The sequence below is a fragment of the Trachypithecus francoisi genome, unplaced genomic scaffold, assembly GCF_009764315.1.
Source record: "Trachypithecus francoisi isolate TF-2019V2 unplaced genomic scaffold, Tfra_2.0 Lachesis_group15, whole genome shotgun sequence".
Lineage (NCBI taxonomy): Eukaryota > Metazoa > Chordata > Mammalia > Primates > Cercopithecidae > Trachypithecus > Trachypithecus francoisi.
Window position 1 is genome coordinate 26,749,468 of NW_022681460.1, and position 144,179 is coordinate 26,893,646.

Here is a 144,179-nt window from a genome sequence, read left to right on the forward strand (position 1 = left end):
CTCTGTGGGCTTTTGGAGACATAAGACCATTTAAGGAAGAGAAACAATTTAATTAGGCTTGAATAATAAATAGAAAGCTTAATGAGGTCTCAGGAAATATTCTAAGAAGTGTTCTGCTGTGGTAAATACAGTTTTTTCAAAATCACAAGACGCTGGGTGCATTGAGAGTCATATGAATTTTTTTTGTTTTTTTGTTTTGTTTTTGCAAGCCTGTTAACCTTTCTGGACTTTCTCCTGCGACTAATAGGGAAAAATTATCCTGACTATCTGTTATGATTACAAGGAGGATCAAATAAAATAATACCTGCAGAAATGCTTTGGGAACTGCAAAGCACCATGAATATGCTCCAGCTGCTTTTAGTGGGAGAAATGATATGAATCAAGACCAAGAGGCTCCCATGAGCCTAGTATACGGAAGGGGATTAGATGGACAGTAAGAAAGCTAACTGGGTTGGAATAGAAGACTTACTGGGAGTGATGCAAAATCCAGTTAGATAGATTTAATTAGGGTCAAATTATTTTGTTTTCAACCTTAAAAAGATGTTCAAAGTAACTTTGGTAAGCAACATAAAAGCACTCTCAAACTCTTGCAGTTGGGGAGAAGGGGTCAAATCAAATCAAATATTGTTCTGGCAAAGCCATGCAGATGAATTGAAAGAGGAAGAACAGATCTAATAATAAATACCTATGACATTTCAGAAGTTATTTGATAACAATCTGTGCTAGAATTTGTCTAAAGAATCGGTCTGAAATGCTCTGTGAAGACTGAATAAAGTTGGCAAGTAGCTGACTTGCTAAAGTCTGATATTCCCTCAGTTCCATCCATGTTGCTGCAAATGACAAGATTTCCTTTTCTGTGGTCGAATAGTATGTATTTCATTGTGTATATGCAATATTTATTATCCACTCATCCACTGATGGACCCTTAGATTGATTCTATATCTTGGTTGTTGTGAATGGTGCTGCAATAAACATGGGAGTGCAGCTATCTCTTCAATATACTGATTTTCTTTCTTTTGAATCTACCCAGCATTGTAATTGCTGAATTTTCAGATTTTTGAGGATGAAGAGGGATTGGTAAATGCCAATACAACTATATAGATGGAGTAAGTTCCAATGTTAGATACCACAATAGGGTGAGTATAGTTAAAAATAATTTATTGTATTTTTCAAAATTGCTAGAAGAGAAGATTTGAAATGTTTTCAACACAAGGAAATAATTAATGTTTGAGAAGATGGATATCCTAATAGATTGTTTCACACTGTATACTTGTATCAAAATATCACATGTACCCCATAAATGTATACAACTATTATGTATCAATACATAAATAAATTCAGATGTTCCAAAAAGATACTTAAGATTACAATTGTTTTTATGCAGATGAACGGAAATTGAATATAGGAAAATAAAATTATTTGAAATGCTAAGGAAATCAGAGTCCAAGAGACAGGGAACAAGGAGAACTGGCAAAATAGTAAGATTTATTTCATCAATTGAGATACTTGGAAAATAAATGTAAAGTTTAGGTAAAGTAGAAATATTGACTTCATGAGTATAGAGTTGAAAATGGAAATGTCAAGAAATTTTGACTCATTTGTAAGAGACAGCAAGACATAAGATACACCTATCTATGTTTTACAGAGTTTCTTAATACTTAAGAAATAAATGAAAGGTGAGAAAGAGAGGACAGTAACTAAAATTACTACCGCTACTTTTTCAGTTATTTTAATAAGTTTAAATATTTTAAGGTATTAAAACAGATTAAATATTTTAAGGTATTAAAATTTAATACCTTAAAATATTTAATAATAATTACTAATTAAATAAAGGCTTTGAATGATTCTTCAGAGATATGAAACAAATTGTAATACCATTGTTTAGTGTGATATTACAAGTTGTAATATCATTGCATTACATTTAATATCACTGTTTAGTGTGTATGTAGGCAAAGAGAAGGAATCTGAGAAAACAGGAAATTGAAGAAAAAAGTTTCCAAGAGGAACTGACTGAAAGAAAAAGAACAAATAATTTTTTTTAGGATACAATTTTTTAGGTTAAAAGTTTCCTATTCTTTCTCTTTTTCCTACTAAATAATGCCTTTTTTTCACAATGGCAGTTTGAGGTGGAAGGATGCAATAGAGGAAGAAAAGCAAGCATTGCAATTCTTAGCAGTGCTGACTGTGGAAGTTAGAGGACCTTACGGACCTTGGTGAGGTCAAATTTGTGACTCTTTTACAAAGGATAAGATATTTAAGTGGGAGGAGGACTAATCTGTATTGAATGCTTATTAGACACCCAGAATTATCCTAGCTGCTTTACATATATTTGAGTGAGATAGACAGCACTATTATTGTTTGAAGAGCCTCACAGAAGTTAATAATTGGCCAAAGGTAGAATAGCAATTACCAATACAGGGATTTAAATGTGGATATGGGTAAATCCAAAGCTTGTGATCTTTCCCTGCTATACTCTTTCCCTATCTGTAAAATGAATATGTGAGACTAGATGTTCTCTAAGATTCGTTCCAACTCTAACATTCTTTCTACCTCTGTTGTGTTAGTACTCTATTGGGCAAGTTATCCTACTCTTTCATTGCCAATGAAGCAAAGTTCCAAAATGAGCTCTTTGACTAGTACTAACAATGCCTGCTCTTCTCCAACTTTCTCTTCTTCTTGAACTCCTAAGTGCCCCCATTCTCATACTTCTCTAATTTAAAAAAGCATCCTTAACTTAGTAAATATGTCATATTTAGTTTTGAAAAAAAAAATTCCATGTCTGAATCTTTGCCTACTCTCTGAAAAGCATTAGGAGAGTTTAGATGTTAAATAAGAAATAAACCAAATAGCAGTAAATATGTGTTGGGAAATTCAGGTGGTACTATTTCCTCTTCTACTTTAGAGGTATAGAATGCCTGAAGTGCAGCTTTAGAAATTCTGTATTTCTCAACCAAGTTTTTTAAATGATTCATACCTACAAAATGATAGCATGTTTGAAGAGCCCTATATGAGAATCTGTGCTCACTTTTGCATTTTACAGATGAAATAACCAAGGCACAGAAACATTAAGGTGATAGAGTATTCAGTAAATGCTTGAGTTTGGAAATGAGACTGTCGGGACTAAGTCTTGGCTCTTAGTAGCAATGATTTCTAGGTCTACTTCTCAATCACCTCATCTGTAACATGGGGATAATTATGGCACAGAGTTGTTGAGAGGATTCAATAATTTAATGTCTATAAAGCATTTGGCCTAGTGCCTGGCCCAAAGTAATTACTCAATAAAAGTTACTGTTATTACTGCTATCTTCATCATCATCAACATTACCCACATCATTTGCCTCCTTGTGATTCAGTGCTAGTCAAAGGCAACACTGGAACCCAGGCCTCACGAGTCCTATCTCATCATTCTTTCACTCTAGTTTCAAGGTATGCTGCAGAATTTCAAGTTAATGATTCTGAACAGGACCACAGTTTGAAAAACGCTTTCTTCTTGCATACCTCTTTCAACACCAGAATTCTATTTCAGCAAACACCACCATGTATGTACTTTCCACAACCTCACCATAGCACAGTCGATTAGGATAAATGCCCTGATAAAAATGAGTTATAACCCTTCATCACAGATAGCAATATTATAGAGCTGAAACAATTAAATACACAATCTTTTGGAGACAAATTGAAGTTGATATTTTTCATCAGTCTTGCTGTTTGTGACGTAACTATTCTTTAATCTTTTCACATTCCTCAGATAGTAATAATGATAACCTCCATTTGCACAGCACTCTATGGTTTATAGAAAAGCCTTCACTTGCATTTGTCCATCTGATTCCCACACATTGCTATGCAGTAGACAGAGTAGGTATTATTATCCTCATTTTGTAGGTGAGGACAGTGAAGCTAAGATGTGATTTTCACAGAGCCACTAGGCTAGTAAGTAGCGGGGCCTGCTCTCAAACCACTAAATCCTGATTCTCAGTATGTATGTGCTCTTCTTACTACAGAAAGCACATTCCCTTGAGCTTGGTTTCTTACACACATAAACAATTGTTTACAAGATAGTCAAAAAGTGATTCTTATTTTATCAAGTCCATGAAGGAGAGTTGCTAAGTGAATTTTAAGGTGATTGAAATGCACCAACATCTTGTGAAATAAGTTAATAGACCTACAGAAATAATCAGTCTGGCCTTCCGGAGGGTCAGTAGTTGCTCTCTTGCCACGGAGAATTTGATACCTGTGAAGATAGAGCTAAAATATCTTTCTTTCAATTTTGGAAATACATATTATAAACTTTCTAGTAAAAAAAAAAAAAAAAAAAGACGAAGGAAAGAAAACTTGACAGAACAAGCAAGCAAGGAACGATCCTTTTTCTAAGTTGTTATCACGACTTCTGTGCAACATCTGATTCTGCAATCTGTCATTTCCCAAAGCCAAGAAATGAAGAGACAGTGGGACTCAAGTCCCTTGAAGAAAGCAACGGAGTTGTTGGGGGCTTTGTTCCCTTCTTTGTGCCAAAAGGGATGGGACTCTGGCAGCAACACTTTGAATAAATTGTGAAAACAGTTCTAAGGGCCAAGAAATTACTTCATCTAAGGGAGAGGGAGGGAGAAAGAGAAGGAGGCGTTGGATCCCCGGGGCAATCAATTTCTGTGCTGTGGTATGAGATTTGATTATCTTTATCTGATTTATATAACTTCAAATGCTATTGTTCACAAAATACTCCGAGTTTTTAAAATCTGAGACTCACTTTTTAACTTGGGGACCTGTCTCTACATACTGGTTGTGAGTTCAGTTTCCTCAAGTAATTCTCTATGAATTAGCTCCACATTCCCCAAGAGTATTATCTTGTCTTTTAAGTAGCATTCATTTTCATTTTTGAATTGTGCAATTCTAATTCATTTTTCAATATCAAGCTAAAATAATAACTCATGTTATAGCAAATAAAATGATGAATTTGATATAGTGAGATTTGCATTGAGATCCTGGTTTTGCCATTAACTAATTGTATGACATTGATCATGTTATTTTCCCCCCCAAGGAGCTCAGTTTTTTCCTTTGTTCAGAAAGAAAAAAAATCATTTTTAATTTCTAAGGCTTTAATACATTATAAAATTTTATGAATTTCTGACTTCCAAACAATCCACAGGAATTCCCATGATGCCAAACACTGAGGTAGTATTTCTAAGTAGAGCACATTCTCCTTATACTCTGATAGGACATGAAAAAGTCTAGAATATACAGGAAATTTAGCTAAAACCATGTTTTATTTTAAGCTTTTTCAAGAATTAAACAGAAACAAAACCAGTGAAGATCTTACATACTTGTTCATACCCTGCTTTAATTCACAACATGTAAGAATATATAAAATATTAAAAAAATCAAAAAAGTAAAATAAGGGAATGTTGAGTAGAAAAGAACATTAAGCATAAAGGAAGACAGAACAAAGACTTGCCTAGGTTGAAAGGTCTTACGCAGTTGCTAATATCATTCTTCATATGAGTACTCAGACTCTGTTTTCTACATGCTTAAGTATCACAAACTGTTATATGGGGTAGTAAAGTTATTTTCAAGATCATCTGTTTTCAAATATTTATGACCTTTTCCTGCAAAATATCTATTTCATCCAGAAAAAGTCCTATTTGTCACACACCTTCAAATTCCCTAGGACTCAGATAATATTTGATGGACTCAGATAATATTTGAAATATTGAAATTGGGCAATTCTACATGCCTTATGAAAAGAATATATCCCGTATACTTTTTAATGCATATGTCTGATTCATACTGAAGTCGATTCCAAATCCAAGGTCTGAATCTTTATTGAAATAGTTTTCAAAATATACCTCCCAAGTGTATATTACTTTTTGATTCCTGTGATTCTACTGCCAACTCAGAAGATACAAATCAGGTAAAAATTTGATGGTCATCTGGTGGGGATTTTAAAGGGGACATTGATGCTTTGGGTAGACTCTTGCCTCTTTTGTAAAAGCTGGGGAAAACTGGGTGGGACTTCAACCCTGTGGACAGCTCTCAGACATGAGATAGAATCCAGCAGCCTGGATGGATCAGATTTGTTTTGCAGAGCACTGGACAGCAAATGTAACCCAAAGAGCCAGCATTATTATAATCACAGGGATTACCAGTGACCATCAGAGGAATATTATTGAATAGAAGATGCCAGAAACAAATGTTAAGACATAGACAGGAAATGAGACAAAAGGTCAGGCGCTAAAGAGATTATGACACAACTGGGTCTGAAATCAGAGTGAGAGGTGGCATGCAGTGAAATGTTTATGATAGTGCTACATTGGCTGTGAATGAATGAAGCAAGGCTTCCAGAATCTTTATCTTTTTGAATGGTGGGTAGACTGGTCAGATGAAAGGAATATTAGGCTGGATATTTCCCCCCACAGCTATCCAGTAAAGAAGGCATGTAGGTAGAATTTTGCACCTAGAGAAAAATGCCAAACCCTCTTGAAATGTCCCAGACCCTTTTGAACCCATCTTAGCACCACTGCTCTGGCAGAATATGTAATAACCTTCTGAGATCACTCAATAAATCAAGGGTAAGATATCTAAAGGAGAAGAATTTTTGTAGATGTTATTTTACTGTTTTTCTCATATTAAACTCATAGACTCAGTGGTGTGCTAGAGCCAGGTCACACTGGCTCATGGTACTCCATTGTGTACACCTCTTCCCAACTTCTTGGTCAATGATATCACATTAGTTGCTTGATATTGACTGTGTTGGGAGTATTAGCATAAAAAATACCAAATGCCAAAAATCAAGGCTTTTTATTTTTAGACTCAGAGGGTTTTTGTTTTTCTTTTTTAATGTTTCGGTTTTTGGTGAAACAGTTTAAAAATATTTCTTAGTAAAACACTACTGAAAGGTAAAGTCACTTCTTTATGGCCTTTTATTGGTCTTTGAGGCCATTAATATGGTCTAAAAATGGAAGGCATGTGGCTTCCAACTATATATGGTGGATGGAATACATGAATTTATCTTTCCTCCTTTTGAAATCACACACACACATACATAAATTTTCTAAAATCACACAGCAAATAGATGGTAGTAACTTCCCTAGCAAAGTAGAGATGGAAAACCCAACCATAGTCAACCTACAGATTGGCTGCATTCTGCTACCTGGAGTCCTGTAGATAGTACATTTAATAAAATGCTTTCTGAGTCAAATTGAACAGATTTGATCCTAGATTCTGTTGGTCATATTAATCAGAGTGGCTGGTCAAATTCCCCACTCATGGGAAAATTCTACAGAAATCAAAATGGTGCAGAAAAGGAGGTGGATATTACTGGGAGACAATTTTCCATGGGTCTCTTCCATTTTTCCATTATCTGTGAGCAGAGTCACTTTCTGTCACTCTTCCAGACTATCTTTTGAAGGATGCTTGTAAAACAAAAAGCCTTGGAAAGTGGAGATGGTGTTTCCCACCAAAGGAAAGGGAAGTTTTGCTTACTGTCTTGTATGATAGAAAATAGGTCTATCTTCAGAGTAAAGACACGAATGGTTATTGCCCATGATAAAAGATTCAGTTTCTCTATTTCAGGACCCATTGCCTTTAATAAGCATGTGCAGGCATTACCTAAATCTTCTTTATGCTGCTTTTGGAAACTGAGGCATGAGAAACCAGCACAATAAAATGCAGATAATTTGCCTTTTGCTATTGCCAATAATAAGGTCTTTTGCTCTGAAACAAGAGCCTTACGCTTTTCACTAGCATCCATGAAACTTGGCAGACTAACTTGTTAGCTTGCAAGCAGTGTAAAATATCAAATGAGATTTTAAAAATAATTAAGAATAGTTTGCTTGTAAAAACTGTCTTAATAGACTTATTTCTGCTGGTTGTCTTCAAGTGATAAGTGATACATTTATCGTAGGCTTGGGAAAATTAAAAGGGTGGACTAACCAATATATGTGCTTCATGTGTTAGTTTTCTATTATATTTTAGATACAAAAATATTAGCTTCATATAACTTCATTTTAAAAAGCCTATGCATACTTACTAAAGGTAAATTCATTCATACCTAAAGATACAGAGACTGCAGTATCTCTCTCCTAAACCAGATATCCTCTTAGTTGGTAAAATTTGGGTTTAGAAATCCTATGAATTTAACTCTAAGTTTCAGTTAAGTTATCCTTGATTTCTGCTTCAATTTATACTTAATTTTTATTTATGTCCTCAAGATGTTGCAAACCTCAAATGCTACTAAAAATTTAAAATTAAATTACATTGGTGTATTGGTTTTTAGTTATCTCATCTACAACATTAAATTTATTTGTCCAGGTCAGTACTGCACGTCTTTTATTAAAAGTGCTAGGGAACATGAATTATGTCTATATGATATTCTTCATAGAAGTTCCTTGGGATTTTTAGAGAAATTCTCTTTTAAAATGCTATCAGAATTGTATCTAAATTGGGGCAGTCATGCTGGAATATAGCTTTGGAAAGGTGCAAACAGGCAATGAAGGATCAAAATATGTAGGTATTAGAGAAGAAACAAAACATAGAAACTCAAATATCAGGCAAAGAGGAAAAGTGGTCAATAAATTCCAAAGAAGTCCATGATAGGAAGAGACAAAAGTGGCAAAGGTAGAGGTGACACTGCAGGTGAGGGCCTGAGGTAGACATGCCTATACACACCAGGCTTGGAGTCTTGTCTTTTATCACTTTAACATTCTGAACAGCCCAATCAATGCAAATGCAGCATCCTAGTCCCTTCAGCAAATCTTTGCAAATGCTCAGTAAGTATCCATTTAAATACATCACATAGATGTTTACATTCAGTAGAGAAATTTGAGAATTTTCATCAGGATATACAAAAATCGAGTTTGGTAGTTTGTAGTCTAACAAGTCCTCCTACTCAAAAGCAAAGGCTTTATCATGAAAAAGGCTGTTCGAGAGGGGACAAGGAGACAGAGGTTTCAGAGACAATGGGAAATAGTGCACCCACCCAAACTTATCTATGCTAGCCTTCTGGCCACACCTAATTGGACAAGACCAGATTTATGTGCTTATTCAACTTGGTGTCACACAAAAGAGGAATTGTTTATTTCAATAACCACACATTGGAATTCATGGTTTTGGTATTTTTCAGGACTTCGAGATAGGCCCCTGGGTAAGCAGACTTCTTATTTCTGTCAATGGAGTTGACGACGTTTTAAACTATAATTTTCCTTTTAGTTTATAATTTTTCACTCTCTGCTATTTATGCAATAAAAGTCATTGATCATATACTATATTTAAAGCACTGTGCTCAGCATGGGTGGAAAGAGATGAATAAAACAAAATCCCTACCCTAAAGGAACTTAAAATGGGCAGTTATCTTTGGAAACAGACCATCACAGAGGCAAACACATATTGCCACTCCAACAAAAATATTTAGGTTGTTAGTTGGTTCAACTTGCCACATTTATTAAGTGATTTGACCTATCAGAATAAATTTAAAAAGACATTTTATAAATATTATATAGAGACATACATGTGCACAGTATATACAAGTGTTACTATACTTTTACAAAGTTAAAAGTGAAGCAAAATTACAAGTGGCTAGGCTCATTCTTGTCATTCATTTTTATTAAATTGTAAGGCACTAGAAATATAAAAATCAGCCTGAAATTGAAAATTAACAATGATAGTAACTTGTGGTTTCTCTATAACCACTATAATCTCCATTCTCCAGTCATGCATCAACAAGGAGCTAAGTCAATGCAATTTCCTTGTGAAATTCACTACCATCATGAGGTTTGTATTTTTCTTTTTTTTTACTTTAAGTTCTGGGATACATGTGATGAAAGTTCAGGTTCGTTACATAGGTATAGATGTGCCGTGGTGGTTTGTTGCACCTATCAACCCGTCATCTAAGTTTTAAGCCCCGCATGCATTAGATATTTGTCCTAATGCTCTCCCTCACCTTTCCCCACAATCCCAGACAGGCCCCAATATGTGATGTTCCTCTCCCTGTGTCCATATATTCTCATTATTCAACTCCCACTTATGAGTGAGAACATGCGGTGTTTGGTTTGCATTTTTTTTTTAAGTGAATCTAAATAAAGCGTCAGACAGCATGGCCAGGATAAAAAAATACAATAGATATGGAAGACTCATCCTGCTACCTTCAGACAATAACCGACAGTCATCGTATTGATGTATTTTTGGGGTCCCTCCTAATGACACCCACTTCCATTGTCACACACAGGGTGTTTATTATATTGAAGTATCAGGCCATAGACAAATGGCAACTAGCATATGTGCATCAGATCTATGCAGATGATCTTAGAACATATGGACAAAAAAGGAAAGCTCATGTTCTAGAGTATATTGTCCTCGACTTCAGGCTGTAAAGCCACTTTGTGTTCATTCGTATATGATCTGTGCTTAATATCTGGAGCAGCCTGAACTCGGAAGAGGATTTGTAAATGAAATTTTCCCTACTTACTGCAACTCATACCTCATCCAAACTTATTTTACAAAAGCTAAGATACCCAATCTTCAATCAAATTAAGATCTCTGGTCCCTTTACCCAGGTTTTCTCTCCCAGAATACTAACTATACCACCTCACATGCTTGTTTTAGTTGCTCCTGTGCACAGCCTATACCCCGATAACACTTCCATTATGTTTTTACCAGTTCACAGTCCACGGTCCTTTTACAGCGCCCATTTGAAAAAGCCTCCCAATTTGTTTCAATGTAAGAAATCTAGCTTTTTGCTTTGTACACTCAGGAAACAAGGAGAAAACTATTCATTGTGAAAATTGTTGCCCCTACAATTTTATGGTTTCTGGCCTCAGCTGGACCTATGATGTTTTGCTTAACCCTTGTGTCTGCCCCATCACTCTTGTTTGCTCGTGTTAGCCCCTCCAAATTTTTACAACTTTTCTTAGGCTCCATATTCTATCCCACTTGCCGCAGCCCAGTAGATGATTTCCTCCTACCTCCCTATCTTGTTCTTGACTGCGCATTTACAGTAAGCTTCCTGAAATATGATCGATCCTTCCCTTCATTTGCTTTGTTACTGTTTTGGTAAAGTCAGTTATCATTTCTTTCCTGGATTATTGCAATTCTCTAACTGATCTCCCTGCCTACAGTTTTGCCTTTTCCTGGCATCTGTTCCTTCCTGTGCAGTATATTCATTCCCTCTAATCCTACTTCCATATGCTGGTAACTCTCAAAACCATACCTCCTGCCCTGACTGATCTCCTGAAATACAGATCCATAGTTAGAAATACCCCTGAATATCTCCAAATGGACATTCTGCAGGATTCAAATGTCTAATATGTCAAAAACTAAATTGTTTAAATTCCTGCCCTGCAGCCTACTCCCTCTTTGCACTAAGCTATTGAATTAATAGTGCATGTTAGAATCTGTTAGTCATCGTGAGCTCTTTCCTTTTACTCAATAGTCTCCTCCAGACATCAAGTATAATTACTAAGCATTGCTATTGCACTTTCCAAATCTCTTTTGAAGATCATATCCTTTTCTCTATAATCTTCTCTTACCAATGCTCAAACCTTCATCATGTTTGGTTAGGATCATGAATATAGCCACTAACAATTTTTGCTTCCTCAAAGTCACTCCCCATTGGTGCATCTTCCCTAGGGACATCCAAACAAAACTTTAAAAAATAAATAAATAATTCATTATAAAAAGGCTGGAAGTCTCTGACAAATCTTCTCACTACCATCTATAAAAACATGAAAAGATGATAAATAAAACTGTTAATTAAGACGGACAATGAACTACACTAGAATTCAGAAAACATTTAGAAATAAGTCAAGGGCACTGCCAGAGTCTAAGCATGGCTGCCCACCAGAAAGGAGAAAGCAATATACGTTTATTGAGCACCTACTGTATGTCAAGCAATCTAGTAGATACTTTCGATAGGAAATTAATTAATCACAACTCAATGGATCAAAAATATACTATGCAGAGGGGAGTACATGATATCCCTTGCAGTAGGCACAGGTTTCAGAAGCCGATAGAGGCTCCTTCCCACCTCCACCACCTAACCTCACCACGATGACCTCCCTGTTCAACTCTAGTCTAAGCCTCCAAGCTTAGAACTGTGCAGACAATATAGTGTAGGCATAGTATTAATGGCACATTTAATTCTAGAAGGTGTACTTATTTAATTCTAGAAGGTATACAAGTAAGTCATTACAGGTATAGGTATAGACAAGATTTGTGGGAGAAGGATATATTGCAGATTGTAGTTTTTAATGTACATGTGTACACTACAGGCAGTGGAATGTAAAAGTAAATTACATCTTAGATAGTGGCACTAGATAAACACTGCAGATAGTAAAAACTGGGAAAGAACTCCATACACCAACCAGTTATTATAGCCATAGAGAAGTAGAATTAACCATCACTAAAGTAGACAGACTCTGAAGCCAAAGGGAGAGGCACATATCCAGTGTGTTGACAAACACCAAAAGTGAGTGAATAGAAAAATAAAACTAATAAGAAAGATTAAAAACTGGACTTCTGGGAAAAAAATAAAGAATGACAGCTTGGAGAAGGTTACATTACTTTTAAGTTTCAGTAAAGAAATAGAACTTTAAAAAATAAATTTAAACTGTATATATTTATATACATAATTTTTTTTTCTTGATGAAGTCTGGCTCTGTCGCCTAGGTTAGAGTGCAGTAATGCGATATCAGCTTACTGAAGCCTCCACCTACTTGGTTCAAGCGATTCTCCTGTCTCAACCTCCCCAGTAGCTGGGACTACTGGCACATGCCACCATGCCTGGCTAATTTTTGTATTTTTAGTGGAGATGGGGTTTCACCATGTTGACCAAACTGGTCTCAAACTCCTGACCTCAAGTGATCCACCCACCTCAGTCTACCAAAGTGCAGGGATTACAGGCATGGGCCGGCCTTAAACTATATATATTTGTTATCTTAATTAGAACACAAGAAGTCAGAACATTTATAAAATAGAAAAGAAAGCCATAAGGGTGAGATTAAAAACCAGCAGAATCACAGGAAAGAAAGAAAGATGAAATGAGGAATGACTGCTTTCTTAAGCTAAAACACAATAAAAGAGATAAAATCCACATTGGAAGGCATAAATGGCACTATAAGCACTGCAGGGTCTCAAACTGGTGAGGCAGTAAACATGTTAAAATAGTCTTCCGAAATATTGTAGAAAAACAAGAAAACTAACAGGTAGATATGTAGGAGAGGTAATGAATGTCTAAATAAGCAACAACAGTTAACATCTTTCATAGCATCAGAACATCTTTCAAAGCATTTTACAAAAAAAATACATACATGCTACACATTTAATTTGCTCAACAACTCATTCCTGTATGTATAGATTTAAAAACCGACTTAGAAAAGGTTAAAATGACTAGCCCAAGGTCACAAAGTTCGTACGGGGAGAACAATTATAATCAAGGTCATTTGACCCCAAAGTCTGTTGTTAGTTACTATGATATAATGATCCTCAATAAGATCATCTGGGGGGAAAAAAGCCAAAGGAAAAAAGAGAATTTAGCTTATAAACAACTTGAAAAGTTACATTGAACATCAGAATAAGTCCATAAAAATAAATACAAACTACACAAAAATTTTACATTATGAAAATAAAGAAACAGAACAGCTTACATAGCTTTTTTTCTGCAATAAAAATTGGCAAAAGCAGTTGGGAGAAACTTTTTGAGCCAATAATTTAATACTCAGCCAAGTTATTATTCATCTGTGAAGCCAACTGAAGCACATTCTTAGATACTCAAAGGTTTAGAAATATACCACCCTTATAACATCTATTTAAAAAAAGACATACTCAAAAAATGTTTGCATTACACGTTTAAGTAGAAACAGAGGTTGTAAAACAATAGCTGTTAAAATATCATATTATGCCCCATAAATACATACAATCATTGTCAATTAGGAATTTTACAAAAAATAAAATACTACATACAATTTAAACCTTTTAAAATATATTTACATATCTTTACAAATATGTAATATGTGTAAAAAAATCTTCAAAGTTATATATCCAAATGTAAATATATTTTTAAAGTTTTGGTTTTTGTTTATTTGTTTTGGGTCATTTTTGTTTTCTTGTTTTTTTATTGGGTTTTTTGGCAACCAAGGAATTAACTAAAATTAGGAACTTAGGAACGAACAATGATAATATTGAAAAATGATGGTAAGTGCTGAGTTGTATTAAACATAGAATCAAGTTGAAATGTCCACTTGATAGTAAAACTAGGAAAACACAAGAAAAATAATCATGTGCTAATAATAATCAATTATAAAATCAATGTTTTTTTAAAAATAGTACCTCAGTAGCAAAGGGCCAAAGAGAGTAAAATAATCCCATATATTTCATCATATGTGTGGCACATATGTTACCAAAAGAAAATAATAAAAACGAGATCTTTTAGAAGAAGACATTTTAGTGGCCAGTAAAAAAACAAAAAGCTATTTGTCCTCCTGAATTAAGAAAACACAAATTTAAAAAACAGTAAAATGTTATTTTTCACATGTGAACTTGGCATAAAGTATAAATTTACAACATCCAGTGCTGTTGGAAGTATAGGTAAAATGAGTCACAGTAAAACTCTGTACATAATGACAGATGCAGGGCTTAGGAATATCTAATAAAATTTGCAATGTGTGCAACATTCACCCCCAGCAAGCTCACTCATAGTACTTCATTATCCCAAAGAAATATTTGAACATGAGCATAGAGAAGCATTTGTAAAAATATTTTGGGGGGGACATTATTTGTAACAGCAAAAAAGGTAAAACTTGGCTCTTACTGCTTTGTTGGGGAGAATGGGCAGGCTCAGTGGAGGGTATGCAATCCCAGCGCAGCAAGAGTGAGAGAAATAGGAAACGGAGGCAGGGAAGCCAGAAAAGCAAAAACAAGGTGGGTCAGTGTGAAGCTGGCATAGCCTCACAGGAAGCATAGCAGGCCATATGGAGCACCTCCATTTTGGAACAGCTGGGAGCTGGATGGGAAGTGGACTAGAAAACCAGCCTTCACATCTCCTATTCTTCATTGGTCAACTCTTCCTCACAAGTCCCTGAGTTTCTGGCTTGTATTAGTCAGCCCCTTTGAATAGTCAGATGTCATGCCCAATACTCAGTGCTCCTGTGAATGCAAAACCAGCGGAGAGAGACAGAATTGTCAGGTATTTAGATAAGCTGAGCCCAGTTTAGATGCTGCTGCAGGTCCCACTTCTTCAGGGGCAACGAACAAATCTTGACTTCTTGCCAGGGTAACCTGAGATAGCAAGTGATATTTGGGGTGAAGTGACTCCTCAGTGACATAGCCAAAGATCTCTACTGAGAAGGTGGCTAAGACCCTGGGAAGCAGGTGGGGTCAAGTGAATCTAGGAAGGTGCATAAATGTTTAATTCTATAATGTGTTTATTAAATTATGTAAATATGCTAAGTTCAGAATTAAAATTGAATAACTAAACAAATTTACTAATATATTTTTACCTTCACTAATAAGGAAAACAATAAAACTAAAATTTTTTAAATGAAAGTTTATCACTAGTAGAATTAAAAATGGAATACTTACTTTCCAAATTTCTAAATAAGTAAAAACTAAAATATAGTTCATAACAGAAATAAAAGAGACTGCAAGGAAGCACAAAATTATGAGGCATTAAACAAATACCAAAAAGAAAGATCATACATTTCAATTATGCTAAATCATTAATACCCCATCAGGAGGCAAGGAGACATAGATAATATTAAAGCAAATAAATAAACCAACATCCAAGTATTTGTCAGCAAAACACTCATCAGTTCTTAGACCTCTCAATGCACAAACTAAAACATTACTTTCATCTAGTAATACAAAATATTGCTAGCTGTCAATAGAAAGAGAGCCCAAATATGCATAGATTAAATATAAATGAATATTCTTAGAGTCTACGCAAAAAATTCTGCGTAGGGCTGAGCAATCTGAAAGTCTGACTCTAAATGTTTCATTAAATTATTTGTGGCTGGGCGTGGTGGCTCATGCCTGTAATCCCAGCACTTTGGGAGGCTGAGGATCATCTGAGGTCAGGAGTTTGAGATCAGCCTGACCAACATGATGAAATCCTATCTCTACCAAAAATACAAAAAAAAAAAAAAATTAGTCAGGCCTGGTAGAGGATGCCTGTAATCCCAGCTACTCGGGAGGCTGAGGCAGGAGAATTGCTTGAACCCAGGAGGCGGAGGGTGCAGTGAGCTGAGATTGTGCCACTGCACTCCAGCCTGGGCAACAAGAGTGAAACTCTGTCTCAAAAATTAAAAAATAAATAAATAAGTAAGTAAGTAATTTGTAACAACATCCAAGCTATCTATAGCAGTAAAAATTCTAGTCTACTTCCTTGGTTTTTAGTATTGGGGAGATGCAAAAAGTATCATTTTCAAAATCTCAGAAACCACGGTAACACTGGGATTCTTCAGTGGCGTGGAGAGAGGAAGAATAGAAGAAGAGTATGAATCCTTGTGCTGATGAAGAAGATCCACTGGGAGCTTTGCTTTTCTGTATTTTTCATTTTTAAAAATCTTGATACAGGACTCAACGTAAGTATAAAAACAACAAGACAAATTCACCAGTAATAATTCAAATAAGACTTTTAAGAGAATTTACTATGATTAAGTTCCTTATTTTTTTACTTTTTTTTATTTTTGTGGGTACATAGTAGGTGTAAATATAAGTTCCTTATTTCTCTGTCTCTGCATCTGCACCAACATAGCTTTTTTCCTTCAATTTTTTTATTTTTTCTAGATTACTATAAATAAAATTTATCTTATTCTTCTCTTATGTCAAGAATCTTTAGCAAATTTTCCAAAGTTACTATCTACATGTTTGAGATAATCATTGCAGTTTAGAAATATACATCTTCCTTCAAAGTCCATATCATTCATCCTTAGAAAAATGTTCAGTTACAATGAAAGATAGTTATTTAATATTTTTCTGTTCCTTTATTTCTCTCTTTGGTGTGAACTTCACCCAAAAACATAAAATATGAGGAACAAAAAACATACACCCAGGATAAAAACAGCAAAGACCACCAGAAACTTTTCCATGGCTATAAGTATCCCACAGATTACATGGAGAATATTCTTAATGGCATTAATTTTTTTCCCAAAGAATGATCTTGACACTGGCCTTATATGATAGATAAACATAATAGCTATGATATGTTCAGTTTTGGTTGTGAAAATAACTTTAGGCATGAATGTCTCTTTATTTCAAGATATTAGTCTTGAAATATCAACTCATCAGTTCCAGACTTTAAAAGAAAAAGAAAAAGAAGGAAGAAGGAAGGAAAAAAGGAAGGAAATGATGATGCACAAGGCCCTCCTTTCCAAAAGTTTCAACCCCACCACTTGACATTTATCATCAGAGATTTAAGCCTTTGCAATTACCAAGTGAGGGGATTCCACAGTGCAAGCTAACACTCAAAAGAAATGAAATGGCAGCTGCTTGAAGAAAGAAATACAGAAAAGCTAAAATAGAAGATGAAAATGATGAACTCCACATGTGACTCTTTTCCCTGGATAAAATTTCGTGTGTTGATTAAGGAAAAAGAGCAGAGAGAATTAAACCAAATAAATTATGCACTGTGCACCTACTGTACAAATGCCTTGTATGACTGTGGGCTGAAAGGAAGAAACAAAAAGTCGAAATGAAAGTAGAAAGATAAGGAGAAGGCATAATAGAAATAAAAGCTACACAATACCTAAGAGGCTATTGAAGAAAATCCTAACACAAACTTGCACTAAATGTGAGAATTTCTAATTGCACATCCAACTCTATTTGGAGATTTGGTCCTTTTGAGATATACAAAGAAATTGATACCTGATGAGAAAAATGCTGGCTGCTCCTCATCATCAAGGACTGTAGAAGATTAAGTGTGTAAAAATTGTATGCAAATCTTTAAAAAACCTTCACTCAAACTCTGTTTCGGGTAGAAATCAACCTACAAGTTGCCGAAGAAAAAAACCGAAGCTGTATGGTTCTTAAAATTAGTATGCATGTACAAGTCAGAAAGAAATAATGCCAAGCATTTTTCCTCCCTCCCTTCCTAAAAAGAGAATTTGCTGAAAGTGTCTGCTCACAAACGTAAAAGCTATAAAGTCTGAGGAACTGCAATCGATGGTCTCACTAAAATGAACTACATGTCTATTTAAATAATTTTTCAAAAACTAGGTCGTTATTTTAAACAGCATTCTTTTATTGATTTTGTCAGGAGATTTGTGTTGAATATTTACTACTAGCAAATCCCATTGCTTAAAATGGAGAACGTAAAGTTTAGATCCCTTGATCTCCACACCTCCTTAAGGAGTTTGAGTTTCATTGATGAGTAAGACATGTTCCAAAAACAACTATAAGGCAAGGCAGAAAGTGATAGTGCCAAAAGAAAAGTAACAGCAAAATCTGAGTGAAGTTCAGAGAAAGTAGAAATCATTCTTCTAGTGTTAAGAAGGGACAAGGAGTGTTTCATGGCGTTCATATCAGCTGAGTTGGGTCTAAAGAACATGTAAGAGTTCTATAACTGTAAATAGAAGCTGAATAAACTTCAAGTGAAAGAAATAGTGCAATAAAAGGAACAAATGTTTTAAAAAGCACAGGAGATATTTGGCAGAAGTACATATAATCCAGTTGTGCACGATATAAGAATATTTAGAACAAAAGTATATTAAAAACAAAACGCTACACTTCCAAGATTTTTTGTTTCTTTTTTCTTTTTTTGAGATGGAGTTTCGCTCTTGTTCCCCAGGCTAGAGTGCAATGGCGAGATCTCGGCTCACCCCAACCTCTGCCTCCCGGATTCAAGCAATTCTCCTTCCTCAGCTTCCCGAGTAGCTGGGATTACAGGCATGTATGGCCAGTTAATTTTGTATTTTTAGTAGAGACAGGGTTTCTCCATTTTGGTCAGGGTTGTCTCAAACTCCCAACCTCAGGTGATCTACCCGCCTAGGCCTCCTAAGGTGCTGAGAGTACAGGTGTGAGCCATCGCACCCAGCCCAGACTTCCAAGATTTTTCTAGGAGCTACTGGCTCATACCCAGATCTTCAAGATACACTTTTATACAAACCATAAACTTTATAGAAATAATATCATAAAACTTAGACCTGGGACCTTCTAGCTCAAACTTCCATTTTAGCACAATTAAAAAAACTGAATTTCAAAGAGGTTAAGAGGTGCTTCCAAGTTCACACAGCTAACTAATGGCATTATTGAGACCCATATTGTAGTTTATTATTCCAGTCGGGAAGGAGTAATTTTTCCTGGCCCATAAATACTCTTTTACTCCACTCCTACCTTTCACTCTCTCCCTGTTCATGCCTAACTAAGTATGCATTGGTTCACATGCTGACCCAAGCAGTCTGTGACCAAGGGAAGGGGTATTTTCTCTGTAAGTGGCTAAATGGTTCACACATGGAGTCAGTCTCTACCTCGGCCTCGTTAGATCCTAGTTCTAACCAATTCCTGGACTGCATCCTTATTAACTAAGAGGGCCAAAACAGATTGTCACCAAGAAGAGGAATTTATTTTTAAAAAACCAACAGCACTTGAAATGCATTAAACATAACTTTCTTAGATTTGACTCCCTCTAGAGTATGTTGAAGGGAAAGACTTGATCCAGTAAATTCTTTCTCAATACACATTTTAAAATATGGAATATTCATGCTACAAAACTATCTGTCCCAACCTCAAAAAAAAAAAAAAAAATCTACAAGTTTTCTTAAAAAGGAAAAAAAAGCAAAAACAGTATTCAATCTTTATTAATGGACACAGCTAAAATGTTTCTGTTAAGTAAACTACTGATTTGTAACTCCAACTCATTCATCCACTAGTGCCAGGACCAGAGATCTCTAAAGGAAAGTAATTAACTACTGGTTCTGTAATATAAAGTAAAAAAATTCAAAATTTGCAGTAATAGCTTTTTAGTATGAGTCAGATAATGTTTTAATGAATTAGCCTTTAATACATGCCATCAAATCAAATAAACCTGTCATGAAACATTTATGTCTACAATTTAAAGTTTACTAACCAAATTCAATGAAATTTGGTTTCTCATGTCTCTGATGAGCACATATTCACTTGTAAATATGCAAGTTACATGTTCTTTATGGCAAGACGTACATGTATTAATTTCATATTGCAAAAAAAGCACAAAATCAGAGAGATGCTTAATTCTTCTAAACTCTTAAAACTTGAATACATTTAAGAGTTGTTTTACATGTTTTGCATTTTCAACCTCAGGCAGACTTATTCAACGTAACAAAAATGTTCTCAATGTCACACTGAAGCATTCTGTACCATATATCAATTATAATAAAAGTGTTTATGAAATCCCTCATAAGAGTAATATTCTAGGATAATCAAGTTACATCAGATCTTTTTTCTTCTTTCCTATTCTTGCAGGGAACCTACATTTTAAAAAACATACACACATACACATACACACACACACACAATGTTTACCTATAGATCTATTTGTGAGCTCTGATGATCTTCCACTATCTTATGTTGATAGACCCTATTACAGTGTTTAGTACTTACTACTTCAAAATTTAAATAGTTACATAAAGAAACTTGGAAATAATATGGGAAAGAAATCACAAAATCTCAAGTTGAATAACACCTTAACACTTACCTGTATTTATGCAGGAATTCTTCTACTCCATAGGAAAAACACATTTCCTTTTAGGCAAAATGACCACTTATGTCATTTTCTCTCTGTAATGCTCCTCCCAGTCATGAAAGCTCTTGCTTGGCCCTGGGTCCCCAGCTATTAGTTGATTAGTAAAGTACTTTAGCTTGTCTACTAATATCAATAATTAACGTGATTGATTAATATACATTAAAGGGGTAGAGGAAAGTCATGCTGGTGGGAACCTGTGAAGGACTGGTTATTTATTTGAACGCTACGGTACATTAAGAGTTCATTTTGATTTCTGTGAATTCTGCAAGACAGATAATTGCTCACCTTCTACAGAACTGAGAAAAAAACTTCCAGTCATGCACAAGTTGCAAAATACAGTGACTAATCCTTATAATATTGTATTACACAGTTGCGTGGTGGCTCTTGATGTCAGTTGACCATTTCCCATTCCACAGACAGGACTCACTTGACTTTCTGTTTATTTAAGTGACACTTGTTTGAAATGCTGGGTGCTTCTTATCCCTTTGAGTCACACACTATGTCTCAGAGCCTCTGGTACTTTTAGCACCTAATTAATTACTAACTCTAGCAAAGTCCTGCTGTTTTGCAACTCCCTGTCTTTGTTGGGAAATCACAACCCCTTGCTAGAATGGGAAGGCAAGAAAATAGTTATCAACCAAATATCCAGTTTGGGTCCATATTACAAAAGCTAATTATCTTAGGGTCTTTTAATTCCCCTAGATATTCAAACTAGAAAGGATAACTTACTGTGTCTCTAAACTTCCTTTAAGTTAGCACCAAAGGAAATCCCAAAAATTTGTTTTTTAATTGCATTTGCATCCAGCTATTATTCAGAGAAGTTAAATAATCATTAAAGTTTTACAGTGAGAATTGGAAATGAAATAAAAAAATAGTCTCTTAGTTCACACTGGCAAGTTTTCTAGGGATAGCACAAAGCACAATGCCCACAGGCATAAAAGCACTCTCAACTCCTCTAACACTTACCATCCAAATCTCCCATTTGTCTGTCAACATATCCACTGCTCCATTGTTACTTATTTTTTTGTGCATAGAAGTTCTAACACCTCTGACTCCAAATAAATTTTAAGCACTTCAGAAGCGGAGGCTGTATCCTCTATTTTCTATCTGCAGCACCTAGCAGAGTACCCCACATATTTTCTAAATAGATGTTTAAAATACGTGGTATTTCTCCTACTGCAAAATATAAATAAAACTATAAATAATTCTATAAATCAATGCATGGTCTCAAAAAATTCTTGAAATACAACTTACATAATTTTATGAAAACTAATTTCTCAAACCAACCTGGTACTTTATATCAAGACAGCAGATACATTGAACAAATGCAATGAGTATGTATTATAATGCATTATAATGTATTATAATCAATACCAGTATTAGAAATGTGTTATTGACCTTTGAGTTACATTTACCAGTAGAGAGACTACACATTCTCGAAATTGGTATTCGTCAAACTGAGAATCACATAAGCAAAGAAAGAATCCAAAGGACAGTTTCCCACAGTGCTACAGAATACCAACTCATTCCCTTCGTAATGAATCAGAAGACCCTCAGTCAAGTTAACCATTCTGATTTGATCTCTCTCTTCCCCCAAACCATGGTTATCTTCTCTGAAATGTGCCCTTTCAACACTAGTCCTTTCTCAAACAAAGAGATTTAGAGTTGTTGAGAATCATTCACTGATCTAAGTGCAGCAGTGGCTCTTGATAGTGACAAAGGGATTCTGGCTGATTTGAGTCCCACATCCACCTCTGCCCTCACCCTATTGGATATTTTGGAATCTATTTCTCATCCCACATTCTTTCCTTTCCATGTTTGTCTCCCTACTTTGTGACTCCACTGTCTCTTGTCCTTTGGTGAAGGATGTAAGGACACAGGAATAAATGAGTTCCCACAAGGTCACCAGATGAAAGAAATAGAGCCTGAGTTGCTCGTTTAATATACAGATGAACAGCTTTCTTTTCTGGAAATTAGGATTTCTGATTTGTAGGTCCTGAATCTAGACTCTGAAATCTACTTTGTTTACAAGGAATTTGTGGAATTTTTATCTATCTATCATTTTGGGAAAGAGCAGAGCAGTGTGTCCCAACCTTGGGTGCACACTATAATCTCCTGGAGAGTGTTTAAACCGCACAGATACCCCAGTCACCAGACTTTCCGACTTAACTGTGCTGAAATTGAGCCTACTCAATAGTCCTGTTAAAAACTCTTTCAGATGATTATATCATGAAGGATTCTCAAACTTCAATGTGCATTCAGTCACCTGGATAAATGATGGAGTAGATTGTGATTAGCAGGTCCGAGGTGGGGCCTAATGTTCTACATTTCTTTCTTTCCTTTTTTTTTTTTTTTTTTCTTTTTGAGACAGAGTTTCACTCTTGTTGCCCAGGCTGGGGTGCCATGGCACAATCTCAGAATCTCAGCTCACTGCAACCTCTGCCTCCCAGTTTCAAGCGATTCTCCTGCCTCAGCCTCCCAACTAGCTGGGATTACAGGCATGCACCACCACGCCCGCCTAAGTTTTGTATTTTTTGGTAGAGACGGGGTTTCTCCATGTTGGTCAGGCTGGTCTTGAACTCCCAACCTCAGGTGATCCACTCACCTCAGCCTCGCAAAGTACTTGGATTACAGGTGTGAGCCACCGCACCCGGCCTGATGTTCTGCATTTCTAATGAGCCCCCAGATGATCTCTGTGCTTCTGCTCTCTGGACTGCCTATAAGTAGCAAGGCCTATTAAACTGAATATTTGGGGAATGGAGACAGAGCTAAAGCTACTGATCACTCATGCACCCTCTCTCCCCACCACACAAACACACATACACACACACACACACACACACACACATTATTTATATATTTTAGATTCCAGGGGTGAATAAGATGCACAGTATGGAAGAAAAGGTTGAGAATAACTGCCAACCTATCAAGAGGGAAGAACTACTAGTTAAACAAATGTGATGGCACATCATAGTGCCTTGCACAGGGCCTGGAACACGAGGTCTCAGGAAATGCTGCTAAATGTGAAGCTGAACCTTCTGAAGGAACTTAAGCAGAGAGTGGGTCATTCAATTGAGAGAGGTCACTCAAAAGAGAGAGGAAGACTTCTTACCCAAGCCTTCCCTTAAATAGTAAAGCCTCCCTATATTAATTGCTATTTCCCTATATCTCTATCAGATTTAGGCTTGCTTCAAAATCTGGCTTACCGGACTCAAGTCTTTAAAGACTGGTATTTTAACTAAACTGACTTAGTTCTTCTCTTTTCTTGGTAGTTTAAGAGTGATTCTTTTTTGGTAAAAAAGGCATAAATAGAATAGCATTTTTATTACTAATATATTTCTTTAGGTCTTCTTTTTTTTTTTTTTTTTTTTTTTTGAGACGGAGTCTGGCTCTGTCGCCCAGGCTGGAGTGCGGTGGCAGGATCTCAGCTCACTGCAAGCTCCGCCTTCCAGGTTCACGCCATTCTCCTGCCTCCGCCTCCCGAGTAGCTGGGACTACAGGCGCCCGCCTCGTAGCAAGGCTAGTTTTTTGTATTCTTTAGTAGAGACGGGGTTTCACCGTATTAGTCAGGATGGTCTCGATCTCCTGACCTTGTGATCCGCCCGTCTCGGCCTCCCAAAGTGCTGGGATTACAGGCTTGAGCCACCGCGCCCGGCCAGGTCTTCTTCATGACTTAGTTATGCACTCCTGGAGACCTGGGCCCTTCATTTTTTTGGTGTTATTCTCACTACATTTAACACATTTATGTTTATTGCCCACATAGTAGGTACTCAGCACGCTCACTGAGGGCAGTGTTAGAGTAGAATCCAAGGGATTTTTATACATTGCATCAATCTAGAAAGAAATGAATAAATTTCATCAGTGCCAATATAGGATAATATATAAATGTATTGCCTTACTACTTTAAGCAGGTTATTTTTTTCCTTAATTGTGACTGAAAAAAAAAACAACCTAGGGTCAGTTTGCATAACAAATCCATAAGGAGTTCTCTAGTTACAATAATAAATATTTTTTAATCAAAATAAATGCAGAAATATTAGGTCTTCTTTCTATTACATTCAGAACTTACTTAACCCTAAACTTTGCAATAAGAAGTATATGAAAGTCAATGAAGAATTATTAAAAGAAGCAGAATTAAAGTGTTTTACCCCCGGAAATGGATAAATTCACAATTGTTTTAAACTTTATTAAGTGTTCTTAGTCTGAAATGATAATGAGGATTAAGGACAATGTCCAAAGAAGGTAGGCACCAAGGGAATGTTCAATTAATGTGAGTGAATGAATGAATGAATGAATGAATTGGTGAATAAATGAGTTGTTCTCAGATTCAATTGATACAAAACAAGGATATGGATTTCTAAAGTAGAATGACTGATTAAACACTGAATGCTGAATGAAACAGCATTCAGAATGGTGGTGCAATAAAATATATCCTAGTAATGAGGAGGAGTGGCTTTTAATCTCAGCATTGCCAGTAGGGCCTTGGGCATGTCACTTAATCTTTCAGGTCTCAGTCAAAATAAAATAATGTATTCTAATGATCTCTGAGAGTACTTCCAGCTCTAGAATTCTATGAATTTCATAAGTCAAATTAAACTAGATTATTTTTCTTAAAAATCAAAAGTTTTTCCAGTTTCTAGACAAAGATTCCAATTTGCTTTTGAAACTTTACTCTGATACAGAAAACTTATGCTGCCATAACCTGCCATTAGAGGGAAATAAAATATTTTTTGAAACAAAATTTGTTCTACCTTTTTTAAAGCTTCTAAAGAAGAGGGAAAATTCTTTCCCTAAAAAGTCTTTACAAACAGTATACATCTTTGTCTCTCAAGGATGCTTTAAATGTTCTCCTAACTCAGGTTCAGGTTTCAAACAGGTTTCTCTACCGTATTCCAGCTCCCATCCATTAACAGTGACTGCATGCAGCCCTTTACATAAAGAATTCTGAAACTCCTTAGAGCCAGTGGTCCAGAGTGCCAAGATCATATCAATAAAGTGCACTTTGGAAGAAAGGAATTGTGGCCTCAGACTGAAATATTTGCCAAGTGTGAAAGATTAACTGATTTGTCAAGGACCCTTCAAGTTCTATATGTTTCTTGGTATTAAAGATAATCATTCTTCAACAATGGACATAAAATAATTCATTCTGTATTTAACTTTTAAATATCTATGAATTCAGCAACAGCAAATACATCTTATTCCAGCAGACTCAGCTGCTCCATTTTTCGTTCACTCTTGCCCACTATCAATAAGAATCTATTGAACTTACTCTGTAAATTATCCATTATTTCCTGCTTTGGTATTTCAGTGGAAATTGTTTATTTGTCTCTTCTTTATTCCCCTTCTGCACACATGTCCTGATTTATATAGACAAGGAACTATTCTGACTGAAATACATGGAAGCTGACTTAAGAGAAATCTCAGTGGCCTGATAACTACAAAATTGCGTTTCTCATTCATGCTGTGTCTAGCATAGGTCAGCAATGGGCAGGGAGCGAGGGGGCTGTTCATAGTCACTTAAGGACCTTGTCTGACAAAGACTTCATTCTGTCTTATGCTTCTATGATCACGACAGCACTAGAAAGAGAATGTGGTAAACTCAACCCTGGTTCTTCAAACTTTTATCTTCAAGTGACTAATGTCACTTCTGTCTCATTTCTTTCAATTTATACATCCCATGCCTAACTTTAAAAGTAACAGGCACTTTGAGAGGATGGGGCAGGTGGATCACCTGAGGTCAAGAGTTCAAGACCAGCCTGAGGAACGTGGTGAAACCCTGTCTCTACTAAAAATACAAAAATTAGCATACCTGTAACCCCAGCTACTCCGGTGGTTGAGGCAGGAGAATCACTGGAACCCGGGAGGCAGAGGTTGCAGTGAGCCGAGATTGCGCCATTGCACTCCAACCTGGTTAACAGAGCAAGACTCCATCTCAAAAAAAAAAAAAAAAAAGTGACAGGGAGAGGCATGGAAATGCAATCTCTGCATGTCTACAGAAAACAGATTGAGGAGAGACAGAACGATTTGCTGAGCAGCCCCATGTCTTCCACACAATGCCATGCCAGGGCCAACACTGCAGGGAAAAGTTTTTTGAGCACTTTTCACCCATGCTTGAGAGTTGTGCAAGATGTCTCTGGCCCCTGGCAGATCTGCCTTTGAACAATTATATTCTTTTCTACAAGTACAGGGGTGATTTTAGTTCATCTTCTACCTTTGATTATTAGTTCTCTATGAACACTTTACACAAGGCCCTAAAGGTGCATAATAATTCTACTCCTTTGATATAAAAAGAGATATGAATAATCAACTGTCAAGAGGAGACTAGAGTCTGATTTCTTTCTGACACTCCCACTCTTTCCTCCAGTTCCAGAAAGGTTCTTCACTTCCTCTTCCTTCTGACAAGGGCACTTTTTGCAGTCCTGATTCCTCACTACACTGTGGCTTTCCGTGAAACTGCATATTTGGAACCAAAGCTTTGCTAGTATATATAAAGGAAACTTGGAGTTTAGAAATCTCTTTCTCTCAACAAATCCGTGACAAGACTAACTACTAGGGATTCAAGGAAGGCAGCTCTGAGACTCAAAGCAAAATAGTGAAATTGTGGTCTAGGAGTTATTTCCCGTTACCACCAAACAATGAATGACCTTGGTTCGATAGGTAGAGAATAACTGTAAGGCAACACAATTTTCAGTGAATGAAAAATATGTCCACTTAACATTTTAAAAACTAATACCCGCAAATTAATCAATCTAGAATATTAAACTTCAGGGCTATATATTAAACAAAACATTTTTATTATGTGGACATTCTTTAAAAAAGAAGGTAACATAAGTACTAGTATCCAATCAAACATGTCTATGTTGTCACTGAAGTTTCTCTCAAAGAGGCATTTAGAAGTTGGTCATGCAGAGAAAATACTTTCATACAGTCCTCACTAGTAGGTATGAGTAATAGCAGCAATTTTGAAAACAGTTAAATTTTAAAAGAAAATGAGTAAAAAAAAACTATATGCATTTTGCCCCACGTCCTTGCATTCCATAATACATACTCACCCACTTTCCATCTTTAGTGCAGGTTCCGGTAATTTTTCTTCTTTACTATCTCATTTCAAACATCAGGTGAATTTATGTCATTGTTTTGAGAACAATTTATGTATAATATTTTATGCAGTCTCCTCCTATGTTTAGGAGGTTGCCATAATGTGTCAAATTTAGATTTTTCTTAATACTTCATAAAACTATCTCTAGAAAACTAAGTGTATCCTTTTACTAAGTTCATCCTTAGCACACTCACACCACTCCTTTTGCTGCTGCTTTTTCTTGCAACTTCTGCTTCCACGTTCACTTTTCCACCTCCCTTAGTTACTCGGTGTCCTTACAGACACAGGTCTCCCTCATAGCCACAGTTCATAATGCCCCTAAACAGGTCAGACCCTCTCTCCTTGTCACATTTCAGAGATGTGTTCAGAAGGAAACAATCTAACTAAAATAATTCACCCATTCTTAACTTTCTTGGGAATATTTGCATTTAAAATAAACTTCTAATTGTGATGATTTCAAGTAGTATACATAATGATGTGAATAATTTTAACAATGCTAAAAAACAAGTAGAGGAAAAATACAAATATACATGAACAGAGAGAAAGTAAGCTATACATACAAATATAATTATTCAGAGGAGAAATCCTCAAGGCATTAGTTGACTTTTGGAAACCAGGTTGTCCTTGAATATCTAGTATACTAGTTCATTTGGGCTGCCACAACAAAATACTTTAGATTGAGTAATTTATAAAACAACATAAGTTTATTAGTTAGAGTTCTGGACGCTGGGAAGTCCAAGATCAAGGTGTCAGCAGAGTCATTGTCTGCTGAGAGCTTGCTCTCTGCTTCAAAGATGGCACCTCCTTGCTGTGTCTTCACATGGAGCAAAGGGCAAAGGGAGCTTCCTGGAGCCACTTTTATAAGGACATGAATCCAGTTTATGAGAGTGGAGCCTTCATTACTTAATCACCTCACCAAAGGCCCTACCTCTGAATACAGTCACATTAGAGGTTAAGTTTCAATACATAAATTTGGCAGAGGGCACATTGAAACCATAGTACCGTGTATTTTTTTAAAAAGACAAAAGATGCCATATTTTATATAATTTACAATGCTACTTCAAAAAAGTATTGATTCTTATGATCATAATGGTGAAAATTCACCAAAAACTCATGAAAACCCAATATATCATTCCTAACTAAATCAGAGAATCAAGTCACAGTGAGGAAGTAAATCCATTAGTTAAATTGCCTCCTTTCCTAAACACTTAAGGTAAATCTATGTTGTAGGGCAAAATGATTGTACCTCATGTCGTTAAATCTTAGAATTATGGAATTTAATGAGATAGTGCTTCATGTTTCTATGCACGAAAATGATAAGTTCTGCTGCAAAATTTTAGTAGACAAAAGGAAGGCCTCCTGGCAAGGAGGCATTTTCACAGGGATTCTTTTCAATGAGAAGATAGCTATATTATATTCACAAACCTTAAGGAATACTATCCTAGCTCTTAAGACAAGAGAAAAGGGAAGGAAATAACAGGCTGAAGAAAAACACTTGTGACTTCCCCCAAGATGAGAACATTGTAAAAATTGTTCTCTATGAGTTCCAAACCATAATTGCTTCTTATTTATGTACCCAAAGCTGAAAATTTGTCCCAGCAATGGCCTGGACCTTTGTACTGCTTTGATATTGTGAGGCTTCAAGTCTAGAATTAAAACCCAATTCAGAGAAAGACCTGATCTAGAACCAGACACTCTGTATAGGTGTCAGATAGGGTATATGGTAAACCTCAGTTTTGCTTTCTTGCTTCCATTAGGTATCAACTTTCTGACTGACCAAAGAGCTCCACGCTTGACTTTATACAGAGGTTAATAACCTGCCCATTAACTCTGGGGTGGATTTAAAATAGCCTACAATTCTTTACAGCTCCTCCTATCAAAAGATAAAGTCTATTGGGTAAATTCTAGAATCTAGGTTGGTCTTTTGACTTGCTTTGATCAACAAAATGCAGTAGAAGTGACATTTGTAGGACTTCCAAGGGGCCTTGCAGCTTCCTCTCTCACATTTCTGGAACCCGGAGAGCTCCATGTTGTTGGGATGTAATACTACCTGGGAAGAGAGGCCTGCTATCTCTGTCATGTCAGCTGACCTGACAGCCCGATGTAGCATATGAGAGCGCCCAGGAGAGACCAGCAGGAGAGTCAGTTAACACATAAAATTGTGAGAAGCCATAAACAGTTGATAGTTTAAGCCACTAAGTTTAAAAGTGATTCGTTATACAGCAATACATAACTGATACAAGCTCCCTGGAAAGAAAGTTCTTTGTTCTCCTCTATCTTCCTGCAGAATACTTCTCAGTGAGACAATGTTATCTACAAATACAGAATACCACCTACGAAATTGGAAAAATATGACCACGAGCCACCCAAAGCTTTTTCATAATGACTTGAAACCCCCCACACCTGTGACATACCCTATAGGCCAAAGTGAAATCAAAATATGTTTTTGGGAAGAAAAGATTATATGGGGGAAGAGAAGGAGAGAGGGGCAGAGCTAAATCAGCCCTTTATCAGTAGTGAGCAAGGATTAGAGTTCAAAGTACGGAAATTCTAGGGTGGGGAGAGCTGGAAAGAAGAAGGGATGAGCCTCAGCAGGGGATTTTTGATAAGGATGGGTGCACAAAACACTGTGTAGGGAGAACATGTTCCAAAAGAATACCAGAATGTATGGAGAGTGCTTGGCATGGAGTTGGGACAAGAGAATGGGAACAGCCAGACACTTACAAAGGCCATCCCCCATTTCTTTGGTAGTTACCCTAAACATTCTCAAACACTTGTAGGAATAGGGGAAATGAAATGTCATCTTTCTCACATGAGAGGAATCTGCCCACATTCTCACTACAGTAAACCGGTCAAATCATTAACCCACACAAACCCCCACACAGGTATCAGCCATGAACTACACTCCCACAGGATCACCACTGAGCCACAGGAATTGCTGGAGAAGGAGGAAGCCTGATGCAGCTCTTGGAGTCTGGCTGCCTCCCTAGCAAACATGTAGCCAACCATGACCACTGACCTCCTCAAAGCAAGGCAGAAAAGGAGCTTGCCCCCCTACCTCTGAATCAGGGCCAGTCTAAAACAAAAGGTGGGATCCTTCCTTATCCCCCTTAAGATTCACCATTAGTTCTTTAAAAGCTGCATTATCTTAGATGCAGAATTTATCTCTTTCCTCACCACCGTCACTGCCCCTCAAGTATTGTTCCTCTTCCTTTCCCCACAACACATCGCAGAGCCCTTATGACACAGCAGTTACCATATGGTTTATGTGCCTGCTTCCTTCACTGAGGGTATTCACCTTGCTTCCTTCACTGAGGGTATTCACCTTGCTTCCTTCACTGAGGGTATTCACCTTGCTTCCTTCACTGAGGGTATTCACCTTGCTTCCTTCACTGAGGGTATTCACCTTGCTTCCTTCACTGAGGGTATTCACCTTGCTTCCTTCACTGAGGGTATTCACCTTGCTTCCTTCACTGAGGTATTCACCTTGCTTCCTTCACTGAGGGTATTCACCTTGCTTCCTTCACTGAGGGTATTCACCTTGCTTCCTTCACTGAGGGTATTCACGTTGCTTCCTTCACTGAGGGTATTCACCTTGCTTCCTTCACTGAGGGTATTCACCTTGCTTCCTTCACTGAGGGTATTCACGTTGAGGGCTGGGGCCTAGTGGCCCTAGTTTTGTATCTCTTGGACCTAGCATGGGGGTTGCCACATGTTCAGCGAGTGCTGAAATAAAAGTAGCCAGATGATCAAAAGTAGCTACCCAAAGTGGCACCAGCAGTAACAAACATAAACCATAAATGATAGTACAAATGCAGGTGGAGGAGGTTTTTATTCTGTTTTGTTTATGAATATGGCAGCTTTGAAGAGGTACTTCCTAAAGCTTGTTGCTGGGTGTGTCCAGTTCATTTCTGTCATAAACTATAGCATTGCTTTTCATCTGAGCACCAATACAACCCCTCATGTAATTCCTTCACTGTTCTTGCCTTAAAGGCCATGCATAAAACTCTGCTTCAGTGTGTAGCCTGGAGTTACCCATAGTAGGCACCATCAACAAATATTCATGGGATGAATGGATGGCACATTGAGGTTAGCTCCATCTTTCACTATGCTTTCCAATAAACTACCCTTACCGTGGATTGTGCAAGGCTCATTTTGGACCTACCAGGAAAAAATAAGTAAAAAGTGACTTAGTCAAACCATGCTTTAAAATCAATGCCAGCTTTTGTTGCTGCTGTTTCTTGACTCCCTTGCTCTTTCTTTTCCTGTGACTTCTTGTTTCTGATTGCCTGGCTATAAGTTTGAACATGAAGTTTGCTTTCCTCTCTGCCATTCTGATTCTAGTTATTCATGGCGATTTAGCCCATGACCTTGCTCTGATGTTTGTTGTGTGCCCACTTCCATATTTTATAAGCCTTCCTGGCTTGTAACATACCCTGACCCTCTCCCTTCATGCAACTTAGTTTTAATCAGAATGTATTCCTCTGGAAAGGCAGGACCAGATAGCAGGAAGGGCACTGGCATTAAATCAGATAACCTGGTCACAAGTCCAAGCACTAACACTTCTGTGTCACTTAGGGACCCAACAAGAATTTTTGAAAGATACTTTTATAAAATGGCCATTTTCTATAGTGCAGACAGGGTTGAAGAAACCAAGAGGAGATGTTGAGGCACCAAGGAACTAAGAAGAGGGGGAAGCCATTTCTATCCCTAAGCCCGAGGAGTCAGGGAAGGTAAATGGTGATTCTGAAACCTACTTGAGTGCTAGAGCCACAGAAAAAGGACTGCATGACAGGGCTGTAGCCTCCTGAAGGATGTGGCAAATGATGCCAAAGCAGGGAAGGAGTGGCATCACTTTTCCTTCCCGTGATCTGATCACCCGTAGGTACCCCCGCCTAGGCCTGAACTCAGCTGGAAAGCAGGGGAAAGGAGTTCTGGTGATTTAGTTTATGGAAGTCAATTTCTTGGGGGACAGGGAGGGCAGAGAAAACAGATTTGGGGGTAATATGAAGTAGCCAGAATCTTATAAGCTTAAGCAAGTAACTTTATCTTTCTGGATTCAGTTGTCTCATCTATGAGACCATGTTTTGAGGAAGTTTTGAGATAATACATGTAAAACAAGCTACAAAAAGTACTCATTGGTATTATCCCTCATCTGGCACTCTACATCTTATACATTTTTTTTTTTTTTTTTTTTTGGAGATGGAATCTCGCTCTGTTGCCCAGGCTGGAGTGCAGTGGTGCAATCTTGGCTCACTGCAACCTCTACCTCCCGGGTTCAAGCGATTCTCCTGCCTCAGCCTCCTAAGTAGGTGTGATGACAGGCACGTGCCACCACACCGGCAAATTTTTTGTATTTTTACTAGAGATGGTGCTTCACCGTGTTCGCCAGGATGGTCTCAATCTCCTGACCTCATGATCCGCCCACCTCAGCCTCCCAAAGTGCTAGAATTACAGGCGTGAGCTACCGTGCCCGGCCTACCTCTTATACTTTCATGTCTTTGATAGTAACCCTTCAACCTAAATCTATGACCACAACCACTCAAGCTTCACTGTTGACCTTCAGAAGAGGTTCCTGGGATGAAGGGTACATGGATATAAATCCTCATCCAAAATAAGAATAGGAAAAATAAAATGTGACTTTTATTTCCAACTTTTTATTCCAAAAAAGAAAGTAGTAACACAAACATAAAAAGAATGACTCTTAGTGAGATCCACATCCCCCCTCATCTGTGATCCCTACAAACAGGTCTAAATGAGTGCTCTCTTTATGAGATGCAGAAGTCCTTTTCCTTACTCTCTGTAGGACTCTGCCTAGAAACTCGAGTTTATAATTTGTTCTTTCTTGTTTTCCCAAAGTCTACAGACATCTAGACAGATTGAACTTGTCCTGAATTTATCTTTGCTGGGCCAGAGTCATCTAGGATTCTTGTAATGGGTTAGGCATTTCCAGAAAATCAACAAGTTTGAAAGCAGATTTCTAAATCTGGACCTATTCAATTAAACACAATTCTGTAAGTAAAAGCTGTGATGTCACACAACTAGAAATAGCTCTGACATTTGCAATTACAAGTCTGTCTTTCTTTCTTAGAAATAGTTCCATTATTGTCAGAGCTGAAGGGACTTTGGAAATAGTTTAGTTCAATTTCCTCATTTTTCAGGTAAAGAAATCTGATACACAACAATATAAGTACAAAACAAGGACTCATCTTGATCCCCAGATCCACAATTTAGTGCCCTCTTACTACAGCATACAGCCTCTTTCTATTAAACCTCCATGATCATGCAATGTTTTCTGAGCTGTTAAATTCTTCCTATTGAGTACTATTGGATATTCACATTTTAAGTGAGCCCAGCAATCAACTGATTTGTGAAAGAAGTTTTAAACATAGGCATACCAGATGGTGCTTGCCACAATTACATAAATGTCCCATAACTTCATCTGGGAGGAAGAACATTCTTTCTTGTTGACAGAAAGTAATCCATCATGGGTCTTGATTTTCTCATTTTCTTAATTCTATATAACCATATAATCACTTTCTAAATTGCTACAATAATTCTGTCTCCTTTCTTTCTCTCTCTAAAAATAGTAGTTTTCCTTCATCTACTAATTTCAATGGTGTTTAAATGCTGCTCCCCACTCTGTATTTCAGGGATGACTTCTAGCTGCATCAGTTACACACACACCCCCAGCAGTACCCTGTTTGACTTACTGACTCAGATGCCTCACGATCTGAGTAACTGGAGAGCTGCGCTTTTTCAGAATCTGCATATTCGCTCTATGGTATAATGACTGATGTCAGCCCCAACTTTGCCAAACATCTCTCATCACTACTAGTTATATCCCTTTCCAACCTATTGGGCTTGCTCTCTCTTTCTGGAGCACACCCCCTTTCACATATTCGCAGTATGGATTCAACAATATGACAATCATTTTCTTTCCTTAGAGTGCCACTGCTGCAATGGATAAAAATAACTTGTTACTGTTGTCACTGCCTGGTTGGAATAAGTGGAAGGAGAGATGAGAAGTTGCAGTAACTAGTGTGGATATGCTTAGCCTCCTACCTTTGTTCAAAGCTATTCTATTCTCCTGGCCCAAGTCTCCCAGTCTCCTGGTTATCCAAAACTCCCTGGAACTAATGTGTTTTGGAGAAAAATAAGCAAACGTTGACCTCTATGCTGAGCCTATGGTTTTTAACTTTCTTTAGACTTGAGTTCTGAAATCCACTGGCAGCGACAGGCTTCTGTGAGTGTTGCTTTCTTGTTTGAAGAAAAAAAAAAAAAAAAAGGTACTATATTGCAGAAAATATGCCATGGCATGCTTTCCATAAGCTTCTAAGACAGTTGAGGGAACGTAAAACTCAGCCAGGCAAGTAGACACACATTTAATACGACGGTAACACGGATCAGGAAAAAGTTATTCTAAAGCACAGCATCAAGAGAGAAAGAATACTCTCCTCTTTTATTTAATGTTTTCCTTATGTTTCCTCTGAGCAGAGCTTATTCCTTGACAAGTTTTTCCTTCCCACTGCATCTAGCGCTTCTTTTCTGGGATGGCTCAAGAACCGTAGCTTCTCATCGGGTTTGTTTATTTACTTACACTGCCATTCCTGTTCTCTTCCAAACTAACATATGTCTGCACAACCGCACAGTGAAAAGTAAATGTCTTTCTTCATGTTTATTTCCCTGAAGTTGTTCATCAAATTGCTTTTTCACATCCCTTTTGCAATCTCATCCCATCCGGCTCAAGTATCCCGGATTAGAAAGGCTGTCTCTGGAGTCCTTTTCAAAGGGAGCCTCCTATAGTCTTTAAATCCCCCATGTTTTATGGTGCAGATATTCAGGACTTGAGGTATTAAGCAAGAAGGAAAGCAAAGCAGATGGGGACAGGCATAGTAAAATAGAGTGGCTTCTTTTTTGGATAATCATTATTGGAATTGTCCTGTTATCTGTAACTTTGCTGGTTCAAAGTGATAAACTCAGTCATTTATAACTAGACATTTTGCAACAGATAAAGGGTGGAAAGGCTGCGTGTGGGGGTGTGCACACACATGTGCATACAATGTACAGAAAAAGTTCCACCACTGAAAGAGGGGTGTTATAAATGGGAACTCTTAAAAAGAAGGCAAAAATCATAATCTTGTTGGGATGTTGCCTTCCTCATAATATCAAACCTAAAGGAAGCTATGCCTACTTTCAAAATTCCAACACAAGCATGCAGCATAATAAGTGATATTTAATTAAAGAATTAACATCAAAAGACCATCTCTCAGATTCTAATTTTTAGCATCTTGAAAATAATGCATATTTCAAGTTCCCTTCCTTTTGCATCCAGGCCACTTTATCACCTCTTTCCTACTTTTGGGATGTATAACAAATATATCAGTAAAGGACTCCAGAGGCATACAATTCGTAGCATTGCAAACTTACAAAATGCTCTAATTCATGTAAATTTACCTAATTTACATAAATGGAAGGAAATCCAGTAATAGGGATTACGAGTGGAGGAAGGAGATAGAAGTACAAGTGTCACTTGTTTCTCTGCAAGGCTTTCTCAATTTACTTAGATTGAATTATTTGAGCTGAGCACAAAAATTAGCAAGGCACCTATGAATCAGGGACTCTTTCAAAGTGACCTCCCAGAAGTTTGCTGCTGTGTTAACCTGTAGTGCTAGTGCAGTCCTCCAGATATTCTGTTAAATATAATACATAAGTCAGGCTTATGTTAAAATCACTTGAGGCATGTGACTTTCGACTAAATACTTCTTCAGTAATTACTGAAAAGTTCACCGGCTAGTGCTACCGGAGAAAAGACGTGGAAAGCTCACCATTTACTACCGACAGCCAGGGTGTGCCCCATTCAGGGGTGCCAGCCCTCTGTTCTCCCATCCCTGGGTGGGCCAGGGCATCTTATTCTCTGCTGCCTTGGGCCGCCACTTGGGCTGGGAAGATAAGAAAGTAGTGGACCTTCCCCTCCTTCCTTCTCCAAGACTGGGAAAATCTTTCCAAATCTTATTCCCACTCTTCCAGATGAGATATCAAAATGTACAGCAGATCCTCTCAAGAACACTGGGAGACCGAGGGTGGGAGAGAAAGCTCCAAGGGGGGCGAGCTGACTATAGAGGGAATTGCTGAGAGGGAAAGGAATCTTCCAAAGCCACAGAAAAGGCTTGGTTTGTCACACACACACACACACAAAAAAAAGCCGCAGCACAACTACATTTCCAATGGGAAGATCTTGAGCACACACACTTCTGGGTCCTCCCGGCTCAGAGCAGGTAAATCTCAGAGTAGCTGACCGGCAGCACCCACAGAGTTTCCTCCCGACCACCCGCCTGGCGACCAACTGCAGCCACTTTTATTGAGAGAGAGAGAGAGAGAGAGAGAGAGAGAGAGAGAGAGAGAGAAAGGGAGAAAGAAAGAAAGGGAGAAAGGGAACAGAGGAGAAGATCAGGAAAGCCGGGAACAAGTCAGCAGCCAGAAACTCTCCAGCGATCTGCCAAAGGGGGTAGTTGCGCGCCGGCGCTGGGAGTGGGGTGGGGGCGCTGGGACACAGGGGCGCAGGGGCGCACGGCCACCGACAGCAGGGTGCGCCTAGCTTGAGGCCGCGGAGAGAAGCCGAACTTGAACGGGTGGGGGGGTCTTCAACCTCAACATTGCCTGCCAGCCCCAGTGCACCCAAGTCTCCCCACCGGAGTTGCCCTTCTGAGGGGCTCTTCGCACGCACTGCTTTTCCCATTCTCCTGGCTCGAGTTCTCCCGCCGTCACTGCAGTGTCCAGAGATGCTGCGCTGTAGACCCGGGACCCCTTAGGCGCCTCTTCCCGTCCCTCTGCCAAATCGCAACGCCTGTACTTTTCCAGCTCCCTCTTTCCCTCTTGAAATTGAAAGTTATTGAGGTCGCTCAGGGTTGTTGCTCCAGCAGTTTCCTTCCCCGCCCCCGAGCTCCCCCCGCCCCCCACAGCCATTCCCCCTCTTCTCCCCCTCCCTGCCCTCCTCTCCCTTCCCCCCTCCCTGCCCTCCTCCTCCTCCCCTATGTGGTGCTCCCGGGAGCCCAGCCCAACACTGGAGCGTCTCCTGCTCGCGCTCGCCAGAAGCAGCTCGGGGTCTCTCCGCCGCCCCTTGGCCATGGCCGCTGTGCCGACTGCGCCCGCTCCACTGCGCTCCCGGGGCCCCCGCCACTGCAGCCGCTGCCGCCGCAGCTTCTGAGCCCAAGGGGCCGCCGCTGCAGCCGCCGCCGCCGCTCGCCCGCCCGGATCCCGCCTGCGGCAGTTGCCGCACAACATGCTACCTGCGGCCGCCCCGGCGGCTCCTGGAACCCCGGTTCGCGGCGATGCCAGCCACACCAGCGAAGCCGCCGCAGTTCAGTGCTTGGATAATTTGAAAGTACAATAGTTGGTTTCCCTGTCCACCCGCCCCGCTTCGCTTGCCATCACAGCACGCCTATCGGATGTGAGAGGAGAAGTCCCGCTGCTCGGGCACTCTCTATATACGCCTAACACCTACATATATTTTAAAAACATTAAATATAATTAACAATCAAAAGAAAAAGGAGAAAAGGAAGGGAAGCATTACCGGGTTACTATGCACTTGCGACTGATTTCTTGGTTTTTTATCATTTTGAACTTTATGGAATACATCGGCAGCCAAAACGCCTCCCGGGGAAGGCGCCAGCGAAGAAGTAAGTGCAGGGTTTTTTTACGCGTTTGCTCCCTCCCGCCGCGTTCACCTGTCGGGTCGCTTTGCCTGTCCGGAGTCGGTTCCCAACGGCAGCGGTCCTCCCGCCCTGCGCCCTGCGCCTCCCAGAGGAGATGCGGGTTTGGGCTCTGGGGGTATGGACGGCGTCTTTCACCCCTGCCTCTCGGCGCCACTGCCTCCCGCAGCATCCTAGCCCGTGCGAGGGGCGGGCGGACGCGGCGCTAAGGTGGCTCCCGCCCCCTGGTAACTTCAGGTTCGCGGGAAAGTTCGGTCCTGGGTTAGACTCGCACCCGGGATTTGTGCTTTCCTTTTGAGGATCGGACAGGGGCACCCAGCCCTAGGCAATTGGGACGCCCAGACGCAGGATGCCCCTGACAGCTGAGTAAATGCCGAGGGAGGCGCAGCCGCGGCACTCGCTCACCTCCCGCAACCTCCTGGTTCAGGGAAACCTCGGCTGGGCCCTTAGGCTGGACTCCGGTAGCCGAGCGCCCGCTACCCGGCCAGGAAGCCAGGGAGCGAGCGCCTGAGCGGCCGCATCCCCAACACGCACCAGCGGAGCCAAAGGGCGCGCGAGGCGCTGGGGTTCGCGTGTCTGCGCGTTTGCAGAGCTGCCGGACGTCCCACGCCCGAGGGTTGAAGACAGCAGAAACCCAGCTGTGGGGAGCCGGAGGTGCGGAGTTGACTGTCACATGTGAGCATCTGCACCATCTCTGGCCCTTTCAAGTGTGTCCCCTGAGACACACACGTACAGAGAGTGGGGTCCCCCTAAAGATTCGCCTCCTCGCTGCCCTTAATGCTGTTATTTGGAAGGTTGGATTGTGGTGGTTTCTTAAGACAGTGCGGTAGCTGGAATTAAGCGGACACCACCAGGGCAGCCTCAGCTCGGGTTGGTCTGTCTGAAAGGTGGAATCTTCCCGACATGAAGGGACAGATGCGAAGGTGTCACCTCTCCTCGCTCCAGGGCATCCTGGCGCCCTCGCTGCTCTAGTGTCTGTGTTTCCGTGGGGAGTCCTTCCTCAGATCGCAAAGCAGGGGTGACCCAGGCTCTATGGCTGGGGGCGCTGGTGGGGAGAGGGAGGAGGAAACGTCTCCTGGAGCTCGCGAAGGGCAGGAAGCGATGCTGCTGCTCTGGCCCCTCGCACCTCCGCGGCGTGCAGCCCATGCCCAGCGGCCCCACCTGGTTCCCCAAGGAGATCCCTCTCCCAGCGTCCCGCCCGGGAAGTCTTTCTGGGCAGGCGTCGGGGCAGCGCGGAGGACACAACACGGGCTTGTGTGAGATGGAAATTTAGCAATCAGTTCTCGGCCGCTGTTTGTCCCTGCCCTGCCCCTGGGCATGAGGGTCCCCTGAAAGCTCCCTTTGTATTGCTGGCCTCAGCCAGACAAGGTTTGATTCACCTGAAAATTGCCTTTAAAAAAGGTGGCAGGGCCAGAGCTACAGGGACCCTGGCCAGGCCTCACCGCCTTTAGGATCGCCTAGCATGGGGCAGGAGAACCCAAACTAAATATGTCAGGGCATCTGATTTATTATTCTTGGCCTCCAAATGGTGTGTACTCTGGTAACTCCCCACCCACTCTTTCATTCCGGCCCGGACGCGGAAGGGGCTGCCTGGGGCTCAGCGGTGTCCACGCGCCTGGCGGTCCCCGCCTCCTCTCCTCCCAGGGTCTGACCTGGGGAATTGAGTCTCGGGGTCAGTGGGCGTAGAGAGCCCGAGCTGAAACGCAGCCCACTCTGTTTTCCATCCGCTCTTCCAGCCCGTGCCCATTGGGCGTTCCAGAGCACGCTCCCTCCTTTAGCTGCACCGAGGACCCCCGGGCTGGGAGCCACACACTTGCCAAGGAGGGACAGGGTACTGAGTGTCAGAGGCGTCTCGCTTTGCAGTTTTGGGGCCCCTGATTCCGAAGGAAGAAACAGGAAAGAAAGCTTGTAGTCCATTTGTGCCCACCTCCCCCAGCGAGGACCACGGCGCAGGCAGCTTTCCCGGGGCACTGTCTCAGGGACCTGTGGGATGATGCACCTCTAGGTTGGGCCGAGAGGAGTCAAAGGCAAACAGCTTTTCGACCTGCCTTAATCATCTCAAGGCCAAGTCAAAGGCGACCTCTGTTTGTGTTGCGGGAATGAAAGAGAGAATGGGTGGAACTGGGTTGCAATTCCAGTTATTCTGTGGGAGTGGGACTGGCAGACAGCTCCCGCAGCGATGCTCTTGCTCCTTCGCACTTGAGTCTGCGTTTGCGGCTTGGTTTGCTGGTGCAATCCTGGTAGAGGGGCGACCCCTTGCGTCCTCGGAGGAGACCGACTAGACTCTCGGCAGGTGCAGCATGACTTAAATGAGGAAGGAGTGGAGGGTAGAGACGTCCTCTTTAAATGCCCAGAAACTCAAGGTCAAACTGCATATGCACAAACTCAGATATATCGTTTGTTTTGAAATCTCTGGGGAAAAATAAACGAATAAAAAGACTCAATGCACAATTCCTGTTTCTCAGGTAAGGACTAGGAAACGTTTCTAAAACGAAAACATGTGGTCAAACGTGTTTTCAAAAGAGGCTGGCTATCCTAACTGTTTCTTCAAGAGACAATTAAGTGAATATTTAAGGAATCTCTTGGCTTGTAGTTAAATAGTTTCAATTTCCTAAGCTTAAAATCATCAGTAAAGATATGACAGGTAGAAAATTAAGGTGTTAAAAACTGTTTTAAAAAAATTTTTAGTGGTCTCTCTTGATTGTTTTAATAGGAAAGTTTTTTGTAAACAAGAACATTCATTTGAAGTGTTAAATATTGTCATGTCCAAAGAACCATGCATTATCCTCGGAAATAGCAAATAAAGCCGTATCAGTATTCTTCTGTTTCCCTAAAACAACTGTAATCCCATTTGTCTCTACTTTGATAGAAATACTGATCCTAGTTATTACAAACTATTGTTGCTTCTCATAAAAGAAACAATGTTTTAAAACAAGACTCTTGTACTTTGAAATGTCTATTTAGTTATGGGTGAATAAATACACAATAAATTTTTATCTATTTGAATTGGTATACAGCTCTTAAAAAGGACTCAACCTTTGAATTCTAGATTGTGTGCTAATAACATTAAGAAGCACTTGTTTTTGCCACAGTGATAGCCGCAATATCTTAGTGAGGCCTCACATTTTCACTTGGATTAGTTATTTGGGCCCTGAAAAAGACACTGAAGTGTAGAGGCAGGTACGATTTATCTTCCCATCTTACAAAGAAAAGGCCTGAGAACTAGAGGCTCAGCAACCTACATAATGCCATATATCTAACAAGTGGAATTTGTCTCCTACCATGAATCTCACAGTTATGTACACATGTATTCTATATTCTGGTCACAGAGAAGATATTAGGTTTATTAAGAAATAAATTAGATGGTCTCAAGGCCATGATTTATTCAATAGGTTTAGAAAATAAACTGCTCTCCTTGAGTGGAAATTTTTGAACTGATATTATTATTTATTATACAATGGTGATCAATGTCAAATAATTAAATACCTAATAGTAAAGCTTCCTAAATAGTATATATTATTTGATCATCTAGAAGATACTGTAGGATTATATTATGCCAGAAGGTTATTGTTAGAAACATCAGATGGCATTTAGCATCCTTTTTATTTGATGCCATCTAGTAGCTGGGTTTTAATTGTTCAGACTTTAGATAAATGCAAGTTTTGAAAAGCTATTATATGCATAATAACTTAAAAGCATTCATTGCACAATCTATAAAACTTCACAAGTCTTTCATAAAGAAGTCTGAAGAAAGAAAGAAAGAATACAAAGGAAATAATTTTCATGGTAATAAAATAAAAACAGACTATTGGAATGTACTGGTCATTGCCCATGACATTGTTTCAGATGTTGAGCCAGTCTTTGAAATTATGACACACTCCCTGTGATTATGTTGTGAATCCTGGAAAATAACAAGTTAACTGATAAAACAGAAAAAACCTTTAATTCTACTATACATTTTGTAATATTAATTTCAAATGAAAGTTTGGTTTGGATATTGACTACAATGTATTTTTCACACTTGTCTAAATTTGTCATCAGTCTACCTTATTTTTGAGAGTAACAGTGTTTTAAAGATAGAGATATGAGTAGAATTTGCTAAAGAAAGTGTATTCTTTGATACATCATGTAATAGCTGTATAAATCAAGACAAATGCAAACTCATGTGCAGTAATGGTAACATCTAAATGCAAGGAAAAACGTCTTTGTGAATTCAAATTTAATCATCATTACATTGTGAGGGCTGTTTCTCAAAATATCCCATGGTGACACTATTTTAATTCTCTGTTTATTACTTGAATAGAAGTATTTTAACAAGAATGTTAGAAATGATCATTTTAAAACATTATCTTTTTAGCCCCAAGTTATTCAAGTAATGAGAATACAAGAATGAGTATGAAATTGATTTAATGTTATTTCAATATTCCTTTAAACATGAAATGTGAAGAGTATTTGAACTTGTAAGTAGATAAGCTTTGCTAAGTCATTTCTCCATTAAATAATTCCCTGGCATTTAATATTGTACAAATTAGGTCCCCAGAAAGCAATGAATGGAAATTACAACGTGTAGTAAAATTTTATTTTCAAGTTATTTGGGGAAACCCTTGCTGCAAAATGAATTTATTAGACATCTGATTATTTTGGTTGATTTGAATCTGGACAGAAGTCTCCAGATTGCTACTAAATGTCTAAAATATTTTCTAGTTAAATGGTTAATCTTTTTTTAGTTGTAATACTTCTTTTGAATCCTATGTAAAGTTGGCAGAGTACTATGTAGAGTTGTCAGAGCCCTATGTAGAGCTAAGGCCAAAAAACACCTCCGCAACTCTAAGAATGAGATAGCAAACAATGAAACTATTCTCGATATACTGATTTACCAAATTATCTTTTCCCCTTTGTCTCCATCCAAATGTTTCATTTTGGACATGTCTTGATCTCTCTCTTCCTACTTCTTCACTATTCATTCACATATCCCATCCCCACCCCAAAAAATTCTTTTCCAAGTAGTGAATTCTTGAAATGCCATCAGAGTGGATAGTGTTTCATGAAATGTAAGAAAAAACTTTGGTAACCATTAGGAAAACATCATTCAGTTTTAAGAGCACGGTAAGGATCGTGCAAGACAGTGTGTTGAAATTATGTGTTTAACTTGGTTAGGACTATTTCTTCTAACAGTGCATTGTGTGCTGGCATTTTTTTTTTTTTAGAATAATAATTTGAAAAAATGTTGCATCATAAATTGCATAGGTTTTTTTTGTTTGTTTTTTTTGTTTTGTTTTGTTTTTTGCTTGGCCTTTGATTTTAAGGGAAAATGTAGATTGCTTTCTTAATTAGAGATTTTTCTCAGGGTTTCACATGGTTGAATTATCTTAAAATTTGATATCTGTTTGATAACCTAGTAAATTTGAAATGCTTTGCAACTATAACTAAACACATGAAGTATACCATATACATATGTAAAAGGTGTTAGCCATCTTTTCTCTTTCTCTAATTCTGCCCATCAGATCTTTCCATTTAGGAATATTACTGACATTCTGATTAAAGTAGTCATCCAGCAATACTGAAAAGAATGGGGTGTTCCAGTCTCAAAGACTGTGGGGGTGCTGGGAATGCTAAATATCTAAATGTCATCGATTGCTAAGAATCCCATTTTCTGCTCTAAAGTTTCAATAACATGGATCTTTTAAGCAACATACCTGAATTCTTTTCACATTTGAACTCTTTGAATAATTTTTAAATTTTATTTTTAAAAAACAAGATTGCAGGTGCCTCCGACAAGAGCATTTCTGCTTCATTTGCCATCTCAGCAAGGGACCTAAGTGCTATCTGCTGTCTCTAAAATTTTTCTTGAGTTTTTTAGAGAAAATTCATTGGTACTAAAGAATATGATTGTCCAATTAAATAAATATTTAATGGCTTTTAACTGTCCTTATGTTTTATGCAAACATCTAATCTACTCTTCAAAACACTGCCTTATTAACGTTTCATCTGACCTTTAGAATTTAATTAATTGCAAATATCATAAGTTTGTGGTAGAATCTGAGAAGGAAGGCTCCTTAGTGTACGTTGAGAAAAGGTAGACTGAGAAGTTGAAGACCTGGGTTCTAGATCCAGCATTACTGCTGATGCCTGAATAACTCAAGAAAGTCCTTTTACTATACCAAGCTGAAGCTTTTCATCTGCAAAATGAGGAGGTGGATCAAAAACTTAGATCTAGTGATCCCTATGGTCTTCGCAACATTTAGTCTTTTGGTAAGAGAATATAAGTCACAACTAGGGAGTTAAATAATAACTTATCTTAATCAACTAAATTTAACAGATAAAGATTGAGTACAAACAAAGATAAACATTCATTTCGTATAAGTAAATTCATCACATAAAGGTTAATGAGTAAGTGATCAATGTGGATAATGAATTAATTATAATATACCTCATCATTCACATTTTTTTTTTTTTTTTTTTTTTTTTTTGTTGAGACGGAGTCTCGCTCTGTCGCCCAGGCTGGAGTGCAGTGGTCAGATCTCAGCTCACTGCAAGCTCCGCCTCCCGAGTTTACGCCATTCTCTCGCCTCAGCCTCCCGAGTAGCTGGGACTACAGGCGCCCGCCATCTCGCCCGGCTAATTTTTTGTATTTTTTTAGTAGAGACGGGGTTTCACCGTGTTAGCCAGGATGGTCTCGATCTCCTGACCGCGTGATCCGCCCGTCTCGGCCTCCCAAAGTGCTGGGATTACAGGCTTGAGCCACCGCGCCCGGCCATCATTCACATTTTTTATTGTCTGAAAACCATAGTTACAGCAACAATCAGCATACTCAGTCTATAGCAGGTCCATCTTGTCCTTAGGCTCAGGATTAGGGAGCTGGAATGGAGTACTGACTCAAGGGTCACTTCAGAGCTTCCCTAGCATGGCAGGCTTTCAGAGGTGGCCTGTAATGATGAGGAAGAGATGATTACAATAGTCCAGGTTTAAGAAAATAAGGCCCTATGCTACAACAGTGAATGATTGCACAGGAGAGCATATATAGCAGATAATTTCTTTTAACCAAATCAGTAGTTCTTGGCAATTAATTGGATATGAAAGGGAAAGAGATGTAGGCTCATATTTGGCAATAAACTTTGGAGTGTAAGGACTCAGGTCTGGGTGAATGGAAAAATAATGACGATCAACAAAAAGAAAAATAGGAGAGGCTGGTCTTGTTGGAAATCTCTTTCTCTTCTGAGGAGCCAGGAGGACGTTTAGGAACTCAAAACTCAAAACACCTGAGATTAGAGTAGTAGGGCTGAACACAAGTACTTTAGAGTCTCTCACATAAAAATGATGTTTATTATTATCAAAAGTGTGTAAAAAATGTGTGCTGTGCTGATATTGAGACTCACTCTTCTTGGTAATGTCAAAATAAGATTAATTACATTTAGGTACCTTGTTTAAGTAGTTTAATATATCATTTTCAACTGTGGTTTTTAATGGTTTTTTTAATAATATTCTCTGTGTTACATAAGAGGATGGTCACTGGTATCATGAGCTGTAGTTGTTGTTGCCAAATCTTGCAGCTGAAAATTGTACTGAGAAGTCTTCTTACCTGTGGAACTTTGCCACAGATCATAAGGAGACCTGGAAAACTATGATAATGAAAGGCAAGTTTACATAAGGTATAAAAGTAAAATTTTGAACCATTGAATTTGGGTCCGGTATCTGTTCATCACAGTAGCGTTCTGCTTTTAAGTAGATTTCTCTACAAAGTGTGCTCTCTTAATATAAGAGAATCTCTGGAAGAGATAAAACTTGAAAGAATCCAGTCCATCTAAACAGTGTGGGATCACTTCTACAACATTCCCACTGAGTAATTGTCTAGCCTCAGTAACAGTCAGCCCCCTAAGCTCTCCCCCCTTTTCCTCCTATTTTTAGGGCTTCTGTATAAGAAGCAGTTTATTCTACTAGTCCTCTTCTGAGCACTTGGCATGGGCATAGGATTTGATCTAGTTACCTTAAAACACCTTTCTAAAATGAACACACAGTAATGCAATGTGCTATATTCACTCCCAAAAATTGTCCTTAGAAAACTAGCTGGTAAGCATATTTATAATTATACCCCAATACAAAGCACATTCCTGAGAGTAAGTGGTAAAGCAGCCCCCATTTTATAACCACATAATACAAACCACTACCACACAATATAAAATAACAGAATTTGTGAGCTGCTTATTTTAGAACACTGTTTTCTTAACATATGCTCAATAAGTTGGTAAGAAAAAGAGCAGTTCTTTCTCATTGTTTTGTTCCCTTGTTCTACAAAGATAAATCAAAGGTAAGAACACTGTCATCTCAACAAAGACTGTCATATACACCAGGGAAATATCAATCACATTTTGCCAAGAATGAATAATATGCCAAAGTATGCCTGAATGTTACATGGCAAACAATAGCTTTTTAGCTCTCAGAGCCACTGTTATATTTATATGCATCTTATCTTAATATGCATGTATACTTACTAAAGTGAATATTATGCTAATAGTTATTACTCAATAGCTCCCATGTTGTAATCACCAGTAAGTGCCAGACCCTTTGCTTGATGCTTTTGCAAAAATTATCTCATTTGATCTTCATATCCACCTGTAAGGAATGTGCCAATAGTCCCACTTTTGTTGATCACTCAAGGAAGTGAGGTGGACCTCAGATTCCAACCTAGGCTTGACTCCAAAGCCAAGGTCCTTCTTTGACTCTTTACTCCACCTTAACTATTAGGGTTGGTACTTGAGGCATTCATGGTGCATTTTCTAAATTCCACCTCACTTTTTCTTTCTCTTACTCTCTTCTTTCCTACTTCTCTCTTTATCATCATTTAACAAATCATAAGTCTTTTTTCAAACATTTACTATAAGGGTTGCTTCTGATATTCAAGTACCCTCCTCTACCTCGCTTTCTTTCCTTTACCCTTTGTCCTCTTTCTTTAAACCTGTCTTATTGATGGCTTTTAAACATAAAAATTTGCTGATTTTTTTCATTAAAAACAATAGGATTGCACAGTTTATATGAAAGACTCTATGATTATTATTTCCATCTATGGTGTGCGTAACCAAGAAAAGATTAATGTAGGCATGAGGATGTGGGAAAAGTCTATAATTTTGCAGTTAAAAATCAGAATCCTTCTATGTAATTTACAACCACAATAGATATTTTACTGGCTAGTTATTGTTATCCAAAAAAAGTTATCTTTATGGCACTTCATAAAGTCTGTTATTTATATTACTTTTACCACGAGCATTAACAGTAACCTCCACTCTGAATTCTTGCTTTATGGGTCTTCATACAATGATTTTCAGCCCTGAGTTCACATTAGAATCTCCTGGGGATCTTTAAAAAGATACTAATGCCCAGACTCCACCCTCGAACAAATGAAACAATCTTTGGGGATGGGACCTGAATATCTGTATTTATTAAAGTAGTTCTGGTGATTCTAATGTGCAACCAAGATGGAGAAATATTGTAAGAGCCTTAATTCAGGAATCACTATTGCAGCTAAGCAACCATTGAAAACCATGCCAGTTTTAGGAAGGCCAGAGGGACAAAATAGACGTATGTGGAGTGTGATTACAAATGAGATAGATGTCATTTGAACAAATAGTAGTGTAAAATATAAAGTGTTCTGATATTATTGATCAATACTTTATTGATCTGTATTGTTGATCAAGAGTGTTATTAAACTTGTAGCCCTGATTGGTACAGACAAGACTGTCTGATAGAGAATTATCTCAGTCAAAAGAACAGAGCAAAATGCACACAGTAGGACACACTAGTGAATGTAACAGATGCTGGCTTCATAAAATAAAAACACAGCTACTAGGAGAGGTACAAACCATGGGGGAGTGTGCTTGCTGCTAAGCTATACTGTGTGGAGGGGGTATAAATAGGACAGTTGTAGAAAATGGGTATCAGCCATACTCAACTTTTTTTTCAAAGCTACTTAATAATAAACAACTGTTTTTATGTCTTACCAGATGACTGCTAATGTGCCCTAGAGTCCTCCTTGTTTTTAGGGAAAACTTAATGGTTAGGAAATGCCTAACGACAAATAAATGTCCTTTTCTTTTATAGTTTCTACAGTTCCTGACTCACTTTAGATTGACTACTGGTGATCAGTAAAACGATTATAAATAGCATAGTTTTAACTCTACCTTAATGGGTTCCGTTTTGCAGTAGGTCATTTATTCATGAACTTATCATTTCTACTTCACTCCTAATGTGCTTTTCTTTGGGTAGTTATCTCCATTAAATCTTGTTTATGAGTCTTTTTTAGTCCATGAAGGATTTTCAAATCTTGCCATAAACTGGGGAAAGCTCCATGTAAAAGTGGGGTGGAAGTCTGGGCTTCCTGACAGACTTAATCCTGCTAGTTAAGGGGGCTCTTTGGGATAATATGGGTTCCAATGAGTCACTAGGCCAAATCCCAATAACCGCAATTGCCAAAAGTAATTAGACTGAAGAAAGCCAGGCTCCTTGGTAGGAAGGTCATCACAGCAAGCTTTAGCCATTGCTCCAACGTCAGACCTAGTTACTTGTCCCTAAGGATGGGGAGCAATCATGAGTTCCAGATAGTAGGAAATATACCAGAAAACAATGCTCTTTTCACTAATTTTTTTCTCAATAGGTTATTTACCCTAAGCATGCAAGAGATGGAAATACGTCATCAGTATGTGCAGTTTATGTCACTATCCTCATAAACCACCTTGTTTGCCTGTGTGAATGTACATGCCCACAAAGAGAACTCCTGATTCATCACTGCAAGTTCTCCTCCTCCCTTCCTGAGTAGATAAAGAACTCAAAGAATTTAATCTAAGTTCATAAAAGAAGGTGTCTGACTAGCATGGAAATGGAAGGGAAGGAATTCTTGTAAACATCCTTAGGTCAACTTAAATATCATATTATTGAAGTAACATTTGGCAACAAGAAAATGGTAATGCATTATATCAGGCAAGCAATTTTAAAATAGCTGGAGCTAGAACAAACTTATGATTTCTTGTACTGAAAACAATTCACTTTAGAAACATGCTGATGTAAGTATCTAAGTAGAAATGATCAACAAGTAAGTGGTGCTATAATTCCAAGCTTTCAATATTTGAGAAATTAAAAGATTATTAAACCTTTCCCTAGGAAAATACTGAAGTAGCACAAAAGTATTCTTGCTCAATAGCCAAAGTAAAAGTCTGCCTTTGAAACCATTGGCTTGGATACCCAGAAAACATACTCCATCACTTCATGTGATGGATCTTTAATTGAACAAAGACACCGTCCTTACAGTGGTAAGTTTCAAATTCCTTTATAGTTCAGAATGACTTCAGTATATTTCAATATTCTTTTGAGGTTAGACTACCAGTTCTCTGTTTAAATATATGGATGAGTGATATTGCTTATTTTAAATCTAAAGACAGGAAGTCAAACTCTTTTTCTGGCCAGCTTTTTCTGGCAACTAGAAATCTCCAGGTATCATTTGGTAGGCAAATAAACCCTATCCTTGTGCACTGCACACATCTAATAGTTATAATTACCTGATTGTCACTATGGCCAATATTGTGGAACAATGTATTTGATTTTCTTTAGTTTTAGATTGACAATAAGATAACCAAAGAATAGAAGAATCCTAATTTTTTAAAAACTTAGCAAATTTTTTGCTCTGTTTACTTGTACCACTGGTCATGTAGTTTCTGCCATAAAATACAAATGGTACAGGCAAATGCTGCTTGGCCACAAACTGAGGACATACTGAGAAGCAACATATTTGTTTCTTATAGAATTTAGTTTTGTTTTTCAATTTATGATGAGTTTTTTTTTTCATTTGGAGTCCAAAAGGACCCTCATTACTTGTTTGGTAACAAGGAACAAGGTCCAAACGTGGTACCCTTAGCCCCTCTGACTTTAATTTACACACTCTCATTTCATGCCATCCTCAAGATGGTAACTCTCAGCCCCCTCCGCAAAGACTGAATATAATTTTTAAAGGCCAGTCTCTGTTTCATATAGCACATTTCTAAGACATCCAGCCAACCTTCCAGTTCTGTCCAGAGCTTGATGTAGATGCAAGCTTTTAACACAGATCAGTAGGATTTCCTTGGAGGCCAATTAGGCTTGCAGTATCACATAGATGCTTACTTGGCCCTAGTACAATCAATAACATTTGCTGTCATACCCAGCCTGTGTTTTTAAACTTGTGGGCATTATGTGACCATACCCCAAAGTTTAGTTTCTAACAGAATAAGGGAGAGTTGCAGCAAGAGAAGCTCCAAACCATTTCATGCTATCACTACCATCTTCAGTATCCATGTGGGCATCCCATTGACATTCCAGGAATTCATTTTAAACTGTTTGCCTCTGAACTTAGTACGTACTCTAAGGAGAGCCTACAGTCCAAGAAAACTTTATGTAATAGTTTTTACCCATACTACTTAATTCACAAGCTGTTGGGCTGAAGTGCTGTAGGTCATCAGATAAGAACACATTCAAATGAAAATTGCCAAGGTTTTCCAGTGCAGGATATTTTCGTCACCCTTCCTAGCTCAAACTCACTTCCTCATCCACTCCCCAAATTCTAAACCCCTACTAAGATGAGTTGAACAGTCTTAATTTTATAATCTTCCAAAGAAAAAATAAAGACACAGGCAGCCAAGTTAATTTATAAACAGTGCTGCATTTATCTTGGCAGATTTCAGTTTTCCCCCCACTAACTCTTTCATGCTGACTTCTTAGCAACTCATGGGAAGATCAAGTCATTTCTACGTATTAAGCACCTTAAGAACCATTGCACAGAATAAATTTGGTGTGTTTCTTCACACTTCTTGTACAAATTTCTTTCCTCATAGACAATTTATTTACTGGGTCTCTGAAACCTAAATAATCCCTTTACTTTAAACCTGAAGCAAATGGAGAGTCATTTTTACAAGAGCAATAAACTAAAGTGGCTGTTCAAATACTTTAATTGAATTGCTCTGGGCACTGAAATACCTTTTTGTTAATACAAACCCTTGATATTCTAGCAGGAAGACCCCTGAAATTCTAGGGTTGCTTAAAATTATATAACCAGGAATCTTCCCTCTCCCCCAACACCAGACCCCTGATCCTGGGAGTATGCCAGCAATTTTGCAGGATTCATTCTCGCAAACTGTTCTGGTGTAAATGTTTATAGAAATCCTTTCCATTAGAGATTAAACAAAGTTTAAGTAACTGTTCCTAAATGATAGATATTAGTAGTGTTTGCAACAGCAGGTCTGATGCTATCTGATGCAAAGATTCTGACACTATATAATGGAGAAAAGGCTAAAGGAAAAAGAATCAAGAGAGGAGTTAGTATGAACTGCATGTAATCGAACTGCAAAATATTATTTTAAGTTATCACTATACAGATGAGTTTTTTTTTTAATGTGCATAGGATATAAGGGAAATTAGTTCATTTAAATTGAAAAATAGTAAAAACTGACTACTGGTGCTTTAATGGCTTAAAAAAAAGTGGAGGCAATTACAAATCTTATCATCATGCCAGTTCAAATGCAATTTTTGGCTAGTTCTCCAAATTCTCACCAAAATGAAGTAACATATCTGAGATCTGATCTGATGTAAGCTCTGATATCCATATTATTATTATTCAAAAACTACTAAAAGGGATAACTGCTGAGCTCTAAGCCTTATATTGAATATTATTTATTAAAACAGGGTAGTACCCTAGACCTCAAGAGGTGAAAGCAAACCAGTGTTCCCTTTCTGTGCTTTCCTGTTTGCACAGCATTTTCAAGTGTTTATTATATACTAGGGGATTACACAGCTAAGCAATTTAAAACCTCAGAAACTTCACTGACTGAATTTCAAATTAATGCTACAGCATTAATGATTCCTGTGATACTTGACTAGGAAAGGCATATGTCATTTAGACTAACTAATGTTTCCTCCTTCCCTTGATGATTTAAGGCCTACATTAAAATTTAAGAACCCATTAATCTTAATTTCATTTCTTTGTCGATAAGTCACAATATGAGATTTCTTCTTAATATCTAGATTTTTTTTTTCCTCATTGCAGCTATAGGGTTTTTTAAATTTTAAGATTTTTTTGTGAAAAACCGTTTTAGTAAAAGTTCAATGTAAATAATGTTAAAACATATGCAATGGAATTTTACTCCTTTTTGTTTTGCTTCAAGCATAATGGCAGTCATTCACTGCTAAGTTTCCAATGGAATCTTATTTAAATACTGTACTTGCTATAAATGAGCAAGGAAAATAATCGAAATGGATCTACGGAATATGAAATAGAAACTTTATAAATTTAATTGGAAGATAATTGTGTCTTTCTAATTACCTTCTTAGAGTCTAGATGTTCTTGATTTGACTCTAGTGAGAAAAATCCCACCTTAGGAGGCAGGGACATTGATTTTAGTTTATATACTGCTATATAATTTAGACAAATCATTTAGTCTGTGATTTGATTGCATCTACTGTATAAATGAATTCATAATCTTTCATTTATCTGAAAACAGAAAACTGATCTTAAAGGCCATCCCTCCAACAGTAAGATCACTGAGCTTTCCCTTTTCATTTTTGTAGCATGCTCTGACCTTAGAGAGTTGTCTATCCAAATGTCTAGAATGCTGAGTTAGGGCTAGAATTCAAAAGTTTAAGTTTCTTTTTGCATGTTCATGGAAGTTTTAGACCACATTTTTAAAAAGCGAACAAGCCATAAAAGGAATCTTGTTAGTGGAAAAATACGGAAAAATCAAAATTGAACTTAACACTAACTACAATATCATACATTTATTTATTTATTAAACAGTTATATGTGCCAAAATTATGAAAATGAGCAAAACACACCTGAAACTTGCCCTTGTAGTATTTCACAGTGGTTAAGGAAAGACAATATTAATTCAGAATTAAAAAACAATATTTGGCTAAAGATGAATTTGACCACTTTGGATATCATTTCTAAGCCATACAGTACCTCTTTTTTTATTTGTTTAAATAGCATTGGAAATTAATTAGTTTACAATAAACCTAATGCCTACCCAGATTTTTCTCTGGGAAATAGAGACAAAGCTGAACAAAACAGCATATGGGGATGAAGCAGGAAGGTGGAAGGAAGATTAACTGAAAACATGAGAATTTATTAGGCCTTCTGGTATTTTCTTGTCTTAAAATTTATGAGCAATGAATAGGAGTCATTACTTAGCATGCTGTTTGTGACAATCATAGGAAGTATGCTATTGTCCACTTTAAATGTAGTTCGCATTTTTAAGTAAGCCTTGTAATGGAGTGGCATAGCTTGGCTGAGTGAATTTCCGTTTTCAGCACATTGACTAATTCTATAGCTGAACTTTCACACTAGTTCATTAACTGGAATTACTTTTACCAAACACTAACATATTGTATGTTTAAAAATAGTGCATTTTTTGTCCATCTCTCTGAAGCATTTTCAAACCTTTTATGGTAACCCCATGACCACCACATAAAACATACAAGTCAATCTACTTAAAGCACCAGTTTGGCAAACACATGTCAACAAGTTATTTGGATTCTTATATAACTTTGTTGATGACCTTTCCTAACCTCAGTTAATAGCTTTAATATATCAGTTACCAAAATTCAGAGTCTTGAAAATAATTTGATTCAATTCTTTTCTGTATGTGATCACTGACTTGTAAATATCTTTGAGTAAAGAAAGGCTACTACCAGCTACTTCCACATGTTTATCTTATGCAACCTTCACAACAATTTCATGAGATTTTATTTCATTTTATAAGTAAAGAAATTGAGGCTGAAAACAACTAAGGAACAGGTCAAAATGACATAGCCAGAGATGGTAAACCTAAAATGTACATCTAGATCTTCTGACCTAATGAATAGCTTTCCCCAATACACTCTGCTTTGCATTAAGCCCGTAAAAGAGAATGCCAGAGGAGGTTTAAATGAGAAATAGTTATCTTTGCAACTGAGATGGAACTAATAATACCTCACAAAATATAAGGGTGTGAGAAAATAAACCAGACTACTTAACAGAGTGGTTACTTAGGAAGTGCCAGGTCAAGCTCTTAAACTGTTTTTAAATCAGAGGCCCAATAAGATCACAACTTTTGGCTGGGCACGGTGGCTCACTCCTGTAATCCCAGCACTCTGGGAGGCCGAGGCAGGTAGATTACCAGGTCAAGAGATCAAGACCATCTTAGACAACATGGTGAAACCCCATCTCTACTAAAAGTACAAAAAATTAGCCAGGCATGGTGGTGCATGCCTGTAGTCCCAGCTACTCAGGAGGCTGAGGCAGGAGAATTGCTTGAACCCGGGAGGCAGAGGTTGCAGTGAGCCAAGATCGTGCCATTGCACTCCAGCCTGGAGACAGAGTGAGACTCTATCAAAAAAAAAAAAAAATCACCACTATTGTTCTTAAAAGATCCTTCTGGTTGGTAATGGTAGCAGTAGTAGTAGTAGGAAATGGGAAGATGTGAACTCTATTAATTAGAAAGGTAGAATCTGTAAGAAAGGTTGACATTCCAGAGAAGGGCTCTGTGGATCCTCTGCCAATCTGATTGGAGATGAGGATGAGGAGGGCTCCTAGATTTCTGATTGTAGCATCTTCATGCAGCCATTTACTGCAACAGAAAAGCACATGTTGACTAGATGTGGTGGCTCTCACAGGTAATCCCAACATTTTGGGAGGCCAAGAAAGGGCAAATCTCCTGAGCCCAGGAGTTCAAGACCAGCTTGGGCAACATGGCTAAACCCTATCTGTACAAAAAATACCAAAATTAGCCAGGCATGGTGGCTCACATCTGTAGTCTCAGCTACTGTGGGGCTGAAATGAGAGTATCACTTGAACCCTGGAGTTCGAGGCTGGAGTAAGCAGTAATCATGCCTCTGCACTCCAGCCCAAGCAACAAACTAAGACCCCACCTCAAAATAAATAAATAAATAAATAAATAAGTAGACATATCAATTAAGTGTACAAGAGTTGTAATAGCTAGGAAGATTTTTGTGAATTCTATATGCAGCATAAACCACTCGTGTTACTGAAGAAGATAAAGAGAGACCAGAGAAGTAAGTGACTTCACTGAAGTCACTTTGCAGTGGAGCCAAGTGTAGAAATAACTCCTGTGGCCATTCTGTAATACCAAATGCTACACAGCAGATGGTTCCAAGGGTTGACATTCCAGAGAAGGGCTCTGTGGATCCTCTGCCAATCTGATTTCTTATGTGTTTAATAATGGCCTTTTTGGAGAGAATTATCTGTTCATTGACTGAAGAGTTGCTTCACGTCTCTTTATTTCCTTACACCAAGATATGCCAAACTTTAAAAAGTTACAATAACCTGTTGCCCTAAACTAAGATGACTCATGACGAGGCAAAATTTAAAAAAACAAACCAATTACACATACCATACTCTCATCAAACACAGTTATCCGTTTTCTCATCAAACATATTCTATTCCTGGGAAGGAGGAAAGTTCAAATCTGATCCTGAACTGGAAAAGTATCATTTTGCCCATTATTAGCAATAACTTATATTCACATGATTTTGTAGAGCATATAGACACTTTCTCATCATCTTATTTTATTTTTTTTCTCAACATCCTTTTGGAATGAGCAGAACAGGTTTTGTCATACTCATTTCACAATTAAAGCTCAAAGATGGTAAGTGATTTATATGGTATAACAAGACTAGGAAGTTGCAAAACTTAGCCTCAAAGTTCTTGTAAGGGGATAGTTGTTTTGTTTTTTCACAGTTCTATGACTTTTCCCGCACTACCACAGTTCTCTTATATCTACCCTGAATTTCCTATTGTTAGTATGATTCCTTTGGATTTGACAAGAAATGCATGTAGATTAGAGGAAATCTTTATCATAGATGAGATTCTTACTAGATGACAAAGTGAACTGGCAGATCTTTAACGTCCTGTCCCATTTGAATATCCATGAATGAGCTTATTGTGGGGAGAAGGAGATACGAAGCAAGAGCATCAAGCATTGTTTTGCAAACTGTCTTCAGGAAAAAGCAGAAAACTTGCTGGGTGTTCTCTATGGTAGTAGAACTTTCTGAGAGAAATGGTTGAATTCTGATGTGATGGGATGTTTGTTAATAAATGTTACAGGCCGGGCATGGTGACTCATGCCTGTAATCCAGCATTTTGGGAGGATGAGGCGGGCGGATCACTTGAGGTCGGGAGTTCAAGACCAGACTGGCCAAATGGTGAAACCCCGTCTTTCCTAAAAATATAAAAATTAGACAGGCCTGTTGGTGTGAACCTGTAGTCTCAGCTACTTGGGAGGCTGAGGCAGGAGAATCACTTGAACCCGGGAGGCAGAGGTTGCAGTGAGTGGAGTTGGTGCCACTGCACTCCAACCTGGGTGACAGAGAGAGACTCCGTCTCAATAAATAAATAAATAAATGTCATTATAAGAAATTTGTATGGGCTTTCCCAAAGTATCATGATATTTGTTTCACTAGACATAATCAAGTAGACTGTTACAGGGAAGTAGTTTGAACTAGATACCTCTAAAGTTACCAAAGTTTATGATTCTATTGGCTGGAAGCTGACTATATGGATCTCAATATTCTCATCTGCAAATTTAAGGCAGAAGGAAGAGCTTCAAGAGCCCTTTAATTTCCGTAGGTAAATTCACCATCCTCTCAGATATTGTGTATGTATTCCTACATAAAGCATTTTGCTCATAACATTTTCCCTCTTTCCATTTGTCTCAGTTTTTCTTTTTCTTCAAGTTCCATAACCATTCCTAATTGCTCTCTGTAGTCTTTAAATATCTCAATTATCAGTAATTGCTACTGCCTTTTAATTTGTTGCAATAAATTTCTAGTCTATACATCTATGGTTTTTAGAATATAAAAATATTATTTTATTAATTGTATTGTAGGCTTCTTGAGTCAGAGACTATGTTTTGTCTCTCAGTATGATCAGTACCTAGAAGACTGCTTCCAGTAGTCATTGAATAAACAATTATTTGTGAAGATAATGACAATGTAATACTGAAGGTGCGGTATTTATATCACCTCCATCAGATTCACCTGGGATGCTTCTTATCCATGCACTTACCTAAATCCACTGGATTCACTTCCAAATCAAAATATTTAGGAGTGGCATCTGTACCTCTTCATTGTAAACAAGTAATCCAGGCCATTTTTACACACAGTATAAGTTTTAGAATCTTTAGACCTTTGGTTTCTCTGTACCATATAGACCTTCGGTTTCTTGGTACCATATTGATATCATTTATATGCCATATCTTACCTTTTTCAGTCTGTTTAAGTAGGTGTTTGTCTTCAGTGAGCAGCTAGTGCCTCAGAGGTCTTCTTGCCCGAGTTGTTTGTGACTCCCATTAAAGCCTGTGTCTATGGTCCTTAAAAAGTAGCCACTCTATGACTGTTAGTGAGTTTCTGGTTCCCCAAGCTTCTCACACCTCCTGTATTAGAAGCCTCAGAATGTGCCCTCTTTTCAGCCTCCTTGCTTAGAGGTTTCTAAGAGTTATTATTGGATAAAGCTGCCAGCTGCTTCAAATATGGATGATGATAACACAGGATGGGTTTAGTGCCTCTTGAGTTAAAGTGTCTTATACCTATGATTTTGATGATTGCCTATGAGAGTGCTGGCACTTTACACAGCATCTCACTTAATCCTCTCAAATATATATCAAGCAGATATTCCAATGTTACAGATGAGGAAGCCTACGCTCAAAGAAATTAAACAATTTTTGTCTAAATATATAATCAGACTGGAAATTCATTGACACAGATAATTGGTTATATTCATCTTTGTATGCTCACCTACTAGAACACTGTGTGGATGTCAAATAATTTAATTTTTTAAATGAATAACTGGATAAAAAAAAATATTGGTAACTAAGCTAGAAAACATGAGAACTAGGGTTCAAAACCAGACTCTAGATGAGTGCAGAGCCAGTACCTCTTCACCCTGTCCCCATGCCCTTCTAGGAAGTGTGTGGGACCCATTTCTGAATGAGGTCTCAATGCAGGGAGCCATGCATGTAAGTATAAAGATACATCATACTTACAAAGGTGCATGTATATTCCTCTTCAATTCTGTTAGCAATTTTGAGAATCTAGGGGAAAAAATGCACTTATTTCCTTTGCTCAGAATTTTATATGTGATACATAAAGCTGGATTTTTAAAAAATGGTATACTCACTATTTGTACATCTTCTAGTGCCTGTTGAAATACCAAAAGTCTCTCACTTGCTGTTTGCTTATGCTAAGGCCTCAGCCATCAGATATGCTACTTTAGCATGCTATGTAGCACGAATATCCAAGTTTATTCATAATATAACAAAGTGGAGTTTGTTTTTAGCACAAACTGAAGTTTGTTTCTTTCAAGAATGTGAAATTAGTAGTTATGGACTCACTCATGCAGATTCATTACCATTAAACTATCACATTTTCTGTTTATGTTGATTTCTAATTATTTCTTCCCTTAAAAAAAAAAAAAAAGGAATGCCTCTCTCAGCCAGACCACAGCACATAATGATTCCCACTGTTGGATGAACACTGTTGGATCTGTCTCATGAAGAACGCTGTTATTACCACCCACTAACTCATCAACAGGTCCTGGCTCTCTACAGAATCTGGGTCTCATCACCCCCATCCACCCCCTCTTGTCCTCTATTCACCTCCACTTGGGAACATGGCCACTTGGAGAAGGGGAAGCTTTCCCTCTCTTAGCAACAGCTGGGGATGTTGATTCAGTACCTTACATTTTACACTCATAGCAGAGTGCTTTCACTTCACAATGGATTTTTCTACTTGCGGTTAGGGGGAAAAAAAACAAAACAAACACCTCTTTATTTTGGTTCTGTGAGTAGTTTGTAACAGTTTCAACAGCAGCATCAACTGTAGCTAGTCAGTTGGTTACAGGAAAGTTCATATGATTTTTACTACTTTTGAAGTATCAAATTTGAAATTAGTCCATAGATTTTGAATTAATTTAAGGAATTAAATATCATAATATTAAGAGACTAAGAGAAATATTAAATTAGAAGTAAAAAGCACAGTGTTGTTACTCTAAATTATTTAGACTGTTTCAATACACATTGCTAATGGTAAGAATTTAGAAAAATACAAGGAAAGAGTATATGCAAGACTGTAATCTTTTTGCCTTTTATTCTTTCTTTGTTCTTATGACCTTTTATGTATTTGATAACTTTTTTACTTCTCCCCACTTATTCCCACACACACACATACACAGAATGAATATTAAAACCCCAAAGCAAACTAAAATTACTACTAGAGAAAGATGGGAGGAACAGAGGAGAAACGAGATAGTCCCAAGAGCAAAACACATGTAGATTGATGCACAGCGTCTTCAAAGATTAGAATCTGGATGTAAATTCCCAAGTTTGTTGCTAGTTAGAACATTCACCTCTAATATAAAAGTTAATAAGAGAACATATTTTCATGGAATACAAGATGCTGGTTCTGTTCCAAGATCCATAAAATTAACACAAATTAAAGTAACTATATCAGGCAAAATGTGTTCTTTCCTTTCCTTCTAATATTTACTTAGAAATGCAGAGGCTACATGTACTTAGGTTCTTTACTTTGGCCCTCACTGCAGCCTCATTGGTTCCTGTCATGTTAAGCCTTGTGCCCAGCTTCTCCCACGGCTTTATACTGTTTGCATTGCTGGTGCTCTACCTGAAATACTCTTCCTGGGTTTGCGTGATGACTCCTTCTTATTCTATAGGCCTTGGCTAAGGAGTAGCCTTAAAGGGTCTTCCCTGACATGTATTTAAGGAAGCTTCCCAGAGTTATTCTCTGCCTTACCCACCTGTTTGTTGCCTTAACAACACTCATTACAATCTTTAACTATTTGATTCCTTGTTTACTTACTTATTACCTGATGAATATCATGTCTTCAGGAACTAGATTTCTTATTCATTCCTGCCTTTCCTGAATCACGTGAAATGTTGAGCACACTGTGGGTGAAATTTTTGTTGAAAACCTTAATCATAGTTTCCACAGTGTATCCATATACAGTGAAGCCTACTTGCATCTATCTTTCATTTCTAGTCCTGATTCTGTACTAGATGTGGTTAGGCAAAGCATAGCCTTCAGTTAGCAGGTTGGCACTGAGCTCCCAAATATTCATCATATCTTAGATTTCATGAATTCTACAGCTACCATCATTTGCTAGCCATTTTCTTAATATTTTGGGCTGACTTGATTTTAGTGGAAAGCCCAGCTATTTGCTGTTTAATGTTAGGTTTGTCTTATTGCTGTGGTTTTATTTTAAAGTATTTATAGAATATAAATATTAGACTCCCTTCAGGAAATTATTATTCAGTAAGAGAAAAAGAAAGATTTTCCAAGTTCTCAAAGAAACCATTTCCATTAAAAACAGTACGTTTCCCCACATAATAATGGTGGCGCACCAACTGGGCTATATTCAGCAGCTGGTGAAGACATTCCTCTCTGAGACTCTTAGGAATTCTTTCAACCTTTGGTGTAGGCACAAACTTTCAGATTAAATGTTGATTTAGTAGGGCAAAATATACAGCAGACTCTATTATCCTAGCTGTTACAGTTCAATTAATGTCTGTACTTTTGAGTTTGATGAAAGACCAATAGAATTTGTATGTTGGTGTGTGTGTGCATGCATGGGCATGTATGCATGCATATGTATATGTATATACATACATATATGTGTGTGTATCCATATACACATGCACACACATACATATAAACACATATGTGCACATATTTAAATAGCATAGGTGAATTTTAATTGACTTAATGGTTAAAACGTTGGTATATTAAAACCCTAAACCATCAGATGATAAACAGTATTTCAAAAATGGCAGGGTCTGTATATATTTGGATATATAAACATGTGGTTCTTTCAATAAGTTATCAATAAAATATAATAATGAATAAACCTGTATTCACCCAAATATCACAGTTTCATGATCCAAAAGGAATGTTGTATCCCAATAAATAATTATATTTATTCAAAAAATCTTTTGTACGTATTTTGCTATCTATACCTAACTTTCTCAAGTTGCCTAAATGGTTGTAGAGACCCTGCCATTGTCAGCTCTACTTTAGAAGCTTTAACACATGAATAAATAAGAAACATTGACTCTGAATATTTTCTTGGGTTGACTGGGCAGAAGTTTAGAGAGACAGCCAAATAATTCAAATTTTTAACATTAGACTTGAAGTGAACATTGCCAAACATTCCAGAGGAATCGGGAAACATCTCTTAATTTTCAGTAAGTGTAATATTACTCCAAAGTTAAATGTGACTCTGTAATAATCAAGTCCCAAGATATGGTAGAAATGCGTTGTCCTAACTTAGGCGAGAAACAGCGCCACACTTTCTCTAAGGGAATGAATTACTGAAGTAAATGACACATAAAAAAGCTGTTATGTGGCTTCACTTTGAATGATTGATTTCATAATTAAGCATTCAAAGTTTATGTAATTGGAACTTGATTTCTTTGCCAGATATTCATAGGCACAGCCCACTTAAATTATTATAGATACTTTCTGTTAAATATTTACTACTTTAAATTTTTTTTTTTTTTTTTTTGTAGACAAGGTCTCACTCTGTCATCCAGGCTGAAGTGCAGTGGTGCAATCTTGGCTCACTGGAGCCTGGGTCTTCTGTGCTCAAAGGATCCTCCCACCTCAGCCTCCTGAGTAGCTGGGACCATAGGTGTGTGTCACCGTGCTCAGCTAATTTTTTTTTTTTTTTGGTAGAAACAGGATTTTGCTATGTTGCCCAGGCTGGTCTCAAATTCCTTGACTCAAGGAAAGTGCTGGGATTACAGGTGTGAGCCACTGCACCTAACAACATGTTTATTATTATTTTTTAAATGTAGCTTTTTTATATGTATTGTGTTCATTCCTTCAATAATCAAAAACACTTTATTGAGAACATATTCAATAAATAACTGCCTTGAATGGAAGGTGGGAATTATCTCAAATTCCTGAAACTATAGAGGAAAAAAGAAGAAGAAATTATCAAACCATGAGACCTCTTTTCCCTTAGGAAGTATACAGTCAATGTGAGCACACTTCTAAAAAGAGAAGGCATGGAGGAAAGGACAGATGTAAAAAAAACCTTTGATTGTAGAATTCAGTTGGTCTCTTCTCTCTACCCTGTCTCTTAAGGCCACTGCATACAGAAAAACAGGCAGCGAATGTTGTGCAGACAAGTATGCTTTGGAGAGACTTTGTATATGATGTTTTTGTTGTTGTTAAAAATAACTGAGATCAAATTTGTGAGTTTATTAATTCTTAATTAGATTATAAAATCAATGTTACTTTTATTATCTGGCACTTCTTTTCAACTCAGTCAAGCCTGTTTTATTAGTCTAAAGTCTACTAAAATTTACATTTATGGAAATTAGCTACAAATAAATGATCATCAGAGTAATTGGCAGCATGCAATAGTGGATTTTTTTCACATAACAACTTATAGTAGCTGTTAGTACATTTGTAACTGAGTTTTAGAAGAAAATTAAAGTAAAGCAAATGCTTGAAGCTTGCACTTAAATTGTCACAGAAACAGAATTTAGTTCCCAATAATGTATTAGTTGATTCATCATAAACATTGAAAATAAGTAGCAAAAGGTTGTATATTGACCAAATGTTCTGGTTCTATTTAAAATTCTATATTCTGGATGTTTTATTAAAGTTGAATTAACTCTTATGATAATAGCAAGTCTCTTAGAAATGGTTGCATTAGTTATGTATCACAAGTTAAGGTTATCAAATAGTAGGAAGCCTTCTTTAACAGATAGTGAAATTGAAGTTTCTCACTCAGGGAGTGTTGACAGTTCAGACACTGAAAGTAGGTTTAAGTTATGTATCAGTGTACACCCTTTTCGTACAACTAACCATAATAAACCAGAAATAACACTTCCCTCTTTCTTAATTTTAAGGATAGACATATTAATTTCACTGTGTATGTGACACATTTTTAGTAGAAAGTCTCAACTTAAAGTATCCATGAATTCTGCCCATTTTCCCATTCATATCTACCCCCATTACACATCTAAAGTTTACTTATATATAAAGATATAGTTACCAGATATCAAAGATCTCTATTTTCACCTATCTAAACTCACTATTTTTCCAGCAAGTTACAGCATTCATTTGAGTCCAAGTTTGAAGTTTCAAAATAAATGATTATGATAGCTTCTACTTACTTATATTATAAGGCAATTACCACAGTTAATTTAGCATTTGAGTATGCTTTGAAAGCAACAGTGAGTCACCTAGAAATTCAAAGTATTGTTTAAAGCTGCTGATAATACATTTGTTCTCTTACCAAATGTCCCCTATTTTGCATGATGTCCTCTTTTTCTGTGAGTTTTCATTAGTTCCCCCCCCCCTTTTTTTTTTTTTTTAGACAGAGTCTCACTCTGTCTCCCAGGCTGGAGTGCAATGGCGTGATCTGCGCTCACTTCAATCTCCAACTCCTAGGCTCAAGCAGTTACAGTTGCTGGGATTACAGACGTGCACCACCACACTGGGCTAATTTTCGTATTGTTAGTAAAGATGGAGTTTCTCCATGTTAGCCAGGCTGGTCTCAAACTCCTGGTCTCATGTGATCAGCCCTCCTGGGATTAGAGGCGTGAGCCACCATACCAGGCCCAGTAGCTCCCATGCCTTTTCTAATTAAGTAACCACTGTCAGAGACTCATGTGTACATCTCCAACAGCCACTCCAAAGTAAGCTCTATCTATTAAGCATCACTCTCCGGATATTTCACAAAATCTGCAAAATTAATGATTCCAAGCCAGGTTTATCTGTTTAAACATTGGTATTCTATGCACCATGCTCTACTCTCCAGCTGCAGGCTTTTACTCCCCTGGTAGCCCCTCCCCTCTCTATTCACTGGCTGGACCTAGAAACACACCTTTTCAAATCCTCTTTCTTGTTCAGCCTACATGCCATTGGCCACTATATTTGATTGATACCACCTCCTAAATATCCTTGAAACATACATCCCTTCCTCACTACATTATATTGCCTCTGCCGTGTTTTAAGTTATCATCAGCCTCTTACCTTGACCACTGCATTATTCTTTTCCTAGTTTGCATGCCTGCCACACTGCCAGGGATTTTTCCTTTCCAATTCAAATCTTATATTTCAATCACTGGTGTGATTGAAACACCCTATATTTACAGAAGAATTTCACTGGCCTATCTCAAAAAAGTTTCTGTAATATAGATCTATTTTATGCTTCCAATCTTCTTGTTATTCCTCATATCTTCATTCCCCACTACTTATGCACCAGTTGCATCAAACTCATGCCAGTCTCCTTCCCAGCTTGGGTCATTGTAGTGTTTCCTTCTCTAGCCACACATGGCCACCTAGGTACTGATAAACTCCAACTCGTTTTCTAAGATTAAGTTCAAACACTGAGATTCTGTGAAACATTCCCTACCTCTCCACCAACAACTTCAAATAATAGTAGGAAAATGTTGTCTGAAAAAGGTGACTTAGAAATGCAAAATGAAGTTAATATTGAATGGGTGATAAAAAGAAAGACACATGAGAAAGTCAAATTCTATTTTCTGTCTCAGAATCACAAGATTTTATGGCTGAACGTGTTGTTACAGTCAATATAGACCAAAGTTTTTGTGGTTTCCATATAAAAAGTAAAATCTCTTGCCTTAAAATGAAGTTTGGGAAATTTGTACCTAGTTGTGTAATACTGACTGTGTAATTTGTGTGATCCTTATACGGCATTCAAGAAAGCTGTCACTACGCTACATAACCATAAAAAAAGTCTAGACTCATTGAATCTGAGCTTCATAGTCTCCATTTCTCTCTCTTCCCACAGCCAGCATTTAAACCTCCCTGAAGAAATAAGGTTTGCCATCATTTGATATTCAAAATTTATTGCCATATTCAAAATTCATTGATTAAGACACAAAATTTTATTGCAAGTTGGGACAATTAGGTCTTTCTTGCTTTTCCAAAAATCAAATTTTTAAAAAACCTTTGCCTAGGAAATCAAAACATGAAAAAAAAAGCAAAAAGAATTATTGTAGCACAATGTTGACTGTGCTGCATTTCATCAGTAAAAGTTTTAGAGACAGAGGGAATCAAGCAAGGTATTTTGGCACATCTCATAATTTCAGTGGATACGGTTACAATCATGAGACTTATTCAAGGCTGTCTCCTGAAGAACATTCCAAACATTCAAAACCTACTTTTTAAAATAAAATTTATCTTAAGGAACGTCACTTTTTGAAGCTCTGAATATGTAAATCATGTTTACATTAATAATTGATATATTTAAAATTATATCATAATTGGCAAAAGTTTCAGAATACATAAAATTAGAACTGTGTGTTTTCTTTCAGCAGCCACATTTCAGAGATAGGTATGGATTGGCATGGACCAATATGGTTCATCTTCCTCAAACCCAGAGTCTCTTAGTGCCCTGAGTGTGAAGCACTTTTCTTTCAAGTTGAGGTTCACTCTTCCATAGACAAGTCTATGAAAAGGTCTTACAAGTTTTTATCTACACCTCTTGCTTCTTGAAATGGATAATGATAGATTCTGAACACATGTCTGAACACATGGAAATCTCTTGCCCCTTTTCCCTTCTAGGATCTTTGCAAGCTTACAACATGTACACGTTTTCTGTAAGTCACCAATGCTGAGTTACTGGCATGAAAAATGACCCTGTTACTTGGAAAGTAGTTTCACTTACAAGTCCCCCAGGCCCTGTAATGTCTAAACCTCCTGTGCCACTTTATGTGACTGCCCCACCCCCACAGAGGAGCATGCACAGGAAAAGCAGACTTCCCTTCCCCCACACATTTCCTTAGTTTATTTACAAAACGTCTTGGAATGAGAATGAGCTGCTTGTGGTTCCTGTGGCTGATTCGGGGATGGTTTCCTACAGGCAGAGGATGCTGGTCAACCGAATGACCTCTCTGTAACTAACTCGTGCACTCCTGTGGTAAGGCTGTTTGGTCTTATGGGTACCTCTTCTAACTAAGCCTGGAGGGATTTGTTTTTGTGGTAAAGAACTTAGCAATAACCAAACGTCACTGTAAAGACAGACTTAACTATGCTAAGGTCCATCAGAGTCTACTCCTTCTACTACCAACAAAAGAAGCCAGAAATACACTGGGATGCCTTTAGATTCCTGTGCATCAATCTTTCTTTCTCTAAGGATTATGATTTTTTTTTCCTCTGGCATCTTCAAAGGACGATAAAGCTATTAGCAATATACTTGAGTGAAGAACACAATAGGAAAAGAAATAGTCCTAAACACCAGCTATATGAGAAACGCCCCTTAGTCAGCAGTTTTTACCAGTTCATGCAGAGGTGATGATGACTAGTTAATAGTCAAAAGAAGATTTAAAGTTGTGATGATCTTAAGTAAACATAAGTCTCCCAAATATTTGTTTCTGTTTGTTCAGACTTGCTAACAAACACTCTTAACTCACACATTGGTAACTCTTGGAAACCCTGGAATGTGTGTAACAGTGATTCTTAAGGTAGACTGGTCCATTCTCACCAAATATACATTTCACTCGAGTAAGTAGAAGATGAGGGCACAGAAACTGTAAGACTCCAGTCCCGAAAGAGAAAATATTGAACATAAATCACCGTAAGTAGTCACAGATCCACATGGAAACACTGGTGAGATCAGTATCACATTTTCACCATTATATCTATTTGAACTGGCAATGATTAAGCTCATGTGAGAAGAAATATTTCATGAAGGAATTGTGGGGTGCTCAACAGCTAACATAGTTTCAGCATCAGTTTGCATTGGATCAAAAAGTAAAATTGTGTTCTCTAATACACCACAGTTCAAAACATATTATAAAACTTAGTGTCCTTACTCAAGTTAAGCCCTAGTGTACATTATTTTACTTACTGAAGAAATTAGAAATATATGCTTATCCTCCATTACGTAAATGAAAAGCAAAGCAAATGTGTATTAATTTCACTGTGTAAATGAGCACAAAATTACCAGTCCCCAATCTCCCAAGGTGCTAGTTCAGTGAGGATATTATATATATAAAGAGAATATATATATAATTAGTTAGACATAATTATACTATATATTACATATAAAGAGAATATGTATACACACACATACATAGATAAGTCCTTTGAGGCAGTATATTCTTATTTTTCAAATGCTCAATTTTAAGAACTTTGAAATTAAAAATAATACATGTGCTAAAGGGAAATAAAATATCACAAAAAATGATAGGGAAAAAAATCCCACCTCATTTACCTATTACCAACAAATTGAAACCTAATGAAAGAAAATGTATGTCCTGCCCAGAAAATGTCATTTAACTTTTATATCTGTGATTTAACCTTTGTAATGTCTTTCTACATTTGTCTCCGCAGTGCATCCTAACGTCAGTCAAGGCTGCCAAGGAGGCTGTGCAACATGTTCAGATTACAATGGATGTTTGTCATGTAAGCCCAGACTATTTTTTGTTCTGGAAAGAATTGGCATGAAGCAGATTGGAGTGTGTCTCTCTTCATGTCCAAGTGGATATTATGGAACTCGATATCCAGATATAAATAAGTGTACAAGTAAGTGCCTACACAAAATTGTATTTTTATCTCATCCTTGGTGACTTTTCCAGATTGAAATGGCCTCTAATATATTTGTGATATTCAATGTTAAGTAAACTATAATGTTTATCTGATAATTAGGCTAAACCGTACTTGGACTTAACCATCAGAACCAGAAAATTTGTATCACTAACTTACAAAAAAGCACTCATGTTTTGGGTTTCTTTTTAATTCTGAAAGCAAAGGCTGGGGATATGATTATTGCTCATTGAACCTATAGAAAAGTATTGCAAGTCTCAATTCCATCTGAGTTTCCATTATCAACACAAAATCCAAGTATTAACTAACTTGCCGAATCATTTCAGCTATTTTGACTTCAAGAGAGATTCCAGAGCAACTGAAACATTTATTTATCAATTGGAAATAAATGTTGGGAGTACTGTCATCTGGACCCTGAAAACCTGTTTTTCACACTGCAGACCAAGTGTGCTTTCTGAAAAATGTAAATTAGGAAATACCACTCTATTCAAATATCATATGTAGTTCCATCAATCTCTCCAAACTCATCTTCTACAACTCCCCCTCAGCCATTTTGCACCAGCCTCACTTGCCTTCTCGTAAGATCTTCCCACCTCAAGCCTTTGCAATTATGTTCTACACTGACTGTTCTAGCAGCTGGAAAGCTTTTTGCCCACATCTTTGCATGGCTGGCTGTCTTATTTCATTGATGATTTTGCTCATATATCACCTTCTCAGAGAGACACTCCATGATCATTTTATCCAAAATAATCAGCCTGTTCCCCCGTCAACCGTTCTCCATCTCTTTTTCCCACCATTTGCTGTTGCTTTTGTTGTTGTTGTTGTTGTTGTTGTTTGTTTTCCAGAGCACTTATCACTTTGGAACTAGACTGTCTGGTTTCAAAAAGCAGTCTGATCTGTTGTCCTGGGTTAGTTTCATAACCTTTGTTAGCCTGAGTTTCCTTATGTGTAAAATGAAATTATACCAATGACTACCTCATTGGATTGTTATAAACTTTAAATGACTTAATAATATTGTAAAACATTATAGCAATCCTGGCTTACAGTAAGCACCATATAAGGGTGAACTATTGTTACTGTTTACCACATGTCCTCTCCCAGGATGTAAACTTTCTGAAGCCTGACTCTTACCTCTCTTGTGCATTGCTGTCAACCAATATAAAAAACAATGCTTGGCACATAGTAAGCAATCAAATATTTGTTGTAAGAATCAATAGCCCTCAAGAACAACATGAAGGCAATATCCTTTGTATATTTTCTTAAGGTTCTGATGAAACATTTTCACTATCACAATATAAACAGATATTTCATCTTATAAATATTCTTGGCTATATATATATACAAAACAAAGATTTTTTCATAGGGCAATCAGTATAATGATTTTAAAATCAATAACCAATGTACACCAACTAAATCACTGTGAAGGAATCCTGAATTCAGTCTGGCAAAATAATTTTGGACTTCAGGTGTTTATTTGATACTAAAGTTGTGTGTGCCCGTGTTTGACACATGCAGAACATAAAACTTTATGTTTTAAAGATAGTTTTATGTTAAGAGAACATAATGCAGGCATATTTCTCTTTGTTTTTTCTCTCTCAGAATGCAAAGCTGACTGTGATACCTGTTTCAACAAAAATTTCTGCACAAAATGTAAAAGTGGATTTTACTTACACCTTGGAAAGTGCCTTGACAATTGCCCAGAAGGGTTGGAAGCCAACAACCATACTATGGAGTGTGTCAATATTGGTAAGGAGAACCTGGAATAATTTGAAGAAGTGATAATGTTAGCCTCCATGGAAGTGCTTTTCAAAGTCCTTTGTCAAAAGAACTTGAAGGTTCTTGGGCTGAGATCTCTTAAGAATGTCCCTATCCTTCTTTACAAAGATACTCTCTTAAAGGTGTTTTTTATAACCTTATCTAGTATGTATTATAGTACAATTTAATATAGTGGGTGCTTCCTTATTTCTTAAGGACTGTCAATAATTGTTTCAACTTTTCCGTTTATGATAGATTTATTTTTATTATTATTTAATGACTTTTTATTTAAATTATTATTTAATGAATTTTATTTAAGTAAAAATTCAGTTAAGACACACACACACACACACACATATATATATCTGACAGTGATCTGTTATGTGACATACATATGTCTTGAACTTAATTTTTACCTTAAAGCAACAGTTTCATAAAACACCTAGGTCTAATCTCAACTAATGACCAAAGTTATTTTCCAAGGAAGGAACAAATATTCTCTTGACACAGCCCATTAATGCTCAGTAAATGGATCAAAGACCTAGGAACTGGAATTGATTTAGTTGAAATCTCACTCTTTTTCTCTCACACTGCTATGCTGAAGTATTCTGCTTCCACAGGTATTGATATATAATAAAGAGGATTGTGGACTTACTCAAACTGACAGATTGAGACAGTCCCTGGGTCTGATTAATTGCAGGCTGAATTTCCTGAAGGGGAGGTCCCTCAGACAAGTTGTTTGTCTAAATAACAGATCACTGTCAGGCTATATTTTCCCTCTTTTAAACGTTGTGCAGCTACTACAGCTACAACTTTGATGAACACTTGGGAAGCAGATGCTAAACCAAATGGGAAAATAGCCTAGGAAATCTCAAAATCCCCTGGGCAAGAATTATAAGAACCTTTGATGCTGCGGTGATGTTGGCATATCCACACAACTGCCCTCCTGATTCAGTACAAGATAGTCTCCAGGACTCCCCTGGGGTCCCCATCTTAGGAGTCCCTTAGAATCTAAAGTGCTGGAGTAATAACTCTAAAGTGGTGGGTTAACCATTTCAAGTCCACCACAGCACTTTTATTTCTAAACAATGTTTTTGATAGAATAAAATAGGTAGATATTTTAAAGATAATTTTAGAAGCATCTGGAAAACAACGGTCTTGAAATAGTTTGTGGCTCGTTTTTGTTACTTTTTTTTCTTCTCTAGTTGTAAAAACACATGGAAAAAAGCAACCTAGGAATAGGGTAAAAAGTACAAAATAAAAGCACTACAAGTTATTTTTCTTATAGGTCCTGAGGGCTGATGATTAGAGGTAATAAGTTCCAAACACTGGAAAAAATAGAAAACACATCTGTGGAATATTCAAGAGCAGAAATTCAGGATGAGTAGCAGAATGTTTGCAACATTTCTCTACCCAGAAAAAAAAGGCACATAGTTAGATTTTTTCAGTTGTTGAAGGTGTCACATTCAGTTCTGGAAAGGCTATTTACCTGAAATGTATTAATGCTTTTCTGTCAGGGAGATCATTTCACACTTGACACTATTGGATTTGTCTTTAAAGCTTACTGATAATTTATATTACTAGTAAGACTAAGACTACTTATTTCTTAACACAACTACATTTAAGTTTATATATTTTGGAAGAGAGTTTAGCAATCCAAAGGCCAGTTACTGAATTTGGTTTATTTAACAGATGCAAATGACCTAGGACACTGTAGTAACACAAATCACTAACTTTCGTTCAGGGCTGGCTCCTGTTGTTTGCTCGATAAGATATGTCTCCCATCATATGGTGCCTAGCCTACAGGTACTACACCTGTCATGCCTTTAGTCCAGTCCAGAATTTCAGGGAAGATGATGATGACCTGCTTCTATATCATGAAGGAATATTAAAGCCTGTTCCTTTTACAAATGTGAAAACTAGGATCTGGAGAGCCAAAATGATGACCCCAAAGAAATATTTTAAGTTATTTTCAGTGCTGTAATTAGTAACTTGACTTCAGCTTCCCAATACTCACCCAACAAAAAGAATGTGTCTTTCTCATTGCTAAAATCCATGCCGTATTTCTAGTTTTCTATCGAGATTTTAAATTGAGAGGAAAAGTCATAAACAGAGGAAATGCTACCCTGATACAGAGCTGGGATGAAAGAGGTATGCCACAATGTATCCGCTTTCCATGGTTTGCAGGTCAAATGGAACAGAAACATCCACTGAACCGAATCTTATAAGAGAACACATTCTTTTCACTTTGTGCTCCAGATATTTGCTTCCTTTCTGCACTGTCATTTTGTCACCCTCATTGCCTCTCTTAGAGAGTTGGATTTGTTCAAGAAATCACAGAGAGAATATGTCTCATTCCAAGCACTGAGTAGCAAGGGACGTTCCCTTGCTGTGTTCTATATGTAACCATGCAACTAGTCAACAAGAATTAGAGCAAAATGACAAGTAAAGTCATTACTAGTAGGACATTACTAGTAGGACATCCTATTCAGCTTTCTTGCCAATTCGGGAATCGCTTTTACAGCATCTCGCACTGATAATCAACCACAGCACAATCATTCCCAGGAACCCAAGCTCATTGCCTTTATGAGATATATGCTTCATTTGCTTCATTAGGGAATAGCTAAAGATTTCCAATTTTCAGATTGTTCTTAATACAGAAGCTAGAAGGAACACAGAAGGTGAATATTCTGTTTTTTCTTAACTACCTCTTAACCAAGGAGTGCCTCGATTCTACATTGTTCATTAAATGATCTGAATAGAACTTAAAGCACCTTTTGTGTTGTCTTTAGCACTTTTTTTCAGTTTTCATTTTTTTTCTGGAAATATTATTTGGATGCTAACATTGTACATTTATTCTACAGTATTTCTCTAAGATAAATTCGTCTCATCTCATGGTGTTTTAGCTCTCTGGTCTCATTAGAGCTTTTTGCTACCTAAACTCATTAGTTTTGAATATGTTCCCTCCTCCAATGAAACTATCTAAGGTTGTCCTTAGAATTTAATTTTTAAAACCATTCATCTTCTGACTATAAACTAATAATTACCTAAGCTGTATTTTTTTAAATATGTTTTTCTGAAGTCCAAGTATACATTTGCTTAGACCACTTTTGCTATTATGAAAGAGCACCGAAGTTCTGGTCACTTGCACATCAGATAATTTTTTCTAATTCAGTTCTCTTAATTCTGGAATTAAATGAATACTGGACAAAGTGACAGCTCACAAACATTGACTTTCCTCTTCTCATTTGCTTTTTTGGAGGTGCTTTTTTTTTGTAACGCTAAGGACACACTAGTTTTTAATGGTTAATATCAGAATGGGATGCTGCAAGATAATATCCATAACCAAAAAGAGATTATAATATTATTAATTGACTTAGTTACTCTACTCTTGAATGAAAATTGTAATGGTATAACTGAGCATGAGGACTATTTAAAAATGGTTCAATAGAGTTCATTTCACTTAACAGAAACTTAAAGTCATGTATTTAATCAATTCCATTTAATTCCGTGTTGCACTCAGGGACCTAAAACTGGCTGAAAAGGCCTGTGAAAAAAGTATCATAAATGGATTTAAATTTCTAAAACATTTAAGTTATCTTTCTTGAGGCTGTTATGAGAGATAGTATTCTGCTCTAAAGTAAGGAATCATTAAATCAGAAGGCAATAAGGGAGGTTACTGGAAACTTCTTTTTGTGGAAAGACAGTCTTAAATCATCTGAAAGAGTTACTGTTGCTAGCTGTTGTTATACATTAGAAAGTTTTAGGGACATAAATAGCACCTTGTAGATGTTTCTTTTCTTTAGAAGTACAAAAATCTGTTACAACCTGAGAAAGCCATTATTGAAAAAAAGAAACTAATACAGAAAAAGGAACCACATCTCCAAAAGAAGCTTCAGAAAAAGTATATCAGGTCATCTTAGGAAACACTTGGTTGGGTTAATTTTAGAAGCCAGTTATCAGCTGAAATTGACCCACAATTCACATATAATAGACATCGCTATGTCTGAACCATACTCAGTAACAGATATCAATATTTAAGCATACAACAGCACATGAAGTAAGAAAAGGCAGTAAATAGTACACCAAAGACCTGGATTCATTTTCTGCTCAAGCATTCTTTAACACAGAGTTTCTCAAACGGTGTTCCCAGTACCTGCAAATCAACATTACCTGTATTGTTAGGCAAATTCACAGCCCTACCCCAGATAACTGAATCAGAAACTCTGGTGGGAGCTGGTGGGGAAAGCTCCAGCATTTTTTGTTTTAGCAAGCTCTCCCAGTGATTCTGATGCATGCTAAAGTTTGAGAATCAATTCTCTAACACATAGTATAACAAGTGTTCTTCAAATTCAAGTCAGGATCAATCAACAATTGCAGCAGTGCTCTGGAAATTATAAAGAATTGATCAATTTTAGTGATTATATTAAGGTTAGTGCCTGTGCTAATCAATCTAAAGAAAAAGGAAATCCAATGCAAAAATGAGTTTACCTGATAATGTGTACCAAACTGAAAACATTCAATTTCTGCCTTTCCCATTCTCTTGTTTTTATATTTAGGTCATCTTGCCCAACTTTGATCTGCAAGATTTCTGCTCAAATTTGAGCAAGTTTTGATTGAAGCAAATTTTTTTTAACTCAACAATAGTGAAAGTAGTTGTGAGCCAACTGAGTCTGTTTCTTCTGTTCTGTTTCAGTGCACTGTGAGGTCAGTGAATGGAATCCTTGGAGTCCATGCACGAAGAAGGGAAAAACATGTGGCTTCAAAAGAGGGACTGAAACACGGGTCCGAGAAATAATGCAGCATCCTTCAGCAAAGGGTAACCTGTGTCCCCCCATAAATGAGACAAGAAAGTGTACAGTGCAAAGGAAGAAGTGTCAGAAGGGAGAACGAGGTACAATCATAATAACAAAATGTGCTTGTTTGAATCCTCATAATCTGTTGCACTTTTCATTTTATTTCTTAGGAAACATTTGGCATTATCTCTCATGCCTAATATCCTAAAATGTGTACCAAACAAGAATGTTGCTTATAAATTACAGAATATAGATGTGGTAATTCCAAAATATGGAGCCTGATGTCAGAACTTTAAACTACTATAGAAGTGTGGTAATTGAACTTTGATGAACTGGGTTGTATTGTAAGCATTTAGGGCATTATCTTTAATATAATCTGCTTTCCTAGTACTTAGAAAACTTTTGGGAAGTCTCATAAATACAAAGTCTAATGACTTTTGATATAAGAACAAGACAAAGAAACACTGCCATCAAACATTCCTTTCCTCACTGCCTGCAAACCAAAGTAGTGAAATTTAGTGGTAAGCTTTCGTAGCTAAGCATATATATATATACAATATATAATATATTATATATTACATATAATTATATATTATATATTGTTTTATATTATATAATATATAATTATATATTAATATTTATATTTTATATTAATATTATATAATATATTATGTATTATATATAAGCATATAATGTATATAATATATAATATATGCTTAGCTACAAAAGCTTATATATATATATATATATATATATATATATATATATAATTAAAGACAGAATATCATTCTGTTATCCAGGCTGTATTACAGTGGTGCCATCATAGTTCACTGCAACCTCAAACTCCCAGGCTCAAGCAATTATCCCACCTCAGCTTCCCAGAATGCTGGGATTATAAGCGTGAGCCACCATACCTGGCCAGTACAATTAATACTGACTTTATTTTGAATAAAATGACCAAGGCCACATTTTATGAATATAGCAAAATCATTAAAGACATTTGTCTCCAGATTTCTTTTCATAGTGCACAAACTTTATAGACCAGATTACAGAACCTATTCCATCAGTATTAACTATTAAAATTTGCTATGAAATCAACAAGGAGAAATATACCGTTTAATAATATGATCCATTAGGGTGAATAAACTTCCAGCTAGAAGACCCTCAGTTGCCGATCTTTAAAATATCATTTTTCTATCTTTCTCATTAATATCATTAGCACCACTTCCTACAAATACGTTGTATAGTTTTATGTAACTATTGGCAGTTATCTGATAAGTCTATAAATGATCTTCTCAATTAATTCCAAAGGGGTTTGATTGCCTCTGTAGTTGACCTTTCTTAGCTTATTTCTCCATAGTTGATGTTTATTAGGCTATTTCATTCATTTACTAGCTTATTTCATTCATTTATTCATTCAACCTAGTTTTATTATATTCTTACTTTATGGCTATGCACAGTACTGGGGCCTAAGGATTCACAACTGAGTGGCGTACTGTCTCTCTATTGTGAAGGTACACCTTGAAAGGTTGAGATGTTTAAACAGATTATCACAACATCACAGAGTAAGGGAGATTATAGACGTGTGAACTGGTTTAAAGGGAACACAGAAGAGGACACTGCAAACTTGAACATTGCTTATACAAGAGAGAATTTGGGTCACCTGTACTTTGCAAAGAACCATCCATTATGCCAAAAGAATTGGCCATCACCAAAAGCTATAAAACCTGCTTCTGCCATTCTAATCAAGTAGTTAATGTGAAAAAATTCGTGAAGACATGGGTTATTTAAAGAGAACTTCAACTTTTGTAAATTTGTAGGAGGTTTTGATTAAAATTTAGTTTAAGGAATGAAAGCTGGCTGTGAAAAAGCTTTCTGGCATTTGTTACCAATTAATTTAAAATATCTTAGATTTTAAAAGTTGGATTTGGAAGTCAAATATTTCATCATTCTACTTGTTGGTATGCTCCCATTGCCATACATTTACTTATGTTTACTAAATTTCTTTAAAATTTAATGACTTACAGGTGGTCCTTGCTCATATCATTCTTTTCACAAAGATTGTATGTTATTAATCAGTATTCAGTATGCATTCCTTTTAAAATATAAGTAAAGAAAAGTTATCCAATAGCAGAATTAAATCACTATTCTAATTACATTTTATTACTTTTACTTGAGAATGTGATCTTTCAATAGAGTATATTTTGGTAGCACTTGACTTAAATATTAACATTGAAAATGTCAGCTGTTAAAACTGGCATTTATCTCATTTAGAAAAAGATAAAATAAGTAATACCAGAAGAAGTTTGAAATAGTAACCTGTGACATAAGATTTTGCTCATGTAATCCCAGCACTTTGGGAGGCCGAGATGGGCGGATCACGAGGTCAGGAGATCGAGACCATCCTGGCTAACACAGTGAAACCCCGTCTCTACTAAAATACAAAAAACTAGCCGGCGAGATGGCGGGCGCCTGTAGTCCCAGCTACTTGGGAGGCTGAGCAGGAGAATGGCGTGAACCCGGGAGGCGGAGCTTGCAGTGAGCTGAGATCCGGTCACTGCACTCCAGCCCGGGCGACAGAGCGAGACTCCGCCTCAAAAAAAAAAAAAAAAAAAAAAAGATTTTGCTCAAAAGTGTCTTTCTGGTTTGTTTTCTTCCCCTCTGAGGATACAGTGACATTTTACATTTAAAAAGAGAAGTTTATACAACTAGAAAAATTTAGGTGTTTTATTTTTTCAAATTTTATAACATATAGACTAACAAGTGGCAAATACGAATCATATTTACAATTTACTTTCCAGATTTAGTCCTACTTTTATTTTTCTTCATTTATTTTTCAAGGTGTTTGTCAAAAACTTTTTTTAAGTAGCCTAGAAACTTAAGGTAGGAAGAAAATCACTTCTCTCTTTGTTGTTTATCTCTCTAATCCTCCAGTTTTCTTAACTTCTCTTAAGGTTTAGTTAGCCAGTATCCTATTTGAACACAAACCGGATGGAAAAGTAATAATGACCTCTGGACATCCCACCCTATCTTCTCTATCAAGCATCATATCAAAATAATAACATTATCCAGAGTCTTCATTTAGGCTCTACTATATATTATATATTATGTATAATATATAATAAAAATATCTTGACAATTACTCGTCTTGAATTTATAACCTAAATGATAAGAACCCCACATATACATAGAAGCATATCATCAGAGCAAATTTAGTAGAGGACTTTATCTTTATATTTTTCTATATAAGTTGACATTTCTTATTTTAAGTAGAGTAAGCATTAGAAACATTTAATCAACTTTAAAGATAAACACCATAAAGTGGTATGGTACAGACATGACTTCCCCTCACACTTAGGATAGCTATTATTTGAGTTGCTCCCAGATGCTTATAGATTTAAAAAATCAGAAAATTCTTTTATGTTCATAGCTTGAGCATTTCTAGATGAGCATACTAAAAGATAAGGCTTTTCTTATAAAATTAAAGCTTGAATTTAAAGTTAGGTCTGTGATCCCTGCCTAAGAGGTTAACAATAGACAGAGGTAGATAACTCATAGGGAGCATGTGTTCAGGATTTTTTCTGCTCCGTTGAAATTGCCAAAGGCAAGATCTCCAGGGAAGAATGATAAGATCCAGAAATGACTTTTCAAAATGTGCACAAATAAGAAGTTGAATAGAAGAAAATAGTTTGTAGGAACAGAGTGGATTCATCTAGTTGGGAGATGCTTTTTAAATATGTATGTGTTGCAAAATCTTACACACATTTTTCTTCACTACCATTTTCTCATGCTTAGAGTAAGTTAACCTGAGGAGATAAATTTAATTGTTGTATCCTTACATTTAAATTATCTCATGTATTTGTTTACAGTATTTCAGATTATTCCCCTTTACTTGACATGCTACCTTTTAATCAGCCTGAATTTCTCCATCAATTACTAACTTTAGTAAGAGGTTATTACCAATAAAATTCTTTCTAGCTTGAACTTAATTGAATTATATATTTGAAATATCAAAAATACAGATTTTAAGAGATTATACAGACTAGTATATAAACTATTATCACATGTGTATTGAAATATCATATTTAAGTAGAAGTAAACAAGGAGAAAATACATTTCCAGTGATTGTCAGATTTTATTTATTGACTTTTTGGACATACAGTGTGTAACAATCTCAGATAAGGAAAACTGAAACAGCTCAGGAAGACGTGTGTGCACCTGCATTTGATGTAAAAAGGTAGTTTTGTGTATGTGGTGGTGGAAGCAGAGTCAACAAACACATTTTTCATTCATTTGCACCTTCCACTAATTAACTAAAGAGAATTTCCTATAAATGGTTTTTAAGGCAACTCACAAAGAATAAAAGAAATTTTGTTCTTTGGTTAATTTTATGAAAAAGATTCTTATTAGTCACGTTAGTGTAAGATCTTGGGATAGGAAGGAGAGAGAAGAGCACATTGCTGGAGGAAGTGAGGTGGAGATCTACCTTCCTGGTATAAACACAAGCTAGCATTCATTCCACCAGAAAAACAGAAAAGGAACCCTTTAAAATAGAAAGAAATAAAATGTTTAGGGACATTCCAGGGAAGAAACAAATATGGGAATCATTGTATTATTGTACTATTTGAGTATACTCTAGGTTGCCTTACGTACTTTCTCAAAATTAAGTATAGTAAGTCTACCAGGCATTACATAAAGGAAATGTCTTACATGTTAACTTATAAAGTGTTATGAATCATGTCCTCTAATACCAATATTATAAATACACATTATGTTTATTGTGAGTACTATATTTAAATTACAGTAAGATCCGTTTTTAAAAATCTAAGCCAAAATGGCAGTGAGTCTGTTATGTTTCCTCCTCTGTCCTTTAGTTTATGCCTTAAAAATAACTACTCCACTGCTGTATCATTGAGTTCTATGGAAAGGATTTATTATATTAAATATTAATTCAGATTTAAAACAAGATATTTAGCTAAGATTCCCAGTACAATTCATCAAATCCATATAGATGGATTTATTAGCTCAAAATTGTGGATGCCAACTGGCTTTGAGTATTTGTATCATGTCCTCTCCCCGCTTTAACCTCATGAAGACCAGCTGACCTGAAGACAGTCATCCTGGTTAAGCACTGGGGAGTAGGATCTTTCTACTCTTTCCCTACACCTGTTAGTGCACTAGTCTCTTGACATGGTTCAGAGAAAAAAATTAACAACGTACAGAGCTGAGATAATAATGACATTAGAGAATGTGGTTCTCAACTGTGGACAACTTTGCTCCCCAAGACACATTATTATTTGCTAAGAGGACCAAGGATGAGAAATCTTGGTGTAAACTCAACAGTCTCTCTTGTCTCTCTTTTTATCCTTCTTGGGGCCTAACCATTCCCTACCTAAATGGGTTGCTTGTTCAGATTCTGGGGAGGATCAATTGCTACCAATGAAAACCGTTGGTATATTTTGCTCCCTGCTATAAAGGCAAAAATCAATTTTACTCAAAGTTAATATTCTTTTAATTTAAAATATTCCAGAGCCACACAAAAATATTCTACTATGTTTAAAACCTCCAAGAAAGGTAGACTATTGTAATGAATAACAACTCTTGTTTTCAGAGAGCTATTCCTTAATGTAAATGAATGTTTTTTTTTTTTTTTTTTTGAGATGGAGTCTCACTCTGTCGCCCAGGCTGGAGTGCAGTGGCGCGATCTCGACTCACTGCAACCTCCGCCTCCTCAGCTCAAGTGATTCTCCTGTCTCAGCCTCCTGAGAAGCTGGGATTACAGGCACATGCTGCCATGCCTGGCTAATTTTTTGTATTTTAGTAAACCCGGGGTTTCACTGTGTTGGTCAGGCTGGTCTCGAACCCCTGAACTCAGGCAATCCACCTGCCTCAGCCTCCCAAAGTGCTGGGATTACAGGAATAAGACACCGTGCCTGGCTGAGTGTATTCTCTCTTAAAGGCTAAGCCACGTTTTCAATTTAATGTCCTCAGTGGACAGGCCTTCCAGTTGCTGAATCACTATTTAGCTTTCCCTCCACCAAAATTAATTATATGGCTATAATAATTTCTTGTTTCATAATACTCTCCTATCTATTCAGTTGAACTGCATGCAACTGTCTTTTTTGTAGGTCATAAATGGTCAAATGTTAGAAGTTTCATATGGTTCAACCTGATACTTTAAAATTTCATCTTTCTAAACTGATCAGGTATTAGAACCAGACCTAGAGTATGTTTGTTAAGGATTGACAGTTTACAGTTTTTATATGCTACAACCTATTTTAAATATTAAGCTTTTAATAATAGTAAACTGTACAACTGTCCTTGAAAGAATGTAGGCACTACCAATGCAGGGCAGAGGAGCCTGAAAAGTGGGGCATAGCCTGGGAGGGTTCTTGGCTTAGCCCAGAGAAGAATTCAAGGGCAAGCCAGTAGTGTTCAACAGCAACTTTTATTGAAGCAACAGTGTACAGCAGCAGCAGAGGTACTGCTCCCTGTGGAGCAGGGCTACCCCATAGGCAGTGTGCCCTGAGTACCATCTCAGAGACAGTTCTGCAGGCACATTTATACTCTCTTTTAATTAGATGCAAATTAAGCAGCACATTATGCAGAAATTTCTAGGAAAAGGGTGGTAACTTCTAGGTCGTTGGGTTGTTGCTATGGAAAGGGGTGGTAATTTCTGGGTGTTGCCATGGCAATGGGAAACTGACATGGCACATTGGTGGGTATGTCTTTTAGAAAGGTGCTTCCACCCCATGCCTGTTTTAATTAGTCCTCAGTTTGGTCTGGTGTCTGAACCCCACCTCCAGAGTCAAGTCTCACCTCATGAGTCAAGCCCTACCTCCTACCTCACTACTAATCTTTAAAGTCTCTCATAAAAACAGGTTTGGTCTTCAGATGCTCTTTAACTGTGGTCACATATGACCTATTCTGTTTTTATTTGATTTTTTTTCTCCTTAGCTATATTACTCAATCTTTATTCCTTTTTTTTCTTTCCCACCACCTCCAATTTAATCACTGAAACATCAAATCACCTTGTAAATTGAGTGGACAAGTATCAGAATGTATTATCCATATAGGTGAAAACATTTGATAACCTCAGTGACAGGCCCCAATCTCTTATTGTTTCCTCTGGCATTGACATTATAATAGCAGGATCTTTGTGAGGATTCTTTGTTGCCTAGGTTTTTGGGTTTAATACTGAACTGAGAGGCTTTATATGCACAGTTGATTCCCCTGTGTCATAATGAAGCAGAAGGATCACAGCCAACACCTGGATCAATGTAGGAAAAAAAATGAAATAACAGTTATTAAGTGTCTTGCCTCTAACACATTTTACATCCTATTGTATGTTCTTAAACTTCTCAACGTTAAAGAAAAAGCTCTGCAGAAAATAAAAAACCTTTACTTCATGACTTGCAATCCTTGATATATCAGTTTTTAGAACTCAACCAGCAGTTATAATTCAGACCAAGTTTGCTCCATATCATTTTTGTAGGCTCCCTGAGGTTTTGGGGATTTTATTAACAGTGGTCAAAAATCATGGTGGACATTATTCGTGGTGGGAAATACTTATTGTTATTACTATCTATGTAATTCCTTCATTCCTATGATAGTATAAAAATTATTTGTAGGCTCTTCTGCTGATTGGTGTGTACCTCAGTATTCCTATTCTAAAACAGACTTTGTAATAAACGATCCTTGAAAATGTCTATATTCTCTGAGATTTCACTTAGTGATATTTATAAATATCTAGTGCTTTGTGACCCATTGGTGAGTGTGACATAACACACAGTGGTCAGATTATTGAATAGAGTGGTAGCATTCTTCAGCTCCTAAGCAAACAATGATCTTGCCATTGTTTAGATCAGCTGCATGAGGACTGTTTCAGCTAGCTTTTGCTGCATAACAAATAACCTCAAAACATAGAGGCTTAAAACAACAACCATTTAACAATTTGTAGCTGGGCAATTAAGGCTGAAACCTACTGGGCAATTTTGATCTTGGCTGGGCTCCGTCACATTGTTGGATGGCTGGAGAATGAGGAAATTGCCATGTTTCTATTATTATCAAGATGGCAGGAGGTCCTACAGCCTTCTAAAGTAAAAAAAAAGTGAAGTCATTCCTCTTGAGGCTAGGCGCAGAACCTGGCATAGTTTTTACTTCCACCACATTCTGTCAGCCTGTACTAGTTATAAGCCTATTCCTGATTCAAGAGTTGAAGAAACAGATTTTATCTCTTGGCAGGAGAAAGTGAAAACTTACTTTGCAAGGTGGCATACATACATAGGGTGGGACAGGAGAATTATAGCCTTTTTTGCAATCTACCCTAGAGGTCTTTCTCTTGTTTGTAGTTAGATTAGTGTGATTGTGATTGCTCATTCATTTAACAATCTCTTACTGTCTGAAATACAGTAAGAGATTTGTATTTCCTTTGTAAATTTCCTTCCTTCCTTTGTAAAAACAGTCAACTGTTGATGCAGGACATGTTGCGTTGGATATTATTTCTATTGTATTTTCTAATTTGTAAAGGGCAGAACAGGAAGAATAAATAAAGTGTGAGGCCAAGATACCTTCATATGCTCGACAAATATTTATTAAACTTCCACCACGTGCTGGGCACTCGTAGATGCTGAGGATAAAGCAGTACATAAAAAAAGACAAAATTCTTTTCATCATAGATCTTATATTCTAAATGGTTTATATCAGTCCACAAGGTAATGACCATAGAGGATCAGCCCTTTCATAAGCATATACCTTTGTTAACAGTTTTCACCTTTGTGATTTGTACCACCAGTAGCTACTGTCTTCATTAGATTTTCCTAACACATTACAAAGACATTTGTTAATGCTGGAAAAAATGAAATTTCTCTGCTTACATTTCATTTTGGTCTCAGTGTGAATACATCTGTTTTTTCTGTGACCACCATGTTGATGTGCTAATATGTTTTTGTAAGATGGCTAAGTAGGGTTAAAGGTACAGCTTGTGGTTGTGGAACAAGGCTGAGTTAACTGGCCCTTTGGAGAAATGACCCCAAGAACTTGGCTTCCTTTACAGCCTGTTCTAGCCAACTGAGATCCCTGCCAATTAGGAGGGTTCCCTAGAGAGAGACTCGAAGAGCATCAGCATAAATTTAAATTCTGGACCCCCAAATATAGTTTCCAAAAGAAGCTTCTTGTCCTTTGCTAATTGCAAAGCAAACATTTCTCCAGCAAAAAGACACTCCCTCCTTTCATGCTCCTGTTCTCCTTCCCATCTCCCTAATAGAGTCTCTCCTTAAAACTGCTAGTGTTGCCGAAACCTCTTTGGCATAGGAGACACCCCACATTTGAAGGCACAAAGAATTATTCTTTCCATAGATCATTATCTTGCTTTTTATCTCCTCCAGCAACTTCTTCATAGAAGCATTACAGACTAACTTTGTAGATGTCATAGTCTGCAGAAAGGAGTAGATGCCTTATCCTTGGGTCTCTCAAGGGGTGTGACTAAGTAGGCTATTATTAGCATGACAAAATGGATAGAAATGGAAAATTCTTCAAAACCTCTTAATCCACTTTTTCTCACTCTCTTCTACATGGCCTTCTCTTTCTGTGTAATGTCCTACTCAGTTCCTTACCTTTCATTTAAAGCATCCCATTTCTCAGGTCCCAAATCAGAAATACCTTTCTAAAATGTTTCTGCTTTTCAGTTTCTGTAAAAAAAAATTTACATGACATACTTATTGCTTTAATAGCAAAACAATATATTAGCATGTATCTCTCAACGATAGTCCTTTTTCACCAAGCTCACTGTTCTGCCATTCTGCAGGACATATTAGTTGAAAATGACAGATCTCAAATTATCTTAGGCAAGAAGAAAATTATTGGCTTAACCACAGACTGCACTAAGTCCTCAAACAATATCACTGGGTCCATCGCCTTCTGCTCTCACCCTTTCTCACCATTTCAGCTCACACTGCCTTCAGTCCTCATTGTTTGTTGGCCTTATTCTCCTCTGCTACAGAGTCTTTCTCCTTTTAGGAGGAAAACTGGCTCCCAGCAGCTCCAAGTCTATATATCCACATTGCTCCAAATAAAAAAGGATAGTGCTCTTGCTCTCTCTTTCAGTATCCCTGCATCCATTCTCATGAAAGGATTCCAGTGGACCCTACTTTGAATCACTGTGGCAGAGGAATTAGGGTCCTGAGATTGGTCTGTCTAAGTAAAATGCCAGCAGTTGAAGCCAGGGTCAAGTGAACCATTTTGATTGCTGCCTCTGTTTAGAAACAAGGATACTGACAAAAACACAACAGATGTAAATCATCCCCCATCTCTCCCCACCAAACAAGAAACAAAATTTACCAAATCTAGAAATGTATGTTCTTCTACAAGATAATCCCTTTTCAATACTGGTTTTGAAAATAATTTTAAGTGAGGAAGAGTAACCAAAGTTTTTTTCCGTCTACTTCAGACCAAACACACGTTCAGGATAATGTTAAGAATATTTTAATTTAACGATTTTTTTCTAATTTCTCTGCATTTGCTAGAAACTTTTTAATGGGAGTAAACTGCTTTAAATGAATAGAAAAAATAATCTACTATGCATATGAATGGTTTCTGGATTTGAATTTTGCAGGCTTAAGTAAAGACATGTCCATGTCCATTTCTAGCTGCTGAGGGTTCTTTGTGAAATGCACCAGTGTGGGCAATGACCTTTTACTTGATTATGCACAAGGCCACTGAAACGTTAAAATTAACTCTAACTTAATTACTGAGCTCCGGTGTTTATACTGTGTATACACCACCAGGTCATAGCTCTAGCCTCTGTGAGCCCCAGCTGCCATAATTGAGAAATATGTCTTGCAAATGGTTGTTCTGTTTACTTGTTGTTTCTGCTGGAAGAGCTTGCTTTTCCCATTTTTGCAAAGAATCAGATGTAGGGAAGAGTTTCTGAGTAAAGTTTAATTACATTTTACATCTCAACGCAAAACATGTACATCTGCAAATGAGATATTCCTTTTACTTTTGCATTACATAAAATGTAATATCTGAAAGCATAATGCCACTTACTATTCACTTTTTTGAGTAAAGCACATTTTAGGTAATATCAATATACTAAATTCACATGCAGAAAAGATAAATAGTTGCTAATTCCAAAAATAAAAGATATAGAAAATATGTGCATACTTAGGATCATGAGTTAATATCTAATTAATTAAAACTCATGAACAAAAATTATTGTCTTAATTGACAGAAATAAGAACCTAGGTTTTCATAATGTAATTAGTAGAATACTAATTGGATGGCTAATTATTTTTTATGGAACATATAAATATGATAGTAAAATATTTCTCACAGTAATAAATACAATTGTAAACATCTGCTATGCTGCTTATCTGTTTTCCAGCCAACAGCAAAATCATGAAGGGATTTTGTTTTATTTCAAATTTGGTCTGTTTCAACAGCTAAGATACAGTTACTAAAGTATTTCATTGGCAAACCTGTAGTGGCTTCACATTTGTCTAGTTTGTCAAGGTCTTGAAATGTATAAGACAAGGGAGTTTTTAAATTTAATTTCTCTCCATCAGCCCCTTGGCTTTCTACCATGTTTTATACCCTTCCTTCTACCTTGTCACTCTTTCCTTCCATCTCGGCAGATTTCTTCAATTTTAATTAAAATTATCTGCTTATAGAATAACTGTTTCTGATCTTATAGAATAAATGTTCATGATCTTCAAAAGCTAACGTTTAATATTTGCAATGTCAACCTAGTGAACAAAAAAGTACTGAAATAATTTAAAAACCAGAACCATCTCACTTAAGCTACGGGTTTGTTATTTGTTTTATTCATTTCTTTGTTTGGTTTACACAAAAGCTTTATTTTTAATATCAGTAACAATGTGCATGCTCTTGTGAAAACACAAAAACCTAAAAGATACATAAATAAAAAATTAATAATCTCACTCTCCCTCAGTCTAGTCCTTCCCCTGAGAAAAGCAATGTGAAAGTGGGTTGTATATTCTTCCATATTAATCTTCTGTTTATAGAAATAGACATATAAAAATTCCACAGAGAATGAATATATTATTTTCTTTATAAAAAGCTTTTGACTTTTCTTTCTGTGTCTACAGAAAAAGAGTAAATTGTGCACCTTGGTAGCTCAATAATGTGTGTGTTTACTGTGTCATTTTAAAATTTGTATATCATGGACATCTTTCTAATTCATCTTTTTAATAGCTGTAGAATGTTACATTCTATGAATATCACATAATGTGTTCAACCATTCTGCCATTGATGGATAGTAAAATTGTTTCCCATTTTTTGCTCTTCTTACTATAACAAAAATCTCTATTATGTTAATGAACTGATGCATTCACTTTCTATCAGAGGAAAAGGAGGTGATGCATCATGGAATTTAGAACACAGGCTTTGGAATCATGTGATTTCAAATTTCATTTGTGCTTTTAACTAGCTCTATGACTTTAAGCAAATTCTTTAGCCTTTATATATCCCATTTTTTCCCATCTGTGCAATGGGATGATAACAGTAACTATGTTACAAAATTGTAGGGAGAAGTTATGAGTATGCATAAAACTCTGAGACTTGTGCCTGGCGCAGAGTAAGCACTCAATAATCCTAAGATCTAATATTAAATGTAGTCCCAAACATTGGATGGATAAACCAAAGGATGTGAACATTTTAAATATGAATATATTCTGCCAGATTATTTTTCAAAAAGGTGTTTCAGTTCACATGTGGAATACATCAAAAATACCTGTTTCCTCATATCCTGACTCTAACTGTATGTTATTAGTCCTTTAAACTCTTGCAAATATGATAGATTGACAAATGCTATTCTTTTTTTTATTGACATTTTCCTATTAATAAGGCTAATCTCATGTTTAGAGGCTATTTGAATTTCTACAGGATGCTTATTTATATGTTTTGTCCAATTTTCTAATTTTTCTATTGCGTAAAACACCACTTAATAGGAATTGTTTGTATATTAGAGATTAACTTTTTGTTATGTGCATAGCAAATATTTTTCTTATTCTAGTATTTATTTGACTATAATGAGTTTTGCTTATCTTTTTTAATATTACTGATATACTTGAGTTAGTTTATTTTTTTCCCTCAACTTTCATTTTAAGTTCCGGGGTACATGTGCAGGATGTGCAGGTTTGTTACATAGGCAAACGTGTGCCATGGTGGTTTGCTGCACAGATCGCCCCATCACCTAGGTATTAAGCCCAGCATCCATTAATTATTCTTCCTGATGCTCTCCCTCCCCTCGGCCACAACAGGCACCAGTGTATGTTGTTTTCCCTCATGTGTCCATGCGTTCTCATTGTTCAGCTCCTATTTGTAAGTGAGAGCATGCAGTGTTTTGTTTTCTGGTCCTGTGTTAGTTTGCTGAGGATGACAGCTTCCAGCTCCATTCATAAAGGGCATGATCTGATTCCGTTTTATGGCTGCATAATATTCCATGGTGTATATGTGCCACATTTTCTTTATCCAGTCTATCATTGATCACCATTTGGGTTGATTCCATGTCTTTGCTATTGTGAAGAGTGCTGCAGTAAACATATGAATGCATGTATCTTTACAGTAGAATGATTTATATTCCTTTGGGTATGTACCCAGTAATGGGATTACTGGGTCAAATGGTATTTCTGCCTTCAGATCTTTGACGAATTACCACACTTATTTCCACAATGGTTGAACTAATTTACACTCCCATCAACCATGTAAAAGTGTTTCTATTTCTCCACAATCTCACCAGCATCTGTGTTTTGTTTTTTTTTTCTGTTTTCTGTTTTTTGTTTTGTTTTTTGTTTTACTTTGTTTGGTTTTTGTAACTACAACTTCTTCTCAGATGCTGATTTTAATAAAACTTGTTAGATACTGCAATCTTACATGTGTGGGTATTAATTCACAAACATTACAGGTGACAGTTGTGTGCCAGACATAGTGCTAGGCACACTAGTGTAAATATATTTGCATGTACTTACGATCATAGGTATATGTAAGCTATCTTGTCCTGTATCCCTCATAAACTCTTCTGCCTCTGCTGATGTAATTGAGAAGACTTATGTTAGAACTAATTCTAGATTTCCTCCTCTTGTGTAGGAATAACAAAACATAAAACATCAGAATAAGTCAAAAGGTACCTTGGAGATGCATACTTCATCATTCTTTTTTGCAATAAGCAACACCAAAGAGTTAAAGTGATTTTGCCCAAGTGACCTTATCACAGGGCTGGTAATGACAGAAAACAAATGTGAATCCTAGTGCATTATGGTTTCCACTGTATCATAAGGCTTTATGGACACAATGTTTTGTGCAGTATTGTTTACCATGAACTGTGTTGACGTTGTTAATTCAATTTGTGGAGCTATCCAGATATTTAATAATGTATCACCATACTAACTGTGCTTACTTGCTTCTTTTGTTTTTTTAATCACTTCTTAGAGCCTTGTTTTTAAGCACCAAGGGGAGCCACTTACTTGAGCCACTCTCCCCTGCTGCAATGGAAAACAGTCTCCTTTCAATAAAATGGCTGTTCTAGCAGTTTGTTCTCGCTGAATGATGTGGCTTGGGGCCAGGTATTCTGTAAAGCAGATCTGAGCATTAGACTAAGAGAGTTATCCTCGGAAAGGTGTTCTGAGAAGGGCTGCCAAAAAAGTTGAGGCTTAAAAAAAATGTAAGTAGGAGTAGTAAGAGGAGACTTTTAGCGGGCAACTTTTAGCGGGCATTTGACTGGGTCTTGCTTTCCTCCTGGTAATAGATTGCTTGGCTATCTACAGATGCTTACAAGATGAGAAAATTGAAGTAGAAAAAAATTGTTTAAAAATGGATTTTAACAACAGAACCCTCTGCTCTGTTAAAATTGTATGTGGAGCCCAATTTATACAATGGATAAAAAATAGATGTGCCTTATTGTTTGCAAAGATGTGGGAAAAGTTGGAACTATCTTGCACTATTGATGGGAATGTAAAATAGTACAGTCAGCCTCTATGAAAACAGCATGTTGGTTCCACACACACACACACACACACACATATATATATAATTATACATATATATATATATAATTACTATATAATTCAGCAATTTCATTTGAGTATACACCCAAATGAATTGAAAATAGAATATCAAAGAGATAGTTTTACACCCATGTTCATAGCAGCATTATTTACAATAGCTAAAAGTTGGGATGGCAGCAACTAAAGTGTTCATTGATGGATGAACAGATTAAACAAACTGTGATATAGACAGACAATGAGATACTATTGTCTTTGAGAAGAAAGAAAATTCTAACTCATGCCACAGCATAGATAAACCTTAAAGGCATTATACTAAGTAACTTAAACCAGTTACAAAATGGCAAATACTATATGATTTTACTTATATGAAGTACCTAAAGTAGCAAGTTAATAGAATAAAAAGTAGAATGATAGTTGCCAGGAGATAGGGAAGGTTAAATGGTGAGTGATTGTTTAATGAATACAGACTTTTCAAATTTTGCAAGATGAAAAGAGTTCTGAAGATGAATGATAGTGATGGATATACAACAGTGTGAATGTACTTAATGCCGTTGAACTGTACACTTAAAAATGATTAAGAGGGTTATGTGTTTTTTACCCCAATTTAAAATAAAATAAAAATAAACTAAGTGCTTCTATTGAAGTAAGGTCTAGCCAACCAGTAACTCTGTACCAAAGTACTGTATTTTAAAACTGTTGAACAAGATGTTTTCTAAAACCTCTTTTACATTTTTCAGTTATAATCATAGTAAAATCTGTATTTGACATTCCTGTGGACTTTTTGCTACAGAAAAGCACAATACGTTTTTCTTAGGAAAATTGCTTGACTCTCAGAAGGAAAAATATATCAGTGTGCTCCCCAAGGCATTGTGCAGAGGTTATATCAGATGTCTTGGAGTCCATTATGCTGTAGCTGTAGGATGTTGTAGGGTAGCATGAAATACGTAGCTTTGAGAAGTTGCTCTCTAATGATATACTAACATGCTGGACTTTGTATTTCTTTCTTTCTAGGTTTTCTCCTCAAGTTCATATTCATTTATACCAACTTATAGAAACATCCCTTCCACATTTGTCATTATGACTATAGTAAAACTATGGAAAACAAAGATAAAACTGTAACATTCCTAAAACATATACTGTACACATAACCTTTAACTTGTAATGTTTAACATATGACACTGTATCACTTTAAACAATATCTCTTCCTCTTATTTGTCCCATCTAATCCTCTCTCATAATTTTTTTTCATGATTTCTGTCACTTATCCTTCCTCTTTTTGATTGCTAAGTACATAATCTAAAACATTAGATTGCAAACTAGCCTCAAATTGGCTAGAAGCTTGGGAGAACTACTCTGAAAACTTTTTATATAAACTCTAAGGAAGTCAAATTTAGAAAAATCTCAGCTGCTGGACTTGGATCCCATTAACCACTGGTCATTTATAATTAATATTAATAAATGGCAGATGACACATGTATATTGCTTAACTAAAAATGTGTGTGTAATAGCAAATTTTTAAAAAGTTAGTTAAGATCTTAAGGACTTGAATATATGTATCGGAATAATGAAAAGAACAAAACTATCAACATGTGATCTGGTATCTTCTAACTACAAGCACCTAAAATTCCAGAGGAAACAGAAGTATTTTTAATTCATCATATTAAACATTGTATTGCCATGAAGCTCTATACCTTTACACTAAAATGCCTGTTTCACAAGCCTATATTAATCTGGACAATATGATAATGAATCATTATAGATATACAGATATAAATATATATATGCACACACACATTCACACATACACAGACCTAACTGTTAATCTCCTAGTCTAACACCAAATTGTTTAATATATATGGTTTTTATAATCAGAAAGAAAAAAATAATATCCAAATGCTGAGTTGCTTTAAATCCTAATGTTCCATAGAGCCCCACTAAATAATATAACAGCTGGCAGGGATTTATTCATCTCTAGACACTAAGGAGTTAGGGCACAGTAGTTCAGTTACCTGGTTATATAATTCTGGGAACCCATATGATGATTAAAATGGAAATGAGACCTCCAGTTATTGCAATGAAGGTAAAATGGTTTTCCAGGGGAATTACACTTGGACTCAAAATCACCTTACAAGAAGCCAAAAGACAGAAAAATTCATTCACTTGGGTTATATGTCCTTATTCAACCATATCCATTACCATAACCATATTAACATAAATTCTTTCTGATTGGACTGTGATTTAATAATATTATTTGTTTAATTGTTGGCAATTTTACATAATTATCTTGCTTAATTCTTTAAATATTCCAGGCATGTATGCATTATTGTTATCCACTGCATTTTAAAGATGAGGAAATTGAGACTTTGAGTGTGAGTAGTGAATTTCACACTCAAAAACCAGGACTCACACTCAGACCTAATTCTGAGTCCACTGATATTTCAAGTATTTGAGGCTGATGAAAAGAGTATATAACTACCTGAAAAATGCCAGTTAATAAGTAAGTTAGTCAGTACTAGAACCTAAATCTTTTGTCAATCTGATCTTTCCATTCTGTCTTTTTCAACACTTTTGCCCCATGTTCAAGATGGTCATTTATTTCTAATCGTCTGCTCTTTTCTAACTATACTTATCACACATGAGGCTTTGCATCAACCATTATTTCTTGTTAATGATACTATCATTGTTGAAAAAATTGAAAACCTCTTTTTAACACCAAATCTGCTTCATCTTTCTGTTTACAACCATTTTGTTATTCAAAGAACAAACTTAACTAGCAAATTGGCCAGTGATTTCCTCTTTTGCTTCAAATCGTACTGATGTTTTAAAGCCAAATAGTTTTCCCAAACTGCCAACATCGTATTCAAATGCACTAAACGGTTATGTTAGTGCTATCATGTTGTCTAAACAAAGGCGCTATCAGTCAGTAGAGTCAGTGACCTTCAGGTTGTTAAGTGGTTTGTGCAATTTTCACAGGATTATGTTTAAATATAAATCCTAATAAAGAATCTCATTTAGCCTTTTAAAAGGTTGTGAAAATTAATACCTAATTCAATTTCTATAAAACAATATTGAAGACACAAAATAAAATTTACTAAAAAATGTATTTCAAAGGTTTGCATTTTCTACTCAATTTATGAAGCATACATGGTCTCCTAAATGCTGTGTGAATCGTTGGACATGTCAGACACGAAGCAAACTCCCCACCCCAGGAGGCTTCTCAGCCCGAAGCAAGCTGTAAGTGAGTAGAGTTCCAAGAGGGAATACAACATGCATGTGCGAGGAAAGCAGATGCAGCATGACTTTGGGTTTGTTCTTTGGGAACACACAACTATATGGAAAAATACATGCTGCTCCCAATTGCTGTAGACATCTGCTGATGGCACGTGAGATTGAGACTAGGGAATGGTGCAGAATTTCTCCTAGAGTATTGTATTAACTTTGGAAGCAAGGGGAACTGGCTGTTAGCAGAATGAGAGTTTCATTATGACATGAAAATTGCACAGCATGCTCATTCATGTGGACACACAGTGGGCATTAAGCTATTTCTTTATAAAAGCATGGGAGCATTGATTTCCTTTAGCAGTATTGTTTGATAACTATTTATAGTTTAGTTGGGTTGTCAAACATCAATCCACTTCTAATAGCCATGTGTATTTGTGATACCTTGCTCGTGGCAAAAGCTTAAAAATTCAAAGAGGCTTTTAAATACATTTTAGGCATGAAATTGAGCTCACAAAATAAGCTCGATGGCAAATTAGTCAGGAACACATGGATATGTTTCGTTTAAATTGTATACAGATTTTCAGAATTAAGATGTGGTAAAACCTACTAGCAGTCTATTAAGCCTTCTAAGGCACTTGCAACAGAACTAGAGCTTTGCAAATTCAAGGTTGGCCTAATAGGAAGAAGAGCAAATTTGTGTTTGCATTTTAGCATTGCCTGAGTATTTTTACAAACACTTCATTTAGCATAATTTTGAAATGGTGGATATGTTCTTATCAGAGGACTAAGAAGTATGAAGAGAGCAAAAGAAACATGTTTAAAAAATCAGGATAATAGATCTGTTAAGAAACTGTTTCTGTGCTAGCTTTTATTTTGTTACCATTGTCCTATGGGAAGATGAGGACTATAACTTTTCGAGTTGATCTCCTTGCTACCGTATTCTCTAGAGCCACTAGAATGGAACTAGTCTTCCTCTGTTTCCTCAAAGATTTAAGTATGTGTATGATACACAGTTATTTATCACTTCAATAATAAAATAATTGAAAGTAATTGTATGAAGTCATAGAATTGAACATAGTCACCAACACATTTTTTTAAAGTATTTTATGATCTATTTGTGTTTCTTTATAGTAATATAAGAGATTTACATTTGAAGTACCCAAGAAAGTTTTCTTAGGGCAGTTCAAAGGGAAGTCTAACAGAAACAGTGTTTAGGTTGATACAGAAGCTTTCTACCCTTGGGCAGCTTTCTCTTAAACTTTAAGCTAACCATGGAATCATATGAGTGAGGAACTCTTAGACTTCTTTCATTTATATCCCTGACTTTAAGCATAGATGCATGAAAATCTATTTGATTTTAAGACTTCTTAGTGAATAGGTTTTCAACCTTACTTCAGTGCAAAAAGGTGATTTTCCCCAGCTTATCAAAAGCTTTCAATGCTCATTCTCTTTACATTCAATAATTCATGTATCTCCTAATGTATATATTTTCCCAAATTAAAAGTAATTTATTCATTTATATTTTTTCCTATATTTACTCTTTTGTCTGTCTTAAGTTTGCCCATTTGTTTTATTTTGGTTATTTGTCTAACTTAGAAAATAGAATTCCCTGATTGAATACAAAGTCCCAAAGCATATTATTTAGTTTTTGTGTTTCAACATTCAGCATCTTGCTGAATATTGAAAACCAGTAAGTAAGAGCTTTGCTGGTTTCAATTACATAACATGTTTGAAAAACATGCAGCTGTGTTACCTTCTTCAGTAGTGGCATATGGTTAATCTACCACCACCAAGTGGAAACTGGATAGGTGACTACTTCAGTTATCAAGTAATACTACCTGGCCATACCGATTTTGTTTATATATGAGCATAAATTACTGGAAAACTTTATACTTTTGGATCATTTAAGTACATCTAAAAATCATAGTTTGTTTCAATATTAATTTGCTTAAGAAATCCTTTTTCTCCCTGTCAATATTGCAATGGCCAATTTTAGCACAGTTGTGGCCGTTCCTTCCAACTCATAAATTACAAATTGATGGGCTTAAACTGATTTTGTTATTACTCAGCCTCATTTCTGTGTCTTAAGACTGGTCTCAGTCTGAAAACTAGTAAGAAGAGATCTAATATCAAACTTGGATATTCTTAAAGCCTGGATTCTTTAAGACTGGTTCACCCAATTTTCTAATACCAGTAAATGTGGACACATTATATTGAATAAGGGTATTGTTAGCCAAATTCTCTCTAAGATTCATCTTAAATTGGTTTCTTATAAGAATTGTGTATTTATCATTTTAAAAATCACTATTATTTTAAAACACTTAGAAAGTGACTATCTGAAAATGATATGTCTTTGGATGCTCTGTAATGTTAAACAGACCCAGACATAAAGACAAAAGTAAATTCCAGAGTACTTTTGTAGCTGTGGAATCACTATAAAAAGGGGTTTTTGACCCTAATGTTACCGTAACATTGTCTTCAGCATTTCATATTTAATTACAGTAGATTACTCACCAATATAATAAATATAGATTTATGAGATACTTTAATGTTCTAAAACAAATGAAAACCACCCAAGAGGAACCTCACCAAACCTGAGGTTGTCCAGATTGCATTGACTAAGATTAAGTGAAAGATCATTCATCTCCAGAGGTCACGCAATTAATCTCAGAGTGGGAGTTAGAGCAATGACTAAGCAGAAAAGGAAGCCAAATACAAGTTTGTAACAAAAGGAGCTGGGGCTCCAACATCAAGAAACTTGTTATTTCCTTTTTATTTTATTTATTTATTATTTTTTTGAATAGACTTAAAACACTCATTCCTTACTACTGGTTTCTTTGGGTCCTAAAATTCTGCTTGGTTGAGTCAGCTATTTTCCATGACTGTTTTTGATATGGTCAAACAAATACAAAGAATAAGTTTTTAAAAAAACTACAATGAGTTTTCATGTCTAGGGAAACATGACACTTCATTTTATTGCCAACAGAAAGTAATTTAGGATGAATGTATAATAATCCAGTGTTTGGACAATGAAAAAGCTCAAGATACACTTTAAGGAAGACATATGATACTCCAGAGTTTTATAATTATTTAAATTCAAATAAAAGTCAAAGTTATCTTCATTTAACTCAGGTGACACCTGCTGCAAAATATTGAGGAAAATGTTTGGCTGTCATTCCGTGAAGCTGAATCTTTGTACCCTTGCTTAATAATCTCTACAATTCCCTGTGGCAGCAAATTTTTATTTCTAGTAAACACAACTTGTTTTTTCCTTCACCTTATTGAGATTCCTATACCTTGTATTTTAAACCAAGAATAATTTTGAACTCGATCGTTCCTTACTGCGAGGACTTCCTCCAACGAGGGTGGATTTTGACCCATGATTAGCCTGCCTTTGGAGTTTATGATGTGAAGTGCCACAGCTGACGGCCCATGAAAGAGACTGCTAAGCCTATTGCTCACATCAATATTCCCGCTGGATATGTTGCTCATTCCTTGGGAATTTCAAAGAATAACAAATAACCAACAAATCATCAAAAACTATAACATGTTACCCAATTCTTGCGCATAAGCCAATGAGACTAAAATCTGCTTAAGTATCACAAATGTGAATTCCCAGCATTTCAAGCTTGTAAACTGTATCCAACACTCACCAATGTCTATTCCATTTCTTAGTTGCACAGAAGGGGCACATTCATCTGGTAACTGTCAACAATGAGGTTCCTTCCTTCTTGAACCCAGCTGGCCATACAAGCAGGCAGGAGTAGCATGTTTGACCCTGAGAAGCAGAGGGTATTGCCCTGTCAGGAAGACAACAGGGATGCAGTGTAATCTGGAATCAATTTGAGATTAGCACCAGATGCTTCATGCCAGTAATAAGCACTGATCATAAGACTTAATTTCATATGCTATTAGAATTACTGATAAGGTATGAGCATAGTATGTCCCAAACTATAGGAATGAATAAGAGCAGAGTGAAAAACTGAAATGGCAAAACAAGAACAGAAGTTTTAAAATAGGTAAATTGAAAATATTTGTTTACTTTATTTTTATAGCTTGAGTAAAAGAGTTGGAAGACAAAGGAGAAAAGGACTTGCAAGAAGCCAGTTTTTTTTTTATGAATGTGTTTGTTTTTCCTCAAAAGTCAGTTGTAAATGCTCTTCAGGGAAGGGAGTCAGAGAGAGCCAAATAGTGGTCTTAGAGTTTTGTTTGTGTTATTATAGTTTTCTTGTTGTGTTTGCAAAAAGAGAATGGTGAAATAACTTTTGTCACATTAGTATTAGTCTCATAATCAATGGAACACAGTCCTTTTTTGGGTCATTCCTGAAACAGAAATGAGCATGGAATGAGCCTGGTGTTCATTGAATGTTAATAGATATATTTAGCTGCATGTCTAGGACTATGCAGTATATGAGAAATCCTTTACTAGTCATCTTGAATTTAAATATTGAAATGTTAACTAATTATATTTCACTCTATAGATTTTTAAATAGTAGATTATATATTACAGTTGGCAAGGGGAAACATTGTATTATTTGGCTGGACAACAGCTAATGATATCACAGACAACTCCTTGAGATTCTCTAAGTTCTACACATAAGCTTCTTAATTACTAAACTCATAACAGAATATGTGTCTTGAAGCAGCTTTAACATGATTCCTATTTTTTTATATAATTATAAAAATAAAAGACAGGATAAAAATGATTAATATCGGCACAAAATGGTTTTAGGTATCCCTTCAAACATTTCCCTAAAATGATTTCTCATCTGGCAAATAAAAATATTCTCCATGCTATAAATATGCTCAGTAATAAATCAGAAGTAGAATATCAATTTCTGTGAATTTTCAGAGAAAAATATGCTGGGTTAAGGGCCAACATAATATAACATTTATTGCCTTGTGTTACATTACACACACACACACACACACACACACATTTTGTGAACTTTTATAAATGGAATCAATAAAAATATGTGTATATAAAAAATATTGTTCTAGATATCAACTATGCTTTTATATTATACTTCAAAAATATGAAAATATTGCTGAGAAAGGACCATCTGTGTCTTCTCACATATAACTTTTCTTGATTATTTCTAGGAAAGCAGACTAAACATACAGTTCTGACATAATACAGCATCCCATTTTGATTTCTGGTTAGCTCAGAAGGCTTTCCCCGCCAAAAGAAGTCTCTAAAAAGGGCAAAACTTTCTGACCTCAGGAGGTTCTGATAGGAAGAACTGAAGCAGTGAACACCCAGAGGAGAGAAAACATGGGAATAAATTCCCCAAAGTTCTGTAACCACAGTGATGTGGGTGCATGGAGGAAGACATAATTTCATTCTTAAAGAATGCCCCTGTTTTCACATTCTTTCATTTGTCTTAAAGTTGATTTTGCAGATGATATAGTCCAGATGAATTTCTGCTTAATAGGAATTCTTGTTCACAAATTGACAGAAAAATATGCCAACCATATATGTAAAAATAAAGTGGAGAATACCCAAGCATAACATAATACCTTTCTCATAATTCAGCTAATAATCTATCAGATCATGTTTAGGAAAAAGAAATTTTTGCTTCTTGTAAGAATTAGATTGAGAGTAGAGAATTAGATTGAGAGTAGAGGTATAAACTTGTAATAAAAATTATAATGTGGTTTCTTTCTGCTGCTCCACTTCCTTTGATTTATTAGTTTGCATCTTATCAATAAATTCAATTTATCCAAATTTGGTGGAACAAAGTTTTCAGAAAGGATATTAAAGCTTTTATGTGCTAATATTCTGTGTAGACAAATTAGATGCTGCTCATAACCAAAATGATGGCATTTAGTTTACCCTAGAATATTTGAATAGTGGGATGAGGGTCTTTAAAACTGTTTTGGACATATGTGATCTGAAATATAAGAAAACCATTACAAAGTTAGGTTTGTATTAGTTTTCTGTTGCTGTCATCACAAATTACCAAAAACTTAATGTCCTAAACGACACAAATTTATTATCTTACAATTCTGTAGGTGAGAAGGCTGACACAAGTTTTACCATGCTAAAATCAAGGCATCAGCAAGGCTGTGTTCCTTTTTGGAGACTCTGGGGTAGAATCCACTTACTTGTCTTTTCCAGGTTTTACAGGCAACTCACAAACCTTGGTTCATGGCCCCTTTCTCCAGCCTCAAAACCTCAAGTGGCAGGTTGAGTCCTTTTCACACAGCATCTCTCTGACACTCTTCTACCTCTTCTTCCACTTTCCACTTTTAAGGACTCATGTAATTAAATGGACCAATCTGGATAATTTCAGATAATCTCTGCATCTCAAGGTCAACAGATTAGTTACAAAGATATGCAAATATGTATGAAACTCCTTTGGAAGTCCATAATTTCATAGGAGAGTTGGTTGTAAACAAATAAATGCAAAATTGACAGATATGTCCTCTGGAAATAGAGGAGATAAATTATTATTGGCTTTTAAAGGCCAAGTAGAATTTTCCAGCTAAAGAGAGAGAGAGGAACTTTCCATTGAGAAATAACATCAATAAAATCACAAAAACAAGAAAGAGCATGATGTGATCAAATTATATTGAGCTATGTAGTGCGACTGAGCAAAGGCAAATTAGGGAAGGAGGTGCTGTTCAATAACATAACCAAGAGTCAGATTCAGAAGGGCCTTCTGAGCCACGCTGAGAACTTTGGGAGTACAGGCACCGGGCAGATTTAAAAACAAACAAAAAACAAACAGGAATAAAAGACCAGCCCTCTACATTATAAGAAGGTAACCTAACAGCAAAATGGAAAATATCTGGAAGAAAACAAACAAACAAACAAACAAAAACCTGATCTTTGCAAAAATCATTCTAGAGGTTGTAGAGATGACAGAGGTTTGAACTGAATGAGGATCAAGAAGGAATGACACATTTGAGAGATATGCAAGAAGTAAGTGGGTTAACGACTTTCATCAAACATCTTAAAGGAATTAAGTGCTCCTCAGATTTTACCCAAACCAGATTAAAGCTGTTCTAGTTTTAAAGGTAACTTGACTCACTCAGCTGTTTTATAGTTTCATAGAGACCATTTATTATCATTACTAACGATTTTTATTTTAGGGATTATAATTTTAGAATTCTTTTCATTTTCAACTACTTATATATCATTTGTTTCTCATACCTACCCCAAATAGTGAGAATAGTAGGAATTATTGATTCTATTTTATAAATGAGGCGAACAAAGCACAGAAAGTGCTATACTTAAGGTCACATTGCTGATGAGTAATATAGCCAAGTTTAAAATGCACATTTCCTGATACCTATTTCAGATATTTAAAATTTAATGCCCCACTTTTTTTAAGCACACATTTTAAAAGATGAGGTCCTGAGAGTTTAAGTAATATCCCCCAAGGATAGACAATGACTAAATAGCTTGGCAGAAAATCAAACTCGGATCTTTCTAACTTCAAAGCCCAAGGTCATAGCAGCTATACATTACTGCATCCCTCCTCACCTGCTGGAGAAGATCAGGGAAGAATTAATAGAGAAGTAGCCTTTAAAATGTATCTTGAAGGACGTATGTAGGTAAGGGGGGATCTTCAAGATACTTAACAACTACTACAGTAAAATACATAAATATAGTAGCCCATATATAAATGTGTTAAATATATTATCATACATAGATAATACAACTGCTTACCAGGTGTTGTTAGCAGTAGTGCAAATCGTTTGTGAGGTTATTCGGTGATGCCTGAAAAGAGTTGCTGATTTTTAGAAATCACCTGGTATTGTTTTCGGTTTGTTAGGGTTGATTCACACACCCACAGCCAGACCCATTCATACTCAGGGAAGGCTTCCTCGGAGACATTTTATGCTTAACTCCTTAAATCCTCTGCAGTTTAAAAGTTCCAGCAGAGTTTGTAGGATCCAAAAGCGTGCTTGATTAAGGGTGGGCAAGATGTAATGGATAAAAAAGGGATTCACCTTCCTCTCCCCAAATTCTGGCATAACAGATAAACAAGTAAGCCAATCTTACTTCTGCTTTCCTTCAGTATTTTCACTCCCCATTATTTGTAGTCACTCCCTTACTACTACTCTTTCTTTTAAACATTCTCTGGAGATAAGGGAATGGCTTATATACAGTCATTGATCACGTATCCCCGTTTCTACCTGTCTCAGTCCATTTTTGTGTTGCTATAACAGAATACCTAAGGCTGAGTAATGCATTCAAAAAGAGAGGTTTATTTGGCTAACAGTTCTGCAGGCTGTACAAGAAGCATAGCACTAGTATCTGACTCTGGTGAGGGCCTCAGGATGCTTCCACTCATGACAGAAGAAAAGAGGGAACTGGCATGTGCAGATCATATGACTAGAGAAGAAAAGAGAGAGTGTGTGAGAGAACAGAGAGAGACAGAGAGAAGGCACCAGGCTCTTTTTAAGAAGCAGCTCTCTGGGAAACTCTCTCGTAGGAACTAACATAGAGTGAGAACTCACTCATTACCATGAGAATGGTACCAAGTCATTCATGAGGGACCCACTCCCATGACTCCCAAACACCTCCCATTTGGCCCCACCCCAAACATTTGGGCTCAAATTTTAACATAAGGTTTGCAGGGTCAAATATCTAAACTATAGCATTACCTTAACTAGGTCTTATGGTACATAGGAAGTTTACTTTACTCACAAAATAAAAACCAAACTTATGGGATATTTCAAGCTCTTTACCCCTTTAAAACTTTTTTTCTATCTATTTCATCTGGCCTTCTTATTTCCAGGGTCACTTTATTTGATTCTTAAATACTTCAATTAAATGAGAAATATTTATTTTAGAGATTAAGACAGTGTTCTTAGAGATTGAGTAAGACCGTGTTCATTCTTTCAGGAATTGTCACATTTCCTTTAATTTTCAGCTCATTTGCTTAAGCCTTTCCTAAGACTTTCTCTTCCCATTAATTGCATTGCACATAACATCTGCTGTCCTTGCTACACCCTCTTAAATGGAAAGTTTCATCATACTACCCAATGGTCCTTCATTTTGGTGGCATTCCACTGAAAGCAGAATTCAATGGATTACAACAAAAGCCACAGTTATTCGAAACTCAAGGGGAAGTCAGGCTTTTGAGACTGTGTAGTACCACTTCAAAAGAGGATGCAAAAGCCCCAAGATCAGGCGAGATGGGCTAGAATCATATTTCATGACTTTAAAGGAAGACTACATTCTCAACTCCACCAAATAAAGCATCATTTATGCTTGCTATAGAAGATAATTAAGGAAAACAAGGCTGTTTTGTCATCTTTCAACTTTTGACAACCATCCCAAGTCCTTTCCTCTCTTCCTCTATTTCTATTTTATTTGTTCCTCTTCCCGACCACCTCTTTTTCTCCAAACAATGTCAAAAACTTTTTGGTAGGCCACTGTTTCCAGCTTTGGTCTAAGAGATGGACTCTGGTCCACATTCCCAACCTCAGGGAAACTTTGAAGTCTTCAAATCACTAAAACTGTCCTAGAACTCAAATGCTTCCTGGAAACAAGAGAAGAGAATGGAATTCTTCCTAACTTATCTGTTCCAACCTGGACTTCCTAATGCCATTTCTTGAAACAGCTTTAGGGATACTCTAGTTATTCATCATTGACTTGGTCCCAAAGGACCAAACAGGACAAATCAAAATGATATTTCTGAAAACATGATATAGCTCTCTGGAGTTCACTGTAATCTCTTGAAGCTGATATTGGAACAGAAGTAGCTAACTGGCCGAGTACTCCCCAATAAGTGGGACTTATTAAGACAGGTTGTTTGGGACACTGGGTAATCACAGCATGCCTGCATATGACAGAGTAACACCAAAGCATCTCTGCCTATGCTTGTCCTTCTCCAACTCTAACTCAAATTAAGTCATGGCCAAGAAATCAAGAAAAGGGAACAATATTTATCTTGTTCCTTTAATTCATTCAACGAATATTTATAGACTCACTACTGTTCTCAGGCTCTTGCCAAAGAGAAAGGAGGAGCTACCACAGTCTTTAGAGCAATAGTAGCAGTGCTTATTAATGTGCCAGGAATATGGGCCTAATATGTCTCCCCTTGTGCACAAAATTATGCTAATAAATCAGGGAATCACTGCTGGAACCTCCCAATACTATCCATCCCACCTGTATTAGTGCATTCTCACACTGCTAATAAAGACATAACTGAGACTGGGTAATTTATAAAGGAAACAGGTTTAATTGACTCACAGTTCAGCATGGCCTCAAGAAACTTACAATCATGATGGAAAGGGAAGCAAATGCATCCTTCTTCATATGGTGGCAGGAAGAGAAGTGCCGAGCAAAAGGGGGAAAAGCCCCTTATAAAACCATCAGATCTCATGAGAATTCACTAACTATTATGAGAACAGCATGAGGGTAACCATCCCCAGGATTCAATTACCTCCCACTGGGTGCATCCCACGACACATGGGGATTATAGGAACTATAATTCAAGGTGAGATTTGGGTAGGGAAGCAGCCAAATCATATAACCACCCTACTCCAAAATAACCAGTCCTGTGAATTGCATTTCCTTTTCAATAATAGGTAAATCAAAATTAAGGTTGAATTTCTATAAAGAGTAAGTTCTTTATATTTGTAGTTGTTACAACATTAATTGTTCTTCCTAATACTATGAAAACTGGAAACAAAATTCAATATCACCTTGATAAATTGCAAAAGGGCCTAGAAATATCAATTAAAATTATTAGATAATATATTGGGTTGCACATAGGGACCCAATCAAACAAGAGAAGGAAACACACTAGTTAGTAGCAAAGAAAGCGGAGTGAAATCTACTAATGATAATGTTAATGTTGGGAGGGAAAGTCTAGGCATAGGAGGTTGACTATCCAAAGAATGAAAGTAATTCTTTTATCTTTTATGTATTAATCAGATGCTTATTAGAAAGCCATATTCTATTTCCCTCAGGACATTCTGAGAGTTTGTGAAGAGAAAAAGTAGATAGGGTACAAGTCTTAATATGCTACATGGAAAATATGATTGAAAAGGAAAAGTTAAAAGTCATATAACTTACAGAAATCACTAAATTGAGAGATTCAAACTTCTAAAGAGCTCTTGTAAAAGGATGACACTCTTTTCAGAATCATTAAAAATTACTTTGGAAAACAGGCTGTCTTGGAATCGATACTTAAAATTCACCCCCCAAAAAATAGAACTTTTCTGTCAGTGGTGGAAAGGGATCTATAGATAAATATGTGCATATACATTTATATATGAAAATATATACACACACAAACATACATACACTTTTGTTGCCCATGTCTATACTTCCAAACCTACCCTCATCAATCATGATAGAGAAAGCACAGAGAAAAGCTGTAAAATAGATACAGTAAAATCTTACTAATCTTGCCAAATTACAGGGTGGATATTTCTAGATTAGTTAACACTTAACCTCCAAACAAATTTTAAAGATGTTTAAATCAGTTGTATTCCCCTCCAAGTACCATATATAACCACTATTGATGAAGTAATTATAAGGAGCTACCTTGATGATTGTGGAAATGGATGTTGAAAGTATTTCTGATTAACAGACATTTGCTTCAACAAATAGAATGGGAGAAAAAGTACTTAGAACAATCTGCATTACCTGCTATAGGTGAAATACTTCTCTTATCATATATTGTGGGTAAAATTTATCACAGATTTTAATGTAGTAGAGGTTGAGTGGGGTTTTCTATGTTTTTCAAACTAGTTAAGAAACCATTAGTTTGAAGCAACATCTGCAACAAAAGAAGAATGAGTAAAATCCTGAAGCATAGTGAAACTATTCAAGAACGTGTTTGAAGATGCATGAAAATCATCTTTACATATGTAATTAATAAATAGCTGAAAATATTAAACCATCACTATAAACATGTGTATTATCTGTGGCTAAAATTGCATGGGGTGGGACACATGATACATGGAGTAGTACAAATAAGAAACCAGGTAGTCATTTTTCCCCACATGATGCAATTCCAGATTAAAGGTACATTTTTCCCTATAGACCAATAAAAAGCTTCAGAGGAAGACATAGTGGGCTGTGTTAGAATGAGAATTAGATAGCATAGTCAACTAGTGCATAACATGATGGGGAGTAGAATAATATCAAGATATCTTGTGTAATCAATCACAGCAAACATGTCAGCAAGTATGAGGCCATCCGCTCCTGTCCATACAACCCAGCAGACAATTTGAGTGAGGGAGTGAGTATAGCAGTGCCAAACGTGGCTGTCAACACTTCTTCCTTTTCTGTCTCAAAAGAACAAAATTCTAAGACAAACTCTTAGAACAAATAGAAATTTATCCAAATGAAAATCAAATGATAAATGCCCAGAGAATATTCTTTCTTTGGAATTCTTTCAATTCGTTAATTTAACCAGCTGGAATAAATTTTCAAGTAGCATTCTGCTCAGCCTTTTGAAATGAAGGACTTTTCTGTTCATTGGAAAGTTATATTCCATCAAAGATGAAGACAATGCTTTTGGCTTAGTGATTCTTAGAAAAAATAAAAGGCATTTGGTGAATATTTATCATAAACTGATTCCAGAACGTGTATCTTAAGCACAAACGAATGAGCTGTGAGCCTACACATTTAACTAAAGAAAAATAGGGAAAATTCAAATACAAGTTTTATTTTAAACTCTACATAAAAACTAACTTTCACTATGCTCAGTCATGAAAGGAATACGTAAGATCTAACCTAAGATGATAGATAGGATTTCAAAGTTAAGTTAAGAACTTCTGCACTGAAGAAAAAAATTACTTATTGCAAATGAACTTTTAACCAAAAAGTAGTTGATTCAAGAGAAAAAAATGCATATAAAAGAATGCAAAATTTAAAATACTTAATATAAATTATAATAGTCTGCTAGCTTTTAAAATACTATACAATAAAATGCAGAATATCCTTTACTTTTATAATGAGTAAAATTTGTAAACATTGCCAATATTTTAAAAAATCTTTGGGTACTTTCTCCCCTGATCACTTTTCACTTTTCTTTTAATATAGAGCAGGAAGACATCCTAGTATGCAGTACCCAATACGTTTAATAGTTTCTTTTGGACTCCAGCTAATGGGCCTTTTAAATGGAAGCAAGGATTCCAGGCTGGGATTCCAGGCAGCAGAAGCAATGAGGTGGAATGGAGTTAGCCTGAATGAAAGGGTCATGGAAACTTCTATCAGGACATTGAGTCAAAATTCAAAATTTCAGATTCTGAATCTTTAGTGGATAATAAAATTATTTAAACAATGGAGAAAAAAATCTGTAAAGGCCTATTGGCAATGATCCATTTGTAAGAAAGGTATTTAATTTGGCAAAAGACAGTTTATTACGCTTAAAAGCAGACTATGAAAATACGTATTCTAAAAAATTGTGATTATTGATATTTATGATGCTTGTTATAAGGTGAAATGATTTATAATGGGGCTGTATTCAAACCTCAGTAGGATTTTAACATTTTAAAGCTATATAGTTTTTCTTTCTCTTTTAGTATTAAGTATAACAAAATATGAAAATATGTGATAATTTCATTAAAGTTTCAAAAATCTAATGGTAGTAGTCTAATGGAAAATTATTTCCAAATTAGATATAAATGATATATAATTTTCAAGTTACATATACATATTATATCTCTATATGTTGGGGGAGTGGAAATACTAAAATATAGGCTTATAGCAAAAATAAAAAGAGAATAGAGAATGAGATGGTACTGAATGGTGCTGACTCAAAAAGTTTATTCCAAATGCTGTTAAGTTCTGAGTTAATTTCTGATAAGCAGCTCTTTCTTGCCTAGCAAATTCAAATTTCAAGAGATTAAGAAAGTACACTCCAAATCTTGATTTTTATAAAACTCCTCTCTTTTAAAAAGTTAGTCCACAGCTGCATTTTTCCTTGCCTCAGTAGCTGAAGTGACATAAGTTAGGATGGCATGTCACATTGTGCTCGACTGAGAAATAATGTGGAGGCAGAAGGGTGCTGTGGTTAGGAACCCTCCTTGTCCTAATCTGTAGAACAGGGGTTGAATAGAGCTTCTAGGCACCGTACTCTTACTTAGAAGTTGGTCTGGTATATTAAAAGTAATGGCACAAACCACAATTATTTTGCACCAACCTAATAAAAGTATATGTTGAATTTTAGTTATAATTATTTTTACTATTTTAGAAAACAAACTATCCAGGTCATCTTCATCTTGATCTGCAGCAGGGTCCTAATTGGGAGCTGAGAACACAGAGAGGAGAAATGTAAATAGTCTAGCCTAGGAAGAGGTTAGGAGAGTGAGGAAGGTTTCCCTGAAGGCCAGAGAATTCAACAGTAAGTCTGAGTTAGGGCAAGGGATCTAGAAACTGCATTTTAGATAAATGTATCCAATATATGGGATCAGGAAACATTATGGTGGGACAAGTGCAGGGGTGACTAAAAAGACAAGTGTGAGGCCAGCAAAGTAGATAAATAAGCAGATAAAAGTAGATAAATAAGTAGCTATCACAGCAGACAAGGACCCTGAGGGTCACGTTAAGAAGCTTGGGTTTATCTCCTTTCACCTCCTAAAGTTTATATTCAATGCCTTCCAATCATTATGTTCTTGTTTCTGAATTCCCAAAACAACATGATACAAATAGATTGCATCTCTTAAACTGGTCCTTTGAAATTGATGATAACATGTTATTCCAATCTCAATATATTTTAATGATCAGAGCTATCTTTGTAACAGTGGGCTCAAGGTAATACCCAAATTAATAGCATTTAGTAAAATATGTAATGATGTATCAAATTATTTTTCTTTGAATAATTAATCAGAAGCATCTTGAAAATTAAATAGAAAAGGCAATAGAATTCATGTGTAACCTATAGCATAGGTAAATCAGGTAGCTTTAAATTTCAATTTGGAGAAATTAAGTGTCTGCCTATTTATCAAAAAGCAAAAGACATTCATTCTTTGATATTTTTACTATATTTGTTGTAAATTCCTAGGTTAAATTTACAGCAAGAAGAATAAGTTTTCTATTTTATTAAAACAAACAAAAGACAAAAGGTTTCGATGAATTTCTCAGTTTACTTGGTAATAATATAGGCCTATAAATATGTATCTACGCAATACATTATAATTGCCCCCAAAAAAGAAAAAAGTCATACTATAGCAATTCCTCTTCCTTGCAAATTTTCCCAGTGATATCTTAATTTAAAATAACAGACCGGGCGCAGTGACTCACGCCTGTAATCCCAGCACTTTGGGAGGCCGAGGCGAGTAGATCACCTGATGTCAGGAGTTCAAGACCAGCCTGACCAATATGGTAAAACCAAACCCCATCTCTACTAAACATACAAAATTAGCCAGGCATGGTGGCACGCGCCTGTAATTACAGCTACTTGGGAGATTGAGGCAGGAGAATTACTTGAACCGGGGAGGTGGAGATTGCAGTGAGCCAAGACTGTGCCATTGCACTCCAGCTTGGGCAAGAAGAGCGAAACTCTGTCTCAAAAGAAAAAAAAAAAAAACACAAGCTGGAATTTTCATTCTCCATACATCAAAATCAGGTCCAACTCTAGATTCAAAAATAATAAGATCAACTCTTTTACACTGTGAGTGCTTTATGGAAGGCATAAAGCCATGGGTTTCCGGTTGAATTTCATTCCACACCAAATAAAAAGAAAAATGTAATACTTACTTAATTGGTTTGAGTCATAGAATTCATGATATTTAGTCCTCAGTCTGTAATGTGGAATACATTTTTAGCATTTGGGTAAAAATTATAACCTAGTTTGTCTTGGGAAGTGAAGTACTTACAGCTCAATGGCTCCCCTTAGTGACACTTTGCAAGAAATTCACAAAGCAGCAGCTTTTATGAAGACCTATAGACAGATTTTATCCAAACATCAAGAAAATAGCTTATATTCACACTTTAAGTGGTTCTCAATAAATGAATTACAGTTGTGATTCTAGGGAGAGAAACTTTTATTCATAACCTCATTATGTTTAAAGGATATTGAACGTGCTCTATGGTTTGCATTTTCACTTGGAATTTAAATATATACTATATAAGTTCGGAAGAATAATTCAGGATCATTCTCTGTCATTTTTTACATGTTTATTTTTTCTAGTTCATATATGCACTTGAACAGATTTTAAAACGATAACCTGCAACTAATTTAATTTATATCTGGGTGCCTATTCCAAATGTATCTAGTAAGAAAACTTGCCTTAAAATTAGTAGCTACAGTAAGTCAAAAGCTTATTTGATATTCATTAGGAAAAATGAAAGAAACAAAGGAGCAACCATGTGATTTGAAGTAAGTTTTGAGAGTATATATTAAAAGAAATTGGGTCTTCTATTGCTCTGCAGCTTTGGCCTTTATATGTGGTTGCACATCAAAATAAACTGGCAGGGGGAGGTGAACTTGTTATTGATTACAGGTTCTTGAGCCCCTCATAAGAACCACGGAATCATAATCTCCAGGGGTGGGATCTAGGAATCTGTATTTTTAAAAAATATGTTTGGAAACATTGTCTGGAGAAGGCCATAGGAAATGTTTATGTAAAAGACTGTATGTGTTTATACTAACAGAAAATAATTTCAGAATCTTAAAAATATCAATTATATATTCAATTATGTGATACTAGTATGCAACAAAATCTTAAATGAGTATGATTTTTTGGTCTACATGGAGATTTTAGCTACTCTTTCAAAAATTAAGACTCAAAAACAAATACCAACCACTGACTACATTCCCTCTATGGCATCTTATTACTTACAGCAATTTTCTGAAATAGGAAATAAGGTCACATGTCAGAATAGCCTATTGGCCTTTTCTAAACTCATCACAAAAACATCCAAACTCTGGCCTGCTATCTGAATTCGATACTTGCCCTTCTCTAGTTTTCAGTACGCTGGTCCTCAGGACAAACTCCCAACATGGCAATTGAAGCCCGTATATCTTTCCAGCTTCTGTGGGTAATAGTCTATATATAGACTCTGATCAAACCAAGGAAGTCGACTTTCAATGCCCCAGATTTACCATGTCCTTGCATGCCTTAGTGCATGTTCACTGCCTGGCATGCACTTCTTCCCTCATCAGCCTAGTAAACTCTCAGTCATTCTTTTAGGCTCACCTCAAACATCATTACATCAGGGGAGTTATTTTCAGTCTCTGAAATCATTTTCAGTCTCTCTTCATGGAGTTCAATGCTTTCCCACTGTACCCCCAACAGGACCTTGTACACACCTCTATTTTAGCATTGGCATGTGACTATGATTATTGGCAGTCTCCACATCTCACTTATATGCCCAGGTTTTATCACACATTTAATAATATTAATTGTTATTAATTATTATTAATAACAATTAATTATAAATAATTAAGGGGTTAATACTATTAGTTGTCATTTGTCCCATGAGTAACATATGCCAGACATCATGCTAAGTGTTCTACCAGCATCTCATTTAATCCTTATGAAGTTTAGTAAGAAGTAAGGATTATTCACATTTTAGATATATCAGAGAGTTAATCCTAAGAAATATTAACAACTTGCCAGAGGTCACACAACTAGTTGGTGGCAGACCTAGAATTTGAAAACAGCATTTTTCTGACCCTAAGGACAGTGTTCTTAAATGTGACACCATAGTGCCTCTCTGCAAGGGCTCAGATTGTAATTGACTGCTAATAGCAAATTCTCTTTGATGTTTTCCACCCAAACACCCACATAGCTAGAACATCAAGGGGAGATGAATGCTGTTTTAATCACTAGAATGTTCCAAAACCCAGTTCAGGCATGTATGTGCATGTACACGTGCACACATACATGAATATTGAATGAACGGCAAAGCACATGTGTATATGTGTATATATACACACACACGTATATATATACACATGTATATATACGTATATATACATATACACGTGTATATGTATATATACATATACACGTGTATATATGTATATATACGTATATATACATATACACGTGTGTATATATACATTTATGCGTATATATACATATATGTATGCATGTGTATATATACACATATATGCACACATATATGTGTGTGTGTGTATATATACACACACACGTATATATATGTCAGATTGTCATAACTGGAATGCTTAGTTTGCAAAATTGCCAAGAAAAGGTTGAAAAAAATATTAACCACATCAATGAAAAGTCACCAGAATAAAAAAGGACGTCCCCTTTAATGAAAACCTTACAAAATTATCCCAAATTACACGTGATTTTTAATGGACTACAGCCACTCTTCTGTATTTCTATTTTATTTCTTAGACAAGAAGAAAATATATTTATGCAAAGGGTAGTTAGCGTTTCCAACCACTAACACATGGCCTGTAAAAAAAAAAACCCCATTTTTCTGTTGCGAAACAGCCCTCTGTTGAGCAGCAATAATGCACAATGTGTTAGTTTCCTGTTACTTTACTAGAGCCTTCCCTTTCACTCACTGCCCAGACTAGTTATTCCTTGGATATAAAGTTATAATACCGAGTTTCAATCTACTTCCAAAAATGTTTAGGCCTGTCTTAAGAAATAATCATAGCAGTTTGCTAATAAGCAGAAATGCACTGCCAGTTGAGGATGTTGTCACAAGTGACTAAAAAACATATAAATCAATCTGTGACCAAGGAAGAAACAATACATTTCTTATGTGTCCAAAACATTATGGTTGGGATCACAGCTGTAAGATGTTGGACTGTCATCAAGAGAATAATGTCAAACACTGAACTTCTGGATGATTTCCATAAAAATAACATTTTGCTTGGGGTCAGTAGTTTTTATGGAACTTTGGAATGGTTTTCGCTGACAATTTTTTCAAGTTGAACTCAAACACCTCCAAAATGCTCCTCAATATGGAAATATTATGTAATCCAACCTTTGCAGCCATCTCCTTCTGAAAACTAAGCACATAGCATGAAAACTAGTATTTTTCCCTTTCTATTTGTACAGTTTTATAAAATTTAAATTATGCTACATGTTCAGAAAGGTAAACTTACTCTTCAGTTTTCCCTGTTTGGTTATTATATTCAAGTCAGCACATCAAATGTGTACTCATTAAATCCAGCATGGAAAGAAGGCCCTGATCCCTTCTGTAGAAATCTTATCAACCCAGCAAAATTATTTTAAGTGAAAAGAATAATGGAATCGAGTAATCAGAATATAAGTAGTTTAGCTTAGGCATAATAGTTGACTCTAATGTTGTTTGTTCCTCTCTGTATGTCTGAAACAATTTGCTTCACCCTTGGATGAATTCTGATTTTTGTTAATTGTCCTTTTAGATTCCAGAATTTGAAGGTATATTGTGCTAAACCCAACAAGGAAAGCTTTCATTATGTAACTGGAAGGTTTTATAAATACAATCTCATGACAAAGCTAGATGTGGCATAAAATCATTAATCCAAGGAGACCATATTGGCTTTGTATACCTATGCAGTATTAATAATACCACTCCCTAGGATTCTGTAACCAGAGCCCAAGAAAAGGAAAGCCAAACCACTGAATTCAATATTTGCAGCCTACTTTGGGACATGAAAATATTTTGGTTCTCTCTTGCAAACAATTTCTTCAAAATATTTTTGTCAAAAGTGACTTATTTTAGAAAGTCTAATTTCAAATTTTAAAAGGCCCAGTATGTGGGATCCATACTCAGAATTTGTCATACCTCAGGGAATGGTTGATTCCTAGTTTTTGTTTACTATAATATTGATTTGAATCTAAGTAATTTCTCATTGGGATATATTTGTTCATGGATGTTACTAAAACCACGCCCTCAGACTACACTGTAGACTGCATATGTAAAAGGTGTACACGATAACAAAACATCCAATTAATTCACTATTTAGAAATAAATAAAAGTAATCATCCAATTTGGTGCCAGGTTTATCTACTTTGATCAAATTATTCTTTCTCTTCTTTTAAAACTCCCAGCAGTTCTCCAATGCCGACAGAATAAAATCCAGTTCTTCAAGTGGCTCCCTGTTGGCTACAATAATACCTTTTCACATCCAAACCTTTAAAGTCATGTTGATTCCACTTTTAAAAATTTCTCCTCTCATAATATGAGTCTCAGTCAAATCTATGCTTCAAACCCAGCTCCAGGTCAGGGGCCTGCATGAAATCCAGTATACATGCAATAAATATCTACTCATTTGCTGGACAGAGACTCAACCTGCCCTGGTAGCTTGTACAAGAGGGTTATTGATCAGTTATAATCATCATCACCCTGCAAGTAGAGAAATTACAATCCAAATTAATTTCAACATACAAATATTTGTGTTAAAATACAATTATCTTGTTATTCATCCTGAATTATTATTTCTGCATTTTTTATGCAAATAAGTTCTCTTCTCTTAGATAGCAGGCAAATACCTTGACAAATTATAATTATGTAACTGCTACTTGGAAAAAAATTAAATACAAAATGGTGCCTTAAAAATAGGAGCCAGGCCGGGCGCGGTGGCTCAAGCCTGTAATCCCAGCACTTTGGGAGGCCGAGACGGGCGGATCACGAGGTCAGGAGATCGAGACCATCCTGGCTAACACGGTGAAATCCCGTCTCTACTAAAAAATATAAAAAACTAGCCGGGCGAGGAGGCGGGCACCTGTAGTCCCAGCTACTCGGGAGGCTGAGGCAAGAGAATGGCATAAACCCGGGAGGCGGAGCTTGCAGTGAGCTGAGATCCGGCCACTGCACTCCAGCCTGGGCGACAGAGCGAAACTCCGTCTCAAAAAAAAAAAAAAAATAGGAGTCAGATAAAAAAAACTCTCCTTTTTTTTTTGAGATAGAATCTCCCTCTCTTGCTCAGGCTGGAGTGCAGTGGCGCTATCAGGGCTCACTGTGGCCTTGACTTCCCAGGCTCAAGTGATTCTCCTACCTCAGCCTTCTCCATAGCTGGGACACGGGCATGCACCACCATGCCTCATTGATGTTTTAAATTTTTTGTAAAGATAAGGTCTCACCATGTTTCCCAGACTGGTCTTGAACTCTTGGACTCAAGCAATCCTCCCACCTCAGTCTCCCAACGACCTGGGATTACAGGGGTAAGCCACCATGCCCGACCAAAATATACATTTTAGTAAATGTTTTCAACAGCAAGAAATCTACCTAAAACTTTCCATGAAACATGCATAAATAACTATCACATAAAATAAGTTCCAAACTTAGAAGAACAAAACTATTTGGATTTCAAACTGTCATATGTTAGTTGCCTTATTATATCATATATGTGCTTCACATTTACATTGTTTGGAATACACCACGGACTTAATAATGGTTGAATGAATTATTTAAATAGTAGATATTTAACATCTATCATTATGATATATAATCTAAGAGAAATTTAAGTCTTTTTTAATTTAATTTTTTAAAAAATAGAACACAATTGAATGTAATTTTTAAAAGAGTATTCTTTCATTTCAGGAAAAAAAGGAAGGGAGAGGAAAAGAAAAAAACCTAATAAAGGAGAAAGTAAAGAAGCAATACCTGACAGCAAAGGTCTGGAATCCAGCAAAGAAACCCCAGAGCAACGAGAAAACAAACAGCAGCAGAAGAAGCGAAAAGTCCAAGATAAACAACAGAAATCGGTATCAGTCAGCACTGTACACTAGAGGGTTCCATGAGATTATTGTAGACTCATGATGCTGCTATCTCAACCAGATGCCCAGGACAGGTGCTCTAGCCATTAGGACCACAAATGGACGTGTCAGTTATTGCTCTGTCTAAACAACATTCCCAGTAGTTGCTATTTTCTTCATACAAGCATAGCTAACAACAAAGAGCCAAAAGTTCAAAGAAGGGATACTTTCAGATGGTTGTCTTATGTGCTTCTCTGCATTTTTAGAAAACAAGAAATTTTTGTACATATTATCAATAGGCTATAAGATGTAACAGCGTAATGATTACATCTGGAGAAGAAACATCTTTTCCTTATAAAAATGTGTTTTCAAGCTGTTGTTTTAAGAAGCAAAAGATAATTCTGCAAATTCAAAGATACACTATCCCTTCAAAACAAATAGGAGATCAGGGAAGAGAAACATCCTTCAAAGGACAGTGTTGTTTTGACCAGGAGATCTAGAGAATGCTCAGAATTAGGGCCTGGCATTTGGAATCATAGGATTTATCATCACAGAAACAACTGTTTTAAGATTAGTTCCATCACCCTCATCATGTATTTTTGTGAGAAACACAAGAGTGCATACCAGAATTGAATATACCATATGAGATTGGAGAAAGACAAAATGTGGAAGAAATCATAGAGCTGGAGACTACTTTTGTGCTTTACAAAACTGTGAAGGATTGTGGTCACCTGGAACAGGTCTCCAATCTATGTTAGCACTATGTGGTTCAGCCTCTGTTACCCCTTGGATTATATAATATCAACGTGTAAACATGTGCCTGTAACTTACTTCCAAAAACAAAATCATGCTTATTAGAAGAAAATTCTGATTTTATAGAGAACAAAAAATAGAGCAAGGAGAAATAACATGTTTGCAAAGTCATGTGTTTTCTTTCTGAATGAGGGAAAAACAATTTTATTACCTGCTTAATTGTCCACCTGGAACTAAAAGGGATACTACTTTCTAATAAGGTATATCTAGTAGGGGAGAAAACCACAACAATAAATATATTTGTTAATAGTTTTTAAAGTTTTGTTCACTTTGTTTTATTGTTTGTTTTATTGAGAAATTCTTATTCTTAGAGACTCATGAATTAAGAAAGAGAATTCTGCTAACTCAGAGAACCTGGTTCCTATTCAATTCAGAATATATTACATTTCTCAGTAATATTTGTTTTTTGAATCCACCTTTATCTGAGCCTATGGAGATTTACTTATAGGGTACTAGGAGATATTTATTCCGCTTTCTTATTTTAATCAACATTCTAATTATAGACACACGGGCCTCACTAACTGATTTCACTGCTCCCCCTTCATTGCTTAGAAATGAGCATCATGGCCGGCGCGGTGGCTCAAGCCTGTAATCCCAGCACTTTGGGAGGCCGAGACGGGCGGATCACGAGGTCAGGAGATCGAGTCCATCCTGGCTAACACGGTGAAACCCCGTCTCTACTAAAAAATACAAAAAACGGCCGGGCGCCGTGGCTCAAGCCTGTAATCCCAGCACTTTGGGAGGCCGAGGCGGGCGGATCACGAGGTCAGGAGATCGAGACCATCCTGGCTAACACAGTGAAACCCTGTCTCTACTAAAAAATACAAAAAATTAGCCGGGCGAGGTGGCGGGTGCCTGTAGTCCCAGCTACCCGGGAGGCTGAGGCAGGAGAATGGCGTGAACCCGGGAGACGGAGCTTGCAGTGAGCCAGGATCCGGCCACTGCACTCCAGCCCGGGTGACAGAGCGACACTCCATCTCAAAAAAAAAAAAAAAAAAAATACAAAAAACTAGCCGGCGAGGTGGCGGGCGCCTGTAGTCCCAGCTACGTGGGAGGCTGAGGCAGGAGAATGGCGTGAACCCGGAGACGGAGCTTGCAGTGAGCCAGGATCCGGCCACTGCACTCCAGCCTGGGCGACAGAGCGAGACTCCGTCTCAAAAAAAAAAAAAAAAAAAGAAAGAACGAAATGAGCATCATTTCTTGTATGTCAGATCCCCCTGAATCTTCAACATTTAGTCTTTCCTTGTCTATATTTTGTGTCTGTGGATCTCTTTAGGGGATTGAAGTCACCCTAGCTGAAGGCCTCACCAGTGTTTCACAGAGGACACAGCCCACCCCTTGCAGGAGGAGGTACCTCTGAGCCTGCAGCACAGACTCTCATGACCCACCTTAACCTTCCTGTTGTCATGGAAGGATGCACGGCTGCTCTGCCCACCGTGATACCTAGCCCTCTCAAGATCACTGCTTTCTGAAGAATTTGCAATGGCTCTGGCTGCTGGCTGCCTATTTCCGGGCACCCTTTCTCTACCAATTGTACAGTTCATGTAGTCTGCTTGGCTTAATGGATTTTTCACTTCTCTCTTTCTCTTCCAAGATATAAACCTTTTAAATGATTTATTCCTGTTTCTTATTCTGGTGTTTCTTTCTTGTCCCTATGAGATAAGTGTTTCAACTCACTAGATCTATTCCCAATGTATAAAAGAATTCTAATTCCATTTTCAGCTAAAACATATATTACCAAGAGGAAACAAACGTTATCCTACAGAATGATGTTAGGTAGAAATCTGTCCCCAGGTTTGAGACCTTTCGGATGATTTCATATACCATCTTTCTTCTGAGTGTTACCCAGTCAAGTATAAGTAGCCAAATTATTTTTGCACATCTTTCTATGTTTCTCATGTTTTCATTTATTCAACAAGCACTTACTGGGAAGGTCTACACCTGCACAGGCAATGCTGGAAAAAGGGTTAAGTAAACCAGGATATGACAATGGTGGCAAATTACTATCTGGTCTTCCCATGTGTTTGACTCAAAGTTATTACCCTGTGGTCCTTCCAACAATGGCAGAAGGTCTAAATCCTTGATGCAAAACTTAAATAAAAGTAGAAATATTACAAAGGAAAAAGAAATAAAAACTAACATTCATCTTCATACATTGGATGAAATATAAATGAAGAAAAAATAACATCAATTTTAACTGTAATGCTCCACCCACCGGTAACAGATCCTTAAGACTACAGAATCATATAGTATTCAAACCAGCAGCCTTCTCAAATTTGAGCAAAAAGTCTTTATCAACCTATGGTAAAGTTCCTACACTAGTCACAGAAGGTGTTAACTTTCTACTCTGATTCTGTCTCCGTAATGGGTAAACTGTTGATAGTTTACCTCATCAACAGATGGTCGGTAAATTATTGATTTGAAGAATCGAGAGAGTGCAGCAACATAAATCTGTTAATGTCTGATCCAAGCTCCTGCCTTATTCTCCAAGTTCGGCTTCATAATTAAGTGAAGGCCTCATTTCTATCCTCAGATTTAGGTTCTAGTAGCAGTTGTGTAACCACTGGTGAGTCACTTAACTGCTCTGGGTCCCCATTTCTCATGTGCAACAAGATAGAGGAGGACTAGAGATGATCATTGTAGTTCCAGACAAGGGAAGATTTCACACTTTGTTTACTGCAGGGTGATGTCCCTGAGTCCTCATTAGTAACCGTGTCCTTTGGAAGTTATCCCAACCCTGCTTTTCTCAAAAGTGAAAATGTATAAGCTCTCAGAGGAGACAGATTTAACTCTGCTTCTCTAATGTTATTGAATTAAAAGCTGTTCACATTAGTGGTTATTAAAATATTGAAATAAATAACACTGGGAAGAAAAAGAATATATATATATATATATATACAGCTAATAACAAGGATAGATATTCATCCTCACAAAAAGAGACAGTAAAGAAAATGGAAAGTGTGCTGGTGCTAGCATTAGACAGCTTGTGTTAATGTCTCAATTCCCCTACTAACTAGTTGCAGCTTGTGTGACCTTGGGCACATTGTTTGATCTCTCAGAGCCTCCATCCCACATCTGCAAAATGGAAGTGGCATCATCTCTTTTGCAAGGTAGTTATGATAATTAAAAGGTTCTTCACTCAATATAATAATAAATAGTTTGTATATTAATAAATATCAATTAAAAATTTTTGACTAATTCTATAAGTCAGACACATAAATAAATTTTATTTCTTCATTCATGATATGTGATAGTGTCCATAAAAATGTATGTGCATGATAATTTCAAAGAATAAGTATATATGTGAGAATCATAGAAATGAAATGAGTACTATTAACTAGTAATTAAAATGTCATTTTGTCTTGAGTTTTCTTAAAATTAGGAAACTACTTAAAGTACATTTTTTATAAATGGGCATAAATAAAGACAGTATATATTTTCCATGGATATATTTTCATAGCAGAGGAACTAACTAGTTTCTTTCTCAATACAACTGCAACTATTTTTGGTCAAATTATGGGGAAAAGGCCTGTTTTGTGGTTGATCTGTTACAAACAGGGTGTAACTTCTTGTACGCAAAGATAATTTGTCTGGAATTCATCCTCCACTGAAAAAATAAGATTAAACAAGTATCATGGTCAAATCAATTGAGATTTTTTCCAAATTTAAGCAATAACGTTTCATCTTACTAACATAGTAGATTATTGTAACTTTATTTTAAATGTTCTTAGAAAAAGAAAAGCAAAACAAAACAAATGACTGTACCTCCTTTATGTTAGCCACTTACCCTTTGACTATACTATATTATGTAATTATCCCAAAAGCCCTGTGAGGGAGTCATTGATGTCCTTGTTTTACAAAAGAGGAAATTGAGGCACAGAGAAGTGTCTAAAGTCACACAGCTAGCAACATGTGAGTTTGGAAGTGACACTCAGCTCTGGCTGACTCCAAAACCCACTTTCCTTCTCCTTCATCATAACCTCTAATGTCATATGTATTATTAGTTCCAAGATTGCCCATGATGTGCAATAGTGAAGTATTTCCTCATGATCTAAAACTGTTATCCCCCATTAAGAAGCCTGAGAAGTCAAGTTCTAGAGGCCTCAACCCGGGATAAGACTTAACTCTGAATCTGAACTCGAAATGTGACTCTGTGTGTGTGTGGTGAGCGGTCGCGGGGTAGTGGGCGGGGTGCGATGGTGAGAGAGAGAGAGAGAGAGAGCTGCAAGAAGCCTATGGGCTGGCTGGATGTGGTGTTTGCGGGGAACAGTGTATTGGGGGAGGTAAGTGCATTGGTAGGCAAGAGGAATAAAAAGGAGAAATGGGAAATATGTACTATAAGAAAAGGACCAAAGTTCAGAAACAGAACAGCAAGTCTGGCTCCTGGGGAAGCCTTTGATCGTTACAGCCCTTTATGTGCGTGGAGCAGCCCTCAATTCAGTTCTTTTCTGGTATAAGCAGGGTATTTACCAGCACGATCATCTTTCCCCTCAGTCGTTGTTCAGAATTGCAATGATCCAGGAAGAAACATCAACAGATCTTCACTGTTGGAACTACCAAAACAACTTTCTTCAGAGGATACTTCATTTTCTCCCAGCTACTTTCAGACATTCAATATCAGGATTTTAATTGTCACACACCTTTTCTTGCCCATACTGGCTCTCAAGTAATTCTGAGGCTAACATATCCATGATATACACAGGCACAAAAAATGAAAGAAGAAACAAAGAAAGGGAGGAAGAAACATAGGAGAGACGGAGGGAGGGGGGAGGCAAGAAAGCAAAAATAGTTATTTTTATTCATAGTCCTTAAAATACAGTGGTAACACAACTCCAACTAGTGGAAATATTTCATTAATTGGAAAATTGGCTGCACAATAATTTCAAAAGACAAAATTACATGACCACAAAATAATCTGACATATAAACAGTTTGCAAACTGTTACAGTTAACACTTCTATATCTATAGCTATGTGCAATGAAAATTGTTGTTCAGTATGATGTCAAAGCAATCCAACATATTGAATCACCTACAAAAGATTAAATTTCATTTTTAGAAAGAAAACTGGCAGATACATATTAGAAAAGTTTTTAAACAAGGTTAAATAATAACTTTACCAAAGCGTTCTGGCTAACTGAGGTTTAATCGAAGTATTCACTTTTGTACCATTAGCATCAGTTACTATTTTAGCTGCTGCTCTGAATTTCTATCACAAATGAATTTCAAGCAAGAGCCAGATTTTTTCAACAAATGTAATAACTTCTTAAACATTTTAAAGAGGAATCTACCTTTATACTAAAATCTAAAATAATCAAATGCATTTTAAGTGCTTTGAAATTGTAAAGCACAATAAATATATAAGCTATGACTGTTGCTAGCCAGTCCCTAGTTACACCAACAGTTTGACATTCCTTTCCCCATGGCTCACACTGCTGCCCACACTGGAGATTTCGGTCTTAGAGGAAATTATCTATATTCTTCCCCAAAAGGAGTCAATAGAAGTATGTGATGAGACGACATATTTGAGAATGTAACAATGTAGCCCTTCCTTACTAGAAGGGAGTGAGGATATACTCTACTTCCTTCTAGTATATCTGCATTTTTTTTTTCTGTAGCTGCTGGCAATGGAGCTACATCAAACACAGAACTAGAGGTGCAACTTTACTTTGTACACTGTGTGATACCCAAATACAATAAAATAAACTATCACTAAATGTTGAATCTTGAACTGGAGACATTTCTGAGTCAGTTAATGCTACCACATGCAGTCTCCCCAGAACATGCACATTCCAGGTTGGTCCCAATCTCCCAAAAGGTAGAAAATTTAGTGAAAACTCAGTCAACTATCTGGCTATGATGATCTCAAGATTTGAAAAAAAGTAAAAAGAATTCTGATCCCAAAAAGAAAGGGATCCTTATTTTCATCTTTACAGCTACTCGTGACATATACTGCCCCTCCACATGCCAAAAATGAATGCCATGTCCCGAGGCACTGTGCTGTCCCTGACAGCAGTGGTTCCATCCTTTTGACTTTCTTCCCTACTTCCGTTCTACGCTTTGCTTATTTATGTTTTTTGATTGACTAGCTTGGGAAGGAAAATAAACCCTACCTAATTATGTAAAATTTAACCTAGGAATAAACTGGAAAAGACATAATTTAATAAATTCCTCTAAATATAGAGCTATGGAAAGATTATTATTTATACTTCTTTTTTTAATCTTTTTTTTTTTTTTTTTTTTTTTTTTTGAGATGGAATCTCGCTCTGTCGCCCAGGCTGGAGTGCAGTGGCGCGATCCTGGCTCACTGCAAGCTCCGCCTCCCGGGTTCACGCCATTCTCCTGACTCAGCCTCCTGAGTAACCGGGACCACTGGCGCCCGCCACCACGCCCGGCTAATTTTTTTGTATTTTTAGTAGAGACAGGGTTTCACCGTGTTATGCAGGATGGTCTCTATCTCCTGACCTCGTGATCCACCCACCTCGGCCTCCCAAAGTGCTGGAATTACAGGCGTGAGCCACCGCACCTGGCCCCATTTATACTTCTTAAAAGAAGTTTAATAAAAATAAAAATAAACTAGACTAGAAAACAAAAATAAAAACACTTTGTGTTTCACATACAAGGGATTTTCCTCATGTGGTAACTATTTAGAAGAAGGTCCTATTTATCACTAAGTTCACCCTTACTGATCTTTTTCCCATAGTAAAAAAAATGATTATGACTCACGTTATGAACACACCAAATGCTACAGGAAAATAGATTTTAGTTTTATCCAAACCAGCAGTGAGAATAATTTATGATTCCAAAAAAGACATAGACATGCAGAGTCAATTTAGGAAAGTGAGTCAGTTTCATGCAAATAAGTTCTAGCTTTCCTGATTACCAGTCTCCTTTTAATGTTGGAGTTTCAGGGTAGGAGGGGGGCGGGGGAAATGAATTATTGTGGAAAACCAATATTTCCACTTGTTAACTGTGGAATATTTAAAGGACAGTTTAATATGTACATGTGAAAGGGTCAAGAGAATAGAGTTTTATTTGAATATCCAGATGATCCAATTAAATCCAAAATAGTATTATTCATAGAACAGAAGAGATCATTAGAATGTGCTGTTCTCGGAGGCTGAGGCAGGAGAATGGCGTGAACCCGGGAGGCAGAGCTTGCAGTGAGCTGAGATCTGGCCACTGCACTCCAGCCTGGGCGGCAGAGCGAGACTCCGTCTCAAAAAAAAAAAAAAAAAAAAAAGAATGTGCTGTTCTAGTATCTCTAGAATTCTCAAATTTATTATGAGAATTATCCTTTCCACAATTGTCAAAATAGATTGTTTGGCTATAAACATCCTTGCAGGCCTAAGCAATTTGAAATTCAGAGCCTATATCAGTTTACTTGCCTCTACCCCTTTCACCCCCAGAAGAAACCAGTCAATTAGATAATGGATAAATTAACACTATATTGACAAGCAAAGTATAATTAGAAATTAATAAGCTTAAAGAGAAATGACTGTGTAAAAAAAAAATCACTTGTTTCAGGTTTAATGTAGTCACTTTGGGACAGGAATATAAAACATGGAACATGAAAATAGCAGATGCCCTTTCCATCCATTAATAAAGTATCTTTTAAATAAATAAATAATCAATCAACCTATAGATTCTGCCATTAGGAAATCAGCAACAGTGCTTTGCTGTACCAGTAGAGCTACCAGATTAGAGAACCTTCATAAGTATAGGTAACAAAGCATTCTCCTAAAATTTTCTATCAGGTTTCTAGATGGAGGTTAAAGGCCTTGTGTTATTTTGTAATAACTGATATACCAAGCCTGGCATCCACAATAAATGTTGATGTTTTCCATTCTGTAAAAAATGATATGAAAACATAGTAGTGCTTTTATGGTTATGTAACTTTGTATATTTTGATACCAAAAATGTTCCAGAAAATGTGAAATACAGATGGTTTTCTAAGTATAGCTTCACAGAGATTGAGTGATTTCATTATCAATTTGAAAGAAAACTTCTTTATCTGTAACAACAATCATAACTGAACTACTGAACTGGCTAGCAAAATTAATGTCTTGATCTGCCACTCAAGTAGTATTTAGTCATTATTTTCAAATGACTCAAATTGAATAAATTAAACTATACCTTTGAGGATCATTTTAACTGGAGAAGTAGCCAATTATAAGGGCTAGCCACAGGCAGTGTTTACAAAAAGCCTCTTTAAGAGGCGTAAGATTATTTCAGATCCACAAAGAAAAAGCGGCAGATGGTCCTGCTTTTCCCTTGTATCACTTGAAACATACAAGACTTGAATATTAAGTTAAAAGCGTATTGAGAATACTTCAGAAAACAAATCTATGCCCAAATCACTCCTTAAAGCATGGGAAGAAAAATAATACTAAAGTGGAGGAAAATAATTAAAAGTGGAATGCCCTATACATTCTAATTTGCAAGATGAAGCTTCACTCTTCCTGCAAAATACTACATTGCGGATATGAAGATGCCACACCAGTCCTAACCAAAACATGTCCTCAGCCATTCTCCAGCCTTCACCAGATATTACATTGCCAGCTTCTCTTTTGTCATGTTCTTGCACTTCCGCAAACTGGATTTCCCATCAGAGTATTAGTACACTCTGATGAACTCAACAAAGCAGAGGTAAGAAAAAACAACTTTAAAAATGTTGTTTTTATATTACGAAGCAATATTTCAAATAAATGTTATTCAATATTACTGAAATGGCATTGAAATAGTCATAATGAGAAAAGTGAGAACTTGGTTGAACTTTCGTATGCTGGTTTTACAGTTTAATTCTGTGTTAGTTTGCAATACATTTAAAAAAAGGAACGACAGAATCTTTCAAAATCCTTGGTCCAGCCCTACTGCACAAACACAAGCAAGTACTGCCTCCCTTCTCTCTCGCTAGTCAATCCTAAGCCTTCTTTGAGAAGTATCAGTGATTCTGTCAAATACAACAGACTGCTCTCTATCCTGAGTGCCTTGAGAAGTTCTCCAGCTATTTCGGTGTCACCTTTGACAGGAGGCAAAGGTGGTAAGCAAGGGGCCAAGGCCCTGCCACCCATTCTGCCTTTTGTTTCTTTCATTTCCTGTAGAGGGTAACTGCTCAGAAAACCTCAACTATTTCTCACAGGACAAATCATATGAAACCTTACAGGATTAAAAAAGAGAGAGAGAGAGAAAGTGCTTGTAATGAAAAGAAATAATAAGAGAGCACACAAGAGGAAACCAGCCACACTCATTCTCTCTAGTGCTATGTAGCTTAACCCAAACCCAGAGTAAACTGCCTTCACTTCAAGAAGCTGTCTCTCTGTAAATAAACTGACCAATGTATCTTTAAGACATAAACATCTTGGACTGCCATAATAAACATTGCAAAATAAATACAAAATAACATCTGGAGGCAAAGATTTGCTTGGAGTGGGATGAGAGGGAGTGCTAGCTTTTCTTAGCACCATTAATAAAGTATTAATTTTATTTTCTTTTAGTTTGGAAAATACTTTCCATTATTAACCAAAAACAAATCGAAGACTTACTGATTTTACTTTAAAATCCAAAGAATGTAATACTGTCTGTCCATAATGTCTTTTTGCAAGTTGGGCTAATCTTCTTGTATTTTAATTCCCTTGTTTTCTATTATATGAAACTAGCCAACCAGTTAATTTAGATATGAAAATGGTTTATATTTAGGTCTAATTATTATTGTCCTGTTAGATAAAAATCTTCTTTCTTTCTGTCTTGGGAAACCAATTTCTCCAATATAATATACCAGAAAAACATAATGCTTCCATTGTAAGAGTGTATTATAATGATTATGGCATTCAACCAGTGTTTCTCATTGCGATGGTAGAGACCATGTTTCATGCACTTTCTATCGGCATCCAACTTATGTGTAGTTACCCCATTCAATTAACATTTACCATAGGCCAACAGCAACTGGTCCAGCTCTCTACCTGTACACAATCATTACCTCAAATGCTTGAGTTGCTCCTAGTAAATTTTACTGTAATGTTATTATGTAGATAATTGCCCTAGCAATTACTTCTCTTATCTTGTGTAATGCTCTGATAAGATTTTTGGAGATGACATAGTAAGCATTGTATTCCAATGCCAAGAAAAAAAAAACCCTTAGAAATATATGTAGCTTACAGCCGGGTGCCGTGGCTCATGCCTGTAATCCCAGCACTTTGGGAGGCTGAGGTGGGTGGATCACCTGAGGACAGGAGTTCCAGACCAGCCTGGCCAACGTGTTGAAACCCCGTCTCTACCAAAAATACAAAAAATTAGCTGAGCGTGGTGGCTCACACCTGTAACCCCAGCTACTCGGGAGGCCGAGGCAGGAGAATCGCTTGAACCCAGGAGGTGGAGGTTGAAGTGAGTCGAGATCGCACCATTGCTCTCCAGCCTGGGCAACAAGAGCGAAACTCCATCTCAAAACAATAAAAGGAAAGAAATATATGTAACTTATGAGTAAATTATAATACCTCCTAAAAATCATTATACCTAATTTACAATAACTACTACTAATAATAGCAAAATAAATTATTCCAAATATGTATACCCTAACTTATTTCTTGTTCCTCATGTGTAAATCTTTATTTTTTATAAAATGAAATAAGCCTGTTAACTATCAGTGGAATAGTAAATGCCTTCCATTTAGTCAAATAAATATGTAAGGATATTTAATCTCATATAAGTGTTTTCTAAAAGTATACTTATCTCTCTTTCCATAGGAAGTAATGTCTGGCAGAGGAAAACTGCTGAGCTATGTCTGAGATAGTTTCATCTGCTCACACTCTGCTCCTGATAGCACATATTTATTGTGTTTCTCTCATGGCCTAAACTATACCAGCAAAATGAGGAATTCAGCTTTCCTTTTTAAAAAATGTCCTTTTGAAAAGAACAGGCATTTTACTAAACATTCCTTTTTTTCTCATTTTGATTAGCCAAAATGCCAGTTGTAGGCAGGCAGCATAAAGGATATTCTAAATTCCAGACCCTCTTTCATCAGATACTGCAAAGGTTGAAAGTAAGATCAAATTTACCCAACTACAAGTTGTAATAAATATGAAAGAATCATCTTTGGCTTCCATGATTAGTATGTCCTCTCTTCCAACAATAATTCAACAAAGAAAAATTTTAAAAGTTCTGTCTATTTTAGGCTTTGCAGATAGAAAGACTCGCATTTAAATCTCTTTATTATTGACTGTGCACTCTTAGAAACATAATTTAAGTTATTTGATTCTCCATATATTCATATATAAAATAAATATAATATTTTTTACGGACTGTATGGAGTTGTGAAGATTAAAGGAAACTGTGGCATGCCAAGTACATAGTGGGTTCCCAGTAAACTGCTACTAGCTAAAATGTATGTGCTTTTCTTAAAATAGAATTTCCAAGTCACTCTGAAACAGAAATATAGATATTTCTGTTATCTGTAAATATATATAAATACACTCATGAAAACACACATATATTTCCTTCAGTAACCCATCTTTCTATAATATTTAATTTAATCAATAGGTATTTACAGTATATCTACTGTTTACCAGGTAACATGCTGGATACTGCTAATACAAATCCACAAAACAAAATTCTTGTCTTTGAACCTTCCTACTAGAAGAAACACATAAGATACCCAAATGCTATGAGTCTATTTTACCTAAGTCTGTGCCTCCTGGTGTGCAGGTCAAGAGGAATGAGCCCTAACTCAGGCTTGGATGCAGGAGCAGGAGAGGATGAGTGTTTAGTAACATGAGCTAATTCCTCAATCATGAGTACTTCTTTGGCAGTGAAACAAAATAGGAAATGCATGTCGGGTTGGTTATCATAGGCCATGAGAAAAGCCTGGCATAAATGAGAATATGCAGTTTCAGGAATTACAAGTGATTTCTGTGTTGTCTGGCAAGAGATTTGGGAGGTGTGAGTAGGAGACAGATGATAAATGGCCTTATATGTTATGGGAAACAGTCTATAGTTTATCTGGAAAACAGTGATGAGTCTATTAAGGGTTTTATGAGGAACAATGAGATAATTCTATTTGCTTTAAAAGTTGCCTTTGGTGGCAATGAAAAGATGGATTTTTAAGAATGAAGAACACTCAGATGAGTAACAGTTTTAAGTATAGGAGTATAAAATTGCATAGTCAACTTCAAAATAAAAAGAGCCTGAATTAATGCAGAAAAAGATGAAGGGGAGGAGGGAATAGACATCAGAGATCATTTGAAGGTAGCAGCCATGAAACATGTAACCAATAGCAAGAAGCAGGGGAGCAAAGGGAGTCCCATGTCTCCCTCAGCAAGCAGTGTCATTAATCAAAGAATCATCCACAGCTGAGAGTGGATTGCTTATTTGCTTTGTTGAGATTGAGGTGTGTGACAGATATTCAATGGAGATAATCTCCTAGGAGTCTGGAATATTATAGGTCTGTCCCTGGGCTAAACTGTATGAAAGGTAGAGATATTGATTTAGAAGTAATTGTCTAATAAATAAATCAGAGGGCATATGTGAGTGAGCCTAAGGAGAATTCAGTGAAAGAGAAGAAAAAAAGATTGAATACAATTAGCAATATTTAAAGCATGAGTAGAGGAACAGGGAGTTATGAAGGAAACTGAGAAAGATGGACTCAGAGGTAAACTGGTCAAGAATAAAGAAAGCAGTGTTACAGAAACATTATGGGGCATGATCACATCAAATATTGCAACAAAATCAATCAATCTGAAGACTTGCAGGTGTCCCCAGGACTTGCCAATATGGTGTTCTTTTAGAACTTATTTCAACAAAGTTCTGAGGACAGAATCCAGGTCTCAGTGTGCCACGAAAGAATGAGAGGTAGGGAACTGAAGATGCGGAATGTAGGCAACTCAATAGAGAAGCTCTTCTATCTGTGGGTAAGAAGGAAACTCAAGGTAGAGTCTACAGAGAGTCAACATATATTTTATTTGGGTCTGCTTTATGAAGAAATTAGACTACAGCCATTAACTTATTGAGGCAAAGCAGAAAAAGAAGTAAATGTTCTAACTTAACAAAGAGTAGAATTATCCAAACCTGTGATAAAACTAAAAGTCCAACTACAAATATTAAGTATGAGGGATAAATGTCAATTTTAACAGCAGTTCCATTCACACTGGTTTTCTCCAATACATCTTTCCAACTTTCTCTTTTGATTCCCCTATCACTTCATAATTCTCAGTAAGATAATTTTTTTGCCTTCTCCTTTATTTCTCTTTCTCCTTTTCTATATAAATGCATTTGGTAATGCTACTTCATCTTAACTGATTTTTTTTCATGTAAAATCAATCTTGGTTGCTGCCCTCCTTAACACCTAAGTCAAATTTCTCAACTTTTAGGCAATATTGCCTATTCAACTGTGTGTCCCAAACTCATGTATACTATATTACTTTCTACTTTTTGTACATTATTTTGTAAATAAATTACAAATAAAAGTAGATGTCAGAATATTTTTAAAATGTAAAATGCCGTAAAATATGAAGTCTGATAATATTATTAATATCAATTTAAGGATGCCTTATCTCCCCCTTGATCAAGTTGTCAGCCAATATTTGAATCATGAATATAAATCATCGACAAGAAAAAAATAGCTCAGGTTGACATCACTGCCTAGGAGAAAAATTTCCCTTAAAAAATTTAAACCTGTTACTTATATTTTATTTAATTAAATACATATATATGTTGCATATTTGCATTTCCTTTTTCAAATACATGCAGCAGCAGTCTACTATATGCAATCCTGTTTAATGCAACCAGTTATTTTTTGTAACAGTTTATAACTCTTTCACATATTGACATCATTTCAGTTATTCAATTAAAAATGAGATTTTTTTATTGATGTATTCAGTTGCTGATATAACACATCTTGTGCTTAGCATATTCAGCAAAAATAGAGCTATATTGTTTCCATTAACTTATTATTTAATCCTTAAAAATAGAAACCTAATGTAATGGTTATAGCATAGATCCAATACTAAATATAGAATTCTAGTTTCTGCCCTATAGAAACTCAGATGATCTGTAAAAAAAAATCACACATCTTCACAACTTCTCCCAAGCCAATAAAAGAGAAATGTTTGCTTTCAAGTTAGAGTCTAAATCATAAAATTTATTATATAAGGCCAGAAAATAAAGGAAATTATCTTACGTCTATTGTAAATCCTTTTGGAAAAAATCAATTATGTTTCAGCACCCCTCCAAAACTGCTCATTTTAAAAAATTTGTTTATTTTTAAAACATATTTCCTTTTTGCCTAAATAACAGGGCTTGCCCTGAGAAACAATTGTGGATTTTGAAGACTACATTAAAGTTGTGTGTTGATATCTGATAAAATTCTAAAAATAATGTTAAACTATTGATAAGAAGCTAGAATACCAGCGTTTACCATCAGAGAAAATGACAGGACACATGGAATCACAACCCCTCTCCATCATGCTCTCTGCCTTACTACTCCCATTTTTCTATTGTGGTTTAGTTTGTTTGTTTTTAGAGTTTTTAAAGTAATAGATTATGGAAGTTTTACAAAATATGTATTTAATTAAATAAGAGATTTGATGGAACTTCTCTGTATATATTTATATATAAGATTTAGAGAAGCAGCTACAATTAGATCGCTCCATATCTGATTGAACAACCCCAGGTAAGAAGCATTGATAAAGTTATCTATGTCAATCTCTTTGTCCTTCATCTTGCCCTGTTAGCCTCATCTCAATAGCTTAGATTAAGCTAAAGAAATCATTCCTACTTGAATTTGGAAAAAAAAAAAAAAATAGGACAATGCTGTCGGAAATAACTGATACTTTGGAGGAGAAATTCAAAACTGTAAAATAGCAGGTGTGATGATAGTCTGGGATAAAATGATAAAATCAGTAAGAAAAGAAAGAATAGCCTACATTATAATACAACAAAAAACATGATACAAGGAAATTAATGGCAGTTGGCATGGAAAAAGTCAACCCCCAGAGGTTTTATTGGACCACAAGCTTACCAAGAGCTAAGAAGCTGATAATGGTGCCCAAAGGAGCTAAGGAAGCAATGGTGCTGTGGACAATCCGCCATTCCCAGGAACTGCTGCTACTCCGGCCCCCACCCCCAAAGTCAGGTCCTGGGAGCAAGCTAATCTAAGTGTCTGCATTCTTGGGCTAGAATTTCTTCAAAGGCACCATAATAAAATCTCCACTGGGGCCTTGAAAATGGCCATTCATTCATGTCCTCAAACCACTGCCTGTTCAAATTTACCCATGAGCTCTATCAGGAAGTGTAGGTCCAGGGAATTCCAACACATGAGGTGGGATTTTTCAAAGTCACTCCTGTTTTTAAGGGAATTATTCAAATGTCCACTAAATGAAAAAAATGGACAACTCAATTTAGAAGAGTTATATGTTGGATTCTAGGTATGGATAGAGAGATGGATGTAAGAAATGGCCAAATCAGACTTGAGGCAGCACAAAATAAATAGGAAACGCATAGAATTTGGGGTGGGGGGGATGACCAAGAATGAGAGAGATGCACATGAAGGAAGAAGAGCCAAAAGAATGGGACTTTGGCCGGGCGCAGCTGCTCATGCCTGTAATCCCAACGGTTTGGGAGGCCGAGGCAGGCGGATCACTAGGTCAGGAGATTGAGACCTTCCTGGCCAACATGGGAAAACCTCGTCTCTACTAAAACACACAAAAAAATTAGCCAGACGTGGTGATGCACACCTGTATTCTCAGCTACTTGGGACGCTGAGGCAGGGGAATCGCTTGAACCCAGGAGGCGGAGATTGTAGTGAGCTGAGATCGTGGCACTGCACTCCGGCCTGGCTGCAGAGTGAGACTCTGTGACAAAAAAAAAAAAAGGAAAAAAAGAATGGGACTTCATGTTACTGTTTCTAAACCTTAACTTCTCTTAAAGGTCAGAACATCTGGCAAAATCATGCCTTACACTTACTGTACCATTACCACGTTTTTACTTCTACCACTCCTGATAGACGCATCAATTACTTGAACAGATCAATCCATTTTCACTCCTATTTCTACTAATCTTGGACAACTGCCACTTCTGTGTGGACAGTATATCCAACACTCCAAACTTACTGTTTGTATATCACTGCCTGGACACCCTAGTCCATATCATATCCCAATTCATCTAGCTCCAGATTTCTAACTTCTTGATTACCACACTCTGTCCACAATCTCATGTGTTTTCTGCTTCCTCAACTTTTTGGTCCACTGATAATATCCTTCAATCTCTTTAAGGACATCTTGGCCCTTCCATATTACTTAATCTCTCATCCTCCACCTGGCTTCACTAAATTTTTCAGCTGGGCTTCATTTTCCTCACTTGTAAATGGGAGTAGCAATACCCACGTTACATATTTGATGTGAGAATTAGAGATAAATTCTGTAAAACATAACGTTGTTCCATGCTAAAAGTAGGCATTAAGTGATGGCCACCAACCTTAATCCCCATAAAGCTCATGACATTTTACTTAGAAATCTCTCTTGCCATTACCGTCAGTTCCCTTGCCTTTTGTCCTTCTTCTGCACCTAATTAGCAAAACTCAAACCCTGGATCAACCAGTCACTCCCTTTCCAGTCACATATCTGGCTGCCAAGCACTGCTGAAAACAAATTCCACAACCACATGGATTGATGCCACTACAAATTTATGGTCTCCCACATCAGTTGGGCTATTAACACTACACAGTAAAACTTCTAACTAGCCCTAATCCACCTCCTCTCCCATTCACCACAATAATATTTTCAAACTTTCGCTAACCTGATTTTCTCCATCATTCTCAGCAAACGAACTCTGCTTTAGAGAGAAAATACAGATCATCTTGCAAGAACGTTCTCCACTTCCTTTCTCTCCCCACAACACAAACAACTGTAAATATAGTCAGAGTCAGCCTTACCTCTTCCCTTTCTATTTTAGCTAAATTGTTGTCCTACATTTCAAATGTTAAATCTACCATCTGTTTTTGAATCACATCTTCTTATTTCTTTGGGAACCTTACATTGCATGTATCTCCTCTCTTCTGTATTTCAACTTCTCTTTTTCTTTCAGCATATCCTATTTTGTCGCTCTGTTTTCTTCTAGTGAACACCTTAGTTTTTCATTCACCTTAGAACCATGTTTCTCCAAAGAGCAGAATATACTTACCTCCATGACTCCATTTCCTTGGACTGTGTCAACCACCATATCTGTGTTTTTCTATCTCTACTACAGTAAATTCAATCTTGCAAATGTCTTTGTAATTACTAAAAACAACAAGCACGTTTCAGTCCTTACCTTACATGACCTTTCTTCTATTCATGATGTTGCTTGTCATCTTTATTGAAATTCTTTCCTCCTATGACTGTTAAGCCATCATCTACTCTTGATTTTCCTCTTCTTTCTTTTTCTGGGGGGGCAAGAGAGCGTGGAGGATGGAATTTCCCTCTTGTTGGCCAAGCCGGAGTGCAATGACATGATCTCAGCTCACTGCAGCCTCTGCCTTCTGGGTTCAAGCAATTCTCTTGCCTCAACCTCCTGAGTAGCTGGGACTACAGGTGCCCGCCACTATACCCAGCTAATTTTTTGTATTTTTAGTAGAGATGGGTTTTGCCATGTTGGCCAGGCTGGTCTTGAACTCCTAGCCTCAGGTGATCTGCCCACCTCAGCCTCCCAAAGTGCTGGGATTACAGGCATGAACCACTGGGTCAGGCCTCTTCTGTCTTTCATAGAGAAAATCTCATTCATTTATAGGATTTTAACTACCAGTAACCTTAATAGTCCAACATCTAACTTACTTCTTGACTTGAATGTCATATCACGTTTCAAACATATTATATCCTAAATTGAACTCACCATCTCTTTCGTACCTTGAAATTTGCTCATCTCCTGTTTTTCCTATGTTGGCAAACAGTACTACTTCCCAGCCATTTTCTCAAGCCAAAAATTGCATCCAATCTATTGACTAAGTCCTATTATGTTTTTCCCTCAATAATCCTTAAATCCACTCTTTTGTTATTATTATTCTATGATTACTGTTTCAAGCTTGGCTCTCCATGTAGTTTTCTACAAAAGCCTCCTCCTTGTATCTGCTAAAAGCCACTGGAGCAATACTCATCATCCCCACTGCTGCCAGGTATCCACCCAATCAAAAATTTTCCCCATTGTTTGCCATTACTTTAAACAAAATTGTCCAGTATTTACCCTGTATAGTAACTTTTTATATGCCATTTACATTAATCCTAAAAATAATCCTTAAAGTAAAAATAAATGGGGTCAGAATAATTTGATACCCAAGACTAAATAACGAATAGAAGTAGCAAACCCAGAATTTGACCAAGAGACTTTCTGACTGGCAAAAGTATGCTCGTAATGGCTACTATATAACTGAGCCAAAGACAGCCTCTGTATCTTGGTCTCTAGGTTGTTTATTTCATCACTGCAGGCTGAAACCCATTAAATCAAAAGTCCACCAGCACCAAACTCAAATGTGTATATATCCAATTATTTTTGAATAGCCCAAACACCCAGATTTTTAGCCACTTAGCGCCCTCTTACTTTGCACACCATTTGAAACCTCATCCTACATCTGCTGGTCATTAATAAGATAGAGGCTTGTGGTTATAAGACCCCAAAATGTTGTGGCAATTTTAGATAGAGTGGACAGAGAAGACTTTAGGGAGGTGCCACTTGAGTGAGTTTGAGATTTTGCTCTGAGGTAGATGGGGAGCCATTAGAGAATTTGAGCAGAGGAATTCTGTGATCGGACTGATATTTAACCGAATCACTCTAGCCTCCAGGTTGAAAATCAACTTTAGGGGACAAAGAGCAAAGGAAGCAGTTGAAGAAAGGTGGTATTACAGAATAGAATGGATGCAGTAGAACTGGTAATAGAAGGTCAGATTCTGGAACTATTTTGAAAATAAAGCTACCAGATTTGCTCGTAGGTTGTGAGTAGGACGTGAACAAAAGAGAAGGATGAGGGATGACTTCAATGTTTTTTGGTCTGAACAACTAAAAGGGTGGAGTGGCCATTAACTGTGATAGAAAGGCTTTTGGTGAGGTCTTAGAGTTTATTATTTCTGTTTAAGCTTAACCTTCCTCCTCAATGAACAGAAATTGTTAGTGTACATCAAAACTTCAAAAAAAAAATGATTCCTGGAGAAAAGAGTAATCTGAATCCAGCAATCAAATTGTACTATGAAATATAGTGATGACAAGTTGGATGGATCAGTGTATTCTAGATACTCTGATATTCCATATGGTCTAAAGAATAGTACAATTCAGACTGCATCCATAATAAATGAGTCCCAAACATGGACTGTTTAAGACTTGAAAAAATACAATAAAAATAACAGAGTGGATTTTAAGGTTTATTTTTGAAAACTCTATTTTTCTTTAGTTTTTGTTTTATAACCCTCCTTTTCCTTTTCCTCCTCCTTCTTTTTCTATTACCTTCTGCTTGTTCTTTTTTTCTTTTTTCTAAAATGCATTTTTTTTCTTAGTTGCTCTGTGGGCCATTAAATTTTTAAGACATCAGTTTTTTCCTGAAGTTAAAGTGTGATTTCTGGAGCATGTGTGGAGTAGAGCTCATCTAAATCCATCATGTTTTATTTCAATCAGCCTCTTCCTATTAGCATTGCAAAAAGACCCAAATCTACTATGAAGCCTAATTGGTAACAGAAGGGCACTGGTGCATCTCTCATTGTGCGTAGGTGGAGTAGGTGCTTGCCTCGTGATTTGCCTGAACGAAATACACACATTGCTTTAAAAATAGAAAGCCTCAGGATAAAGATAATCAAAAATTTATGTCAGCCTGAAAAACTGCATAAATTTTAAAGTCAGAAGACTTGAAAACTGTGCTTTATAGCTTGCAAACTGAGTGATTTGGGGCAAGTCACATAACCTCTCTGAATCATAGCTCCCTCACTTCTAAGGCATCATTGTGTAGTGTTTGCCTTTCTTGTCTTCCTGTTTATCTTATTTTCTTTCCTTTCATCTTTACTTTCATTGTCTCCTACTTTCCCTCCCTCCATCTCCTCTTCCCTCTCCTTTTCTTCTTTTCTTCCTCCCTTCCTTCCATTATACCTTATGCCACATAGTATTTGAGAGAGAGTTCAATAAGAATATATCCAATAAAATAATAAGAACCTGAAAAGTAGATGTAGAAAGCCAAGAGTAGAAAGACATAGGCTTAAAAGCACCTATGGAGATTTCTAGGCAATTAAAAGTCGAAAATTTCAGCCTAGGTTATCATATTTTGGTTAGAATTAAAGTATCCAATCACCACTGTTAGCTGAATAGAAAGCAATGGTACCACATTATGGAAGTGTTTGCAGCCTCACTTCTTGGTCTATTCCATCCTTTGACCACATGAGAACACAGTTATACCACCTGTAATATGGTCTTCATAAAAGTCTCTCTACTCTCCTTTTTCTTTCACTTTTTTTATATTTTTAGTAGAAAGATCTTGTTCTGTCTCCCAGGCTGCTGCAGTGCAGTGGCATAATCACAACTTACTGCAGCCTCAAATTCCTACGCTCAAGCAATTCCTCCTGCTTCAGCCTCCTGAGCAGCTGAGACTACAGGCACATGCCACCTTGGCTAATATTTATTTTTTTTTTAGAGGTGAGTGTCTCACTGTGTTACCCAGGCTTGTCTTAAACTTCTGTGCTCCAGTGATCCTCCCACCTTGGCCTTCCAAATTTATGGGGTTACAGACATGAGTGACCATGCCTGGCCTCCCTAGTCTTCTATGTAACTTACTAGGTGGATAAATTTTAGCAAGTTGTTTAACCTTCCTAAACTCAAATGTAAGTCTTATATTATAATAAGAATAAATAATATAGTGTATGTGAAAGTGTTCATATTCATTTTCTATTGCTACTTAACAATACTACCATAAACTTAGAGGCTAAATCATCTCTGTGGGTCAGCAGTCTGGTCACGGCTTAGCTGGATCCTCTGTTCAGGGTCTCACAAACCTGCAATCAAGGTGTTGGCCATACTGTCGTTCTTCTTCAAAGCTTGGTGTTCTTTTCCAGGATTACTGAGGTGATGGGAAGAGTTTGGTCCCTTGCAGTTGTAAAACTGGGGCCCCAATTTTCTTTCCAACTATTGGCTGGTGACCATTCTGAGTTTCTAGAGACCACCCGCAGTTCCTTATCATGTGTCTTCCACAGACAGTGCACAATCTAGCTCTTTGCTTTCTTCCAGGCCAGCAGGAATGTAGCTGCTGATACTTCTTATTTAAGAGCTTATCTAATTAGGTCAAGCTCATTGAGGATAACTTCCATTTTGAGATTAATCAGTCAACAAATTAGTGATCTAATCATGCAAGTGATATCATATTCACAGTTTTACCCACACTCAATGGTTGAGAGTAATACAAAGAAATAGATCTTTGAGAGTCATCCTAGAATTCTGCTCATTGTATGTAGCATACTATGCCATCCACACTCTATAAATAGAACAATTAAAACAAGATTTTATAAGAAGTACTACTTGGTGTAATCTTTTTTTGAACACCAGAATCTTAACTATAATAATCAATTCAGTCTAGGAACCATTATGAAATAGTATTACCTCAAGGATTTCTCAAATTCTTGATTTTTTTTCCTAAATTCACTCATCTCCTTCTCATTCACTTAACAAATATGTGTTGACTCTCTACTCTGTGCCAGGCACAGTGGTAGACACTGATGACAATATAGTCATGGTCTTAGCCTTTGCAGAGCATATAATTCAGTAGGAAGAATAAAATGACTAAACAAAAAACCCCAAACAACTAAGGAAACAAATAGGCACAATATTTGCTAATTGTGCTAAGAGCTTTCAGTCATTGTAGGGCTTTCTAGTCACTGAAGACCGTTAAATTATTCTCTGGGTCTTCTTGCTATTGGATGTGACCTCAAGTGGAATTTTTTCCAACCAGAATATTTTATCACTTATGGTTAGTTTGGCTACAAACAAAGTAACAGTGACTTAAACTAGAATGAATTTTATTTCTGTCTCATGATTTTTGTAAAAAAAAAAAAAAAAAAACCTAAAGATATGCACTACAGGGCCTGTATGGGACTGGGCTATGCTTCAGGACTGAGCTGGGGTAGAGGAATAGGATAATGAGGTCATAGAGGTCACAGTGGAGCCAGCTTATGTGAGGCTCTCCCTTTGAGGACAATGGGCTACCATTGGAGGGTTTTGAATAGAGCTATGGCATGCCCTGATATAGATTTCAAAAGGCTACCATGTAACTGAGGCGAGAGACATTGCAGCTAAGACTAAAATGGTGGCTGCAGTATCAGTGAGAAGTGGTTAGACTGAGGTTTATTTTGAAGGGTAGGGACAACAAGATTTCCTGATAGAGTGAATGTGGAAATGTGACTCTAAGGTGTTTGGTCTAACTAGCCAGAAAAATGGGAGTAGTCATCCACTAAGATGGAGAAAACTATGAGTACAGAGAGATTTGGGGCAAGAATCAGGAGTTCAGCTTGAGACATTTTAGACATTCAAGTGGAGATGTTGATGGCATTCAGATATTAAAGTCCATCCATCGAGAGAGGTCTGGGCTAGAGATATATATTTAGGAGTTGATAGTATGCATACAGCATTTTAATTGATGAGGCAAAGAAGAGTAGACCCAGCTACATCAACCTTAGCTCATGACTTCCACCTTATGACCTAAGAAAACTGGTCAAGTTCCATCTGGACTGCATTACAGCCAGCTGAAAAAGCAAGGAAGCAAAAGGCATATGTCAGATGACCATTACAGAGGGTTTTGTGAAGCTATAAACAAAAATCGAAAACTTATGCTTATGTCTTATTGACCAGAACTTAGTCACATGGCCATACCTAGCCACAAGGAAGATTAGAAAAGAAAGCCTTATTTCCAAGGAACCAAATGTCCAACTAAAATCCAGGGTTTTAATTACAAGAAAGAAAATTAGAATGCAAACTATGGCAAACCACTAGCAGTCCCTGCCGTGAAATAAAAACCCCGAGGTAGATTTTGGTGGAGTAAGAAAAGTCCACAACTTTTGGCAAGTTTTGTAAATAGGTCACTCATTCTAACCCAATCTAAAGGCCCAGTCTCATCAACTAGAATTCCCAATATAAGGTTTGCAGCTGAAGCCCCAGTTAGAAATGGTGTAGCAATGTATTCATGGGATAAAATAAAACAAATGGAAGTCTTGGTATCTGATATACGTGACAGAAACCCACCTTGAACTAGCTTAAGAAAAAAGGAAGATTTTTTTTTTTTTCGAAGATGTTTGTCTCATTTTCAGAACTTAGAAAACTACCAAACAACTAAAACTCTGGGAGAACAAGTATTGAACTAGCCTCAGGGATAAAACAGATATTGAAAGGATCTTCTAAATATGGTAATATTCTTGGGACGTTCCCCCTACCTCTCATAATTTCTATTACTTTGGGGAACTGGTTGGTGACAGCTTTATTTTCCTAAATTTTGCAATACAGTAAATATGTAGAATGCCTCCTAACTAAATAATCAAGGGGAACATTCCATGGTTCCTGATTAGAGAAGAAATAGAAAGAGATTCACTTCCTGGAAAGAAACTCTGGTTTGCTCAGTTTGGGGAATATTTCCATCCATGGGCAAATGACTGTCAGCTCCCATCCGAACCAGGTGGATGAAAATACAAATGAATGGGAGCTGCACATGAAGAAGGGGGAAAGCTACTGAACAAATAAATTCATCAGAGCTCTTCTAAATCTGGAGCTGACATACTAACACTTTGGAAGTCCTGAACAACCGTTCCAACAGCAGGAAAAGAGGCAAAAAGAAAATCTATGTTCCTATACTATTATAGAATTTTAATATTTAGTCAGGAATAATTTGAGGGTAAAATCCATTTAAGGGACTTCTTTTGTGGTAACAGAGGACGTTCTTGATTAAAAGGAGGGGTTCATTTTGTTCAGTTTTAGAGAAAAAAAAACAACTTTATGTACTTTATATCTCTGACCTTATATAACTGAGCTAAACTGTGTCTGGTGCATGTTGTATAACCCTGGCTAGTTTTTCCACCCAGCTGCATAAGAAGAGCCAAAGAAGCTCCCTTGAGGTCCCCTCACAGCCAACCCAAAAAACACAGGGGATGGGAATCCAACCAGCTCTGCCCTACTCTTTGAGCCAAATACTATCTTCGTCTTCAGTGCTTTCCTCCACTGCTTGTTGTTAGAGGTGTGCTTTCCTTGACTCGGTGAGTGTTGACTTTGAGAATTCAGATTTAAACTTTGGAGTAGAAGCAAAGAAAGCAAGTAGGTCTTCCACTCAACTTTTATCCTAGACTACATAGGTCCAATCAACCAAGCCAAAAGAATCAGTGAATGGTTAATCTAAGCTCATCCCATCCGAGATCTCCATGGGAGTGTGGAGCCAACCCCAGATAGTAATAAAATATTATTTTATTTGGTTTTGTTTTCTATATATTTTTTCCCCTGGATTTGTGGGTATTGTACCTGTTAAGAATCAAATTAAGGTGATTGAGATGCCCTATCCTGGCTAGTCATAGCCATATCTCTTTCCATAAAATCACCTGCAGTTTACCTGTATATATGTACACATAATCAGACATTCATCTATTTTGTCATAACTAAATACAAATATATACATATGGAAGTTGATGAACTAATATAGCAGGGCTCTAAAATAGACTTTTAGCTATATTACTAAGGAGCTTATGAGACCTCCTTAGCCAGTTTGAATGAGGATAGCTGGTATCTGTACTGCTCCTGTCTGGAATCCTCTTATATTCACTTTTATTGCCCTGATAGTTTTTATCAGGCCACCTACCCTGGGATTTGTGTCTTTCTTATTTAAAAGCCCTCATTACTATTTTCAGACTAGCTTTCATTTTTGTATCTACAAATGCTTAAATTTCACTAATCATCTGATTTCTATAGAGAGTTGACTCTTCTAATTTGTGCCACAAAATAATTTCAGCCTGCCTTATTTCTTAACCTTGAAATGTTCGTGTGTGCTTGTGTGTGCATGATCTCTCTCTCTCTCTCTCTCTCTCTCTCTCTCACTCTCTCTCACCTCCCTTCCCCTGTTTATCTGTTTCTTTCTAAGATGGATGGACTGGTGGAAGAAAGGAAGGAAGGGAAGGAAACAGGGAGGAAGAGAAGAAACTTCTCAAGAGAGCATTGGTATTATGTTGCACAAATTTGGGCAAGAGCAGTTGTCTCTGGATAGGGTAATAACAACTTTTACGTTGACTAAAGTATGAATATCATGTATGACACATCCTATGCCAACACTGACTACAGCAGTTGAGTGTGTATCTATTTAACCATTTTACACATAGCACCGTAGAGTTTATGGTGGACGTAGTTAAAACTCCGTATTAGTTTTCTTTTCTTTTGGTAGAGAAGAAGCACAGAGGTGAGGCAAACATTTACAAGACACCCAGAGGGGGCAAAAAGAGACTCAGACAAAAGAGAGACCGTGGCTGCCAAATACAAGCTTCCCTACTTCTGTGCCTCATGCCTTGCCCTCAGTTGGCCTTTTCTGTGCTTTAGGCACCCTTCAGGGAAAGGCTTTGCAGGGCTTAGGAGAGGACTTAAGGGTCCATTTGGCACCTATGAAATCAGGAAATCCATAAGAAATTGTCTCTCTCTTGATTTTTTTCAGGATGGCCAGGGTCACCTCGAATAGCCCAATAGCATCAGAAGAAGTCAGCTCTTCACACCTAATTTAGAAGTTGTGTTGACCTGAAAAGGTTAATTAAACTGTGATTGTATTCACTTTGAAATGACTTATTCTCTTATGTCATTGGTACTTGTGCCAACTTGCAAATACAATCACAGAAAAACTGAGTTTGAATTAAGGCACAAATATGTTACTAATCTAAAAAGAAAGAGAAATTAAGTTCTAGCTAGTTAGATATAACCGTGTTGTGACACAAAAGGTAGCCACCAGATAGGGAGGATGCCACCTGCTAGATGTTAAAGTACCAACACGTGAGTGACTTGTTTTTAGAAAGTAAACTCGAACAGATTCAAATTTTATTCTTAAATTGTTATTACTCCCATTCTTGCATTTTGACATATGTAGGGCCAGGACAGTCTCAGTGTTCTGTCTAGATCTCTTTGGATTGCCGTTACTATTTCTGAACAGCCCTCCTCCAGTTTCTGGCCTATACCTCAGACTCTTACAAAAACTGCCTGAAGACAGCTAAAGCTATTTTGACTATAGACTAAGAGCAAAGGAGCTGAAAGTTCCTGGGAGCTTATGTACCTCCCACATCCCCAGTCCTTGGCTGATTACTTACTGATGCAAAAATATGAAAGTTTGGTCTTTTCCTTCTTCAATCAGGTAAATGCTGTGGTGAATTTTACATTTCAGAGAATTTCATGTTTCCACAAAATCAGGTTGAGGCTCTTACCTGACTTCTCCTGTATTATTGTCCTGCTGACACTATTTTCTTCCTGGAATCTCCTGCAAGTACTTTCTTTACAAATCACTTGTACACACACACATTCTTGTCTCAGGGTTCATATGCTTCTAAGAAAATTTACCTAAGGCAATATATTGTCTTGAATAGAAGAGAAATGAAAAACTTAGAGATGTTCTGTGAGAAAATGCACAAGACCCTGATATGGTTTGGCTGTGTCCAAACCATATCATCTTGAATTGTAGTTCTCATAATCCCCACATGTCATGGGAAGGACTTGGTGGGAAGTAATTGAATCATGGGAGTGGTTACTTCCACGCTGTTCTCATAATAGCGAGTTCTTAAGAGATCTGATGGTTTTATAAGGGGCTTTTCCCCTTTCGATCGATACTTCTCCTTCTTGCCATCACGTGAGGAATAACATGCTTAGTTCCCCTTCTGCCATGATGGTAACTTTGCTGAGACCTCCCCAGCCATCATGATCTGTGAGTCAATTAAACTCCTTTCCTTTATAAATTACCCGGACTCCAGTATGTCTTTATTAGCCACATAAGAACAGACTACTCTACCTCCCAATTTCACTGAGAATTATCCCTCCTAAGAATGTCACCTGTCAGGTGTGTCACTCCAAAAAAAAAAAAAAAGGATTGAAATTCTTCCCTATACTAAGCCTGGATGAGGAATCTTTTCATATATTGTACTTCAGGAGTGAAAAATTTTAAAGTCAATGTCTATACAAGTTTAAAGATTATTATATAAACTGTGGAATTTTTTTTTTTTTTTTAGACAGAGTTTTGTTCTTGTTGCCCAGGCTGGAGTGCAATGGCATGATCTCAGCTCACCGCAACCTCCATCTCCCAGATTCCAGCAATTCTCCTGCCTCAGCCTCCTGAGTAGCTAGGATTACAGGCATGCAACATGATGCCCAGCTAATTTAGCATTTTTAGTAGCGACAGGGTTTCTCCATGTTGGTCAGGCTGGTCTTGAACTCCCAACCTCAGGTGATCCACCTGCCTCGGTTTCCCAATGTGCTGGGATTACAGGCATGAGCCACCGTGCCCGGCCTAAATTGAGGAATTTTTTAACAGAGAGAAGTGTATTACAGTCTACTCATTTTTTAAAATTAATAATGGGAGTGTTGAATTCTACTGATTTACTCAGAAAATAACATTTTCATATCAGTTACTTTCCAGAGAAATGTGAGAAGTAGAAGAGAAAAAGACAAGAAATAGAGACAAGGAAACACAGTGAGAAGTAGAACTTATAAATGATATTTAATGCTTAGGGCTATCATTCTAACACACACATATATATGTGTGTACATGACATACATGTACATATATACACACATGTATTTATCTAGATATTTATTAATTTATCCACACAACAATTCTATAAGGTGAAGACTATTATACCTTCATATTTCTGATGAGAAAACCCCAACAACACTAAGATATGAAAAAGTTTGCTCGAAGTCATCCCACAGTAAATGGCAGAGCTGAAGTCTGGTCCCAGGCAATTGGGCTCCGGTGTCTGTGTTCTAATTCACTACCTGTCCTGGGAGAAAGTGAGAGAAATTAGTAGAAAGAGACAGTGAAGGGGAAAGAAAAGGGAAATAGAAAGTTAACTAAATAGGCAAAACTGACTCATATAAACATAAAGATCAGGCAGAAAGGAATCAAGAAGATAAACACAGACACATCCCACAGAGGCAATGGGAAACTGGTATAAAGAGAGTCTCATTGTAACATAATTACAGACAGAGATCCATATGCAAAAAAGACATGCATATTTTATAAAAATAGACCAACATGCAAAGCAAAGCAGAATACACACACACACACACACACACCACACACACACATATATATGGCATACTCAGCTGGGCAATTGTTTTGCTCCACAGGGTGCTGACTCACTAGTTTTCACCTGGAAGCTGGGCTGGGCTCAAGGATCCAAGGTGCTTTTACTTCCATGCATTATGTGTTGCTGTGGTCAATTGGAAGGCTGGGCTCAGCTAGATTCTTCTGTCTCTCTCCACATATTCTCAATACTCTCCATGCAGTCTCTCCAGCAGTGTGATCTGACTTCTTATTTTGTCCCTGGGGGCTTTAGGAGACTGAAGTAGAAGCTGCCAATCTCATAGAAACAAGGTCTAGAACTGTCATAATCCCTATCACTGCACTCCATTAGTGGAAACAGATTAATGGCAGTCCAGATTCAAGGAGATGGCAAATAGTCCCCACCTCCCTATAGGAAGAATGTCAAAGAATTTGTGGCTGTAGTTCATCTGCCACACCATTTAACCAGAAACAGGCTAATAATGCACAGATGTCTGAGAAACTAGAGAGGGATCACGCTTTGGACACTTTCCAGAAAGAAGTGTCACGGAAAGCTAGAGTTTAAGAGCAGAAAATGATACTACTGGCAAAACTGAAGATTGGAT

General features: G+C 36.8%; 1 protein-coding gene across 1 annotated transcript; it reads left to right on the top strand.

The window, feature by feature from the left end:
* Positions 1-37,805: 37,805 nt before the first annotated feature.
* Positions 37,806-115,574, top strand: RSPO3 (R-spondin 3). Its single transcript, XM_033234486.1, has 5 exons — positions 37,806-38,479; positions 67,907-68,098; positions 69,719-69,865; positions 74,571-74,768; positions 114,352-115,574. The coding sequence occupies exons 1-5, from the start codon at positions 38,383-38,385 to the stop codon at positions 114,537-114,539; spliced, it is 822 nt and encodes a 273-aa protein (XP_033090377.1). The 5' UTR covers positions 37,806-38,382; the 3' UTR covers positions 114,540-115,574.
* Positions 115,575-144,179: the final 28,605 nt, after the last annotated feature.

Bases quoted from the DNA above. Each gene is read 5' to 3' on its own strand.
- RSPO3 (XM_033234486.1), top strand. From the start codon at position 38,383: ATGCACTTGCGACTGATTTCTTGGTTTTTTATCATTTTGAACTTTATG. The intron at 68,099-69,718 runs GTAAGTGCCTAC...TTTCTCTCTCAG, and splicing joins AGATATAAATAAGTGTACAA to AATGCAAAGCTGACTGTGAT. The intron at 69,866-74,570 runs GTAAGGAGAACC...GTTCTGTTTCAG, and splicing joins TATGGAGTGTGTCAATATTG to TGCACTGTGAGGTCAGTGAA.